General features: G+C 40.6%; 1 protein-coding gene across 1 annotated transcript; it reads right to left on the reverse strand.

The window, feature by feature from the left end:
- Positions 1–44,248: 44,248 nt before the first annotated feature.
- Mrps9 (mitochondrial ribosomal protein S9) lies at positions 44,249–99,512 on the reverse strand. The gene is made up of 11 exons (XM_047523036.1): positions 99,362–99,512; positions 87,936–88,115; positions 72,544–72,606; positions 72,428–72,458; positions 65,185–65,264; positions 54,510–54,595; positions 53,775–53,850; positions 51,222–51,390; positions 50,233–50,341; positions 46,442–46,611; positions 44,249–44,514 (listed from the first exon to the last, which is right to left on the reverse strand). The coding sequence occupies exons 1-11, from the start codon at positions 99,494–99,496 to the stop codon at positions 44,423–44,425; spliced, it is 1,191 nt and encodes a 396-aa protein (XP_047378992.1). The 5' UTR covers positions 99,497–99,512; the 3' UTR covers positions 44,249–44,422.
- Positions 99,513–144,179: the final 44,667 nt, after the last annotated feature.

Here is a 144,179-nt window from a genome sequence, read left to right on the forward strand (position 1 = left end):
GGACTACAGTGATTTTTTAAAAAAACTTTTGATGAACTTGGCATCAATTAGAGATGGTGTCAGTGAATAAAATCCAGCCATAGGCTTTTGTAGAATAAAATAAACAAGTGAAATATTGCATCTAATTCTATTTATGAGAGAACTGCCAAATTGTAGGTCTTCTTACAGAAACTGGAATGTTTGGGGGATACTCAGACCTGGTGATTCTTCTTGGGAACAATGTCACCCAAGAGCCCTAGGGATGAGTTAAGATGAAGCATAACAAAGAACATTATTAGCACCCATTTGTTCTTTGTGAACCATCTGACAGTCTGCTCCAGCTCTGAGGGGGAACTCTATAAACTATTAAAATGACAAAGAACTTGAGTCTGGATAAAGAAATCGAGTTTAGTTTAGCTAAATGGAAGACCATACAAATGAGAAAGGACAGCTCTCCGTGATAAATGGGCTGGATGGCTGTAAAGATCAACTTACAGAAGATTAATGGAAGGAAGATGTGTAATATCTGGACTTCCAGCTGCTGGGGAGTGCTGGACTTATTGACATTGAAGATAAGCTTAGATAAAAGAAATTCAGTCCAAGTGGAGAGAAAATACTTTAGAATAAGCCTAATGCTAGCAACTAAATTAAGGCAGTAAATATATCTGTGGTTCCAGCTCATTTGCTATTATAGAGGCTGCAGATCATTGTAATGAACAGCAGATTATTAACCACAAAGTGCCCTATGCATCACAAGGATTCAGGCCACTCACTCCCCCACATCAAAAGAAATCAGCTGCCTGATGGCACAGAAGCTTGTGTACCCCAGTTACGAACTAAGAAAAGCGAGAATATCACAGGGGGTGTTGTGAAACACCAGGAGAGGAGGACTGTGCCCCTCCTCATGATCCCGGAGGGCTTGCCAATGGAGGATGGGAGCAGAATCCATATGTGAGATTTGGGGGCCAGATAGCCAAAGTGTGCAGCTTTGGGGTGGCTTCCTTGGAATGCTTATCTTTCAGGTGTTCCCTCTCGGGGAACAACCCCTCAGGAACCAGCCTGGGAAAGACCCAGGTACAAGGAGGCTTGGTGAAGTACAGAGGTCCACAGCCCCAGGCCTGGTGGCACTCAGTCCAGGAATGAAGATGGCTTCTGATAATTCCAGGGACCTGCCTTCAAGTTACCTCCAGCTGCTGGAGTCTTTGCAGCGGACACCGCATGCACCGGAAAGAACAGACCTCACCTCCTTGGCACCCTGTCCAGGCTCCTGACCCCTCTCCACCCCAAAAATACCTGTGAGCTTAATAAAGAGGTTGTTTAATGCCCTTAAGTTTGGGTAGTTGTGGTGCAGCAATAGATGACAGAAACAGATTTTTAAAATAAACAAACCTATCCCAGCTAGAACGAGATGGAATTTGCCTTCGAAGAGCTTACACAGTCTTAGCAGGGATCGGTGGGGGTGCTCTGAATCCTAAGCTGTACTTTACCTTCCTAGCTCCGTGGCTCTGGGAGAGTGGTGTCCTTTATGCCTTTGTCCCCATCTATATGACAAAGGTCACAGTATTTTCTTCATAGGGGAGTTATGAAGAGTGACAGACCCGAAGCTCTTAGAGCGTGCAGGCCATCGTTGACAGTATCATGCACCAGGCACCCTGGCTCATCTCAGGAAAAAGGGCTCCTGGTCTTGACCACATCACTAGGTCATTTCTGTTTCAAAAACTCTCTTTGTGTAATGAATCTGATTACCAAGCCCCGTGGTTTGACAGTGAGTTCACGACAGTATCCCTTGAGTCAAAATTCTGCCATCTTATTTGGATTGTCACTTGCAATGAGAAATACATTTCACTTCGTGACCCAGGCACACAAGCAAACATGTGCAAACGCTCATGAAACATCACCAGGTCTTACTAGTGCAGTGTACTCTGATATTTTTGATTCTGTTCTCTTCATTTTTTTTCAAAATCCACTGAATTGCTCCAATTCCACAACTTGCTAATGGGTCAATACCCGCCATTTGACAAATCACGCAATCAGTAATAATTTTTAGACGGTTTCTGTGGTGGGTACTCTTGTGTGTCAGCCTGACTGGGCTAAGGGATGCCCAGACAGCTGGTGGAGCATGGCTTCTGGCTGTGTGTGAGAGAGGTTAGCATCTGAACCAAGAGACTGGGTGAAGAAGACGCCCCATGCCCGGCTGTCCTTCCATCTATCCAGGGTCCACACTGAGCAAAATAAGGGAGGAAGGGAAATTTTACTCTCTCCCTTGAGCTAAAATATCCATCTCCTCTTGCTCTTGGACATTGGCACTCCTGGTCCTGAACCTCTGGACTTATACCATTCATCCCCTGGTTCCTAGGCTTTGATGGGCACCAAACCACTGGCTTCAGGGTCTCTAGCTTGCAGATGGCAGATCATAAGCCTTCTCAGCTTCCATAGGCACATTAGCCAATTCCTCATAATCACTCTCTCTATGTTCTCTTGCTTCTTGGTGGAGTCCTGACTCAGGCGGACTCCCTGCCCTAAACCTTTCGTGGCCTTTGCTGTGTTCATTGAACTCTTCTCCGCTGTCTGTGAAACCCGCCCCTCCAGGACCCCTGGTGTTCTGCCTCTCGGGCAGGATCACCAATTCTGAGTCCCGCCAGAGCTGTGGTTCTGCCCCACACTGGGTGATGCTGGATCTCACACCACTGGATGCCATGATCACTGTTTCGGGTACATTCCTCCCGTCTCCACGGGCCCCAGCACCGTGCCCAGCACAAAACAGGTGCCAGACAGTTGATCGTAGAACGGGAACGCTAACCTGTACTTTTCTACTCACGTTATAGGCGCGCTAAACAGTTAGTTGTTCTCAGGTGGTGTATAATTTGATGTTATTATTGATGATGATGCAATTTAGGTGTCAAGGGGAAGAGATTTGGCTAGCTTCCCTTTCTCTTCTGTCTGTAGCCAACGCCGCACACAGTTCTAAATCCTCGACTCTGTAATAATGCCTATCTTTCCTGAAAGCTGCTCTCCTTTTATAACAACAGGGCATTTAAAATCAAAATCCAGGAAATGCCTCCCAATTAAAATTTTACGCCGCTTCTTGCTGCATGCCAGCTTTGTTACTGCCTTTGGGTGCTGCCCATTATAAATAATGACCCCAGGACACATTTTATAACGACAGTCATTAACAAACATGCCATTTTCTCCCATGAAACAAGCCACCGATCTGCTAACATGACTCGGTGGACAGATTTTTTTTTTTCCTTTCTGCAGAAAGTGGAAATTTTAGTGTATTAAAGCTGCTTCACGGGGCGTCTCCATTTGGTTCATCATTCAGAACATGTTGGTTCGCGCTTTGGGCTGCCTCATCAATGAACTGAGCGTATTTGCACGGGAGCGTCCCATCTAAACACCATTGCTTCAGACACAGGGAATTACTCTTCCAGGGGTCAGTGTGATGAACTAGAAAGAGTGGGTTTTTGTGTCACGCAGAGTAGGGTGGTGGATTCCAGGCCTGCCGTTTATTAGCTGGTAACCAGAAGCAATTTACTTTGACTCTTTGAAACTTAGTCTCTTCATCTAAAACTGAGGCTGATAATATACGCTAGTTCTCCCCTTATCTGTGGGAGGGGTGTTACAAGACCCCCCCCATGGATAGCTGAAGATATTGTGCCCACAGATACCACATTTTTCTCTCTACATACATACTTGGGATGAAGTTAAACCATAAATCAAGCACAGGACAGGTTAAAATAATAACAAAGAAGAGAAAGGTCAGCCAGATATGCTATAATAAAAGTTGTGGAACGCGGTCTCTCAAAATGTACTGTCGAACTCGTCCTTCCTCTTCGGGGACGATGTGAGATGATGTGATGCCTACGTGGGAGATGAAGGGAGGTGACTCAGCGCGGTGAGGCAGAGTTAGGCCACCTGGTCAAGGTACCTGAAAGCAAGCTCTGCAGTCAACGACACACTGACTGATAACTCAGACAGACATGGAGTGACTACCGGGTGAGTAAGGCATACAGTGCGGATACTCTGGACGAGGGGACGACTCACAGCCCAAACAAGGAGTGGGACTGCAGGAGGTCTCATGCTGCTCAGAGCAGTGCGCAATTCAAAACTGATCAGTTGCTCATTAAATTCACAGTTTTAGCAAAGATACAACTGAACTATTCGGGACAATTGACTGTCAGTAACTGAAACCGTGAACAGCAAAGCTGTGGGTAGGGTAGACCCCGGTATTTCTCATGACAGAGTGATATGGAAAAGCCGATGAGATGTAAAGTGGTCGGAAGCCATTCCGCACTCCTTCCAGGGCTGCACACCCTACACAATGGCAATTTGGCGTAAAACTGAAGAGGCCAAATACTGACGGGTGAGTGAAAAGCAGCCTCCCACCGGCTGGTCACTACCAGGCTGTGACCCAACCAGAAATCACTGAACTGTGATGAATGGGTCCAATGAAATAAAAGTAGCCTTATTTAAAGAACAGATTACCATAAAAACCCAGACAGTGGGTGTGGGACACAGAGTCACAACCCTGAAGAGGTCTACTTCCTGTTCTCTGGAATCTTGATTGTATAAGATTGGTATCTTGATTGGTAGCAAAAGGGGCTTTACAAGTGTAATTAAGAATCATGAAATGGGGAGATTTTGAACTAGTCAGGTGCAGTAGTGGAAGCCTGTAATCCCAGAGACTTGTGAGGCTGAGGCAGGAGGATTGTGAAATAGAGGCCAGCCTCGGCAATGTGGACTGTCTGAAAAGACAAAAAGGGTTGGGAGTGTAGCTCAGGGATAGTGCACCCCTAGGTTCAACCCCCAGCACCACAGAAAGAAATAAGAAAAAGGAAAGAAGAAAGGAAGGAGGGAGGGAGGGAAAGGGAGGGAGATATTTTCCTGGATTATCTGGGTGGCACAATGTAATCAGAAGATTCCTAATAAGAGCGAGGCATATCAACAGATATATGAAAAAATATCAACATCTCTAGTAGTAAGAGAAATGCAAATCAAACCACCCTAAGATTCCATCTCACCCCAATTAGAATGGCGATTATCAAGAACACAAGCAACAACAGGTGTTGGCGAGGATGTGGGGAGAAAGGTACACTCTTACATTGCTGGTGGGGATGCAAATTAGTGCAGCCACTCTGGAAAGCAGTGTGGAGATTCCTTAGAAAACTTGGAATGGAACCACCATCTGACCCAGCTATCCCACTCCTTGGCCTATACCCAAAGGACTTAAAATCAGCATACTACAGAGATGCAGCCACATCAATGTTCATAGCTGCTCAATTCACAATAGCCAGACTCTGGAACCAACCTAGATGCCCTTCAGTTGATGAATGGATAAAGAAACTGTGGTGTATATATATAATGGAATATTACTCAGCCATAAAGAATGATAAAATTATGGCATTTGCAGGCAAATGGATGAAATTGGAGAATATCATGCTAAGTGAGATAAGCCAATCTCAAAAAACCAAAGGACAAACGATCTCACTGATAAGCGGATGATGACACATAATGGGAGGTGAGAGGGGGACAAGAATGGAGGAAGGAGGGACTGTATAGAGGGAAAATAGGGGTGGGAGGGGTGGGGGGAAGGAAAAAATAACAGAATGAATCAAACATCATTACCCTACGTAAATGTATGATTACGCAAATGGTATGCCTTTACTCCATGTACAAACAGAGAAACGAGTTGTACCCCATTTGTTTACAATAAAAAATAAAAAGAGTGAGGCATGAGGGTCAGAAGACGTGGCGATAGAAACAGAAGTTGTGGCGATGCCATTGCTGGAGAACTGCCAGGAGCCAAGGAATAAGCGTGGCCCGCGATGCTGACAAAGGTGAGGGACTGATTCTCTCCAGAGTCCCCATAAGAAAAGCAGCCCTGCAGATGTCTGGAATTTAGCCTGTGAAACTCATTTGCAGACTTGATCAACAGGAAGAACTGTAAAATAATAGATTTCTTTTGTTTTACTTCACTGAGTTTAGGTCACTGGTTTCAGCAGGCAGAGGAAACTGGTCTCTTGAATGCAGAAGGGGTCATCATGAGGGTCAGGTGGACTTCTGGAATGCTGGTCATGGTCATTTTTTTTTAAAATTTGGGTGGTAGTAACATAGGTGTCCACTGGGTAATTGCCTATTCAATTCTTTTCTACATGTAAGTTGTAGTTCATAATTAAAAAAATAGTTTCAATGACTTTTCTCGTTTGGACCAATCTGTGACCTAGCAGGAAATAGATGAGCCCCTTAAACTGGAACTGGGGAGGATCTGAAGGTGAGGGTGTTTACAAAACTGGGGCCAGAGATTAGGAAAAGGGACAAACACCAGCATAAAAACATGAGACTGTGTAATAGAAGGAAGCAGTTAGCACTATTAGACTTTGTTCATTTTCTGTTGCTATAACCAACTACCTGAAACTGGGTAATTTATAAGAAACAGAGAGGTTCTGAAGACCAGGAAGTCTAAGAGCACGGTGCTGGCATCTCTTTGGCATTTGGTGAGGGTCTTCCTGTTGCACTGTAACCTGGTAGAAGGCATCACATAGTGAGACAGAGCAAATGTGTCACGAAGAACTCACTTTGGTAACAAAACCACTCCTGCAATAACTCACCATTAATCCATGAATGGATCAATCTAGTGATGAAGACAAAGTTCTCATGACCCAATTGCCTCCTAAAGGTCCCACCTTCAATGAATTTAGGGGTTAAATTTCTAACTCATGAAGTTGCGGGGGGCACATTCAAACCCTAGTAAACCGAGCAGAGAGAGAGGACAGCTACCAGAAGCTGGAGGGGCAGCCTTGTGCAGGATGGACAGACAGGAGCTGTCAGTGGAGGATCCCAGCAGTGTAGCCGATGGCCTCCAGCTTCCTGCTGGCACCTCCACCGACTGATCCCATCTAGACCTAAGGACCTGGTAGATGACACATGAAGGGTCAGCTTCCCAGTCACAAAGCAGGGTGGGGAAGCTTGGAAAGCATCCTAAGGAGTCACTGGGGAATATCCTGAACAGTCCACCCCTCCTGTTCTTTGTTCAGGTTAAAAAAAAAAAAATGGTCTTTACAGAAGTCATACCCCAAATCTCACCAGATAGTTGATTATCTCTGGAGATGTAAATTCAGCCATATGCCCATGTGAAACCTTCAATTTTAGTCCTAACAGTGCTTTTCATGTCATGGATCAGGTGGAAAGATGGAATTAGAAAATAATGAGCACAAACACATCTGCTACCCGCTCCTCTTCTGTGGCTGGTCCTGAGACCTAGGTTGGTAATTCCAGGTGGCTCCTTCTACTGTGTTCCCCTTACCCTCTGCCAACACTGCAGCTCCATGAGATTCCTGTTGGGTGGTGGTGGCACAGATCTTCATTCCAGTCTGATTTGAGTCTGTGGCAGCTTGATGTGCCTACCCTAGTCCATGGTGGAGGACTCTTGTGCAGAAAAGTACCAAGAGCTTGTGGCTCTGAGTCCTATGGGGTGCCCACGTCATTCTCCCTGTCCCCATTTCATAGCAATAGTCCAATTTTCCCCTGGTAATCAAGACTGATTTTCCTGCTGGGTCCAGTGACACTAGCCTAGCTTTTCAGTTCAGCAGTATGAAGGGCCCCAGATGGCCAGGGGCCAGTCCCACCTTCCAGGTTAACAGTACTATGTAGTCTCTGGTGACTTCGTTCTCGTCTTGGATCTAGGATTTCCAAACCCACTAGTTCCAAGGTCACAGCATGAGAAGCAAAATTTCCTCCAAGGATGTTTAGGTGTAGTAGATTCAGGGACACTGCTACTTCCACTCTTTGATTCCTTCACCTATGTATCTGGATTCTGAGAAGATGGCACCAAATATTGGTCATTGGTTTGGGGCATATGCTGAATCCAGCCATCGACAGCTTCGAGGTTGTACCTCCCATTTGCTACCATAACTGAGCCTTCAGCAGACCATTCTACCATCCAGTAATGTTGCTTCTAGATGATGGTGGGTGAGGTTGGGGGTAAGACTAGCTCAGCTCATGAACTTCCATCACCACAAAATGTGTCTCCTGGTTGGAGTCGACATTGTGAGGGATATAATGAGTGGCCATAAGTAATTACTGATGCCCCAAATCCAAAGACAGCACCAAAGACAGGGGAGGCAAATTTATAGCCAATGTGAGTTTATTCCTCTGAAGACAGATCGCTGCCTCTTCCATCCATGTTGATACAGACCAGTGTAATGAGCCTCTCAAAAGGTAGCAGGCCATCACCGCCTAACTCCACCCAGAGAATGGAGCCATGGCCGGGGCTCAGCTAGGTGCTTGTGGAAATACCCAGCCCCATTTTGGAGAGAAGAGGGTCCTGTACTCGACCTTGTGTAACTCCTATTCCTCCCAGAACCACTTTGTCATCGAATAGAATGTAGAGGACACAGGAGAGTCTTATTTCTGGTGGAAGTCTCTTGTAAGGATCTACTTGGAATTTAGATTTTTTCCCACTCTGTGAACATTCAAAGAACTTCACCCACTTCCTCTAAGAGTTTCTTGCTTCCAATTTTGATCTTTCCAAAACCTTTATTGGCAGGTACTATGGTTTGAATCCCCCTTGCAACAGTGTTGAGAGGTGTGACCTTTAAGAGGTGAGTATGTCAGGAGGGCTCTGCTGTGATCAGGGAGTGGACTGGTTATCATGAGTGGGTTTGTGGTAAACGAGTTCAGTCCTATCTTCCTCTCTCTTGCCGTGTGATGCCTTCCAACCACAGGACAATACAGCAAGAAGGCCCTCACCAGATATGACCCCCATTCTGGACTTCCCAGCCTCCAGAACCATTATCCAAATAAGCCTCTATTGTCTATATATTTATCCAGTTGGAGATATTTTGTTACAACAGCACAAAATGGTCTAAGACAGAAATTGATCTTACAAGTTCCTGCTCATGAATCAGGATAGGTCCAGATCTCTCTTCCAGACAAGTGGCACTTCTGATGTGTGACCAGAAGTTTTACCCACTGAGAGATCTTCGTCTATGGCATACCTGGGGCATTTGTGGATTTTGACCTCAGTAACTGGAGGTCACGGCTGAGTCCTGGCTTCAGGTTGCTAACTAGCATGCAATTCGTGTCAACCGTTCCCAAGTACTTTCATGTATGGGAGAACCAAAGATGTGCCGCTTAGTCCCACTTCCGGGAAGGCTTTGCCATTCAGCTCTGGGAAATGCAGTCAGTAGACACTCTCAAGAAAGTGAAGAAAGCCACTGAATTCCATTCACGAAGGTTCTTTTCCCATGACTTAATCACCATCCCAAAGCCCACTCCTTTAGGGACCATCACTTTGTGGGGTAAAATTTCAACTCACGAATTTGGGGCAGGGGAGAAGACACAGTCAGACCACAGCAGTGATATAGCCTGGGGCAAGGCTCTGTAAATACGTTGATCCAGCAAATACTTTCTTTTCTAGAACAGAAAAGGAGGATCAGAAGTCGTTCGCTTTCACATGGAACAGATAACAATGCACACAGAGCATTACCGGCAAGGTGATGCTCACTCACTCGCCCTCTGTGGTCATGTTGTCTGAGGATGTCTGAGCGTCCTGGGGATGCCGTGTGTTGAGCAGGCTACATAAGCACGAGGTGACCAGCACCTGATAAGAACACGTGCTCCAGAGGGTGGGGGACAAGCCCTCAAAGATTCAGGGGGGTGCAACCCTAAGACACCTGAAGGTCTCTATGGATAGAGGCACCCCCTTCAAAGTGAAAGGTGAATGGTTCCATTTTATACCTTTTATGATGAAGAAGGACACACAGTGCATGGTGGACCTCTTCCGTCTTGAGAGGCAGTCTATGTCAACATATTCCATACTGCCATCCACGGCCAATGGACTGGGTAACAGAAATGCTTCCCACCTGTGAGTGGGACCCAGGACAAGAAAAGGCTCTGCACTGGGGCTAGACTTCAGAGCAAGCATCCATGCCACTAGGATCCTGTGGTACTAAAAGTATCAGCGGTAGGGACAAGGTGTGTTGAGCTTGTGACAAGCCCCAGTGGAGAAATCCTATCCCGAGAGCTTGAGGTTCAGTAGCAAGGCCATCCTCTGCTCTGGCTTGAATTGGTTGCCTGAAAATTTGTGCATTGGAAACTTAACCTCCAAACTCATCGATTGATGATATTTGGAGGTGGTACTTGAGAGGTATTGTATTTAGGGTTAGATGAGGTATGAGGAGGAGGCTTCCATGACAGGATTAATGGCTTCTTAAAAAGAGGAAGGAAGACCTGAGCTAGCACACTTGCTCTGTCTACCATGTGATACCCTCTGCCATGTTATGACGCATCAAGAAGGCCCTCCCCAGATGCTAGGCACCTTGATGTTGGACTTCCAAGCCCTCCAGAACAGTGTGAAGGAAATTTCTTTTCTTTAAAAATTATTCAGTCTCAGGTATTCTGTTGTAGCAACACAAAATGAATTAAGATACTCTCTGCAGTGAAAAGTAACACAGCTTTGGAAAAATGACTTCTGCTGTGCAGCCATGTCTTGATAGAGTCATGTTTTCTGACCACAGATAGCAAGTGACCAGACAGAGGGAACAGGCTCTCCTGAGTTGAGTCCTGGCAGGCTTCCTAAGTCATAAGATTGGGTGGACTTGGGAGCAATCATGTGTAAGATCTTAGATGAAATTTGTTAGCTGCAGGATTGAGCAGGATCAGGACTAGAGGGCCAGCTAGCTGCATGAACGGGAATCCCGCACCTTACTGCTCCTGATTCCCCCAATTTCAGCTCACATCTGGGGCTATGTGCATGTGTGCATGTGTGCATGGGTGTGGGGTCTTTTGCAACAAAAGGAGGAGGAAGAGAAAGTCTGGAGTTGAGTTTGCAGATGGGTTGGGTTGGTATATAGGAGGAAATTGCAAATGAACAGTAAGTACCTGACTTTCAAGAGGAACCTTCAAAGCCAATGGCAGGGGAAAACATTCCCAAAGATCACATCTTTGGGCAGTATGTCCCATCACTGACTGTATAACAAGGGAAGTGACACATTTAGAATGTACATCAACTCTTGAGCAATGGTGAATGGTGTAACTGACTGCTCAAGAGCTCCAAAGGATAAGGTTGGAAGATCAAGCACAGAAAGGTCTGGGAGAAAGTCATGGATGGATGGATGGATGGATGGGAATGTTTGTGAAGAGAGAAGATGCTTGTAAAACATGGCATCCTACACAGATGTACATCCATCATGGAAGAGGTGCTCACTTGTCAACATTACTGACATTTGGGGCATATAACTCCTGGTTTTGAAGGACTGTCCTTTGCATCCTAGAATGTCTAGCAGCAACTGGAGGCTACTAGCAGCTTCCCACATGCGACAAACAAATGTTGTAGGTCCTACCAAGTGTCCCTGGGAGGAGGTGGGGACAAAAGTGTTCTAGTTGAGAACCATCACACTAAACAACCAAATAGAAAAAAGGACTCAAACATCTGATAGCAACTGGCATCTATCAGCAATCATCCCAGTGCTGGCAGGGTGAGCACATGAATTAAATGGCCATCATATCGTAGCAGAGCTGGAGGCTACGCATGGGCACAGCACAGACTCCCACTTACTGAAACTGATTTTGCTACTACCTCTGGCAGATATCTGATCTGCCAGAAACAGAGACCAACAATAAACCTCCAATATGGCACCACTGCTCAAAGAGTCTCATGGGTCACTTGGTGGCAAAATGATTCCATTTGTTTCCATAGGAAATATGCACATTCTGGGAATGAGTTTGCACTTACTGCTCCGGTGGCCTCGACACCATGCAAAGGCCTCTGCAATGTTTGATTCGCAGCCATGTGATCCTTCCTCAATCCTGTTTTTCCACCTGGGGCTAACCCTGAGAAAACTGTCCCTCTTACTGCTAGCCAGTTCTTAGAGACAGTAAACAACTCACCCATGGGCGTAACTTTCAAATGCAAACTGATCAATCAGAGCCCACGTCTCCAACCACCTCCTCTATCAGACTCTTACACTCTGCCTTAACCACCCCAGGCCCAGGGGCCAGACACCTAGCAACTACTCTTAAACTCCTGAAATTGTTATTCTAACTGGTCAGTGCAAGCCTGCCTACTTTGCCTTACCCATTCCTTCCTGTGGAGACTACAATAATGGCTTTTGCTCACGTTGCCCACCCTTCCCTACACCCCATGTCCAGTCCTGGTGCTTCCCTACACCCGCCCCCCACCACTGTAGTATGCCTCCTTCACTTGGGAATTGCAATAAACTCTCTTTTCCACAGCAGTTGGCTCCAGATTTGTTGGTCTCAGCATATCTGAATAATAATAAAAACTATATATTTTTCTTTAAAAATGCTTTAATGTGAACATTGTACATACTTACAGGGTCTAGTATGCTATTTCAATATCTGTACACAATGCATAGGGATCAAAGCAGGCTAAACATTTCCTTCTCATTACAATTTCTTTAGATTTGGAGGTTTTCAGCTTCTCTTTTCTACTTCTTCATAAAACATGTAACAGGTTACTGTAGACTATAGTCACCCTGCTATGCCGCAGAGCCCTAGAACTTATTAAAACGATCCCACATTGCATCAGAAGAGGGGACCTATTTTACAGTAGAGGAGACATAGGATCCACTGGTTGTTTTACCAATCAGCTTCCTCTCAGGGAGAGAGGCGAGGTCCACTAAATCCTGGAGCAACCACATGTACCTGAGCAGGGGTGAACGGTGATGGGCATGCAGATGTGCGGCCTCCTCCAAGGCAACATCCTGCACTGTGTGCCCAGCCTGTGGCATAAAGAGCCTCCACCCCTCAGCTCCTGCAGGGTCCTCTGTAGTTCAGAGCTGCCTGGCCTAAGGCCATGTTTGCATGAGAGCTGCCTCCATCTGGCGATTGAGTGAGGTGGCATAAGAAGGGACAGTCACTCTTGTGTCCTACAGCACAGTTCTTCCAGACTGGCTGCAGCTCTGTGGGCTTCAATGCAGTTCCAGTTCCCTCTCTGCCAAATCCTCACTTCTCCTGTTCCCATCAAGGGTATTGATCTTTGTATTAGTCAGCATGAGTTGCTATAACAAAGTACCACAGATGGGGTGGCTTAAACAGCAGAAATTTATTTTCTTACACTCCAAGAGGCTATAATTCCAGGGTCAAGGTGCTAACAGGGCTGGCTTCTTCTGAAGCTCTTCTCCGTGGCTTAGAGATGTCTATTTTTTCCTTGTGTCTTCACAACATCTTCCCTTTGTGTGTGACTGTGTCCTAATTCCCTTTATGTAGAAGGACACCAGTCATATTGTTACAGAGCCCAGGCCTTCCTGGAAACTGAGACAGCATGAAGACCTCTCTGCCTTCAAACCCCATTTTCTTGCTATCAAGTCAGGGGAAAGGAGACGCTCAAGGGAGAGAATGGAGCATCTCAGAAAGGAGAGGGACAGTGCACACTCAGAGGTCCCAGAGAAGTTTCCAGAGGGTTCAGCCCAGGTCCGCCTCTTGACTTTTGACTGACAGCAGGATTACTTCAGACTTTGAAGTCTCCACCATCCTGCCAACTCTAGGTCACCTTGGGCCCCGCGGACTGGTTCTAATTGGATTCTTAACCATAAATTCTTAAAGACTTTATGGTTAGGAGAAATTATCCTTCTCTCCCTGAGTTTCAGGATCTTGTTTATCAAAAGTCACAAAAGTCTTTCCTTTCAGGGTAACTTGGATTTCTCTTCTCAACATTATTTTGGACCTGCATTTTTCCTGCAGATAAAGGTAGTTTGCTGAGGAATGTGACTGTGTCCTGTCCACTTAGGCAGGCGGGGCTGCAGGTGAATGGCTTCTTGGGAAAGGGACATGTGGGGGTCTGCCCAGTGGGCCTATGTTACACAATCATTCTCTTGACCTTGTGTTCCACCATTTGCACCTATCTGTTCCCTGACATCGTGGGATTAGAACCCACCCCAATGATCTCATTTCAACTTAGTCACCTCCGGTCTCCCAAAAGTCACATCCTAAGGTAGTGTGACTTCAACATGTAAATACTGGGCCAACACAATTCAACCTATAGAAATCTCAAATGAGCATCTTACACCTGAAACAATTCAGTGCAGAATTTGCTTCTAGAACACCCAGCCTGGGACACTGAGCCAACACATTAAGTCCTGATTCCTAATGCTGACGGACTTCGTCGGATCTGGTCTTGGGTTTCTTGTTTTTGGCCCACCCCATCCCTGCCCCTCAACCTGCTCCTTCACTTGATGGACAAGCTAGCTCCTCCTGCAGTAGACTACTGAGGGTGAAGCCTTAGAACCTTAACATAAACATCTCTCTACCTTGCCCCTTTCCCACTCCGTTCCCCACACCTTACGTTTATCATCATGCTTTGCCTGGACTTTGCAAGAGTTTCCTAAGTGGCCTTTCTGCCATCTGTCTTGTCCACATTTAATTCATTTCTGGTCTGAAGCCTGAGTGAGCTTTCTGAAGAACTCTGCAGGCAGAGTGTTTTCCTGAAATTAAACTGCTGTGTTTTTCTTCTTTGGGATGATGTAGGCTCCCTCACATTGAATCAGCGACAGCCAGATCTTGAGAGGGAGACCACAAGGCCTAGAAAAAGGAGTATATCTGCTTAGGTTTGCATGACAAATGAGATACTTTAAATCCAAGACAGGAACGCATTCTTTAAAACTTGGCTGCTCTGGGAAAGAAAAGGTTGTTTTTTTAATTTCCTCTGTTTCAAAACATTCCTTTGCACATCTGGGGCCAAGTGCAAGGTCCTGAGTTCAATCTGCTGAGGACCCAGAGAAGCAGCCACGGATTTCTCTCTGAGAGGACCGTGGGGGAACCCTGACCTTGGGAGTAGGAACTGCAGGCCAGAGGGCATGGCCACATCCAGATGCCAGGAAGATGGGTGGGCTTGGGGTTGGCCCACCCTCGCCCATGCCCACTCATGCCTGGGACTTCTAGGCAGCACTGGAAGAATGGGATAGAGAGGGGTGGTCTGTATCCTCTCTCAGAAGCTTATTTTCTTACAATCCTAGAGGCTAGAAGTCCAAGATCAAGGTGCTAGCCAGGTTGGCTTCTTCTGAGGTCTTTCTCTTTGGGTGTGTCTATGTCCTTATAGACACATGGACTTCCTTTCCTCCTTCCTTCCTTCTTCCTTCCCTCCCTCCTTCCTTCCCTCCCTCCCTCCCTCCTTCCTTCCCTCCCTCCCTCCCTCCTTCCTTCCTTCCTTCCTTCCTTCCTTCCTTCCTCCTTCCTTCTTCCTTCCCTCCCTTCCTTCTTCCTTCCTTCCCTCCTTCTTCCCTCCTTCCCTCCTTCCTTCCCTCCTTCCCTCCCTCCTTCCTCCTTCCTTCTTCCTTCCCTCCTTCCCTCCTTCTTCCTTCCCTCCTTCTTCCTCCTTCCTTCCCTCCTTCCCTCCTTCCTTCCCTCCTTCTTCCTTATCCCCCTTTCTCTGTCTCTCTTGCTTCCCTCTCTCCTATCTTTCTTTCCTCTCTTCCATTCATATTTCAGTCAACAGACTATAACTGAGTTTCAGCAATGAAATTCTGACCATGCCACTTTCCTGCCAATATTCTTCCACTCTCTTCTGGCAGTTAAAAACCAAAGAATAACAAACAACAAAAATCACTTTTGCTACATAAAGCTGAGGAATTTAGTAGTGGCTTTACAGTTTCCATCATGGGATTTGAAAGTAGGACACTGGAAAGGACCATAGAGGTATCTGCCATATGAATGCTGCTTTGTTCTTTTTATTAGTTAACCAATCACAAAGAGGTGGTTTAACAGGTGGACTACTAGTTTGTTCCTATGTTGGTTGTACCCCAGTTGCCCATGAGGGTGAACAGATGAGTTATAAATATAATAATGGTGGTGGACATTTATATATTGTGGACATTTATATAATGGTGGTTATAAATATAATAATGGTGGAGGATCCTCACCTCCTGACCTATAATCTGTTCCTCTTAGAGGGGGCGGACCTGGGGCAACAACTGAATTAGCCAAGAAGGGGAGACTGGAAAAGACGATCTTTAGACTGGGGAGCTGCAATCTTCTAGAAGGCAAAGACCCCTTCCCAGGTATGACTGGAAATATATTTGCATCTAAGATGGTAAGCAGTATCTGGATATGCACAGCATCCAGGGAGCCCTGAGAAGCACTGTCTTCCCCTGCTTCAGGGGACAGTCGTGAGAAGTTGGGGGGTGCTGGGGGGTTAAGGGACGTATTTATCGTCTTCTGTTGAGGAATCTTGTCCCCGTTGTCTGGAGCTGGATGTTGGCTAAGGCGTTGGCATCCAGGACCCAGGGTATCATCTAAGGTTTTTTCCAGGTAGCTGCTTTTCCTACCTCTGGGTTATTTTGCCTGAATTGAATTTTCGGAATATTAAACACATGCATAATCAAATGCAAGCGCGAACCCACATTTGAAAGTCAAATATAAAAGGTTTCTGGATTTGTATCTATTTGCATTATCCAGGCTTCTGCTTTCATCCACAAGAATGAATAAATAAGAGTTCTCTGAGACAAAATAATTTTCTGGGCAAAGCAGAAAAATGTGTTAAAATGAAGAAGAAGAAGAAAAAATCCTTCTGAAGATGAAAAGGTTTCTCCTAAGACTGATCTAGGAGAGATGGAATCTGCCTGTTATTTTCAATTTTTATCATTTGGCCTTTTATTATCCAGGTAATGATAGGGGAGTGCAGATGTCATGGAAGGAAGAAAGGAAGCAAAAACCAACCAATGGTGCTCATCAATCAGCCCCTAGCAGGTACTGCTGGAGCCTGGACACCAGCCTCTGCATGCATTAGACTCCAATCAGTTCCCTCCAGGTTCTAATCAAATTCCTTTTCTATGAAAATCAAATTTCTTTTGATAACTTCATTAATATTTTCAGAGGGAGTTAAAGAAAGCCAACCCACGTAAGACCCCAAGTTAGCTGGGTGCTCATTCAAATTAAGGAGAGTCTCCATTTCATTTCCTCCTTCCTTGTTTAGAAAAGAGTAGATACTTTGTAGCTTGAGGAATGTTCAAAGCCTTCTAAAATAAAGAGAGATAATTTATTACAAATTTCGTTCTCTTCTGACAGGTTGATATTGCTCATCTTGGGTTCCCTAAGAAGCTCTAAAAATGCATTTGTAAAAGATGACACTCTCGATAAATTTTTGCAAGAATTAGTTCTATTTTTTTTAATTACATATACATCTCCACTTGTCCAATGTAATAGGTGCTCAGATTGGAGAAATGGCATCAGTGGATAGAAATAGCATTTTAAAATGGGCTGCTTGGGTTTTAGCTTCTTTTCTGAACATGGACGCTGTTCTCTTTATTGTGAAGTATAACTTTGTATGGGCCCTTGTAGTTCGACACATAATTCCAAAGTGAACTGTAGATAGAACCACCACCCAGATCAAGAGGTGGAAAGTCCAGCCCCTGCAACCCTCTCACCACAGCCCCTGAATCTCTGCCAATCGTTCCTTTGCTTCTCTTTACCAGCTCACTAATTCTCTGCAAATAATACTGTAGTTAATTTGACTTAGAAAAAAATGTAGATATGGATCCCTGCAGAAAGAACTTCGCCGTCCCTCTGCCTTCATCTGTCTTACTCACATGGCCCACTAGGGTTTGCTTGTTCATTAATGTATAGTCACCATGGCTCACATTGTCCCAGTTTGACTGGTGTAAGCCTTTGTGTCAGTCAGCTTTCTGTTACTGTAACACATACCTTAGGTCGTCGACTTATAAAGAGAAATAGTTTCTTTTGGGTCACAGTTTTGGAGGTTTCAGTCCCTTGTTGGTTGGCCCCATTGTTTTGGGTGTCTTGATATATCCTGGCAGGGAGCATGTCATGGAAGAAAGCGGCTTGTCTCATAGACAGGAAGCAAAAGAGGGAAAGAGGAAGAGACTGGGGTCCTACAGTATCCTTTGAGGGCATACCTCCTGTTTTAGTTAGCTTTTTTGTTGCTGTGATGAGAAGTCCTGACAAGAACAGCTTAGGGGAGGAAAAGCATATTTGGATCACAGTCTCAGAGGTTCAATCAACGATCAACCAACTCCATAGCTCTGGGTCCCAGGTGAGGGAGAACATCAAAGTGGAAGGGTGCAGTGAAGAAAAACAGCTCAGGGCATGGAAACCAGGAAGAAAAGAGAGAACTCTGCTCACCAGGGACAAAATATAAACACCAAAGGACCTACTGTGACCTACTTCCTCCAGTCACACCCTACTTGCCCAAAGTTACCACCCAGTTAATCCATATAAATGCACTGATTCACCAATTAAGTTACAGCTCTTCTAATTTAGTCATTTCACTTCTGAACATTCTTACATTGTCTCACATATGAGTTTGTGGGGGACTCCTCATATCTACACTGTAACACCCCCAATGATCAAGAGACCTCTTACTAGGCCCCACCTCTTAAAGTGGCTGCCACCTCTCCATTGCACCAATCTGGGGACCAATTCTTTTAACACATAGGAATTTGGGGACATTCCAGATACAAACTATAGCACCCTTCAATGTGGCTTCTTTGTCCTTTTGATTTTCCCCTTTAGTCGTTTTCTTTCTAAGTCAAATCAACTACAGTATTATTTGCAGAGAATAAAACATGTGTGGTCTAGCTGTGGAGTTCAGTAAGTTTTGACAAAGATGTACATGTGTGACCCTCTCACTCTCGTGACGTAGGATTTCCATCACGTTTCCTCCTTTCTTTGTGACTTTTTTGGTGAATGTCCATCCTGGCCCCATGATCTGTTTTTATCACCATTGATAAGTTTGTCTTTCCCAAATTTTCTATCAACGGCATCGTACGGCATGTGTTCTCTTGTGAAAATAAGAGTATTTTTTCACTCCACGTCTTTGAGCTTTATCCATGCCATTGGGTGAATTGTGGTTGGCTGCTTCTTGTCTCCGAGGGGACTGTGCTGGAGGTGACGACAATACTGTCCCTCCATTCATCTGTTGACTGTCATTTGGGTCACGGGTGGTGTGAGCAGAGGGAGGGTAAAGCTACTGGGTGATTGCTTACAAGCAAGCATTTGTGTGAACATGGTTTTCCTTTCTTTGAGATAAAAATCCAGGAGTGAGATGACTGGGTCATATTGGACGTGTGTGGTTAGCCAGGTCCACGTCGTAAGTCCCTTCTCTAGACAAACCAGTCCTTTCTCCAATGAGTCCTGTCTCCTTTTAAAATAAATAACAGTACTGAGAAGTCAGGACTGGCTTCCTTGTGTGCTGTTTGCTGCTGGCACCCACAGGCTAAAAAAAAAAAAATGGATCTTGACTAAAATATGAAACCTTATACAACTGGAAGTAATTCAAAAGGGACCACAGGCTTAAAAGACTGCAAAATATCAAATTATGAAACTTATGAAAATATAGAAGAATATCTCCCAGGTCTAAGATTAGGAGTTGGAATCCAGTCTCAGAACCCAAAGGGCAATCTCTGAAAGGAAAAATTGACTTCGGTGACATTAAAAAAAAAAATCTCTCTGTGAAAGATCCTAGTAAGAGGGTGAAAAGATAAACTACGTAGTGGCAGAAAATGTTTTCAAATCACATATCTGAACTGATGAAGGACTAGTATTTAGAATACATAAAGAACTCTCAAACACCAAACAGTTCAAAAAACCAAATCAGAAAATGTAGATGTGACATACCTTCACTGATGAGGATACACAGATGGCCAATAAGCATGTGAAAAGATGCTCAACATCATTAGCCCCTAGGGAAATGCAAATTAAAACCACAATCAGAAATCACCACACACCTATCAGAATGGCTAAAATGAAAAATAATGGCAAGACCAAAGGCTATCAAGGATGCAGAAAAACTGTATCTCTAAGTTTTGTTGATGTGGAAGTAAAATGGGAATCACTCTGAGAAACAGTTTAGCAATTCCCTGCAAAACTAAACATGCAACTTCCATGTAACCCAGGAGTTGCATTCTTGGGCATTTATCCCAAAGAAATGAAAACTAAAACTCACACAAAAACATGCATAGGGATGTTCAGAGAAGCATTGCGTGTTCTCAAATTGGAGCAAAAGATACAAGTTATAGAAAAAAAAAAAAATGAAAAGTTAGCTATAGTCATCAGTACTTGCAAAAAACCTCTTGATACTTGACAAAATGAAACCAGTACCCACAAAATGCCTTTTATGAAATTCTTTCCTGTTTTGTAGATAATGCAAATTAGTGGATAATCAAGACAAGTTCCTGTATAAGAAGGGAAGCTTTCTATGTAATTTATTAATATTCCAAGAAGATTTCCTGACACCTGAAATGCCTTCTCAGAGACAGAAGTAGGGAGAAATCTGTCTGGTTTAAATGCAGAGGGCAAGAGCTACACACTTCCTCCCTGACTACATCCTATGACCTCTTATCATCTCGATGAATTGCCACAAATTACCACTCGGCTTCATTTCTTGCCTCTCTCATTAGAAAAATCCATAAACTTTACATTCTACTTATGCTAATGTTTTTAAACAAGCCTTGCTACCTTCTGTGCATACTATCAAAATATTATTGGGAATCTTCTGTACATTTATCTTGGTTAATTTCAAGTGCAGAGATAACTGAGCATTGAGATGAGCCGAAACCTCTTGCCACCCCTAAACCTCTCCATTCCGTGAAGCCTCTTTGACTCGTAAATACCGTCAGGGTCATTGCTGCTCGGCCATTCAGAAGATGGAGGGCGAAGGGCCTCAAACAGACCAGACTCTGTCCTCCTTCTTTCAGCATCAGAGATATTTCATCTGCAGTTTGAAGCTGAATCAAGGACTTGAGACAGCTTCTAAGGTGCCAGGCGCGGCACTGAGCATTTAGCATGCACTAAGTTAATTTATTCTTTAGAGCCACTCCATGGCATAAATAGTATTGTTCTCCCCATTTTACAGTCAAGGAAAGTGAGGCACAGGAAGGCAAATAACCTGCTCAAGATCAGACCAGTATGTGACTGAGTTGGGATTCAGACCATGAAATCCAGAACAAGACATCCTGTGCTGCCTCCCAGTCCATTATGGAGGATGAGAGTGGGTTATGCAAGACAAGCGGATATGAGTGACCAGATCAATATGGCAATGGGCTTGTCTCCTGGAGCCATAAGGTAATATGACCCTGAGAGTGCCGTGGTTCTCAGCACCTGCTTACAGCCTTGGCAAGTCCACGTCTGCTCTCACTCCTGACTCAACACATGCTCTCCATGGAAACCATGGTCACTTCCATGCCATATCAGGAGTTCTGGGTTGGGAGGCAGGGAACCAGCATTCTTATTTTGGCTAAACCACCAACTTACTGTGTGACTCTAGGTTCTCCATAGAGGTAGAATCATCTAATATTTTTTGTCCTTTTGTGGTTGCTCGTCCCAGCATAATGTCCTCTGGTTTCATCCCTGTTGCCACATGTATCAGCATTCCTGCCTTTTAATGGCCAAGTAATATTCCACTGCATGGATAGACCACTTCTCATTGATCCATTCAGCCTTGATGAACATTTGGGTTGTTTTCACCTTTGTCTCTTGTGAATAAAGCTTCCCTGAAATGGATATGAAAATATTTGTTCAGTCTTTTTAATAAATGGTGCTGGAAAAGTAGCAGGTTATAAATCAACATAACAAATCAATAGTTTTACTATATACCTATAATTAATCTACTGAGACAGAAATCAGGAATAGCCCCATTCAGCACAGCCTCAGGATATAAATTAAAAAACCTACAAATAAATCTAACCAAGGAGGCAAAAGACCTCTACAAGGAAAACTGTAGAACACTGAAGGAAAAAAGTTGAAGACAGAAGGAGATGGAAAGACCTCCCATGTTCATGGATAGGCAGAATTAATATTGTTAAAATGGCCATACTACCAAAAGCAACATATGGATTCTATGTAATCCCCATCAAAATACCAATGACATTCATCAAAGAACTAGGAAAAATAACAGTCCCAAAATTCATTTGGAAGAACAAAATATTCAGAATGGCCAAAGTAATTCTAAGTCAAAAAAGCAATGCTGGAGGTATTATAATAGCTAACTTCAAATTATTCTACAGACTTAGAGTAATGAAAACTGCATGGTGATGGCATAAAAAGAGACAGACCAATGGTACAGAATAGAAGACACAGAGACAAACCCACACATTTAGTTATCTGATCCCTGAGAAAGGTGCCAAAAACATACTCCGGAGAAAACACAGCCTTTTTAACAAATGGTGCTGGGAAAACTGGTTATCCATACATAGAAAAATGAGATGAGAGTCTTATCTCTCACCCTGCACAAAAGTCAACTCAAAATGGATTAAAGGCCTAGGAATTAGACCAGAAACTACGTAATTCCTAAAAGAAAACATAGGGTTAATGCTCCAACATATAGGCACAAGTAATGAATTTCTCAGTAGGATCCCCAAGCTCAGGACATAATGCCAAGAGTTAATAAATAGGATGGAATCAAATTAAAAAGCTTCTGTAGAGCAAAGGAAACAATTAAGAATATGAACAGAGAACCTACAGAATGGGAGACCATCTTTACTAGCTACTCTTCTGACAGATGATTAATATCCAGAATACATTAAAAAACTAGAACACCTTAAACATGAAGAAAAAAAAACCAAATAATAAATGAGGAAATGAACTAAACAGAAACTTCTCAAAAGAAGAAATACAAATGGCCAACAAATATATGAAAAAAGTGTTCAACATCCCAAGCAATTAAGAAAAATGCAAATCAAAACTACTCTGAGATTTCATCTCACTCCAGTTAAAATGGCAGTCACCAACAATACAAATAATAAATGCAGGAGAGAATGTGGAGAAAAAGGAACTCTTACACTGTTGGTGGGATTGTCAATTAGTACAAACACGGTGGAAATCAGTATGGAGGTTCTTCCCTCAAAAGACTAGGAATGGAACCACCATATGACCCAGTTACACCACTCCTCAGTATTTATCCTAAAGAAATAAAGTTGTCATACTATAGTGATAACATGCATACCCATGTTTATAGCAGCACAATTCACAATCATCAAACTATGGAACCAAACTAGGTGTCCATCGATAGATGAAATGAATGGATAAAGAAAATGTGGTATGTATACACAATGGAGTTTTGTTCAACCACAAATAAGAATGAAATTATAGTTTGTGTAGGAAAACGAATGGAACTAGAGACAATTATGTTAAAAGAAATAAGTCAAATTCAGAAGATCAAGGGTCATATATTTTCTCTCATATGCAGAAGCTAGAGAGGAAAAAGGGAAAGAAAGATGGGGGAACATCATGAAAATTGAGTGGAGATCAGTAGAATAGAAAGGAACCGGGGGGTGGGAGAGGAGGGAAGGGAAAGAGGAAAGACATTGATCAAATTACATTGCTATGTTGTGTTCATGCATGAATATATAACAACAAATCCCACCACCCTCGGGTACAACCTTAATGCACCAATTGAAATATGAAGGAAAATGGTGCTGGAAAACTGGATAGCCATAGGAAGAAGAATTAATTAGGCTTCATCTTTCATCACAAACAAAACTCAACTCAAAATAAATCAAAGACCTAAACGTAAAATCTGAAACTGCTAGAAGAAAATATAGAGGAAACACTTCAAGACGTAGGTATAGACAACAATTCTTTTGGATTAGACCCCAAAAGCATAGCTGAATGGGATTATATTGAACTAAGATATCCCTGCATAGTGAAGGAAGTAATCAACAGAGTAAAGCAACAACCTGAAGAGGGAGAGGAAATATTTGCAAACTATTTATCCAAAAAGAGATTCATATCCAAAATATATAAGGAACTAAAAAACTCAACAGCAAAAAGATCAAATTCTCTGATTTCAGCAATGGGGGATGTAGCTCAGTGGTAAAGCACTTGCCTAACATGTGTGAGGCTCTGGGTTCAATTCCCAGTACTGTGCACACACACACACGCACACACACACACACACACACACACACACACACACACAATCTGTTTAGTCTAAAGGGCTTTGAGCAGGATAGTGATTGGAAAAATCTTTTAGAAAGATTTCCTTGGTAGTGCAGAAGATGAGTGACTGACTGTGTGCTCAGCGTGCTGTTAGGCTTGGATATGAGGTGCCCCCCAAAAGCTTCTGCATTAACACAGGAACGTTTGAGGTGAAATGGTTGCATTGTGAGAGCTGTGACTTAACCAGTCCATCCTGGTTCAAACAGACTGGGGGTGACTGTAGGCAGGTGGGATGTGACTGGAGGAGGTGGGTCACTAAGGTGTGCCCTGGAAGGGACACCTTCCATGCAGCCCTTCCCCTGTCCCTCTGCCCCCTGGCTGCCGTGAGGGAGCAGCTTCCCTGGTCACACCGTTCTGCCACCATGAGCTCTCTTGCCCTGGGTCCAGAGCCGTGAAGTCAGCCGTCTATGGACTGAGACCTCTGAAACCACAAGCCCCAAATAACCCTTTCCTCCTCTGAGTTGCTCTTGTCAGGTATTTTTGTCACAGCAACGGATACACGAGGAACAGCCCCTAGTGTCTGATGTGTACTGGCTTGTGTAATCCTCACGACTCCCATCCTCACACCTGCTCCTCAGAGGTAGAGGCTGCTATTATCCCATCTTTCAGATGAGCAAATGGAGGCCTAGAAGAAGTTCAAGAAACTGCCCAAGATTATAGATAGTAGAAGACAGAGGCTGAAACTGAATCCAGAAAGTCTGCTCAAAGAGCCTTCACTTCCACTGCATGTCCGGTCCCCTCCCGAGGGACCAGAAGGAACGAACTCAGGGAAGAGGCTGACTTGCTGCGCATTGGAATAATCCGGGCAGGAGGTGATGAGAGCCAAGAACTGAGTCAGCAAGTGGTTCGGAGTAGACACGAGGGGAGAGAGTTGAGCGTTTCGATGGGGTAAATATGGATGGACAAACTCAGTAGTAACCATGGACGTGAGGGAGGGGAAGGGCTTTGGGATGATGGACAGATCTGAACTTGATCACGTGGGTGGAGAGTGGGACCATCTAGGAAGAGAACCTGAGCAAGCTGACCGGGTTGGAGGGGGAATGACGATTCCATTTGGTCCCTGCTGAGTCTGAGATGCCTGCAGGGTATTCAGGTAAAGAGGACCCACAACAGGGACCACAATATGAGGCCAACTCTGCAAAGATCCAGCTGGAGACACAGATAGGGAAATAGGATGGAAAATTCGAATCTTGGAAGTAGGTAGGCTTGACCCTGGATCCTGTGTATAGCATGAACGGAAGAAGGTGGAAACTGAAACCCCGGAGTTGGGGAGTCAGAGTCGGGAGGGAGCACACGCTGAAGATTGTAAATTTTAGGACTGACGTGGCAGCGTGGAGAGAGGGGCAAGGACCCACAGTGTGGCCCCGGGTGCCATTTACCTCACTGTGTTCTCCTTCTGGGGAACACCACCAGTGGTCAGGGGCTGGGTCGACAGAGAGGAGACAACAGACTTTTGAAAAGGAAGTGTAAGAAGAGTCAGAGAGCATGGATGCCAAGGTGGAAAGCTTCCAGAAGCTTGATATCAAATGCCTCCCGGACATCAGATTAAATGGAACGGAAGTGTCCACTGACTTGTGCAGTTAACATCACTGGCGACCTGAGGGAGAGCTAGGAAATAGGAGCCAGCATCCTCTCAGGGCCAGACTGGATTGTATGTGGGTGCCAATCCCTAAAAAGAGATCAGAAATTCTTCAAGGAATGAAATTTATTTGGGAATAAAGGGCATTGCAATGAGAATACACAGGTCATAGTAACCATGGGTGTATTCGAAGAAGTTGAGGCAAAGGGGATTTTTTAAGAAAAAATGAGGAGGAGAACCTCAGATGTTCTGAAAATAAAGCCCTTGGCCACAGTGAAAATAATAACCAAGTGGTACTGATACCGCCGTTTACCGGTGACCAGTTCTGCTCCCTCTATTGTTGAAGTTTAAACACTAGAGAAGCAGCCAAGGCAAGCATACTAGGCAGGTTTTATTTAAAAGTAATAATAATACAGACTTCTCCCAGGAGGGAGAAATGGGTCATGGCTGATGTTCTAAAGTCCCCAGAAGTGAGTGCACCCTCCATCTTTTATAGGTTAAGGTCTCTTTTGTTCTCCAGTTCTCTCCCCCTTGTCTCTCCTTCCTGCCTACTGACTAGGCCTGGTTTTGCAGGTGAGATGGAAAAAGTGAGAAGCAGATGGGACAGGGGGAGGGCCAAAGTGATTCAGCCAGGTAAGGGCCCAGGGGCATTAATTAGCAGCTCCTTGCCTATAAGGACAAGGCAGGTAAATTTGGTGATCAATGGGCTCCTTGACATTCCATTCTCCCAGGGACAGTCTCCAACTTCCAGAGGCAGATGGCTTTCATGGCCTCTATTTCCTGGATTTGACCTGATCCCCTATTTCTACACTCACTGCCTGTCCCCAATTCTGGCTTCAGTGCCAGCCTGAGGCTGCACAGGCACTTACTGGACAGATGTCCTTACAGGGTACTTTTTGCATAAGATGGCAGTGGCCTTTGGGCAGCCTTGTGCTTCTGGCAGTCTTTTTGCATCAGTTATCATCAGGCAATCACGCGAGAACCCTTTCTCCAGGTTGGCTTCACCTACTTACTTTTCCTTTTTAGGGTTGACACAAGTGACTCCATTTTGATCCTGACACTGTTCACCTTTTTTCCACAATGGTTTGGAAGTCTAGAGGAATGTACACCAGGCAGTAGTTAGTGCAACCAGCTCCTAAAGGTTGATGGCATCTTGAGCTCATGGGATAGAGTGAGGAGCAGGACCCACTAGGATAGGTGGTGGTGTTAGGGTCCAATATCGACTGGTCCCCAATATCGACTGGTCCCCAATATCGACTGATCCCCAGAGAGTCAAAGTGCACACACAGTAATGCAAGACACACAATGAAGATTTATTGCAAGCTCGAGACTGGACCACAATCAGCCTCTCAGACCATTGCAATGGCTGAATGGGGAGCGGCCCCGAGGGGCGAGAAAGCCCTCTATTTAAGAGATCTCCAAGCATTCACACACAAAGACCTGTACGTTATTGGTTAACATTTGAACAGCTAAACATTAGTCCTCCTCTGGTTGGGTCCTGCCAATCTATTTGATTCTCATTGGTCCCGCCAGAACTGAACGGTCCTAGAGGAAGAAGGGAGGAGGGAAGGGGTGAACTATGCAGGAGATGAGTCGGGGCTAGGCCCCCCTGTCCTTGATAGATAAGGTTTCCAGGCAGCTGCACATTTCTCACACAAATATCTCTTAACAACCTCGATAAGCACGGGGGCCCAGCAGTCCTGTTTGTCCTGTATTGGCTCTTGAGGGTACAGTCGCAACTGCCTGCATCCTGGTGATTAAGACAGTTAGCTGCACAGAGATCACCCTGTTCTCAACATTGGATGGCACCAGGCTGGGAGGTCAGCAGAGCGGAGAGGTTAGCATGCGCATGCTCACAGCAGTTTGAAAATGAAAACCCTCAATGCTGATCTTCACACCGTGAAGTTGGGACACTCACAGGCGGGAAATGGTAAATGCCTTTTGAGAAGTCATTTGGTTGGTGCCCATTGACTTGATCTTTTGGGAAACATGGTTGTGAACTATAAGAGAAGCTGAATCTCCAACAAGGGTCCCAAGTGACTAATGGCACCTAAAATTCAGAATGGAGCCTGAGATCATTTTCTGATTATGGATTCACACACTGTGTTCTTAGAAAGATGGCAACTGGGCTTTGTGGCTCTTGTCCAGGCATGCACCCATTTCAACTACAAAAATGGTCTCCAGAAGACTCATTTTGTGGTGGAGACCTGACAAGGGAGCAGGTCCTGTGCAAATGTCAACCAATCAGAAATGGGCATGATTGCATCCTTCATTTACATAAAGCCAACCAATCAGGATTGAGCACCCCCGCAGGCCCCCTTCATTCCCTTAAGCCCCGGATGGGGCAGGAACTCCAGGTGCCTCAGGACCTACCACTGTTCCTTTCGAGAGCACTTTCCACCGAAGGCTGCAGTCTTCCTGGTTTGCAGACTTCATTACTTTTTGGAAATTAAACCTCCACTTTTCTTGAATTCTTTTTTAGTGAAGTTTGTTGACATACCCTAAGGATGAATTTTAAAAATGCCTACCATCGAATATGCTCCTGTCGCATTATTTACAGTATTATTTTTAAAAAGCATATGTGGCTAACGGTATGGAAACTAGTTAAGTAAATTATGGAACATATGCTCAATGGATAGAATATTATGAGGTCATTAAAATTATAATTACGAAGTTTATAGCTACATAGAAACATGGTTATGTTTGTAAATGGAAAATCAGTCTTAAAATTGTATGTATACTCTAATGGCAACTAGTGAAATCTCATTTCACATGAAAGTACACTGAAAGAATCCTTGATAATTATTGGTGGTTGGCTGGGGATAATGGTGAGATTATAGGAGATAATTTTTTCTCCAATTGGTAAGCTCATTTGGAATCCTGATGCTAAAATTCTGGTTAGAATAACAACCAACATAGGATAATATCTTATTAGCTATTATCCCATTTGAAATAGTATGTGACTGGGGCTGGGATTATGGTTCAGTGATGGAGTACTTGCCCAGCATGCGCCAGGTCCCAAGTTCAATCTCCAGCACCTCAAAAATAAAGAAAATAAAATAGTAATCTCAGGGTAGTTTTGATTTGCATTTCTCTTAATTGCGAGAGATGTTGAACATTTTTTCATATGTTTGTTGACCATTCGTATTTCTTCTTCTGCGAAATGTCCGTTCAGTTCCTTTGCCCATTTTTTGATTGGGTTATTTGTTTTTTCGGTGTTGTGTTTTTTTTTTTTTTTGAGTTCTTTGTATATCCTGGAGATTAGCACTCTATCTGAGGTACGTGTGAAAGATTTTCTCCCATTCTGCAGGCTCTCTCTTTATGCATTGATTGTTTCCTTTGCTGTGAAGAAGCTTGTTAGTTTGATTCCAACCCATTTATTGATTCTTGATTTTACTTCTTGCACTTTAGAAGTCTTGTTAAGGAAGTCAGATCCTAGGCTGACATGGTGAAAATTTGGGCCTAATTTTTCTTTGATTAGGTCTCTGTTCTAGTGCCTAAGTCTTTGATCCACTTTGAGTTGATTTTTGTGCAGGGTGAGAGATAGGAGTTTAATTTTATTTTGCTACATATGGATTTCCAGTTTTCCCAGCACCATTTGTTGAAGAGGAAGAGACTATCTTTTCTCCAGTGTATGTTTTTGGTGCCTTTGTCTAGTATGAGATAACTGTATTTATGAATGGTCAACAAATATAGGAAAAAATGTTCAACATCTCCAGTAATTAGAGAAATGCAAATTAAAACTACACTGAGATTTCATCTCACTCCAGTCAGAATGGCAATCATTGAGAATACAAGCAACCATAAATGTTGGCGAGGATGTGGGGAAAAAGCTACACTCAAACATTGCTGATGGGACGGCAGATTGGTACAATCACTCTGGAAACCAGTGTGGAGACTCCTAAGAAAACTTGGAATAGATCCACCATTTGAACCAGCTATCCCACTTCTCAGTTTATACCCAAAGGACTTAAAATCAGTATACCACAGTGATGCAGCCAAATCAATGTTTATAGCAGCTTAACACACAATAGCTAAACTATGGAACCTACCTAGGTGTCCTTCAACAGATGAATGAATAAAGAAAATGTGATTTATATACACAATGGAATATTACTCAGCATTAAAGAAGAATGAAATTATGGCATTTGTAGGTAAGTGGATGGAACTGGAGAATATTTTGCTAAATGAAATAAGCCAATCCCAAAGAAGTTTTTTTTTTTCTGATATGGAGATGCTAATTCACAATAAGCAGCGGGGCCAAGAATAGAGGTATTTTGGACTACACAGAAGGGAATGAAGGGAGTGGGGAGGGGGTGTGGAGGTAGGAATGATAGTAGAATGAATTGTACATTATTACCCTACGTGCCTATATGATTGCATGACCTGTGTAATTCTACATTATGTACAACCAGATGAATGAGAAGTTATACTCCATTTATGTATGATGCATCAAAATGCATTCTACTGTCATGTCTAATTAGAACAAATAAAAATATATTAAAAAATAAAATAAAATAAGAGATCACTGAACTTTTTCTCCATCACACTCTGACAATATTGAGGTCTGATAAGAGACAGGATCTCGCTAAATTTTGGAGTCTGGCCTCTTACATGTGAACCTCTTGTCTCAGCCTCCAGAGTCACTGTAATTACAGGAATGCACTGTGTCTGGCTTGTCCACATCTATGTTTAAATTATATTCCTTCTATTTTTCTGATTTTTTGGCACACTGACATTTAGAAGGCTTATTAGTGATTCAAAACATTGAGGCAAATAAACATTTGAAAGGACAATTTGGAGTCAAGTGGTCTCCATTCTATACTAGGGACAAGGCAGCTTGAGATAGAAGCAGATCCCAGACTTCCACTCCCAAGAATTCTCCTTCACTGCGAGAAGCTGCTGCCAAGTATCCTAACTCTGGCTTCTCTAACAATTTGCCTTTCATTGAAAGAAATCAATTTAATAGGTAAGATAATTATTGGTTCAAATGTAAGCATGAGAAAAATAAATCAGAGTTCAGAAATTCATCTGCAATAGATGGATTTTAAAAAGGCAATGAATACGCCCGATGTTTTCAAGAGGCATTGAATGCACATGAATCACCTAGATTAAAACCAGAAAGGGGCAGGAATCCTGTGTCCCTCCTGTCTCCTGGTTGCTTATTCGGTTGTACACTGCTCCATCTTGTGGTCAAAAAAGGGTACTAATAGCTAGAAATCTGACTGCTTTTATTTTCACGTAGAAAATCTGTGTATATTACCCGCTTCCCCATTATCCATGGAGAATATGTTCCAAGACCCCTACCCCATGGATGCCGAAACTATATATATATTTTTTTCCTATACATGCATACCTCTGATAAACCAATTTATAAAGTAGGCACAATAAGAAATTAACAATAACTAATAATAAAATAGAACAATTAAAAAAATATAATGAAATAAGTTATGCCTCTTATGCCTCTCTCTCTCTCTCTCTCTCTCTCTCTCTTTTTCTCAAAATATACTGTAATCTTACCTTTTCACTTCAAGGAAGGACTTACCACTTCAAAGAGATGATTTCGTGAACCAGGCAGGACGTAGTGTGTCACTGTGAGGTTTCGTCAGGCTGCTCAGAAAACATGCAACTTAGAATCCAGTGATTTTTCATTTCTGAAATTTTCCATTTAGTATTTTCAGATTATGGTTGACCTCAGGCAACCATGCCTAGGACCATGGAAAGTGAAACCCCAACTAAGAAAGAACTACCACATTTTCTTCTCTTAAAAGTTCTAAATGAGCTTTAAAAAAATTCAAGCCACATAAAAATTATGAACCAGCTTAAAAAAAAAATTCTAACCATATGGAAAGGAAGAGAGAAGAAAGCAAAAAGTATCCTTAATCTTACTGCCTGGAGATCTCTGTACACACATGTATTCTACAAGTCAAATACGGGCACATAACACGTGCATTTTTTTTTTTTTAATGGAAGAGGAATAACTACCAAGTGCCTTTTTTCACTTCAAATGAGTCACCTACTCAACACAACTCATGAATGAAAACTGGTCAATATTTGATCCCGTTAGCAGGCTGAACTAAAAATTCCGAATTTAATTTCAAGATAATTAAGGTGAGGCTCTGGCGTGCGGATCTGTTAAAGGGAGTAGGGGTCAGGTATCAGGGGTTACACATCAGTGGGACCCCAAATCCAAATTCAGACTTGCACAGGAATGTCTGGGTTAAAAGATGTCTCGTTTCACTCCCAGGCTTTCCGGGCTGACACTGGTCCAGACATTTATGTGGCTGCCTGGGGACACATTTGCTAGCAACAGCTGGATGAAATGATTCCTAAATTCCCCTCCGTTGAGACATTTAACGATGCTGTTCCTATTCTGAGAACTTGGTAAACGAGAGTAGGGGTTCTCCACGTGGGCTCCCCGGGCCGCCAGCAGCCGCAGCCGCTGAAGCTGGGAACCAGCCAGAAAAGCACATTCTCAGGCCTTCGCTCAGATCCCCTGAGCGGCTCCGGTGGGTCCAGCAGGTCTCTGGGTGACGTCTGTGCGCATTTAGCTTTGAGAAGGCCGATGCAGAGGACTCCGTGAAGACACCCGATTCTTTCTGCTCTTTCTGATCCACTCATCTTTCACCCTCTGGCTATTGAATTTCACAATTTCCCCCATTCTCAGGATGAGACTTGATGACAGTAACATCAATTAAATGGTGGTTTGGGGAAACCCTGGCCAAGGAACAGGATAGGGTAACAGACACTTCAGATAAATCTAGAATCACTTCCATTTGGTTTTAGAATTGGCCTTCGAATAAACACAGCTTTCAAAGTGCAGAGTCTGTCCTCACCTCTCTACCTCCATGGCTAGCAGTTCAGTGCACACTGCCGTCAGGTCACCTGGCTTGGGGCAGTGCCGGCTGCCTGGCCTTCCTGCCTTCATCCCGACCCCCTGCAGGAGCAGAGGCTGCCAGCCTCTGCTCACATCGCCCCCGTGAGTCCCCTCTCACTCCAAGAGAAACCACAGCTTTAAGTAAGTTCAAGGCCCTGCAGGTCACCCCTTCTGTCTCTCACCTCGTCTATTTAGTTAGCAACTGTCCATCCACGGGCGTTGTCCCCCTTCCCGGCTTCATGGCACTTCCCACCGGGTGGAACATTAGGTCCTTGACTTGATTTCAGGTTTGTTTTCCTGGCAGGAACCTGAGCCCCACCCGCCACCCTCCTGAACTCCGCCCCCCCCCAGCACCTAGCCCAGGGCTGCCTGTAGTAATGAGCCACCACTGTTCGCTGGGTCCATGAAAGGCCCAGATGCTCATCAGCGGACCACGCACCCTGCGGTGGCTAGAGCTCTGGCCCGCTGATCTGGGTAGGTCTTACCCTGCTTCACCATGGATGGTCAGACCGCGTGAGGCTGGGCACAGGAAGTGCTCTGGCTGCCTTTGCCCCACCTAGCAATGATCTTGAATCCAGCAGGGCTCCTTCCTGCCTGGTTGAATTTGAACCTTGAGCCCTACAGGCCTGAACTCCCAGCCATCACAACCAATTAGCCTATCCCTGAGCTACACCCCAGCCCCTCTTGATGCCCCCAACACCTTTGGATGGAGACGAGGGATTCTTTTTGCTGGCTAAATTGAAAGCATAGAAGATGAAAGAAATCACTCATCTTAAAAAGCTTTTTCTTAATTTCTCAATGTAAAGAATAGAAGCAGATTTACTGGGTTACAAGCAAGTTATTGTCACTATACTTTTGGAGCTCAGAAGTTAATCAAATCGTTTCAGAATATTCTAGAAGACTTTAGTGCTAGAGCAAAATGGGTAATAGCCACATAGTAGGAGTGCTGGAAATTAAAGACACCCAATATTTGCTACTAGGCCACTCTTGTCTTGTCACCCCCAACCTCAAGCCTGGGGCTTCCTGCACAAGGGGACATTGTGACTCCCATCCTTGCAGGACCCAGGTGCGAGTTCTAGCATGTCATGGAGTGAAGTGCTCAAGTTAATGATCTGCTTCGGAGTTTAGGGTGGCTTCCTATAGACCTCTGAATTCTTCTGCCACAGCCTCTGAGACCTCAGAAACCCAAGTTCCTGTCAATCAGCAGAGCGGACTTGGAGAAGCCGCAGGTGGGGACGAGGGCAAGGAGACATTCTGACTCTGTCCCATCAGCAGGAAGCAGGTTGGGCGCGCACACTGCGGAGGGAGGGAGGGGTCATTGGTCACTTTGGGCAGGGGAAGCCCTCAGGTGGGAAGGTCTCACAGGCAGTTAGAGGCTGTCTGGGATTTTATTTAAAATAATCAATTATGCCTTTTAGCCAAGTTTTTTTTTTTTTTTTTTTTTTTTTTAAGAGACATGGTCCTGCTACACTGCCCGGGCTGGCCTCCAACTCCTGGGCTCAAGGAATTCTCCCAACGCAGCGTCCTGTGACCGCACGTGCATACCGCAGCACCTGGCTCACAAGGGACATTTTAAAGGTAAGGGTAGGAAAATCAGAAATTATATGTTAGGATAAAATTTGACTACAAAATTTGGAAATGTGTCCCATCACAGTAATGAACTGAGTAAGAATTCTTCACACAGACCCATCCCCCGACCCCAATCCATGGACAAACGTTAGGGGCTTCTCAAACTCCTCAATATTATGGCACAGAAATGCTCACACGTGCTGATTCCAGGGCATCGGAATTTTTGTGTTATTTAGGTTCATCTTCTCCCGAAAGAAGACAGAAGTACGGTGGTATGCACCGCGCCCCTGGCTTGGTCAGTCTGTGTGTGCAGCAGAGGTGTCTATCGGAAGAGCACCCCATCACCTTCTGACGGGCCAGAGCCGACCCACCCCACAAGGTGCTGTGGGAGATAAGGCAAGAGGGAAAGAGAAGACATCGCCAGTTAGTATGGTTTCCCAGGTGATTCTTCATCCATGTCACCTCCTTTCTGAACAAATACCACCTGTGGTCAGGGTCCACTTTCTCCTTAAGGCAGTTTTGATTTTTTGGCCAATGCTGGTAACACCTCTTTACCAAGGTCCCGTGCAGTGCGGGAAACTCTGCCAGAGCTTCACTTATGTTCTTGGGGGGCTGGGGTCCTGGAGAGTAGGAACATTGTCCCCATTTTTCAGACAAGAGAAGTGAGGCTCGGGGAAGACGTGAAGGGCGTGATGTCTTGAGCATCTTTATGTGTCAGGGTTAGGCCAGGCCTCTTCCAGACCGGAGCCCGGGAGAGGGAAGCCTGGAACTCTGAGCTCCATCACCTGCTCCCAGTTCACGTGACAGGTTGTGCGACCCCCCTGCCCCCCCAGAATACCTCCCCCAGCTGTGAGTCATTCCGGCTCCCACTCAGTCGGCACCTCACTTAATTACCTCCTAATTGTTTTTCTCTGTTTGTTGTGTTTCTCTAATTAGACCTGAAGCTCTGAGGACAAAACCTCTGACTTAACTTCTTATTGTAACCCCTACCACTGGACCCAAAGGAGTTATCAGTAAACACACGCCGACAGGGAGAAGAACCCAGACTGCACATGACAGGCAGGCAGGGAGGCTGCCACCTTCTCCTGATTGGAATGTTTTTATGGAGAAATCAGTAGTGAGGGTCTTCAACTGGTGGGAAAACTTTATTTCTGTGCCTTCCATGTGCCAGAGCCCAGACATTAAGGCTGAGCAGATCCCTACCCCTGCCTTTGATCCACTTCCGCTTCCGGTTCGCCCCCACCCAGGAGGAACTGTGATAGATGCTGGACAGAAGATAGGAGAGGACCAGCCAGGAGGCAGCAACCCGGCTGCAGGGTAGGGGCCCAGGCATCACGGTGGGTGGGATGAGCCTGGAAAGATGGACAGGAAGACAGAGCAGTTCAACCAACTCCTCAACTATGGCTTGGAGAGGACTCAGACACGTCCTTCAGGCCTAAAATCTCTCTTTTAAGATAGCCCAGGGACATCCTGGGCAGGGTCTGTGTAACCTGCCACCTTTGGGGAAGAAGGTCCTCTGTGTTCTTGGAATTGTCCCTTCTCCTACTGGAAAACAGATTTCAACAGCTGGTGCCCTTGTTCCAACACGTTCCCAGCTCTAGAGTCAGCTCAGCGAGAGATTTCTGGCCTCTTTGAGATTTTGTTTTTCTCTTTTGGCAGCACTGGGGATTGAACTTGCCTCGCCTCGCACGTGCTAGGCAAGGGCTCTACGGCTGAGCTACCTCCCCAGGTCCTGGCATCTTTGGGATGAACCCTGGGAGGCCCAGGTATGGAAATGTGAGAGCTGAAGTGGGGATTCTGATTCTGCGCAGGAGGGGAGGAAGCAGACAGTGGAGAGGAGGGCGCTGGGGCATGTCATCCCTGGGGCCTGGGCGAGTCCTTGCAGCAAGAGCCTGTCCCAGTCTTCTCTCAGGAATGCTGGGCACCCTGAGAGTTTCTCCAATTCCTCTTTTCAGCTTAAAAATAGTCCAAGTTGGGCTTTCACAACCTGTAACCAAGAGTCCTAATGTAACCTAATAGAACTGAACTGAAAAGGTAATATTCAGCCTTCTTATCTATTAAACACCGCTATGAAACCCACCTTCCCTCACCAGCTCCTCCCCTCGCTTCAAAGAAGCAATATTCCGAAATTACAAAGGAGAAAGTCAACTTAATAGTGAGGGACACTGTGAAGGAGCTGTTATTCCACCAGAGTAATGATGGGTCCTTGGTGGAGAAGGTTGACGGAGAGGTTAGACACATCGTGGAGGCTTGGGACGAATCTTTCATTCTTGACACAGACGGGGACCTCACGCTGTTAAGCTGGTTCCCCGGAGATGTTTCGATCTTTTTTAGGAGAAGTACAATCAAGTACAAATTTCAAAGGAATAAATTTTGAAATTCTCCTGCAGTTTTCATAGAAGATCCAAAAACCGTCTGACTTTTGTTAAAGCGTAAGTGACTCAGTGGAAAGTAATATTAAAACCAAGGTCTTGCTGAGTATCCCATAACCTTCACTGAATGTTTACTAACAAGGGCTTATAATTGTCCACATGTGTCCTTTACAGCTCAGAAGCATCTCAAGGACCTGAGATTCACCCCAAGAATATAACCACTGAAAGAACGAGGTTCCTTGGGAACCAAGGTTCCTTGGGAGAGTAGACTACTTACTGATCCTCAGCAGCAAACGGGCACAGCTGGCCTGGTCTTGTTTACACCGACTGACCCTCTGTACGTCTCTGATTCTTGAGACCCTGCTCCCTTTGGTTACTTGCTTTGGTTGACTTTCGGAGTCACTAATTCTGGAGGTTACCGGTTAACAAACTCCCACCAGCTCTGTAGGTGACAGCTCGACACATGGGTCATGATGATAAGGTCGTCTATGTTACTTTTCAAAGACTTGAAAACCATTTTGTCAAAACCAACTGCTTCCGCACTTGGGTCTGCACAGGTGACTCATGGTGACCCAGTGTCAGAGGGCAGAAACTCTACCTGAGCATAATAAATACCCCTATTTTCTGAACACGCATCACATGAAGACACCATGAAGATTCATTACATGTGTTCAGACTTCAATCGCCAATCACCAATCTTTCACTTTTGGCACCCACGTAATTATTTATAATATACTTTTTGTGAAATGACAAAAATTCTTTGGTAAGATTTTGCTCACTCTGTTGAAGTTTAGTAGTTTTTATAGCTTCGTGTTCAAAGATTACTTTCAACTTGTAGTAAAGGTTTTATGGAATAAGTTTTTTAACTAAAGGCTAAAAATAAGGAGAAAAATGTCTGTACCTTATGAAGTCATTCACCAAAAAAGGTAATCACCATTTTTGTGAGATTATTACTTTTCCTTGCTTCTCCTTTCTACTTAACATTCATATTCACATATGATAACATAATGATCTTGCTCATAAATACCTGTGAGCTCCTCGTGGGGCTGTTGAGTACGGCTGCCTGTCTTCGTGAGGGGCTGACACACGACTGTGAGGCTTCCTGAATCAGGCCTAGACTTAGTTCACAGGCATGGAAACAACTTCAAATTGCTCCAAGGTTTACCTCATTCATGTTTTGTTTTTTCTGAGCAGTCAGTGAGCTTGGTGCTAAGGAAGGAAAATAATGCACCAACTGGTTTTGTCACTCTTCTTCAAGGAAACCACTGACACCGCCTCCTCCACTCCTTTCCTTTTCCAAACTCTTGGATAACTGTGCACTTTTATACAACCAAGGGACAGAGGTCAAAGACGGTGAGGTGTCCCCACCAATGGCACTGGATCCTGGAAGTCTTGGGGACGTGCACTTTCTCCCCAGTGCATAAATGAGTCATCGAGGATTAAGAAGGTCAACGTGTCTGAGATCACACCCAAACTCCAGAGACTGTGTCCGAACCACCCACACACAGTCTCAGCTCATCTTTTATAAAATTTTTTTTTTCCACTATGAATAGCACGTGCATCACACTTGCGAAGCACGAGGAAGTGGACCCTCATGGACCCCCCTCCCAGCTTCAGGTAGAGGTCATTGCCATGACCTCAGCTCCCACCTAGCACATGCCCTGTTGCCACAGCATCCTGCTGACCTCTGCCCCACTTCACCTGCTGGGTTCAGTGCTGTCCACGAAAGGCAGACTTGCTTCTAGGGATGGATCTGTTTGCGTGTGTCATGTAAGTCTGGACCTATGACCAGAAACACACACGTAAACTCTAGAAACGATTTCACTGTTCTGCAGACCTCTGAGAGCTACAGTTTCCCTACATATGCTTTATCATTCCAACCAGGACACTTGGGGAATAAAAAGGGGCCTAGGTAGTACTGATGCTGGGTAACGGGGTGGCTGGGCTAGCCTGGTCCTCTGAGCAGTGCGATCACCTTGTCAGCGAGTAGCCAGCAATGAGTGGTGACATGCAGGCAAGGTCACGGGTTTTCTTTAAATGACTTCAGGGTCCTTCTTTAAGCTACTTCCAAAGTAGACCAGAAAACAAAGGGTGGTAGCTCATTTGCAGAAAATAAACAGAAGCAAAATGAGCTAATTGGGAAATATGCCAAGAGAAAAGGATTAACGGGACTAACTCCTGACAGGGTCCATTGATGTTGACGTAAAGCCAGGAGTTCTGGCTCCAAGTGTCTCCAATTGTCTGGGATGGAAGATTCCTATGGAAGCACAGGTGCACTAAGGTAACTTCCGACTGGCTATTGACCCCGGTGTCTACATTAACATGGGATTGATTTGTAGAGGAAGCCCCACGAAATAGGATGGACACCGTGACAGTTCCGGAGAGGACCAACTAAGGTCAAAAACTCCACCGCTGACATGAAGGAGTTGAACACCTGATTGGCAAAAAATACAGAAGGCGGTCCCCAGTTTTCCTGGTAAACATCGAACAGTAAGAACACTTGGGGACAGCATTGTCTCCTTTGTCGTTCTCTGCTTGGAGACGGCCCACTCTCTCCCTTGAGAGTGCTTTTTGCTGAAGTCTCATTTTTCTTTTGCTTTATTTTCACCTCACTTTCACTTCTGACAAAGTTCTCTTGCATGACTTTGGTGTCTGACTTTACATTTTCTTTCCTTGGAACACAAGAGCTGAGGTGTGGAGTTCCCTGCTTTCCTGTGGCAACGCCACTCCGACCCCAGTCAACACTGCTGTCTCCTAACAGATCCCCCCACCTCTCCAGGAAGCTTCTTGTCACATGGGCCACTCTGTCCTCATGACAATCCCTTCCTGATGGATGGACAGCATCTCCCTGGGTGAGAGGAGGGCTCTAGTTGCAGAGCAGAGTATAAACGCTACTTATTCAGTACTCACCCATCCTTTGGGATGAGACTTAAATTCTAGGTGCTACGTCAGGTCTTCTGACTGTACTAAACCAAGTTAGCCCAAGCTTCCTGCTTTGGTCTCCTCATGGCATCCCTGCCCCCCAGAGACTCAGAGTACCAGCCAGGTTCCAGGTGTCCACCTGGCTTGGGCACTCACTGGATGGATGACTTGGGACAAGTTACTCAACCTCTCCGAGTGCTGATTCTCTCAGTATCTACCCCAGGGTTACCATGAGGACTGAACACATTTTCTTATTTGGCGCTGGGGGTTGAACCCAGGGATTCACACAGCTAAGCATGTGCTCTCCCATCGAGCAACGAGCTATGCCCCCCGCCCCTTGGATGAGTTCTCATTTTAAAATATTTACGACAGTACTTGACACAGAGTGGGAGCTCTTGTTGCTATCTCAAGACAATAATCGGATCCAACGATCGTTTGACTTCCCCAATGTGTGAACACAGATGTTCAGAAAATACTTCCCAATAGTTTTATTAGGAATGAGCATGTTTTAGTCAGCTTTTTTTAGCTGCTGTGACTAAAAGACCCAACCTGAATGACTTTAGAATAGGAAACGTTTATTTAAGGGCTCACAGTTTCAGAGGTCTCAGTCCATAGACGGCCAGCTCCACTCCTCAGGGCTCCAGGTGAGGCTGAACATCATGGCGGAGAGCGTGGCAGAGGGAAGCAGCTCGCACGATGACCAGGAAGCAGAGAGAGAGACTCCACTTGCCAGATACAAATACATACCCGAAGTCATGCCCCCAAGGTCCCACCACCTCCCGCCACACCCAACCACCTTGTTGCCACTCGTGAATCCCTCTCAGGGGATTCGGCACTGATGGGTTAAGGCTCTCACAACCCAGCCATTTCTCCTCCGAACCTTCTTGCATTGTCTCACACGGAGCTTCCGGGGGACCCCTCACGTGCAAACCGTAACAGGCATTCAAAACAAAGGTAGCCGGGGTATCTGAGAAGGCCAAGAATCAGGGGCTGGGAAATGACTGTTGCCTGCTCTGCAGGGACTTGGGGACAAATGCGCCTGTCCCCAAACTGCGGAAAGGGCCAAGGGTGAGCCTGGGTGTGCTCCCTCCTCTTCCTCGGCTGCCTGGCATCAGCGTTCTCCACTCGCCAGTTCCTAGGTGGTGGTCACATCAGAGCAGATGGCCCAGGACTTTTAAAGTCCGTCTTACTTGACTGTCACAAAATGGCAGGAGGGGCTGGGAGGACAGATAATAAACCCAAGCTGGAGTGAGGAAATCGAGGCTCAGGGTAGAACCACGGGAAGAACTGGAAGAAGGTGTGTTTCCTTCCGACAGCCTGCACTTCCTCTCCTGCCAGGTCGCTATCTGACGTCCAGGCCACCTGGGGTTGGCTGTTCCTCCCTCCCGCCACTTCTCCTCTTTGGCTGCCCACTCCCTCCTCCGAATGTACCCTGGCAAGCCTCTGATCCCGGCCTGAGCCTTTGTCTCCTTCCCACTGTATGTCCCTCCTGGACACCCTAGCCCGTTCCAAATCCCCCTTCCATGGGACAACCTCCCCACTGTCGGCAGCTTGACCCTCTTCCACGTCCCAGCCTCTCCTTTCCAAGCTCTTCAGACGTTTGAGGAGGTTCCCGAACCTCGAGAGACCCCTCCAGTGTGGCCTCCACCCAGGGTTTCTTCCAGGGTTCTCAGCTTTCACGTCCCCCGGGGCCTGCTGGACTTCACATTTAACACCTGTACTCCCTCCCCTCAGTCAGGTATCCCATCTGTCCAGGTGAGCTCTGTGCCCACCCTCCTTCCTGTCCTCCATGCCATCCTGGCCGCTGCCTGGCCTGCTTCTTCAGTATTACAACAGCCTCCTGCTGGGTCTCATTTCCTCTGTCCCCACTGCTCCTGCAACAGCTCAGTTAGCCTCCTGAAGCAGACTGTCAAACCTTTCCCAGGAGCTCTGGGTTTAGGAGATTTGCCTCACAGGGAGGCAAGACTTAACAAGGCTCAGACGCTTCGGTTGCATTAAAAACACTATGATCCAGCTGGGCGCGGTGGCGCACGCCTGTAATCCCAGGGCTCGGGAGGCTGAGGCAGGAGGATCGTGAGTTCTAAAGCCAGCCTCAGCAAAAGCGAGGCGCTAAGCAACTCAGTGAGACCCTGTCTCTAAATAAAATAGGGCTGGGGATGTGGCTCAGTGGTTGAGTGCCCTTGAGTTCAAATATATATGTATACATTTTAAAAGGGGTCGTCGTCTTGCTAAAATAAAGTTTGAATCCACTGTTCTAGTATCATTTCATTACTATTACATACATATATAAATATAAACATATATATAAAATATAGAATACATATAAATAAAATATATGTACAATTTTTTAAAAAAAGGATCTTCTAAATACAGATTGAAACTATCATTCTAGTCTCAACTCATCGTATTCTCTCAGAGGGGAAAAGAACAGTTCAGTGGTTTCCAACTGGCAGTAGTGACGTGTGTGGCATCTCGGGCGTCCACACACCCGCCTGCCTCAGCGTCCTCTCCGCTGAGCCCGTCCCTCCCCAGCGCCCCAGGCCTGCCAGCCCTCAGCTCCCAGCACATCCCAGCTTCCTCCTCTCCCTGCCTCTGCATCGCGGTGTCACCCTCCTTCAAGAGCTGGTCTCCTCTCCCTCCTGGTCTTATCATAACAACGCCTATGCCTTTTCTCCTCCCGACACCAAAACCAGACAGTACTGCCGCCCGCTCACCAGGCATGGCCAGGGCTCAGCGGGCGCTCCGCCAGGGCTGACAGAACCACACGCCATCCGCGCCACCTCCACACACACACCACACGGGGGCAGCACTCATCGCTTCTGAGTCAAAGTGGTGAGAGACGCGCTCCAAAGGGGGAGGCTAAATCACCAAGACTGGCCAAGCCTGCCACAGTTCATGTTGTCACCTCAGAATGAATGTTGTAGAGCAACGAGCACAGAAGACATTTCCACAATTACATCTGAGATGAAGAATGTGTTGGGTACCAGAGGATGGATGATCCTTACCGCATTTTCTGTCATTATTGGGCAGGAATGGTCTGATATGTACACACACCTCAGAACTTGTCCAACGTTTCCTAAAACACTGATGAAGACATCAGTACTGTACAATTCTCCATATAAAGGAAAATTAAGGGCCTCTCTCTCTCTCTGTCTCCCTTTTTTTCTGCATGATGTTGGAGATGGAGCCCAGGGTCTGCTCATGCTTGGCAGGGATCTACCACTGAACTACATCCCTCACCCAAGGATCAGTCTTACTTAAACCAATTGCATTGAAGCAGCTTTAAAAGTAGCCCACTCAAGAACACGTGCAAAATCACATCAAGGTTAAAATGCAAGTTTCTTCATTTAAGGGACTTAGGAATTCTTGAGCAAATTCCTCAGTTTAACAGCCATGACTGAGGAGTCCAGCTCCTGGCCAAACACCTGTGTGTGATCGCTGAGGCCTGGCTGCAACCGATGACACACGTCCTTGAAGCGCCGTCGCCTGCACCTGACTGGCCGTCAGCCCGGGACGCAGCCTGCCTGCCCATCCCATGGGTCTTGGCGCAGTGGCCCTCCTAGCCCAGGCGTCTTAATTCTGAGGACCCTGCATCTGTCCTCTTGGGCCAAGATGTTCCTCAGCCACCTTTGCTGAGGCCTCTAGGGGGAGGATCTAGAAGATGTGCTTTCACGTTTTGCTGATCTCAAATGAAATCCAAAATTGATCCAATAAAGAAACTACATATATTATGATTTGGATCTTAAAATGTCCCCAAGGCCCATATGCGAAGCTTGGGTGCCACCCTATGGCAGTGGAACCTTTAGGGGTGGGGGGCTAGATGAAGGAAGTTGGATCATTGTGGGAGTGCCCTTAAAGGGACTAGTGCAACCCTGGCCTCTTTCTCTCTTTCTGCTTCCTAGTCACTGTGAGGTGAGTAGTTTTGGTCCACCACACTCTCTGCCATTGTGTTCTGCCCTGTCCTAGGCCTGGAGCAACAGGACCAAAGTGATCATGGACCAAAACCATAAGCCAAAATAAACATTTCCTCTTTTTAAGTTTATCTCAGGTATTTTGTCACAGTGGCAGAAAGCTGACAAATATATGATAATCTCTCTCTCTCTGTGGAATATCATCCAATCTGAAGGAGATTCAGTCATTTGATAGAACAAGGATGAACTTAAGGACATTATGTTAAATGAAATAAGTCAGGCACAGGAAGACCAATACTGTACCATCAAATTTTGCTATGGAACCTAAAAACACCAAACTCTGAGAGGCAGAAGAGTAGAAGAGTGATTACCAAATGCAGGGGAAATGGGAAGATGTTAATCAAAGGGTAAAAAATAGCAGTTATGAGGGATAAGTCTAGGAATCTAATGTACAATATGATGATTAATAATATTGTATGTCATACTAGAAATCTGGCATGAGAAGGGATTTTAGGTGCTCTTTCCACAGAAAAAAAGGGAGCTATTCGAGACCATGGGTATGTTAATTTGCTTGACTACAGGAACCACTTTACTATGTGTACGAAAGCATCACATCTTACACCTGAAATATATATAATAAAAGATTATTTTTAAAACCCTCCAAATGAAACTGATTCAAAATGGGTTTAGCCTTTGGTTCCCTGTCTCTCAGTGAATGATTAAGGCTCTCCTGTGACCTTCCCCTGGCTGCTGTGGTCACCCGCCTTCGACTGGCAGCTCAGCTCTCTCCAGCTTGGCACAGCTCCTGGCACGGGTGCCTAACTCACCTCACTCTTCTGAATATCACTCTCACCTCTCAAATGACCGCTGCAGCAACTGCTGTGTAGGAAAACAAGAGAACCAGGCAGAATGAGCTCTAGTCTAGGCCTAGCATTAAATCAGCGATGGTCTGGCTCTGGTAGGCTGCTTAATCTTTGAAACAGCCTTTTCAGCTGCAAAATGAGGTAACTTGACTAGATTTTGCTGAATGCTCCTTTCAAGTCTCATATGCCAAGATTTTATGAATTATGTTTCTTCAAACTATCTTTTGAAAAAGTTTAAGTAGAAGAATGAAGTGAACATCCTTTTTAAACTTATTCATTTATTAACTGACAACTTTACAAAGCAGCATTTAAAAATAAATCATCTCACAACTCAAAGAAAGTTCTGCCAGTGCTGCCCTCACTGGCCAGCAGAGGCTGACCGTGTTCTGCCCCGTGCCAGGCCCGAGTTCAGGCTCTCCTTGCCTTTCCGGGAAAGACCTTCAGCGCTTCTTCCAGGTAAACTTTCTCCGGGCTCCCTCTTGGCCTGGCTTCTTCCGTTCCCTGACACGAGGATCAGGAGTAAGGAGTCCGGCTGCAGCAGGAAGAGAGAAGCCTTTATGAGCCATGGAAAACACAGGTTGACTAGCAGAACAGTAGGCGAACCGCATGGGTTTACAGGAATGGTTGTCAGAACAACCCACAGGAAAGCAAGCAGACCCATAAATTTACCCGCCTTGTAAAAACCTCATGATGGCAGTTTGCCTTCGTTCTCCTGGGATATTTTTTCAATTTCTACAACAAACAGCAGTGATGCTGAGTCTGCTTTGCTTATCCTGTCAGAATTATGACTCCTTTTTGGTTTTTAAGCTTGCTCAACTTATATGAAGCTGCTCTCTGTGGGCACTTGCTATTCACCCCAAGGCCTTACCCCACCCGCTTGTTAGTTCTGAGGAGAGCGTCTCAGTGGAGGCAGGAGGTGAGCACGGTGAGGTGTGAGGAAGCACATGGACACCACACCTAGGCAGGTATGTGAACAAACCCATGCGTACAAACAGGACTTGCCAAACATGAGGAAAGAACTGTGTGTTACAATAATTTCTGTGAAAATTATATTCCTTGGTACTTTGTTTCAGAACCTAAAGAACAATTTTTGGAGTTGTACTCTGAGCATAAGCAGTTTATTCTAGAAGGATAAAGTCAGCTTAAATTGGAAGCAGCCTCTCCCCTAATCATCAGGAGCAATTATGTTTCCAGGCAATCACTGAGTCACTCTCAGCAAATGGTCCACACGGAAGCGCCCAGCAGTGGCTGGAGCCAAGGCACGTGAGCAAACCCATGGATTCCCAGAAGACCACCCTGAGAATGCTTGCAAGCTGCTTTTGTAAATGAAGAAACAGACCAAGGTTTTTCTTTCATCTTTTTGCTCTTTCAACACTAGAACTTCTCTTCATTTGATATAAAGCTTAGATAATTTATCAGTAGTCTTTTAATGGCTAAAGAAAACTTAAATCATTTATTATGTACCCAATAAGCCTTTGCACTTACTTGGACTTAAAGGGCACACATGGAATATTTTGGACAAAATATAGATCAAGTTGAAATTCTAAGTAACAATGCTTTATTACTTTCAGATATGTAAAGGAGTTCAAAGTAGTAGAACAGCTAAGCCAAGTATTATCCAATGATTTCACAGTAGTAGATAATGAGAAGATAATACATTTATATAATGCAAGTTGTTCATAAGCAAATGGATTTTCAAAAGACAAAAAATTAAGTAGCCTAAGCCACATGCCTATCCTGGATCCCAGGGGCTGATACTGGAAGGCAGGGAGCAGGCAGATCACCAGCCAGAGAGGGGCTGTGAACCACGGTGCTGGGCAGCTCACACGGGCTGTGTAGCTGGCCACGGTACACAGCACCGCCGTCCTCTCGTAATGCAGAGAACCTTTGGCTCAAACCTCTCAGATTTATTATAGATGTTCAGGTAGCACCCAATGGAAGAAGCAAGTGTCCATCCTTCTCCCCACAGTGCAGATTCTTGTATACACCCTCAAGTGAAGGGGCCACACCGAGTGGAGTAAAAAAAATCACAAATCTCCCTTAATCCTGGAGAGAAATACCTAAGGTGCTTTATCATTAACCAAGCAGTTATTACAAATTTCTATGATAAAATTAAAACAAGCAATCTGTCTCAAAATGCAACTGAACCCAGTGCTTGTTAAACTGGACTAAAGTTTACACCTTAAGGTCAAAGTAAACCTCCCTCGTCCTTGGGACTGGATAATTTAGCAGGCATCATATGGAGTGTGTCCCCCTTTTCTTGTTCTAATTCAAGTTCACTTTGTAGAAATCAAACCTGAATAATACTGTACAATTCTGGAGCAAGAATGGAGCAGCTGATGAGCTATAAGACCACCTAGTGGACTGAGTATTCTCTGCCTGATTTCAGGTCACCAGTACAAGACTCAGAAAACACCTGTGGGGAGTGGGGGACAGCAGTGTCCCACCCAAATGCATACCTTGTCTCATCCACTCGACCTCATCCTCGGTGATGAAGCTGCACAGGGCTTTTGCCATAGCCAAGCGAATTGCTCCTGCCTGTGCCGACCTCCCGCCCCCCGAGACTGTGCAGGTCACGTCGTGTTTTCCAAGGCGATCAAGGAAGTGAAAAGGGAACATCAACTGTTCTCTAAAGCACACACATTAGAAATAAATCCAGTTAATTCCACCGTAAAGATACAGGACTTCATAAACTGGTGGCATTCTGAATATTAATAAAAATTGATACATGCTAATGTTTCACACTTCTTGTCAATCAATCCATTACACCAAGACTGTAAGTCTTCTCTCTCTCTCTCTCTCTCTCCATATGCAGCAATGCACTTACGGAGTACAGCAATACACTCTCTTACTGGTTACTGGTTCCCTTTGTCTCATGAGAACTTCACGAGGCGTGAAGATAACCTCGTAAAGTCTTGACGCTGGGAAACTCCATTAATCAACTGATCTACCCTTTCTAGATTCAATGATCAGATATAAAATTAATCGGCCTAACCAAGCAATCATCAAATGCCATTTGGATCTTCTAAAGCAAGTACACTGTAACGTATCTGCATAATGTACACTGCTTTACACAGTTACTTTTAAAAAGTTAATGAAACAACATTTAAAACTCCTCTGCCACCAGAAGAACACACACTCCAATGGCAGTTCACCAAGCTGCACAGCTGCAGTCTGGCCTGCTCCCTGGGAGCATGAGGCCCACGTGGTCCCGAGCAGACACCAAAGAAAATGGCACAGACCAAGGCCTGAGCCTTCCCTTGCTCAGCTGAACGCGCATTTACTGAATACCACTTACATGCCACGCATGATGTTCACCATCATCTTTGCACGGACTTTGACTTTGCTATTTTCCCTTACTATTTCTGCTGAACTTTTATTTAGTTTATTTTTATTTTTTCCTGTGGTGACGGGGAGTGAACCCAGGGCCTTTCCTAATTATGTCAGGCAAGCAAGCACTACACCACAGAGTTAGCTGCACTGTCATCCCAGAATTTTTCCTTAGGAAAGTCCATTTATATTGCAATTGCTTTTTCTGACTGACACTGTGGCTTTCTAGATCCCAAATGAAGTTTATTCAACAGTTAAGCCGAGAGATGGATATGGCAGGATATTCAAATGCTACCTTTTACACTACAAGGGCAAGATGACCAGGCAGATGGGCTACCCACAGCCCTCTAAGGCCATAGCAAGTTGAATTTGTGACAATATTATACAGGGAAGACAAAACTCCTAGGACAAGAAAAAACATAAATCTATATTGCCTTTTTAACAAAGACTTCAAAGTAATCAAATCCATATTAGGAAAATAGCAGTATTAAAGTAGTAGCCATATCATCATACCTAAAGAAAATTTAGAGACTGATAATCCAATTCTACCACTGCATCTTCCCAGGAAGAAACAGAAGCCAAGAAAGAACCATGGAATAGTCATGCGCACACATGGGGGAGATGGCTGCAGGTAAATGGGTCTGCAGAGGAAGTAAAGTTCCTGGACATCCATGTGTTTGAGAGCTTCAACACCTGTCTTTACTTTCTAAAATTTCAAGATTACCTAACAAATGCTTATATAAATAAAGAGATTAAAATTCAGAAAACAGATTTCATAATGTAATTTCAGAGATACATCCGTAATGGAGCCAGAGTGGTCAAGGTAAGAAAGAACCATAAAGAAGTTGGTGGACTTCTGTGACAAATTTGTGAACAGATGAAAAAATGCCCTGTAGGGTTAACAACTGAAAACGATGGTGACGCTGCTAGCAACTACCCCAGACTACAAGCCAGCACGCTTGAAAACAGTCGCATGGCATGAAACTATTTCCAGATTCATCGTCTCTCAGGGATCTCAGATGAAATCCTAAGAACCACATTCACTTTGTTCTTTTTTTGTCTCAGCATCATTTCAAAGATAAGTAAATAAAATAAATGATTTCCTTGTTCACATGCTGTCTGAATGCTACTCTTCTGGCACCAAATACATACTCTCTTATTTTTCAGTAATTGATTAAAATGCCAACCCTGTCTCCTCTCTTGCATGGGGGCACTGTGTGAGAGACTATTTCACGTGTAGAGATGGTCAGTTAAGAAGGCACCTGACTGGCTGCCTAGCGACGGAGCACAGGCCTTTCCAGAAAGTACCCCACAGTACTGTGAGGCACACAGGCACGTTCCTTGTAATGGCCAAGGTCACAGAGATAAGAAACAGGACTGGAATCGAGATCCCTGGCTCTGGACTCAGTGGTCTTCCTACTGGTCGGAGGTCACTCTGCCACTGACCAGGTAAGCACCTGTGTTGCTCCTGCGACAGGATGGCCAGCCCACGGCTGGGGGGGCCGCCCCTGCCAAGACTAGCTTGAGGCTGCCCAGCCCAGGTTCTTGATGACAGGAATCGCGCCTAAGGCAGCACTATCTTCACGATGCCCAGCACAAGTCTAGGCACAGAGACAATCCTCACTCAGTGTTTGCTGACTCAAACTTAAGAATAGGATCAAAGGGGGTGAAATAACCGTGAGACCAAGCCAGAGCTGGGACGTGCTTCTAGGTCATTAGGAGTTGTATCTGAACTCAAGTAACAGTCAAATGCCATTCCTCCTTGCGGCTCTTGATGCTGAAGTGCCCGTCCCCAGCAGTAAGGGTCTCTGGGTTTTCCTAAGGGAAGTAAGAACTTCCTCCACCCCTTTCCCTGTGAGGATGACTGCAGAGTTAATTTAATTGATATTAAATAGAGTTAAGAGTGGGCTACTTCTTTACGCAGGCACACAAACAAAATAAGCATACATTTCCTGAGGTAATTATTCTGTCCAGATGCTTATGCCACTTCAGAACAGTCCCCTTCTCCTTACGTGAGCACTGGGATCAGAGGAGCTTCGGTCCTTTTGACCTTAATGTACCGTCGCAGTGCATTCAGGGAACAGGAGAAGGAATAGGACAGGAGGAACTAATCATATGGAATTTCTGTTACTCATGGATAATGACAGTAACTACTGGAAAAATAATAACCATCTTAAGAAGAGGCCTTTATACAGGGACTCCCAAGAGCTCAAAGAGGAGTACATTTAGGGATTAGAAGAACTGTAATATCTATTTATGATGAATGTGTTTCTCCATGGGATACAAAGTTTGAAAATATGACTGCCACATTTAGCACTGAAAACTAAGCAAAGCTGATGAGCTCTTATTTCAACTTATAAAACATTTTGTATCCTACAGTACCAGGTTTCTTTGCTTGCTCGATATATGTATAATCAACTTCCTTTAACAGGGAAAAAAATCCAAAAAAATAAAGCTGACTTTTTCTAGTATTGATGATCAGGAAAAACAAACATAAACCACAAGTGACGGGCTGGTACTTTTCCCACCCAGTGGCCTAAGGCAGGTGCAAGCGCTAAGGTCACTTTCTGTGGCTGCTGTGTTGCTTTGTGTGCAGCCACTCCCAAACTAGAAGATGGAAACCTGCTTTGCTTACGTTTTGGCATAACCTGCATTTATAATGTAAGATCTCTTTAAGACTACTTAAATTCCAGTGTGATCTCACAGAGGGGAAGAGTCAATTAAGGAGGATTTAAAGAGATGCTTTTTCAAAAATCCAGAAAACTGCTTACAGATAAATAAACAGCGTCCAGTTAGCTAGTTTGATATATTAGTAAAGAGACACAACCAAACAGAATTAGAAAACAACAAGCCTACTTACCTGATCATGATCTGCTCTAGAGCATATTCTCTTTATAAACAAGCTAAATAAAAACCGAACCTGTCCTGTGTGATTGGAAAGTACAGCAGATAATCGGCTCCATTCACTGTTATTCTTCCACTTCCGTGTTCATAAACAACTGCTTCTGCTTTGGCACTCTTTCTTCTACCTTTAAAAATTTAAAGTTCCTATTAGTATTCAGCATAAGGACCTGGGCTTTGAGATAGGACAAAACTACATTAAAATTAGTTTTCCCAGAAGAGCAACATACAATACTACTTCTAGGAAAGTCCTATAACTATGTAAGTCAAACAACAGGAAAACAGGTAAGTGCATACAACTGAAGTAACAGAGCTTACCATGGGGTAATTTTGATCTACAAGTTTATTCTACAACACTGCAATTATTTCAGTTTCAATAGTCAACAGTCGTTCATATTCAATTGTCTTATTAAAAAAAGCAATTTACATAATGATCTTTTATCATCAATAGAAATATACCTAATAATTTAAATTTTAAGAATATGTGAATAGTGTAATGACACGTAAAAGAAAAGCAAGGAATCCTCAGGAAAGGTCATTAATTCATTCAATATGATGGCTGAAAATGACAAAGGGACAATGTTAAATTTTTGAGAGCTGCAAAACATAATTCAGTAGGCCAATTCTTACAGGACAGAATGTGTCAAATCTCTGAGGGTCTAGTTCTCATGTTACATAGCTTTTGCATCTGACATGTATATTTCACTGAGCATGTTTTAGTTTTTGAGAAGAAACCTTTACTATCAATATTTTATTGATCCTTCCATTGGAAAATGTGAACAGAATAGTTGACATGATCATGTAGGAATGACTCTTTTTCTTGGGACACTGTTAAGATTGAGTTAAATTGTAAGATTTCAAAAACTTCAACAGAATCTTGAAATTAGGAAATCCAATGTAGCAGTAGCAAAAGCAAATCAAATGGATACCACAGAGCAATAGCAAATGAAAACAATTAGAGCTTCTCAGTCTTCACCAGATTCGTTTCCTCTCCTGGAATGTCGTTACCTTCACTTGTGCTGAAGGCTCTTCCCTGCTCGTCATACTGCACAGGTTCAATCAGTTGCTTTTTTGATTGAATAGCTACACTTCTGCGAAACTTCTGCACAAATTTTTCTTCAGCAGGATCACACTGCAATGTCAATAACTTTTCTAGCAGCTGAATGAACCGCACATACTGCAGACAATAAAAATTCATTAGAAGACGCAAGTGTAATTGCATTTGCTAAATTTTTTCTATTTTTATATACTTGATCTTTCCAATGTTGCTTTTCTTGATGAATTTTGACAGGATGACACTTCGGCATCTTCATGCTGCTTTTAAAACAGCATGCAGATGCATCACTTCTCCTGTGTATCTTTAGTGCTAAGTCCTTTCTTTTTGAGAAACAAAGAGATTTATCATTCAAAGAAAAATCAGTTCCTCTGGATTATGATTATGAAACTGAGATTTAAATTCATTTTCAAAAAATATTTAGAGGATCTTCAAGTGTAATTTCCACTCTTTTATTATAAGTCTATCAAAAGAAACATTAGAAATGATTTTCAGTAAGTTATGTATAGTAAAATGGGAAGAGTCTGATTTTGAGAAAGTGCACCTCTTAAATTATATTTCATAATACATTTGGCAAATATATTTTTGGCTGTTCAAGCTGTGTTACTTTAATGTTTATGATTTCCTTTAAAACTGAACAATCAAGCTATTTAAAAATTCAAGAGATACTTGACTTAAAGGGCAACCTCTTGAAATAAATTATCCTTGCTACTCTGTGCATTTTTTTTAATAGTTCTTGAACATGTGATTAGAAAGTAAACAACTTGGTATTAACCCCTTAAAATTAGAAGTCAGAATAATCATTCTAAAGTGTTTATGGAGAAGGAAACAACTAATACTTGAGATCCTTAGTTAATATGGATTGTGAATTCCAGTTTTGATCACTTTTCTTTGCCAGCCCTAAAAAAAAATCATACTCAATTTTGTCACCATTTGCCTTTATAGTGAAAATTTACCAATAATAATTTAAAATATTTAGGAATTTCATTGGTAAAATTAATATTAAAGAAACGTCTTCATATACAGCTTTGTGGGATGCAATAATAGAAACAGCAACTTTCCAAGGAAGGGTGTAAATACTTAGCTGCCTGTGGTCCCAGGCCCGAGAGCGCTCCGGTTTCCCCCCACTCACTGGCCTACGTCCTTTGTTCTCAGCTGGTCTCTCAACTGCACCTCACACACTCCTGTGACCATGCTTTAGACTGCAAAGAATCACTATAGGTATAAAGGCCTTGCTTGTAAACTAAGCTTGAAGTTTAAGTAGTCACAGATTACTCCCACTTCCCTTGGTTTGATGCCAATCACAAACTTCAGGATTTATTCTGATATTCAGTACCCCTAAAATATAGAAGGTTATCATATACTGTCTGTTTTTATTTTCATAATTGCATGACTGTATTTGTCCTTGGGACAGTTCCAAAGTGGGGAAAAAATCTGAATTTTTAAAAAAATCACAGTACTTAGAAAACAAAAGAAATAATGGAATGATGCACATGGTGAAGAAGCAAAGAGATTTTTCAGTTTGATTCAAGTGCAGCAATACTTGGCAGTTAGGATGTTAAAAATCAACTCCAGATCTACCACTAACCAAACGTCTGACACCTTGTTTAAGGAAGCTGCAACTTTTCCAAATCATTAATGTCTCCAATATGCTAAAAAAGAAAAAGAGCAACCAAAGTACACAACTTAGACTCCACACGGTGGCAGGAACTCACAATGCCAGTCACTGCCATGGAAAAAAATAATCCTTCTTGGGAGGACTTGTGTGATTTATCTCCACTTGAATCTGACAGAAAGTCATGCAAATTTAGAATGTCAAAATGTTTAAAACATCAAATTACTTCTGATCATGTCCGGCTATATTATTAGAACATTCAACAAAGTAAGACTGCAATCAAGGTCTGAAGTAGGGCTGGCGGGGTCCCAGACTTCACAGAGCGTAAGATTCACCTGGGAAGTGTGCCAAGGAGAGGGATTCCTGGGTGACCCCTTGAGATTCTGCCCCAGGTCGAGGGGGAGACTTAGGACACTGCAGTTTGGAAAAAGCCCTCCAAGTGACACACAGGTGGGGTTTACAGATCCCAAGGTGAAACCATTGACCTTTCAGACAGGGCACATGTGGTGAGACAGGTGAGACAGATTCCATGTGCTACATTCCTTTGCTACTTAACCTGCAATGGCTCCACGCGCTCATCATTAGCTTGTTAAATTAGTTATTGGCCTTACTGAAGGAGACAAAACGACATCTGCTGCACTCCTCTAAAACAACTGGCAGAGGACAAAAGGGCTCTTAAAACAGAGGACCTGGAGACTGGACATTTCACCTTCCTTACCACAGGTAAGGCCCTCCTCCCATGGCAGAAATAGACAAGGAATATGTTTCAAAAAGAAAAATTGTCCAAGGAACACCTGCCTCTGAAGACTGTTACTATTAGGATCCTTAATACAGCAATTGTCTGCATTCTTATGACACAGGTCTCCTTAAACTGAAAAGATTAATTACTCACATCTTGATCTGACAGTTTTTCCACTAACATTTCTTCTAGTTCCTCCTTAATCAGCCATCTGCTGCCAATCAGGTCTCTGTTAAAATATCACATATATTCTCTTTTTAATTAACCATGCAATTAGTGTTATATCACAAAAGATCTCACATATAAGAGGCAATTCATGATTTGAAAACAAATTTTCATATTATATAGTAGTACATTCGTCCAAGGAATTTTGAGAAATATTATTCCATTTCCTCAATCTCCTTTAGAAAAGGCACTAACATTACCAAATGTTATGTTCAAGGAGTTCAATCCATAGACTAAAGTAGTAATAAAATCCAAATAAAAGACTAGGGACACACGACTTAAGGTGTGTTCATTGATCTGTCTTTTGCACAAGAAAAAAGGTGAATAGCTAGGCCAAAATTTAACATTGGCTGTATAGGCTGAGGGATCTGACCTATTACTGCTTGCCAAATGCAAGTACAAGCCTTGAAATACCACACAAAAGAAAAACCCAGAAAGCACACAAATGCTGGATAAATGTGCGGCTATCCACATAAAAATTCTGAGGACGTCAAATTCAAACACAGTAATTTAATACATAAATCTTGAAGTAGCAGAAAAATAACCTCAATATTTGCTTCCTCCTAAACAAAAATAACCCGTTACTTGGAATGCTAAGTAAGTTAAGAGGCATGTTTCAGAGTTCAAAATCTACATATGCTCTAATGCAAGGCAAGAACTTACTTGGTTTCTGTTTTTTCTGGAAGTAGACCTTTGGCTCGCAACTGATTTTGATGTTTTTCTATCTGGAGTAGTTTTCCATATACTTCCTATGGCAAATAAAATATACAAGCTAAAATAAGAGAGATGGTACATCATTACTTACAATATAGTTTATATTTTCTCACTGTGAGTACTCCTTATTTTAATGTGACCTCCTCAGTCTAGCTGCAGAGTAAATAAAATGAAAATGCTTTTGAATAAAACTATTTCTCATCCGAACTAAAAGATGATAGAGTAGTCTGAATGAGAATTCAGTGTATATCATAGCACACTTTAAGTGATTTAAAAATAACTCTAACAAATTTACAACTCCATTCAGTGAGGATGGCTAAAACAACGAGAGCCCTACAAGCCATTTTCCTTAGAGTTTCACAAACAGGATAAAAATTTTCCTTAAGAAAAACCATCATTTATATAGTATTATGTACTTTATTTCTAATATGTACTTTAAATTAGAGAACAACCAGCATGTATAGCTGAACTACTTATATAATATTTAATACCATTCCATGTAGTCTATACCTTAAAAGTAAATTTCTACTGTATTTGTTTTCCATTATTTGATTTTTTCCATTAATTTACTTTTTTAACAAGGACTGTGAACATCTGTCACCTGTTAAATTGCAATGGAAGATTTTTAACAAATGGTGCTGGGAAACTGGAGAGCTACATGTAGAAAAATGAAATTACATCCCTACTTCTCAACCTGCACAAGTCAAGTCAAAATGGATCAAAAACTTAGGAATTAGACCAGAAACCCTGCAATATCTACAAGAAAAAAATAGGCTCAAGGCTCCATCATATTGGTGCTGGTACCGATTTCCTTAAGACCCTCAAAACACAAGCCCTAAAACCAAGAATAAATGGAATGGCATCAAATTAAAAATCTTCTGCACAGCAAAGGAAGTGATTGAGAGCATAAAGACAGAGTCTACAGAATTGGGGAAAATCTTTGCCAGTCACTCCTCCAACAGGAGTAAATTAATATCCAGAATACACAAAAAACTAAAAAAAAAAACATCAAAAAAGCAAATAACCCAGTCAATCAATGGCCAAAAGAACTTAACAGAAACTTCTCAGAAGAAACACAAATGGCCATGGAATATATGAAAAAGGTTCAACATTTCTAGTAATCAGGAAAATGTAACTACACTAAGATTTCATCTTACTCCAATTAGAATGGCAATGATCAAGAGAAATAGTAATAACTGCTGGTGAGGACGTGGGGGGAAAGGTACACTTGTACATTGTTGGTGAGACTGTAGAAAAGTACCACCTCTCTAGAAAGCATCCATCTCAACAGACTAGGGAGGGAAGCACCATATGACCCAGCTATCCCACGGCTTGCTCTTTTCTCCCAAGAACAAACATGAGCACACCACGGCAATCGGCCACTTCAGTGCGCATGGCAGCCCCATTCACAATGGCCAAAGTACGTAATCAACCCAGGTGCCCATCGATAGATGAAGAGATAAAGAAATCTTAACATATGCACACAATGGAGTTCTACTCAGCCATAAAGAAGAATGAGATTATGGCATTTGTTGGTAAATGGATAGAAATGGATAATATCATGCTAAGTGAAATAAGCCAGTCCCAAAACACCAAAGGCTGAATGTTTTCTCTCATGTGGAAGCTAGAGTAAATAAAGGAGAGGAGGGAAGGACATATCATTAAGATACAGGGAAGAGCAGCAGTGCAGGAGATCAAGAGGCAGAGTGGAGGGATGGGAAAGGGGAGGCAATGTAGAATGAATTCTTTTAAAAATCATGTCATGTGCATATTCAGATATACCACAGGGAATTTCACCTTTATGTAAAAGTAAAAAGAACCAATCAAATATAAATAAATATATTAGCAAAAGAAGTTCAGCGGAGTAGAGGAAGGAGAACAGAGGAGAGGAGGGAGGGTGGGGTGGGAAAAGGGGGGATCATGAACTGAAATCAAATTCCATGCATGTATGATTTTGTCTAGATGAATCCAACTACTATGTATAACTATAAAGCTCTAATTAAAAAAATAAAATGTATCTACTCCTGGTTTTTTTTAATTAAACAATCATGTTCTGTAAATGACGACAATTTAAAGACATCTTTCTCATCATCAAAAAAAAAATTTGCAATGGAAAAGAAAGTTGCTAACTTTGAACTTGTAAAAAAAGCAGTAATACGGCAATAAGGGTTATCAATGAAATACATTCCCAGGCAATGAGTTTACAGGAAGCAGAGTAACACAATGGTTTCCTCATGTTTTTGACTGAGCAAACAATTTTTTGAGGACTCATACCACATTATGTTTGCATTTATTCACTTATAATTTACACATGTCCTACCACATAAGTATCTAATGATCAGGTAGACATTTTTAAAAGGATCAGCTAGGGGTTGGGGGCATAGATCAGTGGTATGGTACTTCCTCAGCCATGTGCAAGGCCCTGGGATTGATCCTCAGCATTGGGGGTAGGGGAAGAGGATGCTAGAGATGCCAAAAATGATTCTTCTTTGGCTAATCATGCTAACTTCCAATATCATTACCTAAAGTCAGAAGATACAACCTGTTACTGAGAGAGAAGTCCTCCTATATCTCAAACAGTCTAAATAACTTCAAGTGTTGGGAAGCAATTCCTGTGGGTTCCGAGTAGTATGACATCTGAATGGAGCTGAGAAAGTTTGTTTCAAAATGTCTCTTTGCCACTGTCATATTAACTGATGCCTGCAATTTGGCACTATCTTCGTTTTGTAGTCTCTTTTCTCATTGGGATAAAGAATGCTAAAAAGAAAAAAATGGTGTAATGATTAAAACTCACTTTCTGCAAATAAATACAGGTGAGGAAGGTTAAGATACTCAATGGGCAGGACTTCTCAGTGAATAAGAATATGGAACTTTTGGCTGGAGAGACTCAGTTTTTTGTTTATTCTTTCAGTAAAAATAGTAGAATTGATGGTTCAGAAGAGAAAAGAAAAAGCAGAGAAAAAGAAAAAAAGTTGCACTTACAAGGTACAAAATGGGGTGAGCTAAGTGGCGGGCACACATGCCTCAAGCTGAAGGGACTCCACTGCTCCAGTCCACAGGTTCAGTCCACACCAGTGGCAACAGTATCCACACCCAAACCTCCTTAAAAAGGTAAATTCTCAGGCCTTACCAGACCTGCTGAAGAGGAACCTCTAGGGGGTCCAGTGAGCCTCCAAGTGGCCCACACAGAGGTGGGTGAACAGTGGAGTCGGGTTCAACATAACAGCAGAGGGACGAATGGAGTCAACCTGATCCTAGTACCCACAGAAAGTAAGCGTGACTGCCCTTCTGCTACTTCTCCTGCGCAAAACCGTCAGCTACAGAAGCAGAGGAACACATGTAAACACGTAATACCAAAACACCGCTGTCCACCTCAAAGAAAGCAAGGACTAATTCTTATGTGGACAATCACATCTAGAGTACCCGTCATGCAACTTAGAACAAAATTCTATAATTTGCCCCCCAGATTTCTATGCCTGGGTACGCCTGTAAAGGGACAGCAGCAAACCTCGCAGCTGCCTGGTCCACAGGTCAGAGCTTTCAGATGGAGCTAAGGATATACGAACTGTCGAGAACATAAGCAACATCAGGAACAGTAATGACCTCCTCTGCTTGAAAGTGTGTCCTTAATTTTCTGGAGTAATCATGACAACTACAATAACAACTGAACTTCCTCACAGGTAAGTTTCAAGTCGAAGTGTGGCCTACTTATGAAGCTTCACTTTCCAAAGACTTTTCAGTAATTTTCACTTTAGGTTCATATTTTTCTAGAATATTGTTTCACAGTGTCATTTCCTTCCAGTGTTATAGTTATATTGCATAATAATTTACAAATGGTATAAGTAAAATAATGGAAAAAGATGTGGGAGAGAAAACAATCCATGAAAAGTACATATCAAATTTCAAATGTGTTAAGTCCCATTCATTTAAAGCAAATGCTTACAACTACATGGTTATAATCTCTCCACCCCAAAATACACAGGGCTCATTAACTCTCTCCACATGCTTCTTTTCTGTGGGGGTGGGGTGCTGGAAATCTAACCCAGGACCTTACACATGCCAAGCACACTTTCCACCACTGAGCTACAGCACCAGATATGTCCGCTCTTCTAAGAAAATATATACACCTATAAATTTCTGTAAGACAGACACTTGGCACAGGGCCTCACCCATAGCAATGATCAAGAGTGCTAGCAGGGGTGAGGTATGGCTTTCAAGAGTTTAAAAGTCTAAACAATTTTACTAGTGTGCCATTTCTATTTATTCTTTCTCTTCTGCATAATAAAACCACTTTTGAGATTCTACTTTTGTTAGAGAAAAGAGTTCTCTGGAAAGTGGATTCTGTAACTTCAACTCCCTGAAGAGATGCATTCTCATTTACATCAAAAAGTCTTGAGGGCATAAAATATGCCAGGAACTGTCAACATCACAGATTATCACTGGTCGCTTCTGGTATATTGTTAAGTTTTCACTTGATTTTTTAAGGGACACTGGAGAATTAGAGTGACCCCACCTATACTAAGTTTATATACTGTATTTAATAGTGTAATTTCCAAATATGACAGGAATAACCCAGATGTGAAATGCTGAATCATTAATCACAGCTATGATTAATATTTCATAAAATCAAAGCAAGCCTATCCACCCCTCGTGTCATCAGATTTCCATAATGTATGAGTCAAATTTAGAAGGTGCCTAATTTGAAAATACCAGATGCTCAGGTTGCAGAAAAGAAATGCTTAAAACGAAACCCTTCTAAGAGGATGAGCAATATGATTTTTAGTGTCCTAAAATCTGTTTTGGTTGTATTAATCATGTAGAAATTCTAATTTTAGGAAGGGTAAACACATAACATTTCACAGTTGGGCCGGGATGCCACAGGAAGTCAACCATACTTTGTACACAAAATAAACAGTAACGAGCTAATAGTAGCTGCCATTTTTTCTATTAGTTCAAGTAACTTAAAGTTTGTGCTTGTTACAATTACAGAAACCAGTTTCTTAAATAACCATTGTCTTTTTTTTTTTTTTTTGCCACTGGTATATCCAAACTCAACTGAAATAAACATAAATGTAGTTCAGAGGTGTCTGCTACGTACCCTAAGTTCCCAGGAGACATACATCTACTACAGATTCCTGTGGCTCCTCTGTGAATACAACATACCGTATGCTTTACACATCATGTAATGTTGCAACTCAATATATAAAGGAAGCATTTCAGATACAGGTCACACGAAAAAAAGACTCTGGGGATATGCGCCACCAGGAGTGGGAACCTCCAAGTGCATGGAACGGAATGCAGATACCAGGTATTCTTACTTCTTAAATTAAAATCATGCATTACAATAACAATTGTACCATTACAAAAAAAGTAATCTGATTAAAATCAACATACAGGCAATAATAATACGTTGAATCCGTATTTTAAAAAATTAATTTTCCTAATTGTTCCACTTGGAGCACACAAGATATACAATGGTAATTATTCATATGTGAGGGAAATGTACATTAAAGATACCTCTAGAACAGCAATTTCTACTACTGAATTAATTACTGAATTAACTCCTGCTGTCAAGAAGTCTTAAAACAGCATGCAGACATACTTTAGCACCAGTCTGTAGCTTTTTAAAAATAAGCACTTAACATAGTTGTAAAATAGTTATTTTGCAATAGCTCACTGTGAGAAGGTTTGGTTTTTTTAATTTCAGTTTTAAAGATAACAGCATTACATACAAGAGTTTAAAATATTCACCACAAGGTCACAAAGAGGATCTAGAAGCATCTAAACCAAGCAAGAATTTGGTCTTCAGGTATTTGACCCACTGAAACTGTCACACAGAAGAGCTGAATCGTTCTTAGGGTTGCTGTTTTTGGACTTTAAGCACTCAGGTTGCTTAAGTCATTTAAGATGAACTGGAGAATCTCTGAATAACTCAGGAAGTTTATTCACAAGGCAAATGAGCCCTGTTTATGCACAATTTACAAGGATTAGAATTACCTGGCTTTCTCTCAGATTTTAAACTTTGCTTTCGATTCAGCACCAAAAGCACAGAATGAACTACTTAGTCCTTCATTTTACACATTTGTTTGGTACATCAGTGGCCATGTAATTCCTTCAATTTAAAGAAATATTTTGAAAATACTCCAGTATTTACTGTAGAATTAGTCCTGAAATCTAAGTTTTTGTATGATACAAAATCCCCAGTGCAGTTTTTGAAGTATACCTCCCTTATCGTAATGACCAGGAAGAGGTAAGCTTATATAAAATTTTTGAGATGCTTATTGTATTGGGACTGACACTAGGCCTGAAACTGAGACACTATACAGAAAACTTACTGAGAGTTTCCAACATCTTGTACCACCTTATCCCAGCATGGCTTCATGGGGTAGTAAAATGAGTCCTGGTACAAAGGGCTCCCTCTGAGCAGCAGTGGATTAAAGTACTTGGGTTCTTTGCTCATGCTTGGCAGAGCCTGCCTCTGCCAGCCAGTCCCTTACTAGAGCTCCCCACTATACAACACACACCTTCACAGCAGACTCCTGAAAGAGCACAGCACAGCCAGTGTTCTGAGGAAAGCTGCAATTGTTGTACATGTCTTTTTAAGTTATATTTTACAAAAGGGTTCCCACCTCATGGTCAAATAGTCACCTCCCACAGGTTTCAAATGGGTTTTGCTATGTTTGGATAAGTTTCCCCCAAATGCCCATGTGTTATAGGCTTGGTCCCAAGGTAGAGCTATAGGAAGGTGGTGGAATCTTTAGGAGGTGGGGCCTAATGGGAGGCCTTCCAGTTATTGGGGGTGTAGCCTTGAAGGGGATTGTGGGACCCCAGTCTCTTCCTTTCACTCTTTCACCTGCTACTTGTTCCCCTTGCCACAGGCCTAAAAGCAAGGAACTGACCAAATACAAACTGAAACCTCCAAAACTGTGAGTCAAAATAAACCTTTATTCTTTTTAAGTTGATTATCTCAGGTATTTTGTTATAGTAATGGAAAACTGACTAAAACAATTCTCAATTCCGTTTTAGGGAGAGTTTTAACCTTTTTTAGAGAACACATGTATTTGGTAAAATATGTACATAAACTTGAATTGACATTTTTCTTAGTATTAACAGACCTACAAAAAAATAAATGGTGACTACCTAGGTTACAAATGCCTTGACTATTAATATAGTCCACTATTCCTTTCACTATCAGTTTGGTTGCCCTGGACAGGATCAAATCGTTGTGGGCAAGAGGTAGCCTTGGTAGGGTTACCACCATGGGCCCAAAGGGCATGAAATGTATTGTTCTTGTCCAGAACTGAAGCATGATAGTGAAGTACAAAATGAAGGAAAATCTGCCAATCCACCGGTTCTCACACATAATGAATGTGTCATACTATAACCTCCTGACCAAGCCCCTTTGTCAACTCCCCTTAATTGTGCATGGAGGGTCTTCCTTTTAATCTAGACCTAGGCTAGTCACAACTCAGTCATTCTGTTGTACAGCATTTTCTTTTTTGTACAAATATCTATATCCTCTTTAAACCTCTTTAAAATTCTTTCCTTTCCTCAGGCATTTGAAGAAACTTCTTTTATTCTTTCTCTTTTTTCCTTCTGTTACTGAAATCTAAACTGAAGAGCCCTAAGTCATGTCTGAAAAGCATACAAGTACTACTGGTTAAATGGCCATTAAGCAAATGGGAAGCCATCTATTTTGGGTAAAAAAAAGCCAGCCCAGTCAATTTCAAACATGGAATCTCCTTTATGGTATTCAACGCCACTTTGAGAAACTCAGGAAGTTCCTTATTTCTTCTTAAAATACTTTTTATTATTTAAGAAATAATGACAGTGTTGTTTTATATTTTTTCATTATGTATGTATGTCTTACTAATGAAACTATAAAACTGTATTATTTGAGGCAAGAGCTCTGCCACTACGCCACTTTCCAGGAACCTGAAGAAACACAGGTCATTAGATCCATAGGAAAATGGGAGTCCCAATTGACCTGCAAATGAACGTTTAGAATGTGACAAAGTGTGAGAACCCCACAGATCGGCAACTGTTCCTTCACTTTATTCTTTCTTATCATGCCTCATTTCTGGCCAGGAGAAATAAATTGCACATTTCTTATTGACAACTTTCCTCAAAAACCTCCCAATTCTCCATAAAACCTGGATGAACCAAATATAGGTCATCTGGAAACAGCATTCCTTAAAGCACTGTATATTGACCTTAATTGTAAGCTGCGTCAGGGCGATCTTTAATTAGTTGCTATAAAGTAGCATATGCACTTAATATGTGAACAGCCAACAAACCCTAAAGAGAAGACTTGGCACAATTACAGGAGATGAGAAAGGTTAATCGACCTCAGAAAGGTCTCCTCACACAGCTGCACACAGGCTCCAGATCTGTTTCCTTGTCAAAAAGCATGGCCACTGACCGCCAGGCCTCACACAGTTACAGCTGGTTGAAGACCTGGGGAAAAAACCGCCTGGCTTAGTCCTTTACCCTGTCACAGAGGAAGGAAATTCATCAACAAAAATAAATGGCAGCAACAAAGATTCATTTCCAAGTCTTTCAAACCTGCCAGTCTACAGGGGCTACTTCCTTTCCCCTGGTGGGGATGCACAGTGAGCACTCACAGTGAGGACTCTGGGGACAGCAGAGGAGGCTCCCGCCCCCTCGCCACCAGGAGAAGGCAGAACAAAGGAGAGAGAAAGCACTCAAAAGGGTTCCAAGTTTTATAGTTAGGCTTTATATGCAGTGTCTGGCTTCACCACAAAAGTGCTTCTGTAAGTCCAGCAGTGAACATTCAGTCACTATTTCAAAGTTACAGTACCTCGAATGACAGTGATTTGTACGCATTAGATGAGACTGAGGTGACTGCAGTTGTAATTAATGACATTTGCCATCCATGATACTAAAGATACTGGCAAACATCTAGGAATTCCTGAGTTGGAATAAGGCTCAGAGAATTCTGCCATATGTAACAAACCTATATTACTCCAAAAGAAGAAATATTTATTAGTCAGATGTAATCTGACATTTTAGTTAGAGTTCAGTAAGATTCTATCCACTGAGAAACTGATCAGTTTCTGGAGCAGTACCTTTTAAAACACATAAGCAACTAAAAATAAAGTCAGACCTCTTATACGATGTGTAATTTCTTCATTAAGATGGAATGCAACAAAATATCTCGCCCCTGGGTGGCTCAGTTTCAGCCAAAACAAATGCAAATGGCTTGTCAGATGACAGCTGTTTGATAAGGCTCCTCTATAAGACCTGCATGCTTTACTTTTTTCCGTGAAACTTGGGATGAAAGGCAGAAGGCAGGAAGAGAATTAATGTAGCATACAGTCTAAAGGCAATGCTACAACCGTGATTAAGTAGAAAAGTTAAAAGGCACAGATTTTCCACAGCTTCGCTGCGTGCAACCCATCCGTGTAACAAGTTGACAGGCCTAGCGCGTCAGCTCCATCATCCCCTCCGACAGCTAAAACGCAGCATTGCATCCCTTTTCAGAGAAAATTTGCGTCTGCACCATGAAGCGTTGTACATTATTTCTTAGCACTGCAGGGGGCTCAAGTCCATATGGAACCTTCACAAATATTACCACAGATCAAACCAGCGGCGTTTGGAGGCAGATTTGACATACCTATTTAAATGAACAGCAGGGGTCCTCGGGCAGCCTCGGGCTGTGCGGGAGAGAGCCTGGTGGAAGCCAGAGCCGCGGCTCCATTACTCAGCAAAGACACACTCTACATTTATCATTCATTTCATTTCTGCCAGGGCAAGAAGCTCATTTGCCCAAGGTCAACAAAAAGCGAAAAGAAGGTTTTCTTTTATTTCCCCAAGAAACAAATGTACCTGACAAGTGGGGATTTTGTCCTTTGGGTTTGTGGAGCACAAATAAACACCAGATAAGTCTAAAAATCAGAGTAAATGTGCGCATGGATTCAAGCCACTGAAATCTTACTGTGGATGAGGAAAACCCCACAAATATTTCTGTAATTAAAAAAAATCATATAATGGTAAAATAGAATTTGATATCACGTTCTAAAAATAAAAAATGTTCTGCCGTTTAAAACTGGATATTGGCATTTGGCCTTTTTTTTCTTTTCACAGTAATTCTGGGGAATGCTCCCAAATTTGCACACTATCAAGTGCAGCTCTGAAAACAACAAAAACTGCTCCCAGTTTACCCAAAGCAGGCGGAAGTCGAAGTGTAATAAAAGCATTTCTCAGGTTATTGGGGGCCTGAAGTCTTGGCTGAGACACCTCATTCAGCCCTGAGAAGCAAAAATTTTAAAGAATAACAAAAACAAAGCAGAGATAATTGACCCCAGGTAAGTGCCTCCCAGTCCCTGCAGGCACTCTTGCCTCAACTGCAAGGCACACGCTGCACTCTGATCGCCTATCTCTGCATTTAAGGACAAACCATTCTGACATAAGTTTTACAAAGCATACCTTTAGAAAAAGTCAAATGATGTGAAATCTTTCATCAGCATTCTGTTTCGCCTCCACAAGTCCAATTTTTGTCCATAATAAAATACTAGGTAAATTCTGAAGCTGAGAAGTCTCTATTATAATTAGTTTTGTACCCTACAGTTCATATTATTTATCATAAACAAAATATACTTACATGCATTAATGAATAATATGATTGTTTGCCAGTATAGAAGAGAAAATGAAATGGACGACCATCTTCTCCCCATTGGATTGCTAAGTAAAAGCCAGATGAAAACAAATTAAAATATACACAGATACTGACCACACAGCTGTTATTTAACTGAAGTTAGAAGACAGATTTATAATTCTGACTAACTTTTAAAATAACTAAAACATTATCAGTATTTAGAATTCATATATTTAGTTTAGCATACTTAATATGCAAACACTTAGGGTATTTAATATTTCATATTTATTAACATAAAATATTTATATTTGATTAAATATTTCACCATGAAAATCTCTGTAATTTCTTTTAAATCTCTGTAATTTCTTTTAAATGAAAACACTACAAAAATAGCCCAAATCATCTGTTAGAACAAAATAAAAATTGTAGGTTTGGATATGAATACAATGTACTCCTGGGGCTGGGCACATAACTCAGTGGTAGAGCATGCTGCCTGCATGCACAAGGCCCTGGTTGTATCCCCAGCACTGCAAAATGAAAACAGAATACAAGGCACTCCCACTGTCTTCAAGAGGAAAACCGATAGTCAATAACACAGTACATTCATGGAATCTGAAATGGGCATAATATAACAAATTAAAAAACTAAACAACTTAATTTTCTATGCCACATCATTTATTCCAACCCTACATTTATCTACCTCTGACAGCTTTAAAATACCCACCGTAGAAGGGACCTCAGAAGGAGTTAGGTTTAATTCCTTTTGCAGTATAGTCATCCACATCTAATAACCACCAAACGCAATTTGTTGTTTCTTCTCCTTGGTGGTGTTTCTTGGCTATTTTTTCATTATTGATCCCACTAAGGTACCTCTCTAGATGCTTTCACCCTAACTGCCCCCTTCACCATGACATTTCATCACCACGGATTCACTGAGTATCTACCCATACGTAACAGTGGACCACTGGAGGGCCAGAAACCACTGCAGCACCTGGGTTTCCTGACTCCCTATGAACCAGCCTTCATCTCCAACCAGGAGGCATGCTGTAAGAGGCTTTGGATTCTCTTAAACAATTTTCCTATATTTTCTTCTGGAATTTTTGTTTGCGAAGCAGAAAGTCAAATATTATTTTGTCTATCAAAGAGTCTTTTGTCCCTGTACAGTTTTTTGGACAGTATACACTTTTCTGCTGAAATGCTGCCTGTAACATGTAGGATGTCCTTTTTCTCTAAGGATGATCAATATCAGACAGACGTGGTCCACTTTAAGTGACTACACCTAAAACCGAGTAAACAACAAACATCTCATAGTAAAAAAGAGTCCTGATTGGGTATTTAGATTGAAAGTTAAAAACATAATTCTTACTTGCCAACATATTATGGATAATTTAAGTACTTTTCCAACATCATTTTATGGACTTCATGAGATCCTACATATTTTCTAATATCTGTACCTTGATTATGCAACAAATTTTCATTGTACTGTTAATCAGCCAGAAAGTGACAAACAGGACAAACATCAAACAACACTCCAATGCTAAGCCTGGGCAGATGCTTGAGTTGGACCTCATCATGTGTAGTATGCGCACACGTAAGTACACACACTTGATTCCACAATGCACTTGGATACCACACACTTAATTTCATTGAACACAGGCGTCACAGATTTTAAGATGCTCCATCACGTGGTTTTATATACCACAAAGAAAAAGAAAAATGTTAAATTGCAGCATGTGTCAGTGCGACATTAATTGAAAACAGCATCCTGTTGTCAAAAACATTATAGTTCACAAAACCTAGAATTCACAGAACCTGGCATGAACGTGCCCGGGCCGACTATTCTACCGGTTTACTGGGTCGCCTACTCTGCACAGCCACCATTTTGGACATAAGTTTTTTGCTACATTTTGACACCAGGTGGAGTAAACCCCCTTCACCTTTCTCATCAAAAATTTCTCAGTGTTTCTTGCACCTTTAAACTTGACAAGTTTCTCCAAAGTCATACCAAGACTGGCCGGTAATTTGTTAATTTTTAAAGTAGCAACTTCGGAATACTGTTTTCTCTTACAGAACGCGTAACTTTTTTTTTCCAACTATCCATATTTTTATAATTTATTATAATTTTCTATACAAATTATAATTTGTTTTATAATTTTCTATACAAATCTCATATATTTTGCACATTTTATCTGTATTTATAAATAGTTTAGCTTTCATTGCTCTGGTTACTGCCTTCTTTCATTAGATAACTATCTATAATAGATAAACTATATATAACAGATAATAGATAATCTATAATAGATAACAGATTTCAAAAGAGGTAACTTCACAAATACAGGTAAAACTTCACAAAACAGGTAATTTCACAAATAATATACTATTCTTATAAAAACTGAATATTAGAATTCTTTGGCCAGAGGTAAGAATTTATTGTTCCAGACACTGTACATATTTATATACATACAGCTGCATAAAGCAGAGTATTATTTGCCTGTTTAAAAAAACAAGTAAATAAACATAAAAGCTATTATATTACATTTCCACTACAGCATTTTCACTTGTTTTTCAAGTTCAATGTCCCACCTGTGCTAATACAACTATATCTACCTCATTCTTCGAACAACTTATACAACTGCCGGTTACAATTCTGACAATTTATTTAGCCAGTCTATGATGAACATTTAGATTGTTTCCAATTTTTTGTTGACACATAATATTTACAGTTTCTAGTCTCTTGGATGATAAAATGGTCTCTTGCTATTAATTTATAGGACATTATTTCTGGTCTTTGATAATTTAAAATGTTTTCTGGTTACTCTTATTTTTCTCATTTATGATTTGTTTGTTTTCTTTTGCCCATTTTTCTATTAATATTTTCTTGTTGTTGTTAATTTCAAAGAATAATTTATTCCAGATATCAGTTCTCTGTCATGTTTCAAATTTTCCAGGTTTTTTTTTTTTTTTATCAAAAAGAAATTTCTATGTTCAAAATGGATAATTCATCTTCTTGACCCTTTGCTTTTCTGGTGACGTAAGGGAATACTATAGCGTTTAAAAATATTGAATAGATGTATATTTATCTTCTACTAGTCACATTTTAAAATTCTGTTCTAGTCTGAATTTTTTAGTTTCAAAAGCACATGGACTTGTTATATATGTTTGTATACCTGGGATTCGATTTTTTTATCTATGCGAATGGTATCTATTTGCTTCTCACTAATAAGTCTTTCGCTCACACTAGAACAATACATTTTCCACACTGTAGTACTGCCTCGCCCAATATCAAAGGAAAAATCCAAATAATTACTAAAGAAAAATGTAGGAAAATAACACTCCCTTTTGTTTTTAATATTTTTAAGGTTTAAAAAGTAGTTAAAGTTTGTAATCCCTAGTAGGAAAACATTATCTGAATGAGTACCCTAATGGCAAACAATTGTAAAATAATACTTCAACCGCAATTGCTGCAGAGGCGTAGGGATTATCTTCAGGGCACCCCAACTTTCCTGATGAGCTCAGAGGCACACTGGTTCATATTATTGCCACAACCATTAAGTGATTTAGGTTGCTTTTCCTTCAGCCAGGGTTTTGTCAGGTGGGCATTATGTTGGTGTTTTTAAAATGGTACTCTGTCTGCCAAAATGCAGAGAAAGAGGGCAATTCATTTGTTATCAATAAAACCATCATGTTACCTAGAGCATCATTACACTCCATTCAATCATGCTGAAAGAAATTGGTGTGATTTTGGCCACCATGATGTCATCAACTTGCAGGGTGCTCATGTGAATCCACAAGATGGGCATTTTACTCCCCATGTTACTTTATGTTACATATAGTATAGACAGTATGCCTTTATACTGTGGCATGCTTTTACAAAAGGGTATCATTCAATTTTTTTTCACAGCAATTCAAAGTTTTAATACTTTGATAATGATATTCTAATATTAGCTTTAGCTTTTTTTTTTTCTAAGTGGGTAATCATAACTTCCACAAGTAACAACCTATTTTCCTAATTTCTTTGGGATTTTTTTATCTTTACTTTTTAAAGTCACATTTTGGAAGTTAAGACTTTCAATAAATGCTACTAGCTATTGTTATTATTTGGAAGATTTTTCATAGTAACTAGAATGAAGTTATTTATAACAATCTTACATTTTAAAAATATCCTCTGTATGTTATTACTTAAAATTTTTAATATTTGGCTAGAGATGTTAGCTCAGTGGTACAGCATTTGCCTAGCATGCAAGAAGCCCTGGATTTAATTTCCAGCACTGCAACAACAAAAAACACTGTTCTCTTCTGTTTTGTTTTTCCCTGATCAGATTTGCCAGTAGGTGATTGATTTCATTGACTTTTCCAAGAACTACTTGGTTTTATTTATCATAAATCTTCTTTTAAATTTCTTCATTATGTTCATTCATTTAGTTTTTCTTTTATTGGCTTCCTGAATTGAACACTTAGTTCATTTATTTTCAGTCTCTCTTAATTACTAGTAATATATGTTTGTCTCTGCATGATAAAGTCCACATCCCATAGGATTTGACAGGAACTGTTCTCATTCTCATGTATTCCTAAATAGTCTACAATCTCAATTTTTATTTCGTTTAACCCAACAGTGATACAGTTTTATTGATTTTAAGTCAAAAAATCTAATTGATATGATGTCTGCTTTTTGGTCAGGTTTTCCTATGACCCAATATGTCAAAATTTTATTACTATTCCATAGCATCTGAATAGGAAATGTATTCTTTATATTTCTATCTAAAGCTATAAAATCATGTATGTTTTCAAATTCCTTCCTTACAGCCTTAGTTAACAGCTTTTGCTTTACAACATTTCAGTGTTAAATGTCTGGTGTAAAAATGTTCATGGTCGTCAAACCTACTTAATGCATAATGGGCTTTTATCAATGTAAATGAGCATTCTTGTCTCGAGGATCCACTCCTCGCCCTCCTTGAGGACCACGCTGTCTAATATTAACTCTGCTCCTCGGTTCTGCCTTCAACCTGTTTTACCTCTTCACCTTCCCAGTAGTCTTACCACTTGTTGAGCAGGAGTTTTACACTAACTCTCTCCAGAAGTTTCTGTCTTTTAATAAGGGAAGTGGTAGTACACTGTAAGTGCCATTGTCTATCCAAATCTAAAGTTCACTGTTATATTTTTAAGCCACAAAAAATCAGTTTCACATATATTTACAAAGTACGACAAAATTGGGAGGTTGGGAGGCATTCGTCAAAAACTACCTTGCTAATCTTGAAGAAATACTGCTTACACATAGTTAACCGCAGCACAAAATAATCCTACCAACTCTGATATATTTTCAAAATAACACTTGGGTACCTTGCAAGGATATACAGAAGTTTCAACTGTTAGATTCCAGCTGCCTGTAACAATGAACTTCTAATACTGAAAAGCTGATAAGGATTTGAAGGAACAAACAAAACTTTGGAGGAGAGATGTATTAGGAAAGACGCAAGCAGGAGAGGTATGTAGAACAAAGAGAAGAGGCATTGGTGGGGAGAGAGGTTGAAAAATAGAGAAACCAAGTAAAAAAAAAAGAGGGAAGGATCACTTTTACAAACATTTATGGAAAGGCCACTAGGTGTAAGTTATTATGTCTTGTGTATATGGTTATATCATAAAACTGAGTTGTACCTTTAAAATTGGTGGGTGCATTTTCTACAGCCTTCATTTATTTCCTCAAAAGCTATTATTAAATTGATGTTATATATAATCAATCATGTCTGAGAATTGAAAAACAGGAAAGACAGAACATATTTATAAAAAGATTCAAAATATTTGTAAAAAGGATCAAAGTAAAGCAATTTCAAAGAGTGAAGTAAAGCAGAACAGAAAGTCTAGTTCTGAAGAGTTAAGACTTAGCAAAAGCATTAAAGTAAAACAAATACAGGAGGCATTCTACGGCAATGCCTCCTCTCTTACCAACCTCCATTTAATCAACACTAAACGAAGGGCCTAATGCTGAAAGGCCTAATGCTACCTAGGAGCTGCTCACTCAGCGGGTGGCTCCCAGGCCCTTCTCTGTTACCCCCGCATATTTCTGCTGTGGAGTTACAAGCTTACTAAGAGTCAGTTGTGTTTATCCCCAAACCAATTTATTACAGCTGCACTTATTTCTATAATTACTGTACATGAATTAAGTATTACATAAACAGATGAACTATGAGTGCAAACAGAAAAGATAGTAGCTGCCTGTGTGAAGACTAGCTGAATGCTTTAGAAAGACTCAGCAGTAAGCTGCAAAGAAATGTTGTGTTCAACTTTCATGTGGCTGAAGGGAAAAATTCGTGGGAAGACAGATAAATTCTGCACTGGGATTTCTTGGGCAGTTTCTTTAAGTTCTTTATTCCATTGTAAAAAAGGAAATTGAAATTGAAAAATGTTGATGGTACCTAAGGGGCACAGATATACAAAAAGAACAGAGAGGAACACATACTCAAAAACCCCTCCAGGAATATATAACAAGAGACAGATGAATGAATATGTTTGTATTTTGAATATTTTTTAAAGAAGTGACTTTTAGCATTAATATTTTTAAAATTAAGTGACAAGCACCACCAGTCTATATTGGGCAAGAGACTTCTAATGTGTAGTAAATCTACTATTCAATTTCCAAACAACCTTAAAGCTTCTTGTGTTTTGACGATTTTTGTTTAAACACATTTAAAAGAAAAAGAAAAATCTTTTAAAAAGCCACAGAAAATAGGGGATATGGTAAGAATGACGGCTAACTGCTGATCAGAAACAATGCCAAGAAAAGGCAAAGAAATTACACCGTTAAAGTGCTGAAGGAAAAAATGTATTTAGTGAAAATGTGCTTCCAAAATGAAGAAAAAGGGTAATAGTGGTGGTGGGGGAGGTAGAGGAGGAGGGGGAGGTGGAGGAGGAGGAGGAGGAGGAGAGGAAGAGGAACAGAAAGGTTTCATACAAACAAATGAGTTTTCAGCAGATCTGTACCACACTTTTCTTCAAAACGGCATATTAAAATACAAATAACTAGTGTGCCATTAGTATAGACTTACGCTCTGATCTGGTCTAATTTTAATATAATTTAATAAAAAGAAATAATTTGCAAACCCCAGTCATTCATTATCAGTCACAAAATATGTTTTACCTTCCTTCAAGACTACCATGGTGCAAGAGGGCTCCTCTACAACATGTGAGAAATTGCTGACATGTTACCCAACACTGAAATAAAGAAAAAAACAATTTTATTCTTGAGCAAACTTACCTCTTTGCTTTGGAAAAATCTGTTCAGGATGCTAGAAAGTAAATTAAAAGTGTATTAGATAATTACTGTAACATATAAAATTAAGTTAAATTTTTTAAAAAAATTTAGATAACTACCTTCATTATTGGCCTGGCTCGCTTCTCAAACAAACCGCTTGGAAATAGGTAGACAATAGCTCTCTGAAAGTAATATGCAAAGGTTAATTAACAACTGTTATCAAAAACAAGTTCACCTTATAACTAATAGCTATTGACTGCTCACTGCCAGCCACTGAACTAGAGTTCCATTTGCATTCCTGTTGCATAATTTTTTTGAACTGGATAATAAAATTACTACATACCCCCCATTATAACAATTAAACTGGTTATTGACAATTTTCAAGTATTAGCTTCAAATTTAACCCCTCAATGTGCTATCACAAATCCTTTATCGTAAAGGGAAACTCAAGGCGCCCTTCCATAACTTCTGTGGCAATACGCTCCAGGGCAATCGTTTCAACTCCCAGTTGGTCCTGCAAATGGCAAAGACTGGGTTCTAAGTCTCAATCACCATGACCCCCCTGAAGTTTTAGATGTTTCCACCTTTCCCAGAAATTTAAATTTTTGGCGCTGGGGACTGAACCCAGGGCCTTGAGCATGCTAAGTAACTGCTCTACCACCGACCCATACCTCCAGTCCTTCCAGAGTTTGTAAACTATACTCTTTCCAAACAAGTTCTCTCAAGGACCTGTGTTTCTCCACAGGAACGCTACTGATATTTTGGGTGTGACAATTCTATTACAGGCAACCTCCCCCATACTGCAGTCCCTGAACGTTCCTGGCCCTTGTCTAATCTATGCCAGTGTCTGAGACAAATGTCACCCCACCTGCTAGGAAGCAGAACTATCAGAATAATCTCCAAGTGAGTCAGAGTTAAACTTACAAAATGAAACCACACAAGTACCATCACTGAACATGGGTGAATTCTTTTATAGCCCAGATATGGGAAAGTCTTTCTTAACTTTGGATTCAAAATTCAGAAGCAATTTTAAAAAGACTGAACAACTAAACTACATAAACATAACAAAATGAAAACCACAGCTCAAATGTGCTCGTAAGTAAAAAAAAAAAAAAAAAAAAAAAAAAAAAAGTGAGACAAAAACAAATGAAATAACACTTTGCTCTAACAAGAGTACCAGAAGTTCCAAAATGTGACAGCACATTATTTGGTGAGGCTAGAAAGAAATACTGTGACATGCTGCTGGTGGCAGTGCCCAATGCCAAACCTCAGTGGTGGGGAGCTTGGTGCTCTCTATCAAGAGTGCACATGTGGCACCCCACTTACTGGGAAGATCACACCCCCACAAACACAAAACACCACAAACACGAGTTATCCATGAATTAATAGAAGGAAAGATTAGAAACAACCAATTGCCATACGTAAAAGGTTGGCTGAACAAACAATGGCAGATCTGTGCAATCAGGTGCTACACAGCCAACAACACAGAAAAACAAAATGCAAAAGAAACGTACCCAGAGTGCTGCTGTGGTAAAACAAAGAGAACCGGAAGCAGAAAATACATATAGGCATTGGGGGAAAATACACATGGTCTTCTTTTTGCAAATATAAACACAAGAAAAGGAACAGAAACCATTTCTCTCTGATAGGCTAGGCGGGGAGAATAACAGGAGTGACAACAAGACTTAAACTTTGAAGCACGTAAATATTTTACATATTAAAGTTTACACGAGAAGCTCTAAAAATGTAAACAAATCTAACTTCTAACAAGAAAAAATTATTATTAAAAAAACTTCAACTTTCTCAGTAGGTTTCTTGTCAGTCACACTGTTGATAAAAATTCTGAAATATACTGGGAATGTTGCAGCATAAAGCAGGTAAGAAAATACATTAATATTAAGGGGACCACAATTTTACTATAGAACAAGAGATGCAAATATAAAAAGAAAAAGAAAAGGAAAAACCCTATAATGTCAAGTAGAATTTAAACAACTAATATAAACTTAGGATCCTTAAAAAAATAGTATTTCCTAAAATATTTTTTAAATATTATTTATTTCTGACCCCTGGAAAGAACAAAGAAGCACCCAAGTCTTGGTTTCCAAATATAATTGCCCAGTATAAGGAACTAAATCTTGCAGAAATAGCTGGTTGTAGGCCTAGTACAAAATAGAAAAGGTACAAAATAAGCCTGAGACATGTTCCTGTGTCAGAAAATAAAAAAGTGCTCAAAAGGACACAAGTCAGCTTCAATGGGCTCTCACTGGCCCAAGGGAGGACAATTTTAACATTAAAAATTTTTAAAAAGACAATGTATAAAAACACATTTGATATGTAGGTGTTCATACATTTAAGTCTGGGTGTGCACATGCATCCACGCGTGTGCCCACACACACTACAGGTAAGGGACATGGAGAAAAAGAAAACTGCTTTATAGAACAATAACACTAAAAGTAGAAGGGATGACAAAAGGAGAAAAATCAACATTTTAAAACTTCCAGGTTAGTCTTCAGTTTCAGGAAGGGAGCATCAGATGCTAAAGGCCCAGGCTGAAAATTTACTGGGGAACAGAAAATTTACAAAGACTCAAAACATTACCCTACGGATTACTTACGAGGTCAAAGAGAAAAAGTCACTTTTTATAAGTGGTTGAGTGGTCACAACCTTAATTCTCCCAGGTCTCAGTCATACCATCATCAACAGTGGGACAGATGGATAGGAACCCCCTGGGGTGATGCAATGAGAAGCAGGCATCCCCTAAATAGCACTCTTGGTACATTCCAAGTCTGATCAGGAGGAGAGGAAGCAATCAGGAAGCCAGACACAGGACAAGTGTATAAAACAAGTGGTCAAGGTTCTACAGAATAACTGGACTGCTATAAAAGTGTTTGGGGTTACCTGGGGAAATTTTAATACATACTATATAAAACATTACCGAACTGTCATGATTACATGAGATGTGATGTTACTATCAGATGACGAAGTATTTAGGGGTTATAAATATATGCTGATGCATTTAGAGGTTAAGTTTAAATCTGAAATTTTTAATGGATTACTCAAAAAAATTTTACGTGTACAGAAAAAGGAAATGTGAGAAAATGTTAACTGGCAAATCTATGTGAGGGGCACATGCATACCTATGTGTTTGCAGTCGCCGAATATTCAAATTTCTTAGACATGGAAAAGTTTCAAAATAAAGGGGTAGAAAAATGCTAAAATTTTGAAAAACAAGCAAGACCTTCCCCCCAAAGCAATCCAGTCTACAGCACCTCTGGACACTTAGCTAGCCTCAGGCCTTGTCCTCACAGTCATATACAGCAGCTCTGAGGCGGTCAGTACCTTGGCAAAGAGGCTACTGGATCAGAAGAGCACACAGCACAGAAGACTAAGTACAACTCTTCAGCTGATGGTTAACTCTCCAAAATCACAATCCAGACAGGCTCCTGATTCTCAAATGAGGATCAAGCTGTCGCTGGCATCATCTTCAAAAATAAAAATTACTGTTAACTTGGGTGATCCACTAACTAGAATTTTAGAGTTTAATGAAAACTCTTCCATTTGTCTCTTATGTGCATTCTATAGTTTTGCAAACTCTAAAGCAAGGAAATACGTGGCTTTAATGAAAAAATAATTTTGTTATTTTCTAGGTCTACTTAACTCCCTGTTAACACAAAAGATGGATACCCCTTTGAAATAAATAGTGAATGTATAAAAAGCAAAAAAATTTTGAGTATGACTATTGAGTCGAACCGTTTACAGATATATATATATATTTTGGGACCAAATATTATGAGCTATAATAGGAAAACCTTTACTTTCATTACATTGCAGGATTCAGAAGGGAGTGGTGAATAAAAGAAAGAACAATAAATAAAAACCTAATTTTTATTGTGTCTTATTATAACCATATTTTCAAATACAACCACTCCTAGTGAGTTTGCTTTATAAGGAGATCAACTTTTATCTGCTTGTCAAAGGGATTAAATGGTTAAATAAGATATTTATAAAAGCACAACACAAAGAAGGCACTTGATAAATGTAAAGTAAAAATGAATTTTTAGTTTACCTAAAGCACATTATTCACCATATTAAGACTTATAATAAAAATTATGTATTCATAGCTCTATTCTACAGATGAAAAAGCAGCTTAAAACCTAGCCCAAAATCACACTGAAATAAATGGCAAAGCCAAAACCTGATCTTCCCCAAATTTAATTTTGGAATGTGCTCTTCTCCTACCAAGAAACCAATCTAATTTTCCTAGATAATAGATGGACTTTTCCACTGACATCAAGGACATTCAGCTATTTAGTAGTAAAATGAAGAGGAAATCCAAAGGAAATTATTTTATTCAACAAATTTACCCCATCTGAATTCTGGGCACTCTGCTTGTTGAAAAGGTGAACAAGATACAGCTCCCTGCCTCATTCTACCAGTGGAGACAAAATATACATAATCTCAAAAACTGGGGTTACTGTAGTATTATCATAAAATATTATGGCATAAAAAATACACAAAACTTAGGACAGAACCACATCTAGTTTACACAAGAGGGTACAGAGGAGTTACCTGTTTCAGTGGTACTCCTCATCTTCTTTTACCCACTTCCTCCTTTTGAATGTGCCCGTCCTTCCTTTCTAACATGCTGGGTGAGAGCTGCCTGGCACACCTGTTCTCCTTCCACACGTTCCGGTTGGTCTCTGCAGACCCGGATCAAGAGCAGCCCCACCTGTCAAGCCTGGCCTCTGTTAGAGTGCTCTCTGCGCTCATGGACGAGCCTGCCAGGTCAGAACCACCTCTTTGAAGCCCACAGCACCTGGCCACGCCATCCTCTCCCCAGACTGCCACTGCCTTCAACTTCCACATTACTCCTCACAGCAATTACAAAGGGCTAATGCTCCCCCTGGCTCCTTTCAGTACCCATGGCTGCTGCCACATTTGTCAGTGACCCCGAAGGGCGTTCGTGTGAAGAAGTCGTCTAATGTTTCTGTTCTTAGGCGCATCCGCACACTCCCTGAACTACCTTCAGTCTAGCCTACCCTAACTCCTGTCCTGCAACTGCTTTCCCCATGGGTCACCAAGGCCTCTTTCAAATCCCACAACCTACTTTCAGGTCTCATCCTGTGAGGCTTCTGCCTCCTTGCTCCCTTGAGTCACCTTCCCCTCCTACCTGCCTGAAAACTCCTTCTTAATCTTTTTTTTTTTTTTTCCTCCTGTGGTGCTGGAGATTTGAACCCAGGTCCTGTGCTTGCAAGACAAGCACTCTGCCAGGTGAGCTATCTCCCCAGCCCATCCTTCTTAATCTCTTCTAAACAGACCTCTGTTGCTCTCACAATAGCTGGTTCCCTCAGTTTCATCTGTGAGTCTCTTCCTCTCAAGTAGATAGAATAGAAAATAAAACTATTGCCCAAGATACAATATCTAACTGTCAACTGCCTGTAGCATTATTTACAGTTTATCAATTTTAAAATTTCTATTTACTCTTTTATAGTATGTTGAACTGCTTTCAAAACTAACTCTTCAGATATTTTGGATTGTTTCAATGAAAGATAATATAAAAACAAAATAGCAGACCAATATTACTTTTACTTCCAAGTATTCTATTTGTCTTAACATAAGACAAAAATATAAATTCTGACGTGTGGGGGTCACTCACCAGCAGCATGTGGACTTGTCCCTCAAGTATTTTAGAACTAGAGAAATACTGGCATTTCACTTTCAAATTGTAGACCAAGCTTGCTAACAATGATAGAACTAACAGAAATTTCACAATTATCTGAAATAAGGGCTCTTTCCCTTCTAAACAACCCACATGAAAAAATTATTACTTACTAAGAAACAGGAAGCACGACACACAAAAAAATGCTTATGTCAGGACTCATTTAAATGACTCTTCTAGAAGCTTCAAAACAACATGGCTAGCCAAAAAGCCTTTGTTTAAAGGCTTAACGATTGTGTTTCAAGAAATGTTTTCTCAGTATAAGAATCAGACTTTGGAGTGGCCTCATACACACACTGGTATTCAAACACCATCAAGACCCAGGTCCACGTACCTGAAAAGATACCCAAACTACTGCCCTACTCTCTGATTTAAGGCTGTTGATTCCTTAATCTTTCAATTTATAATTATATCCCAAGAAAATCTAAGGGAGTGGAATAACTTCTAGCTTAGCATTTCTTATTAAATTTTAAAATCTGTATGGAATTTACTTGGCAAAGCCCTTGGGTTTTCGTTGATGTCATATTTTGAGAAAGTGTTACACAAATGGTTTCATTTCAATGGTGGTAGGCCACAAAAAACAAACAAATAAAAATTTCTTCTTCTTCTTCAAAAAAAAAAAAAAAACAGAATAGATATTTAATGTTAAGTATGCTGTGTATGTTTACGTGAAATCTAAAATAAGATACTGTTGACAAAAAAGAAATGTAAATTTTAAAAATGTGATCTAAATTAAGTAATAGAATAAAGCTAAACTCTCTAGTAAACACGGTTGTGCTTTCTGCTGCTGCTGTTTTTTGCTGTTTAGGTTTTAACCAGAATACTGATAATATAAGAGTTCTCTAAAATGAAGGCAAAGAATTTGACTACATTCTTAAGCTTAAGTCAAAGTATAAAAGGACCGTAGGCTCAACCCAGGAGAAGCGCTGGGTCAGGAATGCAATCTCTATTAATTAGGTATCCCAGCTGGGCAGTGGGTTTGCAGCTGTTAACTTGATCAATGACTTACCTAAATGTCATCTCTACTGATTCGCTTATAAATTACCAGCAAGTGAGACTAATGTACAGGTGCTAATTTATTTAAACTGTTCTCTACAGTTCTACATAGCTTCATAAACTGCATCTGGCACCTAATGTTAGCTGTCAGTTGTACTTAGACATGCCTGTCCTAACGACTCTGTTCATTAGAAGTGAGCACAAATTATGAAATATTGTGAAAAATGATACATCAAATGGAATGGGCACAGCAAATCAATTAGAGAAACTTCATACAGCATATTCACACTTAGGAGAATAAAACATTCTGGTTTCAGAATGAGGTCTATAATACCAATTAAAAAGTAATTGGTAGACTTCAGCAGTGTTATATATCAATTTGCTGGCTTTTTCCCTGAAATTTTATAGTAATGTAGAACTTAACTTTTAATTCCCAAATAGTCATTACTAAATGAAAGTGCAGATCTGTATTCACAGTATGTAATGTAAGTGAAATGTCTCCAACTTAAAATTTATAACTTCTACATGCTTAATTCAAAAAGGAAAATGTAAATATCAGTGGCCCTCAACTTTTCTGTGTTTACAGCATGATTCTGAGTAAAATAATTTTTGATGCACATGAAAGATTACAAGATTCAACAACATTAAACAAACTGGCAGTCAACTGTTACTCCGTGTCTGCTCTAGTATAGCAATGTGTTCCAAAATCCACAAAGATCCCTAGGCCCTGGCTGCACCTCACCTGGCCATCCTTCTACCCTGGGGTCAAGAAGGAAAACTGCTCCTGTCCTGCCTATTCTGCACTCATGGACTGAGCTCTTCACAGATTCTTTTGTACCTGTTTTCCACTGCTTAACAAAACACACTCAGTTCAATGTTCCATCTGACAGATTCCTCTTAACAATGATGAATACTGTTAGAGCCAAAAATATTTTCTACACACCTACCAACGTTTGGTATTAACCTGTTTACAGAATGGGAGTTGAGAACCATAGCATTAATGTCTATTTTCAACAGATTAGCACACATTTAAAGTACCTTCAGCATGCCACCGTCTTTACTACGAGTTGTTAAGAGACTAACTGGCTTTCTTCCTGTTAAAACATTTTCTGAGAGATTCAGTGGGTGAGGCCCATAGCAATTTGTTTCTTTTCAGTATGATTTTAAAAATTAGGCAGAAATTAAACTACTATTTTGAAATAAGAGAACATCCATACCTGCCAATGACTAATTTCTTTTAAATTATCTATCATACCAATTACAATTTTTTCACATAAACATAATAAAAAGATGGAGCATTAACTATAGCTAAGTAATTTTGAAAATATTTCAGCAAACACACAGTACTGTAGCCTTAGTAATAATAAATCTTCTAAATGATGTAACTTTAAGTATAACAGTGACACGCAGAATTATCTTTGTACCAAAATTGTATCCACTATATATATATTTCTTTTTGTTTTACCAATCTACATCTCTACAATTTAGAATGCTTTATTAAATTAAGGAAACACTAGCATATAAGATTAACTCGGTATAATATTCACACACAAATTTGGCGAGGTCAGATTTCTATTCAAACTCACTCCTCTGAAATAAAGTTGTAAACTTAGAAATCAAAGAGAAAAGTCAATGAGTAGCTAAAATAGCTGCCACAAATTCATGGAATTTACTTAGGAAGGATGTATAGGTCCCTGGTGAGAGCTAATGGCTCTTAGTTTTAATTCACACGTCTAACAAGTTTAGTTATGCTGGGAGGTTGGCAGGCAGGTGAGAACGGCTAGAGGTAGACACACAGACACAAGACATCCTGACAGGAAAGGAGACGACAAGAATCAGCGACAGAGCACAGCTAGGTCATTTAGTACAGGGCAGATATGCACTCTGAGCCAGTCGGGGTTAACAGCCACACTGGAAAGGAAATTCGGTAGGCACTGCAGAGTTAAATTACAATCACTGTCCTCTACCATAAAAAAGTTAATGAGAGTACCAATTTATTTTAGAAAATATTACCCCAAAACTTAATGTAAGTATGGAAGGAACACATCCTTAGGCTACAGAAAGATCTTGTACGGTCTTGCTATCCTCAACATTAAAAATAACGACAAAACCCACCTCGTAACATTTTCATAAAGATTAAGTGTGGCTTCTTGAAAGCATCTCACACACACAGAGAGGGTTTCAGTATGTGGTGGTGGACCCCTTTACAAATAATGACCAAAAATAATTTCCCCTTGTCTGGAAAACTTACTTGGTGAAATATCTAATTTCCTGATTATATTAAATAAAATAAAAATGATTGTACCTATTTTTAATTTATATATTAAAAGTCAACATTATATGAAAGCATTGTAACTTGTAAATATGTAACAGTAATTGCAATAGGGGCTTAAAATATTTTAAAATTATTTTTCTCTTCAGAAATAACTAAGCATTTTTAACATAAAATGCTAAAATAGATCCATCAGTTATACTTTCTCTTTCAGTTTATATATACAGCCAAGCTCTTTACAAAACCATTCCAGAAACATAAATAAAAACAGGAATCACAATGGGCATATAATTAAAACACTCTGGCAACAGTTGGTTGTCACTGTCCACTTTTCCTTTTACATTTACTCAGATGCTAAAGAGAATCTGCTAAAATTAATAAAATGCAAAAAAGTTAATTGATACAAACAGCGAGACTCAGTGAAGCCAATCAATCACTTGCAGCAAAGTCTAGTGCAGCAGAATAGTATCACCAGTGTCAAAGAAAATGGAGAACACTTACTTCCATCCGAGTGTCCAGATCCCAAGCTAGGTGAGTATCAACCTAACCTTTAAATCAACCGTGATAAATCAACACACTCAACAGTATTTAGGATGATTCTCCCCACATTCAGTCTCAGGTGGCATGGAAGATTTGTGTGACAAAGGCAATTAGAGAAACAGTGAATGATTCCAGTTATGGCAGATTGTATTTATTACCACTGATAGTAATGAAAACAATAACACATTCCATCAATCTCATGCTCCTTGGTTTTATTTTGAGGCAGGCAACCAGGCATTATTTTAGAGATTAGAAAATCAAGTGAAAGAAAGCTATGACTTGCTCAACACCACAAAGCTAGTTAGTGACACAGATGGAATCTTCTACTCCCAGGCACTGCACCTTTCAACACCATCACTTCGACGACAATGAATTTATCAAAAGAAAAAACAAATAGGAAAAAATTTTAATAACAAAGTTCTACAACCTCAGCATTCAATATTCCTCACCAAAAAAATTCAACTTCATTTTAGAAGAGATACATATCCTAAAGGAGCAACTAGATATTTTTTATATTAATTCATTACTTAGTTGGCTAAACCAATGAGAAATTTTTATTATATTCTATAAGAACAATGATAAAATGACATCAAGTACTTTTACCAAATACAAAGAGGCATACAAATACATACATGTATTTTAAAAGTACAGAATAATTGTCACCACTCACATTTATCTAATGATGTTAAATATCTCTTCTCAGGAGGCCAATTCCATATGTTGAGAACCAGAACTAATACTGTCAAGAATTTGTTTCTACTTGATGAATAATCATGCACTCACTGAGCTACAGGATCTTTTAGATTTCTCTATGCAATGTTAAGAAGGACTCTCTAGACGGAGTCACCAAGGTGACTGACAATCAATACCTTAATGGAAAATCTTCAAGATATTCTAATGTATGAAATGGTTTGTTTTAAATCTTTAGATATTTTTGCCTAAATACATTTCTTAAGTGGTTCTGGCCCTTGTTATTTTAGCAATTAGATAAGTAGTATGGAAAAAAGTGGTTTCTAAAACATATAAAATAACTAATGGTTTAATCTGAATACAATGGCACTTAATTTACCAAGTACAGTGAACACAGACTTTTAACTAGGTGACTGTATTAAATTATAGGCCATGTCTACTCTGTATAAAGTAAGCCCCTGCAAAAATAATTTTAACACCCCAAAATAATATTCTGAGTAAACAGCCAAACCACAAACTTGCCACTCCAAACAACATAATTAATTCAAATACGTATAGTGTGAAAATGTTTATCTCTTTAGATAGAATTACAAAACTGCTGAATGATTCTTTCTCTCAGTAAGCCAAATATATCCGACGTACATCCAAAAAAATAGTTAAAAGCTGCTCAAAAACACTTTGGTGGTAAACTCATCTGGTACTGTAAAATGTTACTCAAGGACACACAGGCCACAAGGAGAAAACAGTGCCATTTTTAAAATCAAACAGTAAAAAACAAAACCAAACAAAACCAAAACCACCTACAAAGACAAACCTGGGCCCAGATGGCTTCACCAGAGAACTGAACCAAATATTCATAGAAGAATTAATAGCAATTCTTTATAAGCTCTTCCAAATATAGAAAAGAATATTTCCCAACTTATTCTATGAGGCCGATATTACTCTGATATCAAAAATCAGATAAAGACATTCTAAGAAAAGTACACACTAGAATTGATTAGATGCAAAATTCCTCAACAAAATGCTAGCAAACCAATCTAGAAACATGTAGAAGGACTATATAAGCTGATCAAGTGAAATTTATCTCAGAGGCACAAGGTTGGTTTAACATTCAAAAATTAAATGTGATACACCATACCAATAGAATAAAAAAAAAAAGCCACGATCATAAAAAAGCAGAAAAGACATTTGACAATATTCAACACCCCTGGATGATAAAATCATCAACTACCACCACCAGAAAAAAGTTCAACTAACTAGGTATGAAAAGGAACTTCCTGAATCTGACACAATACACCCACACAAAATCCACGGCCACCACCATCATACTTAATGTGAACCAATGGCTGCTTTCACTGGAGATCAGCACAAATTGAGAATGTCTATTCTAGTTGTGTCTATTCAATACTGTTGGAGGTTTTAGCCAGGAATATTAGGTAAGGAAAAAGAGTGAAAGAAAAGGTATCCAGATGGGAAAGAAAGAAATAACACAGGACTATTTGTGGGTGACAATATATTTTATATAGAAATCATAGAAAATCCACTAAAACACTATGGGAATTAATGAATGAATTCAGCAAGGTTCTCGATTCATGACTGATATATAAAGTATACACAAAAATCAACTATACATACTTTTAATGAAGAATACAGATTAGAAAATCAATTCTGTTTTACAGTAGCATTTTTAAAAAGAAACTAAAGCTTAGGAATGAATTTAACAAAAGAAGTATCAAACTTAAAACCATGAAAACCACAAAACATCACTGAGAGAAATTAAAGCTCTAAGTGAAACAGATGAACACCCCATGCTCAGAGATTAGAATTTAGCATTACGATGGCGTCACTCACAAAACTGATCTAGGTATTTACCAGAGTCTCTATTAAAATTGCATCTGGCTCTTTGCAGAAATTGATAAGCCAATCCCAAAAACTATATACAGAAATTCAGGAGGCACGGAACAGTCAAATCATCTTGAAAAAAACAAATAACCAAGCAGAAGTATGTATACTTCACAATTTCAAAACTTACTACTAAGCAATAATGACCAAAACAGAGTAGTTTTTGGTCTAAGGATAAACATACAGAGCAACGGGAAAAAACTGTGAGTCCAGAATGAACCTTAACATTTACGGTCAATTGGGTTTTGATAAGGGTGACTGTTATGGGTTTGAACATAAGGTATTCCCTGAAAGTTCATACGTGAGATGATGCAGGAATATTCGGAGGTGAAATGATTAGATTATGAGAGCTGTAACCTAATTAGTGGATTAGCCCATTAATAATTTGAAAGAACTACTGCACTAGGTGATAACTACAAGTAGGGAGGGTGTGGCTGCAAGAAGTAGGTCACTGGGGACATGCTTTTGGGGTTTATATCTTGTCCCTGGCACCTTGCTTTCTCTCTCTACTTCCTGGCTGCCATAAGCTGAGCAGCTTTCCTCCACAACCCACTGCGCCAAGCTGTTCTGTATCCAGGTCCAGAGTCATGGACTTGGCCGACCATGAACTGAATCTCTGAAACTTTGAGCCCCAAATAAACTTCTCATCCTCTAAGATGTTTTTGTCGGGTATTTTGTTCACAGAGGCAAAAAGGTGACACACAGGGATAAAAGAACTCCACTTAATATTGAATAATATTTGATATTATAATATTAATTAATCTGATATTATAATATTAATAATATTGAATAATTTTTGTTTCTTTTTCAATTCTCTTGAGACAAATGATTCTGGGACAACTGAAGATCCATATATTAAAAAAATGAAGTTGGACCCCTACCTCACACCATGGACAAAAATTACTTCAATATGGATCAAAACCTAAATGTAATAACTAAAACTATAAAATTCTTAGAACACAAGGGCAAATCTTCATGACCTTGGATTAGCAATGGTTTTTTAGGTATATACCCAAAAGAACTAAAAACATGCCTGCATAAAAAACTTCATGTTCATAGCATGCATGTTCATAGCAACACTATTCACAACAATCAAAAACAGAAACAATCCACATGCCCATTAATTGATGACTAAATTTTTAATAGAAAATTACTCAGTAATAAAAAGTAATAAAAATCGACACAAGTTACAACATGGATGAATCTTGAAAACATGTTTGTGAAAGAAGCCAGTCACAGGAGACCACATATGGCATGATTCTATTTATGTGAAATATCCAGAATAGGCAAATCAATACAGACAGAATGTAGAAAGTATAGTTGCCTACAGTGGGATGGGAAAAAGTGCAGAGCACCAAGGGTAGGAAGTTTCATTTTGGGATAATGAAAATATTCTAAAGTTTGATTATGGCCATGACTGCACAACTCTGTGATTAAACTAAAATCCAGTGAATTGTATACCCTAAATGATATATGAATTATGTCTTAATCCAGCAGCTACCACCCAAAAAAGTAAATAGCAAAAAAGTTATCTCAGGACATAATACTTAGGGAAGTAGAGATTATATTCCTATCTGGAAAAGAAAACTACAGTATGACAATTTGTGCCAAGATGCTCTCTTATCTATCTTTTTAAAGGGGACATGGTAGAAAATGGAGATGAAGAAAATCTTGTTTTTGACCTTTCCTTCAACTCTTGAAAACTTAATATTGAATAATATTTGATATTATAATATTAATTAATTTGATATTATAATATTAATAATATTGAATAATTTTTGCTTCTTTTTCAATTCTCTTGAATATCATAAATTATTCGAGTAAGAATTATGGATACTTTCAGGTGACCATGATCTATGAAATGAGGCAGAAATGAAGAAAGAACTCTAAAGTATAAATTTTTCAGCTTCTTCATTTTTGCATACTTAAATAAGCCTTTCTGTGCTTCAGTCTTCTCTTTAAAAAATGCAGCAAGCAACCATTTTAAACCTACACTACCTAGGATAAAATTAAAGTGTTATAAAAATACAGTTTTATTAATATTCCCAAATAGTGTCCAGATTGTCTTAAGATTAATAAAGAGGACAGCAGCTATAAGGTCTATAACTTCAAATCACCAAAACCTAAAAGGGGAATGGAAAATTTTCGAGTCAAAAAATGTTCACCTGAGACATTAAAAAGATACTTCAGAACCATTTACAAACAGGAAATGTATACTTAAAAAATGGGAATTAAACTAATTCCTTAAAAATGGTAAATATGTCTGTGTACCCTCAATCTGTCGATTCAATAACTACAGACTAAAAATATTTGAAAAAAGAGAAACTGCATCTATACTGAACATGTACAGACTTTTCTTCTCATTGTTCCCTAAATAATACAGTATGACAATTATTTACATTTCATTTATATTGTACTAGGTGTAATAAGTAATCTAGAGATGATTTAAAATACACTGGAAAATGTATGCAGGTCATGTGAAAATATTACACCATTTTATATGAGAGTTGATCATCAGACTTTGGTATCTGTGGATATCCTGGAGCCAAGCCCCCAGGATAACAAGGGACAACCACATACAATCATATGTCACATAATAACGTTTCAGTGATGTACCCCACATACCATGGTGGTCCCATAAGATTACATTGGCTAGTGACATAGATTCCCTCTTAGTTGAAGTACATTCTATGATGTTCACAGAATTACAAAATCATTTAAGGATGTACTTCTCAGAACACACCCTGGTCATTTAGCAAAGCATCGTTACATTTAAAAAGCATGTAGAAATATTACGTCTATATGAAGATGCCATTTTCAGTTAAATACAAAACATCAGGAGATATCAGATGTTACTTTTTAAAAATCAGCACAAGCTTAGTTATTAAATTCAAGTTCCTCTGCTACTTATCTGGAATTTCTAACACAAAAGTATTATTTACTATTATTACTTTTATCAGTAATTCAAGAGCACAAAAGGAACTGAATTCTGACCCTAACTGTCAAATCACTTAGAACATGCTTTCGTTTTAAAAATATTACCATCTATTTTATAATTTTTGTCAGAAAGCAGAACCTAAGACTACACAACAGGATAAATGTTTTCAAATGGTATATAAGCATCCACAGAGGTCCTCCAACCTTGAGTCAAGAAAAGTATCCGTACCTGGTTAAAATCTAAAATTCACCATACTTTGTGATGCTTCAAATACAAAGTGGCATCTCTCTTTGAAATCATGGTTCCAACTTGCAATGTATAGTGACATTTTTCCTTTTTCTGACAGTTTGATTAAAATTTACACAGAGCTAAGGGGCTCATGCTGAAGAAAAGTGCTGTAAATGTCTAAAAACTCTACAGCAATTATTTTTCCAACAGAGTTAACTGTACTTACGTCAATATCCTCTTGGGTAAAAGTTTCTGGATCTTCTCCCATCATGTTGGCCAAGTGTCTCTTTCCTATGTTGAACTCTTCAATCTGCTTTTTAATAAAATCCTCTGTGTATGTTTCACATCTTGAGGCTGGAACATTTTTCTTTGTTGTTACGACTGTGGTGTATATTAACCTTAATATCTAAAAGAAAATGTAAATGGAAAGAAAATATTTTAAATTAAACTGATCCAACAGGCCAGCATCTCTAAATAAAAGAGGATATCTGAACAGTTGTCTTTTTTTATTATCATACTCAGTTGGCAAGGAGTCCAGAAACAAAGTAAAAGGGTCCTTGAGAAAGCTGTTAAGATGGCTGGGAATACAGCCTGGAATACAGTGCTAGAGCGCTTGCCCTACATGCAGGAGGCCCCAGGTTCAAACCCCAACACCACAAAGCATGTAAACAAGAAAGGTGTTAAAAACTGATCCTGCTCAAAAACTTGCCTGTGAAGCAGATTAAACTTCTAGCATTTCAGCACATTAAAAATATCTGAGTGGTATATTACACATCCTTACTTACCATAAACATTCATATTTAGTACTGACTGGTCAATATCAGTGATACTTGGCACACATGAAAAAGAGCAAAATGCTATTCCCTTAAAAAAACAAACACATATGCTGCCAATAATTAGCAAGCTGAAGACAAAGGAGGAAGTGGGCATGAACTTGGGAACAGTACCCCTGGACTGGGTAATCACCTCGTTTGAAGGTAAAAGTAAGCCTATCTCTAAATAACTAAAAATAATAGGTTGGGCTTAGCTTAAGACTTTACTCCAGGGTCCCTGCATTAAACTAATAAAATGAAAAGGCTGCTTCACTAAACACTAAAAAGATTTCTTCTTCCAAATTTGGTCCAACATGCTAACTGTAGAAACAAAAGCTTTCACATCTTTTTTAAAACATCAGTAATTATATCATACTTGTTGATGTTGGTCCTTTTGTGCTTGGAACTAGGAATTTCCTTCCAAAGCACTAACATTTTATCTTTGATAAGTTCACTAAAAAAACTGAAAATGTTTTCAAATGACTTTCAGCTGCATTCAGATGTTGGCTATAACTAGAACAGATCGTTAAGGCTTTCCTTAAGATCTTAATTCTTTATTCCTGCCCCAACAACTCTAAAACTGCTAAAGCAATATTCAAGACTTTATAACTGCAATCATAGTAATCCACTCACTTCCCTTTTCATAAATAAAAATTCTCACACCTCCATCCTTCCCACACCTTTCCCCTTCCCCTGAGAATCCTAAATTCAAACGACTCTATAGTAATGTCACTACAATTACAATAGGAAATATAAGAAAAAAAATATAGGAAAAATATTACGACACCCAATTAATGGTAAAATTATATTTTAAGCTTCAAAAGTAAATGAAAAGGAGATCTTCCTATTCTTTAATGGGTAAGAAATGGAGATTTCAAATTCCATGAAACTTTATTTTTTCTTTGGAGAGCACAGAGGAAATTTTCCCTTTTAAATATGTAATGAATCAAGAATTACATTTTTTACAGAGCTATGTAAAGATATAGTGTTATTATCAATGAATAAAAATAAGACCACAATTTGCTTGTGTATATGGTGGCTCCTCTGACCCACCACTTTACTTTCCTTGATCCTAGCAGTTGAAAGACAATATAGTACCATAAGATATTTTGAGACCACATCACTACTACCTTTATTATAGTATATTGTTATAATTGTTCTATTTTATCATTTATTATTGCTAATTGCTTACTGTGCCTAGTTTACTAATTAAACTTTCTCTCAGATATACATGTTATAGGAAAAACAATACTGAGTTCATACTATGTGTGGTTTCATGAATCCACTGGGGTCTGCAGTGCATCCCCTGTGGATACAGGGGGCTACTACAGTTTCCCTACTCTTATGGACAGGACCTGTTTTTACACCTTTGATCACCACAGCCACCAACTCCCCCCTCTAGGAGTTTTATCATCTCATGTTTTACTGGTGTACAGTGGTTTTCTGGTTGGTTTGTTTTTGTTTTGATTCCATGTCTTCCATGAGCAAGAGAATGCTGCTTCTTATATTCAAAGTGAAGAGAAAATGCTTTGTGGACCCAAGAATCTGTCAAAGATATAAACTGGGGCCAAAAAATAGTAGTTGTACACTAGAGGTAATTCTCCCAAATGTTCCATTGACAAACTACAATTATGCTGCTGGATTTATAAATGATATGACAAAATGTTTTTGCCCAAGGCTAAAACAATCCACTCATAAAACAAGTGAACCCACAACTCAAATTCCTGAAGACATTGTTTTAGATTACTACCACACTTCCCAGCAATCACCACCCACAGATCTCAGGAGAAATGAGCCTTCCAGTGAACACGGCTCTGTCACTGAAGTAAGGAATTGTAGAAGAACAGCAAGATCAGGGAGGAAAGTGATGAGCTCAACTTTGGGAATGTTGTTTGAGATATTTGATGGACATCCCAAGGGGCAGATGGCTCCGAGGGCATGCACATGGGAGAGATCTGAGGTACGGGGACAGGTGTGTTAAAATCCAAATGAGACATGAGGCAAATACCGTTAGCGTCAGGAAGATGGCAGGCATTGGTATTAGAATGAGAATGGTTTCTTGTATTACATAAACAAAATCATTTACACACGAGGGAGAGGAATCAGAAAAGTAAAGTTACTTGTCTTACATGGCCACTATTTTCTTTGAGAAGTAGATGAGATGTTCTACTAAGAGCAAAGAGTGATAGTTTAATGGACTGAATATTCCATATTCGAAGAGCAAGGACATAGTGGTTTCAGGTGTAGGAAGAAACAGGAATCTACAACCACACAATACCTGTAACATGTTGTCAGTTATCTTTTCCTTTCCTGTAAATTTTCTCTGCATATTTCAATAGCACATTCAACACACTATTTAGTTCAGAGAGTTACATCTTAGGGCAGATTGTACCTTTCAGCATGACAAAGTTTTCCACTTCCTGTTGGATCATAATATTGCAACCCTTTACATGTCCTGAGATATCATTACCCACGCTTTTCATTTAAATTTTAGGTCATTTTAGGTTCTGTTTGATACAATCTGAATTTTTAATAGATGCAAATATTCCATTTATTTGGGTTTAGCTGTTCTGTCATCTTATTTTACCTTTATATTTTTCATACTTTTTTCCTATTTTCTTTCTTTTACCATATGGAAGGATCTGGGTTTGCCTTTTGTTTTTAATCTATCCTTCGATCTAGCAATTTGAATAGGATACAGCCTGCTCTGTTTTACTAGTGTGTCTCTAAGTAAAATTTTTAAAAGTACTTTTCCTATCAACTTTGGAAAAACAATACCACTGGATTCTCACCAAATTATTCTGCTTCCGTGGCAATCATCCAGTCTCATGTTCTCCATTTATAGCAGCTTCTCTTACTCTCATTTCTTGTCCCGTTTCTGCACTTGGGCTAGTTGAACTCTTATTCCTCTTTCTGCGATGTCAATTCTGCTTACAGCAGTCACTGTGAACTTCTATTTTTTGTATCACTGTCTATCTTCAAAATGCAAGTCTCAGGATTTTCTTTTAATCATATCTCCTTGTCTTTTCCCTTCTTAAAACCTTTCAATGGCATCTTTCACAGTGAGCAGAGTTGTGGTAAAACACAGTTGTTAGAGGTTATATTCCAAGACTCTCCAGTGCAAGCCTGAGATCATGGGTAGTACAGAACCCTACACAGACTTTATTTCCTGTATTTACATACCTTTGATAAAGGTTAATTTATAAATTGGGCACAGTAAGAGATTATAACAACTAATAATAAAATAGAACAATTATAAAACCATATGCTGTATAATAGTTAAGTGAACATGGTCTCTCTCTTGAGAGACTTAAGAAAAATATTTGGACTACAGTTGAACATGGACAAATGAAACTAGAAAAAAGCAAAATCATGGATGGAGGGTGGGGACTACTGTAATTCTTCTATTTTATTAAATAAATATCTATTTGTATTTTCTTTTGTCTTTTTCTTCTAACAGTTTCTCTTCTTTGGTTCCTACAATATTTTAGCATCTTCTCAAGCAACACAGATGATCACTGACTTGAAGATTTGTTTCTTCACTGGATTTAAAATTTTACATTTACCTATGTTCTCTGGAGCAACACTAAATGGTAGCTTTTCTACTTTTAATATAAATGAGGTATAAACATATTCATAAGGATTTTTATCATTCATTTAGAAAGGGCTTTAAAAATAACCCTAACCTACTACTTTTCGTAAAAGCTCTTTAAGATTTTTTTCAAATACATATCTACACACTGCTTAAGAATATGACATCCTGAAAATTCATAATATTTATTAAATTTACAAAGTTATCACAGCATTAATACCAGGCTACTGAATATATTTGTTAAATGTTCTGAATTATTTCAGCAAGGAAGTCATACAAAAATATTTACATTTAAAGGAGTTCATTATTCATGGGTATATTCCATTAAATAAGAAGACAGAGAGTGTGAAAAACCAAGATCTTCAGCCAAAAACACTAAGAATTCCTGGAGAGAATTTGCTTTGCAACTGTTAAGAACAATCTCAACAAAATTTTCTAGATTTCATTTCCAACTAAACAGCTATGGCAAGAGAATTTTCATCAGACTTTTTGTTTGTGAAATAGTACAGATACGGCCTGACAGATTTGTTTCTTTTTAAAGATAATCAGTGGGTCAGACAACTATAATTTCAATAAAGCAGACTGCCAAAGATCTTGACAGCAGTGATGTCCCAAATTTGGCCAGATGCCAGTTTAACACTACTTTAATGGTATTATAGCAGTATTAAGGAGTTTCCTTTTGGTTTAATTGGATGAATGGAACAAAGAAGAATGTGCTGCTAATGTGAATCGAAAGGCAAAAAACAACAACAAACTTTGAAGAAATTTTAAAAAGGTAAAGCTTGAAATCAGATAAGGGAAAATGTGAATAGAAACACTCTAAGGTCTCCAAAAGAGTGTTATAGGAACCTCTGTATAAATTAGGCCCCTGGATGAAAGCAAATGAAACAGATTTTGGTTTACCTAAGTAAAAGGGACATTTCTTAGAAGGCTATTAGGAGCCCACAGAACAATACCTGAAAGCAGACAGGGCCTATGAAATCTCTGGCAGTCAAAAAGCAGTAATTCCAACGATCTACCACAGGTTCTATTTAGTAGAATGTGGCTATAAGATAAAATGAGAGTCAATCTTGTTTCTATGCCTGAGATCTCAAGGGAGGGAGTATCTAATGTGACTCTTTTGCGTTAGATGCCCCAGATTGTAGTTCTGCTGGACTACATTCAATGCAAAAGAACTAATTCCTCCTAAGAAAACTGAGGTGATATTTAAAGGGGAAATGGAAGCTAGATTAAACAAACTAGGAAATCTACTGCATTGCTGAAAAAAAAATTCACCATTTATATTCATTTACAAACTATTGTAAATTAAGAGACTTAACATACTTACCAATTAAATAAAATGTGTGGACTCTGAATCATGATTAAAACAATCCAACTATAAAAGGTTATTACTGGAACAATCAGGGAAATTTGAACATGGAACGGATAAGAGATGACATTAAGAAATTACTGCTCGGTCTGTTAGAATATGGTAGTGGCATGAAAGTTATGAGTTTAAAAATCTTTATCTGTTGAATATTCAAGTATAAGTAAATAACACAATGTTTGACATTTACATTAAATGCCTCCAGGAGGTAGGGTTGGGGGAAGATGCAGAGAGAGATGAAATAAGACTGGGAAAACCTTGATAATTGTTAAAGCCTACAGGTGCTCAATATATTTTTGTATATGCTCGAAATGTTTCATAATAAAATTCTTTAAAAAATAAAAACTATATTATAAGTTCACTAAACAAATTTGAGCATCTACCATAGGCCAGGCTCTGTGCTACATTTGAAGAGAAATAATTGCAGGGCAGAACTGAGTGATATTAGGATGGTAATATTGCCATAAGATAAGGAAGCATAATAAAGATAAGACATAATAAACATGTCTTAACCCTACTCGGCAAAGAAGAATTACGTAGCAGGTATTCACATATATACACATGTACACACATATGCCCAAACATAAGAACTATTCACATTTGTTTGTCTTTTGAGAAAGGGTCTCATTACATTGCCCAGGCTGGCCTTCAACTCCTGGGTTCAAGTGACCCACCTCAGCTCCTCAAGTGCTGGACTACAGGTTCGCTAGTGCACCCAGGCCAGATGTTTAAGAAATAATGAACATGTATGAGCTACTTGTGGACGCTGTGCTAGGAATCACAGTGCAGATACAGGACTATGATACTTTTCTTCTTAAAAGGTTTACGAAGTGACTTCAGGGAAAAGCTGCAAATACATGAGACATTGAGACATCAACAAAAGAACTATATGTGGGTCTTCTGCTGTCATGAGCAGCTTTCAATATGGTTCTCCATGATTTCGCTGAAGCTGATGTCTTGAGTAATCCTCTTCTTTCTCAAGTGCGGGTTGGACCTACTACTTGATTCAGATGAGTGGAAAAAATTAAAAACATGGATGTCACTTCTGCATTTAGGTTACAAAAAAACAGTTTTTCCCTTGGTCACCCTCTCTTGACCAATCTGATGCAGTCAAATGTGGCAAGCTGCCCTACAGAGAAGTCCACGTGGCAAGAACTGAGGTAGGACTCTAGCCAACAGCCAGCCAAAACTCTGCAGGAATTCAATCCTGATATTGACTAGTGAGAACCTGAAAGCAGAGTCTCCCCCGAGGCAGATGTGAGATGACTGTAGCTACAGCAAACAGCTGACTGCAGCCTGATGAGTGACCCTGGGCACAAAGACTGAGGAAGGTAGACCTGGAGCCCTGCACCCCAGAAACTGTGGGATGACAAACTTCTGATGTTTTAAGCTATTACGTTTTCAGGTAGTTTATTATAGAGTGATAAATAATTACTTCATCATCTTAATTATAAAAATAAAGCACAATACAAGAAAGTTTACTTATCTTGTTTTATAAGGAAAAGAGAAATGGAGGTGATAATAGCATATGTTTTCAAGTTTTATTCAAATAAAAAATTCATAAATTGCTAAATTTATGAATTCATAAATAAGGGAAACATAAATTTTAGTGTAGAGGTATTTTCATAATTAAAGCAATGAGGACCACATTAAATTCTATCATCATAAGGACAAGATGGGATCTCAAAAAGAACAACTTATCTCACAAAAGGGGTTTTCATTTCCACTGCTAATAAACTAGGATCAACTACATGTAGTTTTTTTTAACAATTATCAGGGGAATCATAAGTAATTTATAGAGTTGTATAAAGTAACTGATAAAAATGAAAGTCAATTTTAAAATTTGTTTTTCAAAACTTTTTTTAGCCATTTATCAAAAAAAAAAAAAACCAAAACATTACTAAGCCTTTACTGTAGATCAATGGGCTTCTGCAATAATTATAGGATGTAATAACCTCCAGAATCTATCAGAGATTAAAATAAAAAAGAACAGATATTTCAGACAAGAGACAGGAATGTGTTTATAGTAAAATCCAAATATCCATATCTAAGTCATCAAGTATTACTGATGATTCTTCTCTGGCAGACAGTTTAAATCGACAAGGGCACATTGGCTCGGTAGAAACTGAAAGCAATAAGAAAGTGCATAGAAAATAAAAGTTAAGAGAAAAATCCTACTAATATCCTAGCAATAATTTCAAAACAGCAATTGGTTACTGTTTTCCCTTGTTTACAAAAATCATAAATATATAGAAAGCTGAATTGGTACTACTATATTACAGCCCTAGAGGATTTAAAAATGCATGGGTAATCTTTGTAGAACACCATGAAACAGAACTGTCCACTGCTCATAATAATGCCAGCCTATTTTTACTTGTCATGGTAAAGAAAAAAAAAAATCAAGTACTTTAGCATAGTAAAGCAGATCACACTCTGACCCCTGCCCAATTTTTCAATCCTTTTGTCACCACTGAACCAAAGGAAAATCTGCATAAACATTCCACCTTCACTTCTTTTAGTTACTTGCTTTTATCACCAATTTAGAGGTCACACTGCTAAGATATACATTCCCATTAGCTCTCTATAGATAACTGATCAGGTTCACAATGGTAACAGTTGTCTAAGTTGGTTTTCAGAACTTGGAGGCAGCTCCAATGAGTTGAAACCACTCATCCTTCCCTTGGACCCACACAAGTATCTAACAGGTGAACCTCCGACATCAGAGGACCAGAACTCTACCTTCAGAGCATGCCAACTCGGCCACTTTGTGAACGTGCCTCCTACGAAGAGACATGAACTTGATTAAGCATACAGAGACCACTGATTATTTCACTATGCCCTACCTCCAACAACTCTCCCCACGACCACCCTGCTTCTTTAGCTCCCTATCCTTGGGGATGCTCTACTGTCTTCATTTCCTTGGCTGCCCTGTGTTTAAATTCTTTCTCTTTTGCAAAACTCTTCTTTCAATGATTAGGCATACTGCATGGCCTGATTCAGTAACAAAATTCTCTTACCAAAACTATGCTATAAACAGAATCGAACCGTCATGCCAGAATCCACTCTTACTCTTCACATCTCTATACTTTTTTGCGTCTATTTAAATTTTTCTAGAGCAAAATACCTCTCTTTTTTCATTTCTAATAACTGCAAATGGCTCCACTTTGCTACCACCACTTGCTCTGGGATGCTGCTCATATACACTCTCTATCCTTTACAGCTCTTATCTGAATTAGGCACTTCAATTCTGTGTTCTTCTGGATTGATCTCTCTAAATCTCACAGTATATCCATGGATATATAATCTGAAAAGTCTGGCCATTTACAAGATTAACCTTCTTCACCCAAATTTGGGACACTCAGATTATTTGCCATTGTACTAAGGTATTAGTATGAAACACATTCTACAAGATTGGTGAGCAAGATGAAGTTTGCTCTTTAGGGTCACAACTAAGAACCAGGAGTTGCAGTTTAACAAAACTTTTCTTTCTTTTTTATTTTTTTTCCTGTATAAATGTTTCTCAAACTTCTTGTCTGTGACCTAGTTATGTCTACTGTTTATATTATCACCTAATACACACATATACAAAATGCAAAAATACTTAACCTGTATAAGATGCACTTTAATTATAAGTTATTCTATTTTCTCTGCTCCTTTCAAGTTGTGTATGACCTCTGAGATTTCATAATTAATGGGTTATGACCCAAATTTGGAGGAAAAAAAAGTAGAGGAGCATTAGGTATTCTAGTCACTCATGAAGTAAGTAAAAATTAAAACTTTTATTAACATAGCTATAAATATTTAACATGGCAGAAGGTGTTTCTTAATATATTAAAAATATTAATATTTAAGATAGACAAACTCTATATCAGAAAGGGAAAAAAATAGCTTTAAAAATGTCTTTCGCTACCTATGTGGAATCACTGAGGATCTAAAGGAGTCAGTTAAGTTTTTCAGTTATATTTGAACTGTACCCCATGTGGTAAAACATATGCTGTGGTAGTATTCAGGAATTTTGAGATTCAGCCTTCTCAGGACCCACCTTGAATGTGCTAAGATTGATACTATCAGGTAATTACTGGATTATATATTGTTTACCTCAGGTGAAGTGACCAGTAAACACCTGCCATGGAGGTAGGGGGAATTTTATTTCAAGAGTGGTCAGGGTGACCAAATTTAAAAGAACTTAGTCTTCATTCATCTTATTCCAATTAATCAATCAATCTTGATGTAGGAAGAAAAGAGATTTTTCTCATAATGATAAAATGTGAACTGCTATAGCCTTTTAGTACATCTATATGGAAAAATCTATTAGAATTTAAGATGTATGCATCCTTTGTAGCATAACCTCACAAGTGGAAATCTCTACAACAGAAATAAAAGTATTGGAACCTAAGGACCAGACCAGGATATTTACTGCAAACCTGTTAATGGGAAGAAAGTGAAAGTACAGTCATCAATTAACTTCGATACACACATAGCAGAATATTATTCAGCAATTTAAAAAATGCTTTACAGATGTAAGTGACCTGAAGCAATTTCTACAACGTATGTTAGGAAAGCAAAGAGTAAATGTGATCTGATATACTTATTAATATAGAATTTTAAGAACATAGGGAAATACATAGGAGAAATGCAAGGTTCAGAGTTGTGGGGGAGGGAAAGAAAGTTAGTGACCCACTCCCACATACACACTGTCAAAAACAGGAATATCCTGCATGCTAGGGGCCCTTTCATACACATTTACGCACAAACAAGAAAGGTAGACTCAAAGGCATGCATGAAAAATTTGAAAGTTCTAGCATATATCCCAATAAAATTTTTTTTAAAAGTTCCATGAATAATGAGTGGATTGATTTATTTAGGCTAGAATACAAAGAATATACAAAAAAGATGGTATTCTTTTCTTCAGAATAGATTTTGGGGCAAAGTAGTTGACTTTTCTGCAATATTTGGTACTGGTACTTCTCTACCAATATTCAGTACTTTCCCTCCTTGAAACAATCTCCTGTTTTCCATGACACCATACTGATTTTCCCCTACTTCTTTGAAAGTTCATTCTCAAACTCTTGGGGTCACTTCCTGTCTTGTTTGTCCTTTAGGCTATTCTATTGTCTGTCCCTCTGCCTATTCTTCATGCAGTATGCCAAATACAAGGAAACAGGGGACTTCTAAGTCAGCTCTCCTGGGCTACAGTCATACATAACTACAGGCCGTATGGAAATCTCCAGTTGGAAATACCACGAATACCTAAAACACAATTATACCCAAAAATAAATTGGTTTTCTTCCCTTTTAAATCTGGTTCCCCCTCCTGGGACCCTATGTCAGTGAACTGGCATAATCAGCGAAACAGCTATGAAGCTAGCTAGCATGACAGTTCCCCACCGCTCTCAGGATTAAGTGAAGTGTACAAATTCTGGCCTGTATCTCTACAGAGACAAGGTGTGGGGAAATTTAAGAAATCAAACTGTACAGATGCAAGACACTCTTAAAAAGCTGCTGTTCTCTCCACGGTGTGACTTCCTTCATTCAGTCTTTCAGGCCACTGCAAGAGTCCAGTGTCCATTCTCCTCTTCTGACGGGGCCCCCTCCACTCTGATCCAACTGCGCACCTAAGCACAGAACACCGAACCTGGCCAGAGCAAGTCAAGGGAGGGGTCGCTCCGCTCCGTCTGAAGGCACTCCAAAATGCCAGAAACGACCTCCAGAGGGACGGCTGCAAGACGATACCCAACTCCCCAGTCCTAAACTCAGAACTCTACTCAATATCTCAGATCCCAGAGTCCCCACCTGGGGACACGCGGGACGCCGGGGGTGGAGGCGCCGGCTCCACCTCCTCACACTACATGCACCACCTTCTCCAGTTCTCCCAGGCCTTACCTGGGATCCGGGAGCTGTCTGCAAACTGGCCGCCGCGGTTTGCCAAAGTCCTTGCCTCCGGGCGAGGCTAACCCTACCCAGGAGAAAGAGCCGGAAGGAAAGCGCTCCAGCGCAGGACACACAGGGAGCTGCCATCTTGGACGTCTGAGAACCCGGCGGGAGGGGCGAAGGGGCGGGGCCTGGCTATTGCGCAGGCGCCGTCGGGCTCCGGACGCCCCGGGCTATAGCGAGAAGGAGCAATACCGGCGTTTGCCACGGGGGCGTGTCCTGCGGCCCGAGACGGCTCGCGGTTGATTGGGTGCATGAGCCCTAGGGGCGTGTCCGATTCCACCCCCTGGGCGGGGTCGACCCCTTCGTGGGCGTGGTTAGTAGGTGTTTTAGTTGGGGCTCCTTTCGCCTCTTCAGGTGGCTCTCCAGTCTAGCGGTGGCTCTCCAGTTTTTTTTTTTTTGGCACTGACTTACGCGTGGCTATTTAATCAGTCTTCCTTCCCAGGCCCTGTGCTGCACCGCGAGCTAGCTCTCCCTGCACCTCGTGTTCAGGCACCCTGCGTAGCCGCCGAAACTGTCTTCCTTCGGTGGGAGTTCGTTCTCCAGCACCGATGGGCCCACCGCCGCCCTCGCTCACACCAAGGCGTGGTTCCTGCCTGCCTTCCCAAAATGGACTTGCCGCTCCTAACTTTAAGCATTTTTCAGAATCTAGGTGAAGACCCTTCAGCAACCGCCAAACCAGTTTAGGTTCCCTGGCATTCACTCCCACACTGTTATAACAGACTGAGGACGAACACTACCTTAGTCTTCGCAGGGGATTCCCTTTGGCTTTAGTACTGAGCCTCATTGAAGCCACTCAGAACTGAACAGTGGTTGAATAGAGATGAGTGCCTTGGTTTTTGAAACTTGTGTGCTTCTGACAGTAACTCCCAGGGTACTTTCTATCAAATACAAATTAAGCGATTTAGTAAACTAAAGGGCTTCCAAACGTCTAGATTTGAAGGATGAGTAAAATTAAGACATACACATCCACAGAAAATCTGAAATCATACGAAGTGGTCCAGCGAATACTTACCATCTATTTATAAACCTCATTTCCCAAAGCACAGAAATTTTAACAGTAAAAAAAGTGGAAAAGGAATAATTTCAGGATAAAGGGCAATTCTTTAAATGCAATACATTTAGTTGTATGAAAAGCTTATCCTGGTGTTCTTTTTGTTATTACTTTTTAAACTAATGAAAATTTCATCAGAAATTGGCAGAGGTCCATGAACTAACATTTGGGAACCAAGACTTTATAGTTCACTAAAATAGTACAGCCAAGTAGCAGTTCCTACATATTGCAACATTTTTTTTTTAAAGAATGAAATGTTAATGGTGGAAATTTAACCAAAACAATAAGGAAATATACAAAAGCAGAATTTATACCTTTAGAAAATTGATGTTGGAGCATATAAGAATGTAGTACTGACTGACATTGGGGTGAAGAGTTGTTTTTTCCTCTTATTTTTCTTAAATTTATGTTGCAGTCTTTTACTATAATCAGTATAGTAAATATAGTACATTGTCCACCTCTAGAAGCAACTCTTACACTACTGCCTTGAATTCCCAGTGTAGTCTTCAAGTTTTTGAATAAATACATTGCTATGTTTACATAATTTGGCAAATAGAAGGAAAAATCAATGTGTTGATGAACACTTAAAATATAAAAAAAAAAAATCTGTTTTACCAAATGTCTAAGGCTTAGATTCCTTTCATTTTTCTCTCATTGATTGAGCAATATTTATTGTGTCATAGGAATGGGTCATCCTACATACCAAAAGTCCAATACAATAGGGTCATGTACAATGTGAAATTTGGTTCTAAAGTAAGCTCCTAAACATCACGGAAGAAAAAATGTTGGATAAACATCAAGTGTTTTCGAGATGTGCAGGAGGAGGCAGGTTAGATGCCGCTGGTGTATAAGTGGATACAATTTTCATGAAGTGATCCAACTAACCAGTGACCTACTAAAGTTAAGATGAGCACACCCAACAATCCATCAAGTGCATGCCTAGATATATACCCTGCAGATAGACTTATGCACGGCATCAGGAGGCATGTATAAGAATGTTCATAGCAACAGTTTTGTCATAACAAAAACAATCTGTCGTGTTGCTAGGAGGATGAATAAGAGAGCACCATGAAGCAATGACAACAGACGGACCGTAACTACACACATGACTAAGGATGAATTTCACCAAGTGGTGCAAAAACATGGGAATCACTTATGCATACACAAAATATGACCCCTTTCACATAAAGTTCAAGAACAGGCAAAACCGAGCAAGATAATACATAAGGGTTTAATCAGTAGGTAATAAAGTCATTTAAAAAAAAAAAACAACACAAGAGAATGATAAACAAAAGTTCAGGATAGTAAAAACCCCTGAGAATAGGGGAAGGGATGACACGAACAGAATAGAGGACCGTAGCGTTCCCGTAAATGATCTCTCTGTGGGTGATCTCTGGATTCATTGATGTTTGTTTTATTACTGTTCTGAAGCTCTGCAGATGCATTGTGTCTGCAGTTGGACTTTCACACACACACACACACACACACCCCTTTTACATGTTACCAGAAGATAGAACATATAAAACAGAGCTGTCTGTTGAAGCAAATGCTCTGGGCCTGAACCCCCATCCTCTCAACTCCCAGGCCTCTGATGCATCTTTTAGACTCCCTGTGGCTTTCACTGTCACTTCAAGTCTGCCCAGGGTTCCCTCTCAAACAACATGTAGCCTTTCACCTCTGTCCTATAGCTACAGATCTTTTTTTCTTCCAGCAAGCCAAATGCTGACTCTTTAAGATTCCGGACTTCAGTTCTCCCTAGCGGAAGTGTAGTAACTTGATTCATTGTTAAGTTTGACACCATCTCTTTAATGGTATTGTGGGGCTCAGAATTGGCGGAGAAAATACACAGGTAGAATACTATATTTATTTTTTTCAAAATCTTCACTGCTTCAAAAGAGGTTAAGAAACCACCTTTTAAGGAAAAGGAAAACTATTCATTTGGTGGTGAGATAACACTGATACAGAACTTGTTCTGGCTCTCACCTACAAAAGAATATCCCACTGATGTCCCAATATAAGCATCTTAAAAACCCACCTTCCCAAGGCTTCCTCTTCTCCTGCCCTCACCCAAACAGTGGAAGAATGGAGAAAGTCCCCAAAGTAAATAAGCCCAAAGAAAATGGAATGGGATAAGTCCCATACCAAGCACAAATATTTCTAACTGTTTATGTTATTAGTCAGGGAAGGCAGTTGTTATGCCTGAGAAGTATATCCTTGGCTTCTGTATCTGTGGATTTCACATCCATAGATTCAACCAACTATAGGTCAGAAATATCTTTTTTATTGCATCTGTATGGAACATGAACATATTTTCCCCTGTTATTATTCCTTAATGCAGTGTAACAATTATTTACATAGCATTTGCATTGGATTAGATGTTATAAGTAATCTGGAGTTGATTTATAGGATATGGGAGGATGTATCCAGGCTGTGTGTAAATACTGCATTATTTTATATAAGGGATTTGAACATCCATGTGTTTTGGTATCCAAAGCAGAGTCCTAGAGGCAATGAAGGATGATTTTACATCTAACAGGAAGAATTTTTTTCATCTTCCATCTCACCCTGACTCACACTGAAAGGTGTGGCAGGCTTGGCTGGCTTGTAAATTGCCATGATTGTTATTTTTCCCCCTAAATTCCTTTCACCTCATTTTCTTATTCCTCTCTCTGCTTTCTTGCTACCTCTCATTCCTACTCTCTTCTCCTCCTACCCAGTGTGTATAACTTAAATACTACATGTAGTCCCTTAAATACTACATGTAGTCCCCAGAAAATTGGTGCCCTCCATCTTCAGTGGATTCCTAGAAAGTGACCCTGGAACTGAGAGCTTCATGGATCAATATAAAAGTCATTAGCCCAGGGGGAAAAAAAAAAATTGTAAAGGTCTACTGGGTTCCACAGATAACTGGGATCGTCAGAGAGCACAGGATCAAAGATGAGCAAACAGGTTGGTTTGTTCTCAACCAAGCCCTGCCACTACCTTGCTCTTTGATATTTAGCGGTTCCTTAGCTGATGGGCACCCTACATTTCTCATCAGTGTAACCTGCGGGTTCTCGAAGACTGGGAGCCTTCCCTGGTTGCATTGAGTGGAATCCCAGCCTTCAAAAAGTGATTCAGCTCCTGTTGCCATGTGCCTGCTAATGTGACCTTACTTGGAAATAAGGTTTTTAGAGAAGCAATCATGTTAAACTGAGGTTATTAGGATGTGTGTCTTAATTCAATATGATGCTAGTCCTTATTTAAAAAATGAAATTTGGAACAGAGTCAGGCCCATAGAGAAAACAATATGAAGACACAGGGAGAAGACAACCACCTGCCAGCTAAGAAATGCCTACAGCTACCAGAAGCTAGGAGAGAGGCCTGGGACAGTCTTTCTCACAGTCCTCAGAAGAAACCAACCTTGCTGACCCCCTTGATCTTGGACTTGCCTCCAGAAAGGTAAGGCAATAAAAATTTCTGTGCTTTCAACCCCTCAGTTTATGGAATGTTTTTATAGCTATACCAGGAATATACCTAATGTCTTGGCTTTGAAATGCCCACCAGTTTTTGGATATTCCTTCCTGCTAAAGGCAGAACCATCCCTTTTGAGTGTAAGTTGGATTTAATGACCCACCTTGGAAGCAGATGATTAAATGGGAGTCTTGGTGCACAACATTGGATTCTAATGACAAAAGTTACTGTGGTTCCTGCTTCCTCTCTATCTTGAAGGGCCCTTTCTGGGAAAACACTGGGATGTTCCATCCTGAGATAGTCTCTGGAGTTGCCTACCTACATGAACTTGAGTCTCTTGCTAACAGCCATGCAGCTGAGCCATCCTGGAAGTAACTCCTCCAACCAAGCCTTCATGTGACTGCAGCCTCTTGCCACATCTTGACTGCAACCTCAGGACAGATCCTGGGCCAGAGCCACTGATTTAGTGGTTTTAAGCCACTAAAGTATGAGTAATTCATTATACAGCATAGAGAAAATGACAGTATGTTAGAAATGTAAATACTTAGATCGTAATCCAGACCTATTCTATCTGCACATGAAGCTGAATGTATAACCCTTTCAGATTCTCTTTGTTGTTGTTTTGAGTTTGCCATTTGCTATTTGGTAAAAGATCAAATTCCATTACACTTAATCCACTGGCAGTGCCTCCTTATATATTGTTCATCTGACAGATTCCCATAGATTATCATCATCATTATTATTATTATTATTGTGAAAATGCATAACATTACCATTTTAATCATTTTTCAGTGTACAGTTCAGTGGCATTAAGGACATTCTCACTGTATAACCATCACTACCATCCATTTCCAGAACTATTTCATACTTTTAAATTGAAACTTTGTCCCCATTGAATCTAATTCCTCATTCCTTTCTCCCCACAGCCTCTTGAAAGCCAGCATTCCACTCTCTGTCTTTATGAATTTGACAACTATAGGGACCTCATAAGTGAATCATGCAATATTAGTCATTTTATAGCTGCCATTTCACTTGGCACAATGTGCTTAAGATTCATCCATGTTGTAGCATATGTCAGAATTTCCTTGACTCTGAATAGTATTCCAGTGTGTGTGCGAGTGTGTGTGCGTGTGTGTGTGTATGTACACCACATTTTGTTTTCTGATTCATCTGTTGATGCACACTTGGGTTATTTCCACTTTTTGGTTAGTGTGAATAATTCTGTTGTGAAGATGGATTTATAAATATCTTTTCAAGTCCCTGCTTTCAATTCTTTTGGTCATTTACCTAGAAATGGAATTGCAGTGTTCTTGTTTTTAATGTGGACAGATTTTTAGCTTAGTCACATAGGCAGGTTCTCACAAAAGAAATTTGGGGTGGTATTTAAATCTACAATTTGAAAAATCCCTAATTATTTAGACTGCTCCCAGCTAAAAAAAAATTTATATATAGTAACAAAATGAGCAATGTAAATTTCTCTGAAATAGTAAAATAGTTAGGAGGTAATTTCAGTATATACTTGCTGTGTAGCAATCAAGTTTAAAAGCAAAAACTGTCTCAGGTTACAAGTAAATCGATTTTTCTGAGGTACATACATTTTACTGTATTAATTGAATTTTAATAAATAATAAATAGAACAAGTATCTTTTTTGATTTTTTTCACTGTGTTCAATGTGGACTAAATCCATCTACATATGCTCTTTACCTCCAAGCTGTCAATTATGTTTGCTTTAAAAGAGACAGCACACTTAGGGAGCTGTCAGTCAATGCTGTTGTGATGCTTCAAGCGTCATTTCTCAGGTTTAGTTATCAAAAATAAAACAAATTTACATGGAACATAAAGGTGAATCAGTCACACCATTTACTGTGCATTGAAAATATCTCCCAATATGCATAAGATCAGGGACAATGTGCTTAGGGCTAGTGCTTCCTTGAACTTGTTTGTAATTTTTTTGCATAGATTTTGTCATTTTACAAAAGTACATGTAAACAATAAAAGTGGTTATTGCAATAGGGGGGCAGGATTAAGTGTGGTTCCCTATTTGAAATTTGGAATAACAATGTGTAAAAAACTGTTTTGTAGCATCATGGGTATTGCTTGTTTTGTTTTGTTTTGGTTTTTGTGATGGGGCTAGAACCCAGGACCCTGCACATGCTGAGCAAGTGTTCTATCACTGAGCCTCCCCAGCCCCAATGGGTATTTGTTTCACCAATACCCTGAGCATGGGTTTGGCTTGAGAAGGACATCCCTATAATGGATGCTGAGTGGACATAAAGAAGATCTAACAAAAGAGAACCTAATGACTGAGGCTATAAGCTGGGTATATTTAGGACATTAGGACTTACGGAATAAAAAAAAAAGAAGAAGAAGAAGAAGAATGGATATATTGAAATCAATAAAAATCACTAGGAGTACGGCAAAAATAAATACAGACTTAATAATCAAATTCCAGGAAACAAGAACCAAAGGGAGACTCCTTGAGGCATGAAAGAGACTATTTTAGGACAAATAGAAAGAGTACCACTTTACACAGCAGGGTAGCAACTTAAAAAGTGCCTCAAAGCTGATGCTGCCTGAAAATGTAAATAAGTGCAAGAAGGTTGTGATCCAGATCTGAGAAGTGAGAGGGTTCTGAAGTGTAATTTTCATTCTTAATCTTTTAAGGAAGCAAAGATAAAAGCATGGTATCTCATGTGTCTCCATATGAAAAAAGGTGGGGATTTAGATGAACCACGAGGCACAAGTCTGAGAAATAAAAAGAAAATGACATGAATTATGTGTACGTAGGCGCAGAAACACACACATTACCTATAACACTGCAGTCCTTAGAAAGGATTATATGGCATGTGGGATTAGTCGAGCACTGTTTTAAGTATCTTGAAAGGTTTTTCTTTTTAATCATAACACTGTCTTTGCAAGGCAGGTACTTTTAGTATGCTATTGGTGCAGAAATGTTACATGACTTACTTAAGATCCCACAACTGGGAAGGGATGGAGCCAGACAGCATGTGATGGCACCAGAGCATGCAAACCTTGACCAACTCCCTTGTTAACACCCTGCCTTTGCCAAGCAAGTCGTGTGAGTCCTCACTCGCCTGCATCCACAGCGTCTGCTCACAGCTACCCTTCTTTTCAGGGACCCACATTTACTTGTCTCCTAGCTTCACCACCCAAATTCAGGCGACTCTGCTCACTGCTCTCAGAGTGTCCTCCATCCCATCTCCTGTATTAGGACATGAGGTTATGTTTTTCCCAGTTGCTTTATTTTATCAGGGAGTAGGGAGAGTTACCGAAGATTGAACCCAGGGGCACTTAACCACTGAGCCACATCCCAGGTTCTTTTTTGTATTTTATTTAGAGACAGAGTCTCACTGAGTTAATTAGGGCCTTATTAATTTGCTGAGGCTGTCTTCAAACTCTCAATCCTCCTGCCTCGGTCTCCCAAGCTGCTGGGATTACAGGCTCTCAGTTTCCAGCTGCTTTTGAGAAGTCAAAAACTGGCCCTCCATCAGATATGTTTTCTTTGGCCTGCACAGTGTTTTAAGAGTGGATGTGTTAAGTATAAACAGGGAAGCTTTCAGTTGATGACACATCACCCTTTAGCACATCCTCAGCAGCCTCCACCCGGTGTCCTACATCAGGCCGTCCCCAAGTTCATGTTACAGCCTTGCTTTCTATCTCAGCTGCAATGAGTCCTGCACCACACACTTGACATATGCTTCCTGATACAGAGATGAACCTCACAACTGCTCAGATTTTACTTACTCAGAACGAGAAATGCTAGGGCCTAGGACCCTAGAAACATCAACCAGTAACTGGATATTTCATGATTTGGAGACATGGGGAGTGTTGTTCAACAACACTGCTGGCTTTACTGCCCAGCTGAAAAGTAGACTTTTGATATCTTAGGAATTAAAGGAAGAAGTTAATCTACACAGAATCAATTTTATCCTTAGCAAGTAATATTTATTGATATTTCACAAGGTTCTGGTGACAGGAAACATGGGGTGTAAGATGACTCTACCTTTCAGGGACTTATAACCATATAGGGGAAATAGATATTTACATGAATATGATGATTCTAGAAAGACCATAATAAGTCATGAAAGTATCGCAAAGTAATTTAAGAAACAAAAGGGAAAACCTTGTTTCTTGCCCAAAGGATCAAGATGGTTTTGTTTCCTAACCATTTTATAGCGTTGCAAATCAAAATAATTCTAACTCATTTCTTTACTCTTATGCAGAACTACTCCTAAACTCTCTCTCTGAAGGCAATTAATCTACCACATTTTATAATACCGACAAAGCAGAATTTACTCTCTCAATTTATCAAATCATGTGATTAAAAATTATTCTTCAATATCCTTAAATGACTCTTAAGCATTTATCTGACAACTTGCCTGTTTGCACTGGAGGAACATTCCTAGCCCATTTTCCAAGTGTTTTCCAAAATCAAGTATCATACCTGATATTTGAAATTGTGTCCAATTTCGATGAGCATATCACAGCCTAGTGTGTGATTAAACTATCTCATCTCTTTATGGATAGAGTTTGCTGTGATTAAATTGTAAACACCTGCATGATGCTATTTTGACTTTAGACTCAAAGGAACATTTTATCTTGGGAAATAAGCATATCACTTTTTCAACCAAGTGTTAGAGTTGTATTCTTAATGCCCTTTGAAGCTTAGAGCTATATATGCTTATATGATAAATCCATGTTTTCCTATCATCTTAATTATATGTCCAACACATTTTGGGTATAGATTGCTAATCTCAGGGCATGCATGCCTTTATCAAATATTCATATTCTTTATAATTTTTATCTAATCACTGTGATATGCTTTTTATGTTGTCAAAATCAAGAGATCAATTTAGAAATTCAACAAGTTCATGCAGTTTATCACAGGGAAGATACAACTAATAGTATGAATTAACATAACTTCTAGATTTTAAAAGATAGATAGATAGATAGATAGACACACATATACATGCACACATTTGGTCTATAACTGGCTAATGAGATCTTGAGAAAAGCTAGGGAATTTTGGCTTTCATGGATTTTTTTTGGTGCTTATTGTGATCACACAAATAGTAATCAGTATTATAGATGCACACCTTGCTAATCTTGGAGAGAGTGATCCCTGCTAAACAATAGGCAAAAGCATTGGGTTAAGGATATTGTCTTGGTTCATGTGATCTGTTGCAGAAAGCAGAAACAACTCTGACTGGTTTCAGTAGAAAAAGACTTATTACCAGGTATTAACTAGCTTACAAAATCAATGAAGGGAAATTCTGGTGGATCAAGCTGTGGCTGAACTTTGGGAACACACCCAAAACTTCATTGACTCTGCCCTGAACTGGCCAAGTAGATGCCTTGTGTTCAGCGCATCTATTCTCAAACTCATTGAATCCAAATTCAAGTCTCATATGAGTGTCTCTGATTAGCAGAAACTAAATCATACCTAGAACTCTAACTCTTCTTCTTTAGTGGCATAGGAGAAAATAACTTTTAAAATGTTTGGCCCATTGCTCGATTTCTCAGTTTTCCAAATGGTACCCAATTCGTGGAACCTGGAACACAAATATTCATTGAGGAAGGGAAATTGGAATGGATGTGGAGGAGGCCAATCCAGAGTTTTTGCAACAGACAATTCATGGGGATCTTGCATCTAGGGCTTAAGCATCCAATAGATGGTTAGAGGAGATGACTTGAGGTCCCTTTCGAAAAACTAGAGGGCAGGGTCCATGTCTACTTTGTCCATATTGTATCCCCAGCTCACTACTATGCCTGACACATAGGAGACAGTCAATAAATGCTCGGTCAATAGAGTGATTACATAAAACATAGGTTGTTTCTCCTATCTCCGCCATCTTTCAGAGGTCAATCTTCATATATTGATTATTCCCCACTTTCTTAGGTTGTATAGGTTGTATACATATTTTCTTTTATAATTGGTGATTTGATTTCCTCTTCCTAAATGATGGATGAGTGGGTACATACATATGCTCCTTTTATTTAGACTTAGAGCTAAGTATGCTTTGATACTTCATTAACTCAATGTAGGACTGAGCATTACAAAAACAGTGTGGTTCTCTCATGGGTCAATCTCTCTCTCTTTTTTTTTTCTTTGAGATGCTGATGATTCAACTCAGGTCCTTGGACAATTTAGGCAAGAGCTGTACCACTGATCTCCACCATGGCCCTCGCCTCTCTATTGTTTGGGAAGGTACTGAAGAAGACTTTTAACTCTGCAGAAGACACCTTCCTTCTGAGCTTACAAAAAGCATCTTAGCTCCTGAAGCATGACAAATACAGCATGATTACTCAGATAATAATGGTTATCATGACAGTTCTCCCAACAACATGTCCTTGATGTGGCTCTGTTTACATGAGGTGGGGCGAAGGATAATAAGGAGCTCTGCTAGTTGTTTGGTAAATGCCTCCTTCCTTTCTTACCATTTTCATAATATATTTTTTTCTAGTTATTCAAAAAAACTGTTTAAAGGAATTTTTTGGTATTTCATCTTTGGTTTAGATATTTGTAGAAACCTCCATTTTATTCTGCATGCAAACCCAGGTTTGTGAATTTCTATGAATAAATTATTGAAATGATTGTTTGTTTAATTAAAGTGCCTAAAGATCAGCACCTTTTAGGAATTAATTAAAGTGAATTTATTGCACATTATATACAACTCCATGTTTTACTTTACAAATTTCCATTTGATAAGATTTTTTGAAAATTAGATTTACAAACTATACCTAGGCCAATACTCGTATCTTATATTTATACAACAATTTATGTTTTTCAAAGCATTTTACATATTTTTACCTTATTGAATTCTGAGAACAACCTAATTAGATTTTAAGCATACCAGAAACAGTGTTAAGTTTCAATATACAGGTTTGCGTATTTTAAATGCTAAAAACATATGAGTTAAAAATGGAAAAGTTATTTTAACACCAAAAAAAGAAAAAAAGTGGAACCAGGCTTGGTGTCACATGCCTGGAATCCCAGCGGCTTGGGAGACTGGGGCAGTAAGTCACAAGTTCAAAGCCAGCCTCAGCAACTTAGTGAGGCCCTAAGCAACTCAGTGAGACCCTGTCTCTAAATAAAATACCAAAAAAAAAAAAAAAAAAAAAAAAAAAAGTTCAGTGGTTAAACACCCCTGAGTCCAATATCCCGCAGAAAAAAAGTCGTGAGAGAACTCACCTATTAAACACAATGATAATTAAATACTTCAAAGGAAAAAGAAAATGTTATCTAGCTAGACTGGTTGCAAAATCCAGAATACCTCAAATTTCTTGGATGTTTTTAATTTCTTCATTTATACATGCACACATGTGCCTACAGAGTGAATCTAACAATCCTAAATAGTATGAGAGAAATTCTTTAATAGTTTTTGAGATACTTCCATCACCACACACACTAATTTGCTCTAAGTATTGGCTTCTAGATTTTACAGAATGCTCCTTTGGCCAGGGGGATCAAGTTTATTCTCCAAATTTAGAATAAGAGCGAGGAAATAAGGATTTAGAAAACCAGTTGGCTGAGATGTCCCTTCTACCTTTTCGTTGACTTTTCATTATTGGCTTACTATCCTCCCCACAAAAACCTTTTTTCTCTTTGCTTAATATTGGTGTCATTGTTATTTTTCTTTAATTGTGATAAAATACAGATAACATAGAGTTTGCCATCTTAAACATTTTTAAGGACATAGCCCAATAGCATTAAGTACATACTCTGTTTTTTGGGTGGGGAGTGTTGGGGAATTAAACCAGGACCTTGTGTTTTCGAGGCAAGCACTCTACCAACTGAGCTATATCCCCAGTCCTTAAGTACATACATTCTTGTTGTTTTCCAACCATCACCACCATCCTTTTCTAGAATTCTTTTTGTCTTTCAAAATTGAAACTCTGAACATTAAACAATAACTCCCCAGACCCTTCTCCTCCCAGTCTCTGGCAACTATCATTCTACTTTCTGTTTCTATGGATTTGACGACATAAGAACCTTCATATAAGGAGAATTAAACTGTACTTGTGTTTTTGTAACTGGTTTATTTCACTCAACATAATATCCTCAAGGTTCATCCACATGCTACAGCATGTGCCAGAATTTTCTTCCTTTTAAAGGCTGAATAATATTCCATAGTAAGTATGTATCAAAGTTTGCTTATCCATTCATTGATAAGCAATGGGGTTGCTTCCATGTTTTAGATATTGTGAATAATGATGGTATGTGATTACTGCTCTAGTTTAGATCTGGAATGTCCCTGAAAGTCCCATGTGTTAAAGTCTTGGTCCTTAGTATGGTCCTGTTGGGAGAACCCATTAAGATGTGGGTCCTGGTGGGAAGTTTTCAGCAGGGGCTTGCTCTTGAAGGGGATTGTGGAACTCTGGTCTCTCTTTTTTAGCTTTTAGCCACCATGAGATAAGCAGCTTATTCCACCACCTACTTATGCCATAATACGCTGCCTTGCTGCAGGCCAAAAGCAACAAGTCAACCACCAGAACTGTGGTCCAAGATAAACCTTTTCTCTTTATAATAAGATTATCTGGTGTTTCATACACTAATGGAAATCTAATACAGTTCTATTTCCACAGAATATATTTTTCCAGCTGTTTGTTGTCAACCTATTTATGTTTCTAGATCTAAAGTGACTGTCTTGTAAATGGCATATCATTGGATCATTTTCTTTGTATGCATTTTGCCAAGTTCTGCATTTTAATTAGATTTTAGTCCATTTAGATTCAAAGTAATTACTAATAAAGAGGGAATTCAATCATTTTGCTATTTGTTGATTTTTGTCCATTTTTCATGTTGCTGTTTTTTTTGTTTGGTTGATTTTTTTTTTTTGGCAGCAAAATGTTTAATTCCCTTATTTCTTTTTGTGAAAATGCTATAAATATTTTCTTTGTACTTACCATAGGGATTACATTTAATATCCTGCAGTCATCATACTGTGATTTAAATTTATCCTAGGTTAACTTTAGTAACTAATAAAACTCTGTTCCCTACCCCTTTCAGTTATTAATGTCACAAAGTTATCTTTTTACGTTATTTGTTCAAAAACATAAGTCAACAATTGAGTTTTTAGGCGTTAGTCTTTTCAGTTATGTAGAAAACAAAACACAGAGTTATGAACCACTCAGGATAATACCAACTTTTTAACTAATAACTAGTTTTTTTCAAATATTAGTTGTAAACCATATAGGAAACAAATAACAGAATTATAAACTGGCCTTGCAATATGATTTGCTTTTTATAATTGCCCACATTCTTACCTTTATTTCTTCATACGCCTTCAAGAAACTTTCCAGTATGCTTTATTTCTACCTGCAATGCTACTCTTACCAGTTTGTACATAGCAAGTCTGCTGATTATGAACTCACTCAACTTTTGGAGAACTTGGTTATGTCTTACTTTCTGTCTTACTTTGCTGAATTTTGATTGAAGGTCTTTCTTTCAGCACTTATCAGCCCACTGCCCTCTGACCTTCAAAATTTCTGATGAGAAATCTGTTCATGGTCTTATGCTTGTATTTGACAGGTTGCTTCTATCCTGCTGCTCTCAACACTCTGTATTTGTCATTTTGTGGGTTGATTAAATCTTTCGTGGCATAGTTCTGCGTTTGTTCTATTTGGAGTTCATTGAGCTTCTTGTACATTTATATTTATGCCTTTCATCAGATTTGAGAAATTTCTGGTCCTTGTTCCTTTGGATAATCTCTCCTCTCCGTTCTCTCACCTTCCTTCAAGACTCTGGCGACGCACATGCTGGTCTGCTTAAGGGTGTCTCACAGGTCCCTTAGCCTCTCTTCATTTTCCTTTCTTCCACCTTTTTTCTGTTGTTCAGACTTGATCCTTTCAGTTGTCCTTTCTTCAAGTCCATCGATTCTTCTTTTTGCTTCTCTCTGACTTTCAGTTCCTCTAGTAAATTTTTCATTTCAGTTACTGTCCTTTTCAACTTCAGAATTTCTTTTTACTTTTGTTCCTTAAGGCTTTCTATCTCCTTATCGTTATTTTCATTTTGTTTATTGTGTTAGCTTTTCAGTTGTGACAAAATTCCTGAGATAATTGACTTAAAAGGGAGAAAGTTAGATTTTGGCACATGGTTTCATTCCGTTGTTGCTTGGCCTCTTTGTCTTTGGGCCTATGGGGGCATAGTACATCATGGGGGTCATGTGATAGAGCAAGAGGATCACCTCACGGTGGCTAGGAAGCAAAACAAGAGCAAGGAATTAGTCTTCCAATAACCCCTGCAAGGGCACAACCCAATGCCCTAACTTTCTTCCACTAATCCCCATAGGCTGGGGATCAAGCCTTTAGCACATGGGCCCCTGTGGACATTACAGATCCAAACTAAAACATTCATGTATTCTTTTCTTATGCTTCTCCACATCTTCCTTTAGTTCTTTGAGAGTCTTTAAAACAGTTGTTAATTCTTTGCCTGGTAGGTCTGCCATCCAATTTTCTTGGGGATAATTTTTTACTTTGATTTTATTTTCCTTTGAATGGGTCATACTTTTCTGTATTAATATGTTGTTAAAATTATAAACATATACTACTAAACATATTATATGTTTTATTTTAAAAATTACAAACCATTTTAAGAAGGACAATGGGAGGGGTGGCAGGCACCATGTCTGGCCAGGAAGGTGGCAAGAAGAATCCCCCAAGACAGGCCAAGGCAATGGATGAGGAAGATGAGGCTATCACACAGAAGCAAAAAACGAGCACACGGACTTGAGGAGCTAGAAGTGAAGGCTGCAGAGAAGGACTCCCGGAATTAAGAAATCTGGCAAAAAGAAAGCTGCTCCTGTGACTGAGATAATGGTGACCCTGGATGGGGACAATTCCTTCTCAAACATCTGAAAACATTTTTGCCACCTATAGTTACAATGAACCATTTTTTTTTGGAGTCTGTCGTAAATCTCAACATTTTGTTAAAAAAAAAATTAAAGACAACCACCTCTTTTTGCAAATGCTGTCAATATTGGGACCAGGCTTTATGCAAAACAGTAAGACTGTCAGTCACTCCCACGGAAAAGGGCAAATACACTCCTGGGCCTTAACTCATGGCCTGAGAGCCATTAAAAGATGACTGTGTGTTTTTTTTCCTGCTTTCCACCTAAACTCACAGTTTGTCAGACACCAGAAGCTTAATGTGTCCTCTTGTCCACTTTCATTCTTTATGGTTTCAGAAACCAGGTGCATCATTAAAGCCAGGACACCCTCACCCTGGCTCTACAAGGACACCATGAAAGGAAACTGTTGGGAGTCACGGCAACAGCAACGTCCCAGCATCCTTACCTTGCTTTGTGTTCCCTTCCACTCCCCCCGGTCCCGTGTGTTCTCTTAACAGCTCCGGCAACTCAGCCTTATCACAGGGCAAGCGTGTTTGTGCAAGAGGGGCATCAATCTGACATGCAACTCTTGGTCCAAGAAGACCAACCAACTACTCCTCCCTCAAGGTTGAAAAAGAAAACACGTTTTGGAATGTACCTGAAGCCAGTTATCAGTCCTAAACTCTAGTCCACCCCTAACACCCTTTCATACATGTACGAACAGCCCTCTTCTTTGTCCTGGGAACCCTGGGACACTCTCTTGGTCAATGCAGTCTGCCTTCTGCTCTAACAAGTCCCAAGAAAGAGTCTTGTTCCCATGACAGTTATGCCTCTGATATCTGATTCTTCTGATGAGAGAAGAATGCACCAAGCTGCTAACAACACTGGCTCCATTTTGAAAAGCATTAGCCTGTTCCCCAGGCCCAGAGATTCTGCTGGAATGGTCTGGAGTATGGTCAGGCTGTAGGATTTCTAAATGTTCCCCAGGTGATATGAATGGCATAGGAATCTCTGCTCTGTGCCTTCTTTCTCTAATGCTACTCAAATTAGACTGCTCAGACTTTTATCTTCAGTTAGGGCAGAGCTTACGATTTCCTTGTGAGTGTTCGTCCATACTTTATAATTCCAGCATATTATCATATGCCATCCCTACGTGTTTGTGGACATAGTTGGGGCTCAGCCAGCTTTAGTGGAATCTCTTTTATTCCTCCATACCCACCCCCATGCCCTCTGCTTTTGCCTCTCCTGTCCACCTGTGTCTTTTTTGGAGGTCTGTCCCACGTCTATTGGAGCCACGACGTGTACAAGCACAGAAAGCAGGAAATGCCTGGGAACATCCATCCCAGCCAGTAGCTGATGGATGCAGTCATGAAAACCCAGTTCTCTGACCTCCAGCTGAGGTGAACTAAGGTGAAACTCAAGAGTCAGATCAAAATCAATCTTCTATCCAGGGAACTTCGTTGGAGATCACAGCTTTACCTGACCTTCCCTCTTCCCTGTCCTGCTTTTCTCTCCCCCTCATTGGTTTCTCCTGGGTGCGCTTTTGAACTGATCACTTGTAATCTCTCCTGTCTCAGGATCTCCTTTTGGGGACCCAAAGTGGGTCATGGTTTGATGACGGTGCTTTGAAGTAACTAACCCTGGAAGTAAGTTAGTTAAAGGAGGAAAGAGAAAATAGCAAATGAAACATTAATTGTAAAAAGGTAAATGAACATAACCAGCAATGATTAGTCTTAAATTCAACAAAGAGGACTTTCTATTTTTAATCTTCTTTGGAAAACTAAAAGATTTTTCTGTGTGCTTTTAAAAATTGCCCAGTGACATTGTGCAATGACTACTGGCATTTCCACCTAACAGACAACAGTACCAATGTAAAATGCTTTCATATATCCAGTCATCAGAAAGAGTTTCAAATTTGCAGAGATGAGGGTATATATACTTCCAGCATGACTTAACCAGGCAGACTCTACCAAAGTAACATGCCCTGATTCCGTCTTTTGGTTACTGTGGTGTGACAAGTTCTGACTGCCCATGCAGGGACATGGTTACATGAAAAGTCAGAGCAGATGAGGTTTTTCTCTTTCCTTGCAAGAAAAATATTGGGTTACTTTTAAGTAGATCATGGTAGTTCAAAAATCATTTTGGGGGGCCACTTGCAGATGGAAGACAGAGTTGGATTTAGTTTCTGTTTGAGCACTGCTCTAACAGATGATTGTCCACTTAAGGCTGCAACCTTAGTCAAGAAGTAAATCAGGGTTGAAAGTAACCTAAGCTTTCTCTGGGAAGTGGTCTCTCATGCAGCATCAAGGTCAACAGCAGCACACTGGCAGTTCTTTTCCAAAGGCACTGATTCCTAGGCTAAGTGTACGAGCTTCCCATCACTATAGCAAATACCTCAGTTAATCAACTTATAAAGAGAAGAGGTTTATTTTTGGTTCACCATTTTGGAGGTTCCATCCCATGATTGGTTGGGTTCATCATTTTGGACCTGTGACAAAGCAGCACATCTTTGAGGGAGTGCTTACCTCAAGGCCGGGAAGAAAAGGGAGAAAGAGGAAAGGGCCAGGGTTCCTCTGTCCCCTTCAGGGACATGCCCTCACTGACCTGAAGCCCTCCCACTGGGACCTGCCTCTTAAAGATTTCACCACTACCCAGTCTACCACCCTGGAGACCAAGCCTTTAATACAGGAGCCTCTGGGAGATGTCGTGGTTCAGATATGAAGGGTTCCCCAAAAGTTAATGTGATGGAGTTTTGGTCCCCAGTGCAGCAGTGTTCACAAGCAGGGTCATTGAGAGGTGACTTCATCCCAAGGGCTCTCACTCATCAATGGTTTAATTCATTCATGGATTGATAATTTATTGGGCTGTTGATAGATGGTGGAAACTTAGGAGGTGAACCCAGTAGGAGGAAATAGGTCTTTGGGGGTGTACCTTATATCTTGTCCCTGGCCCCTTCCTGTTCTCTCTCTGTTCCCCAGCTTCCAAGAGATTAGCAGCTTTGCACTACAACATGCTCCCTCCCATGATGTTATGCTTCACCACAGGCCCAGAAGCAATGGACCCAAGTGACCAAAGACTGAACCTTCTAAAACTGTGAGCTAAAATAAAACTTTCCTCTTCCGAGTTGATTTTCTCAGGTATTTTGTCACAGTGACAGAAAGCTGACGAATACAGGGGACATTCAAGTTCCAAGCTACAGCACTGAATAAAAGGTTTCATTTCTCAAAGCTGTCAATCTGACGACTTGCTTGACAATTAAATTTAGTAAAGAATTTTATAGAGAAAAGAGAGAGGGAGAAATTAAGCAAAATGTCCATATGTCATCTGTTAAAAAATGTTTTATGGGGACAATAAACAAATAACATCAACAAGCACTAAAATTTTAATTAAAATATGATTTACAATGTTGCTATACACCACTAGAAGCATTCTTATTGATGGGAAATAAGATTGCTTCTGCCTGTATCCTTAGGACACTTGAACACCCCATTTGACTTTTTGGGTCTCCCACCCAAGCAGTGTGTTCTTATAATATCTTTTCCATGCCCATGAGCATGAAAATTCTTCTCAATGCTTTAAAACACAATGGCAGTATCAATCGCTCTGTTTCATTGCTGGCTACATCACTGAAAAGATGTATATTATGTTCCTTTGCCTTCTGCTCAGAAAAATCTAACTATTGCATTTCTGTCAATCCATTGATTGAAGAGCCTCCCCCATAGAATGTTGACAGCTGTTTCAGACATTACAAAATAACTTGGATAACAGCTGCAAATGGATTGGCTAACAAAGATTTGGTACCATGTAATTAGCATTCATCAAATACACACATTTCCATGGAAAAACCTCTTCAACTTAGAAGTTGAGTATCAGGAAGCTGGTATCAGGAAGCTTTCTAAGTCTCCAAACAGGACTTGCTAATGCTGAACTCTCCATTAGCTCCATTAGCTTTCAATGGAGCATGTTAATTTAATTATTATTAATGTTGAATATTGTGTGTAACTAATACTGCTTTGATTTTTATCCTTTATCCATCTAAACAAACCTCCACGTGAAAATGATATCAGGTAAAAAAGAAAATGAATTCCTACATTTTACACACACACACACACACACACACACATAAAAGCTCACTGTGGTAGGCAATGATCTCTTCTATAATACCCTGATAAATCTCTTGTACTTGAGCAGATGTAATTCCCCATGTCACTTAATTAATTAACTTTATGGACATAAAGATGTTCTTCACAGGAAGCAAAATTTCTATGTATGTTAGTCATCACTATGTTCAGAAATGCATTAAAATGCTGCAAGTAAACACCCAAATATTCATGGTAATTATTTAGTACAGCATGAATAAGGGAGATGTTTACTTCTTCCTGTATATTGCAAATATTTTACTTGAACATGAAATTCTTATATAACTGAAAGGATAAACTTTATATTAAAATGCTTTGAGGCTTAAGTATGGCGGTGCTTGCCTATTATCACAGGGATCCAGAGGTTAAGGCAGGAGGATCACAGTTTGAGGCCAGCCTCAGTAACTTAGCAAGGCCCTAAGAAATTTAATGAGACCCTGTCTCAAAAAATAAAAAGAACTAGGGAATGTATCTTAGTGGTAGAGCACCCTGGGTTCAATCTTCTGTACCTCAAAAAGAAAAATGTTTTGAATACTTAAAGGAAGCTACACATTACCTTCAGAGCCCAAGAACCACTGGCCCTTCAACTGTCTTGAAGGAAACTTTAATTTAAAAGGAACTTGTTGGGGTTGGGGTTGTGGCTCAGGGGCAGAGCGCTTGCCTAGCATGTGTGAGGCACTGGGTTCGATCCTCAGCACCACATAAAAATAAGTAAATAAAATAAAGGTATTGTGTCCAACTACAACTACAAAAAATATTAAAGCAAAAGAGAAGGAACTTTTCCAGAAACCATGTTCTACAGATTAGATGATAGATAGATAGATTGATTGATTGATTGATAGATCAATGCTTATTTATCATATGAATATCTTACTTGGCTGAGGATCTACTCAACTTAAAAATTGCCATTTAAATAAATTGGCTGACCTGCATATTCTTGACTTGTCTGCATTCTTTATATATTGTACATAAAACTCCATGTTTTTCAAATAATTTATTCTGGTATGGGGCTTGACTTTCAATTTTAACATTATTTTTTGAACAGCAAAAGTTTTCAATTTTTTTATTGTTTTGATTTTTTAGAGTTCATACTTTTGTGTCATATCTGAGAACTTTTTGCTGAATCGAAGGTTACTGTGGTTTTGCCTTGCATTTTATTCTGGACTTTTTTTTTTTTTTGCTTTTCATCTTATTTTTAGGTTACGATCCATTTCAAGTTAATTTTTATATGGTGTGAAGTACAGGTTAACATTTTTTGCGCATATGGCTGTCTAATTGTTCTAACACCATGTGGTGAAAAAACGATCCTTTTTCTGCTAAATTTATTTGGCACTATTCTTGAAAATAAGTTCATTACTCCCTACCTTTAGGGTTTATAGGGATTTTCTCAACTTTTTTCTCACTGATACTGGTTTTTGTGTGTTTCATATTTTTGTATTGGTCAACATGGCTAGGAGTTAATTGATTCTATTGATTTCCTGAAATAACTAGCTTTGGTGTCTGAGTTACACATCGATTACACTTTGCCTGGAACATTTTAGCATCTGATCTCATGATACCCAAAAGATGCTATTTCTGAATTTAGGGGTTAGGGAAGCCAGAGAACTCTCTTTCCCTTTAGATGTACCAAAAAATTATTGCAGGTCACTAAGTTAAACGAAGACCTTAGGGTGGACTCCAGTCCAACGCATCTGGTATTCTTTTAAGAAGGGAACAGGACAGGGAAGCCCACAGCAGGGCAGCTGTGGGAGGGCACTGGAAGAAGATGGCGTCTCCAAGCCCAGGAGAGAGACCCTGGACCTTCAGCTGCTAGCATGCTGAGGACACATGCTTCTGTCATTTAAACCACCAGCTTGTGGTGCTTCATTCTGATAGTGCTAGCCAGTGCATACACTCACAGAAATGTAGTGCCAAGGGCTTAAGAAGAGCATGAATCAGTGAATGACTTCTGTGTGTAAGTCAGGGTAGAGCAGATGCAGAGCAGGGCCCCCTTGCCAAAGCAGAATTCCAGAGTTAAAATTCACCCCGAGAAACCATAAAAACCATAAAAACCTCGGGGAGAGATTTGGGCCTCCACAGGAAGATCGGGCCAGTGGTAGCCAGACTCAGCTGGACTTCCCATCATCCGGGACTGGTATTCACTTTGTCAAGTGCTTGTTTAGAACGGGAGTTAGCAAACAAAGGCCAGTGGGCCACATCCTGCCCTTTGCAAATATAATGTTGCTGATGCCCAGCCATGTCCACTGGTTTACATATTGTCTATGGTCACTTTCATGCCACAGTGGCAGAACTGAACAGCCGCAGCAGAGCTCAGATGGCCTGCAGAATCTAAACTGGCTACTATGCTTTACAGGAAGGTTTGGAAAGTTTAGGAAAATATGACAACGGAGTCTCCCTTCTTTCCAAATTCATGATGGACTTGCAGATGTTCAGGCCCCTGGAGTTCAGGGTAATTGGGTAAATGTAAAATGAAACAATGTGAAGAGCAGAGATGACCCTACGAGTCAGTGGCTTGGGACGATAAGAAGAGACGTGCTCAGGGGGCTGGTGGAAGGTGCTGGGATTCATTGAACAGAGAGGAGGGACTTAGGACATGCCGATGAGGGTGAGAGGAGGGGACTGAGGAAGGTCTGAGAACCTGGAGGTAGAGAAGCATTTGCCAGATGACACAGGGGAGGAATCCCAGGTGCAGGAGCCACCCTGGAGAGAGGACTTTGGTCCTGGAGTGGCATGTGTCCAACCCAGAGGACAGCTGGAATCGTCTCCCAGGCCCTCCCCGTCCAGGTGGGCTTGGCTCAAAACTTTGTGGAAGTCCAACCTCCTCTCTCTTCCAAGGGTTCTACAAATTCCTGGGGGGTTACCTCCTTTTGGTCACCTCTGTCTCCAGGTTCCTTGTGCCAGCAGGGCACCTTGCTCCATACACATCAATCCCAGATATTACACTCAGTCTCCTTCATGAATTAGTTTCTCTCTCTCTCATAAAACATATTCAGAAGAGTCAAACATTTTATTATCAGCTTGTGGGAAGCTGGGAAGAGCACGGGAGAGTAGTTTACATTCTAGCAATGTACATGGCCCTAAATCAAATTTTGAAAATTGCCTTTGCAGATTCTTGGGTTATTGCCCTCCTGGGAGATTTCTTCTGGCTGCATCTACTGCAAAGCCTTCAGCCTCAGACCTTCTCACCGTCCACCACTACCTTCTTTCCCCACTTCTTTCTTTTCTCCTCTCCAGCTTTTAGTTACTATAAAGAAGTACTGGAGGCAGGTTATTTTATAAAGAAAAGAGATTTATTTTGGCTTCTAGTTCTGGAGGCACAAGGTTCCAACAGCATGGTTTGGGCTCTTTTGAGGTACTCTCTGGGCTACATCACATCATGGTAGGAGCACATGTGTCTCTCTGTCTGTGTGGTCGCTATCCCCCCTCCTTAGAAGGTCACCAGTTGGATTAAGTTTTAACCCTTTTACTAAAAATAAGGTAAGATTTGGAGGATCAAACTTCTGTATGAGTTCTGAGTGGAGAAACTACCTCTAAACCATGGCGGTACCTCTCAGAAGCAGGGACTATCCCTCCTTACATTTTGTGGAGACCCATTGAGCTGTCCTCCTTGGGCCTCTAGTTTCCCTGCTGTCTTCACAGGGTTGACTAGTTCATCTTTTGGTCCTTTGTGATTTGCTTTTGGTCTGCATATTTTAAGAATTTTCAGTCATTATCAGCGTTCTTCTCCCCCAATGCCTCCTCCCTCTCTTTTACCTTTCATTTTGGCATCCCGTCATCTGGAAGTTGACTTTTTATTACATCCTGGTGCCCTGTAGGAAGATGTGTTGATCTGGTTCTGCTCATGAATCTTCCTTTAATGCAATCTGTTCTCATATTCAAGTTCTTTATGTCAGCAATTGCTGTTTTAAACAGTGTTTGTACTTGATTTCTTTTTTTTTTTTTAATACTTGCTTGTTGTTCAGTGGAATTTAATAATATATTTTGAAGAATAAAAGAAACATGAAAATCTTCAGGTAGAAGAGTTGAAAGACCACAGTTTGAAAAGTTCACAGGATAAATAATAAAATGTTACTTCTAAATACAACACAGCAAAATTGAACAATCTTAAAGAGAGCTGGGTGCGATGGCACACGACTGTCATCCCAGCCTCAAGGGGGCGGAGGCGGGAGGATGGCAAGTTCGAAACCAGTCTCAGCAACTTAGTGAGACGCTGTTTCAAAATGAAAAATGAAAAGGACTGCGGATGCGGCTCAGTGGTTCCATCCTGATACAAACAACAACAATAAAATAAATAAAGAGAAAAATGTTATACTGATACAAAATTTTTTCACTTTTTTATTTGTGCTTTTTAGATCTACATGACAGTAGAGTGTATTTTGACATATTATACATACATGGAGTTTGATTATTCCCATCAGGCTCCCATTATTGTGATTGTACAGAATGTGGAATTTCAGTGGTCATGTATTTATATATGAACATAGGAAATCCATGTCTGATACTAAGCTTATTTTAAATTCTTATGGTCTAGAAATTCATTTGGTAGGGTTGTTTAGTGTATTTTGTTTTACTCTCAATTGAGAATAAATAACCTGTCAATGGCAGCTACCTAGTAATCTCTTGGGTGATTAGTGAAGACGTGGGGTTGGCCATTGTTTTAAGTTAGATATTCTTTATCATGTCCAAGACATAGCATTCTGGTTTTTTAAAAAAATGTTTTCATTTGTTCTAATTAGTTATACATGACAGTAGAATGCATCTAGACACATTATCCGTAAATGGAGCATAACTTCTCTTTCATCTGGCTGTACATGAGTTACATGGGTCATGTAATCATATATGCACATAGGGAAGTAATGTCGAATCATTCTACTGTCCTTCCTACCCCCTTACCCTCTCTCCTTCCTTCACTCCTCTCTGCCTAATCCAAAATACTTCTGTTTGGTTTTTTAAGAGTTTGTCTTTTCACTAGGATCTGATATTAGTTTTTAACACATACTTTCTAAAACAAATAGAACATACCTATTTCAGACTAATACATTTGTAAGTTCGGTTGGTACTGCTGGCTTGCCCTGAGGATCTTCTAACTCACTCTTCAATTTACCAGTAAATAGATGTCTTGAATTCTCTTGTGATAAGGGGCCAAGGCTCTTGGTCTGCAATTTTCCTTCAAGTTTAATTGAAATTTGATAGTTCTTACATTCATTTCTTAAAAGCGATGCAAATAAAAAATTGCTCCAACCCCAGTAACCCCAGTCTAATCTAATACATTTAACAACCTATACAGATTCTCTGCTCACCTGGCGTGGGTCAAAGCCCCTCATCTTTCTGATTTTCCCTGCTGTTTTCTGGAAATGCTGCGTAAGCTCACCTGTGTGCACGTTCACCTCACCCTTTGCTATGGCTTCGAGGTGCTCTGATGAATTAACACTCTTACACAATTGTTTTCTTATCTAGGACATAGTATATAATCTGCATATAATTGATATCAAGTTCACCTTGGATTGCTGATCACCTTTGAATGAGATGAACCCTGGGCCAGTTTCCTGTAGGAGGCGCAAGCCAGGGCACGGGTAGGGTCATACCCTGGGATGGCAAGAACTCCTGCAGCTGAGCCCTGTGTGAACATTCTCTTAGATGTGACTTCTCTCTGAGAAATTTCATCCACTGGTCCTCGGGAATGATTAATTTTGCTCCTCAAGGTGTGTTCTTTCCTTCTGAGGTTGGTGATTTTTTATAAATCAAGGTACAGTCAGGAATATTGAACCCCAACAGTAATTTTACTAGATCGAATTTAATATAAGAGTTGGGCACAGTGGAGCAAGCCTGTAATCCCAGCAGCTTGGGAGACTGAGGCAGGAGGATCACAAGTTCAAAGCCAGCCTCAGCAAAAGCGAGGCACTCAGCAACTCAGTGAGACCCTGTCTCTAAATAAAACACCAAATAGGGCGGGGGTTGTGGCTCAGTGGTGGAGTGTCCCTGAGTTGAATCCCTGAGTTCAATCCCCGGTAACCTCCCAAAAATTTAATATAAGAAATTATTAAATAGTTATTGTGGGATAGCAAGTGCAAAAAAGAGTCCACAGAGTTAACACAGAGTTATTTGGTGGAGGCTACCACTCCCAGTACTGGAGGAATAAAGGGGGGTATTTAAGATTACTAGAACCTGGAAGCTTGGTGGTGGTTAGGGGGACCATAACCTGTGAGGAGGGATGTCAGCCAGTGGTTGCTGGTATTCCAGAAGGGCTAAGATGAGGCTGGTGCTCTTGGGCTGTAGAGCAGTCTGGAAACATGAACTAACTCTTTCTGGAACCGACTGCCGCTGGTGAATGAAGATCAGCCTACCACCCCTGACGTGTTCCACCTCTTCCTGCAGCGCCCTCTGCTGGCAGAATCTACCAGGAAAGCGTGATTTGAGAGTCCCCAAGGCAAAAGGGGTAGTTTGAGGCTGAGGGTCATAGCCAGGGAGGCTTAGCCCATATCCTGTGAGACCTGTGGCTGGGAACATCCTCTTAGCAGCGCAACACTTGTGTTGACCTTCCCTGGTGTTGCAATCCGGCTTCACGTGCAGAGGTCAGGTTACAGATGTCATCTGTAATGAAATGTAATGAAATGGTTTGCTTCTGCATCTTATCCTCTTAATGCTCTAGGGGGATTTTTGAGGGGGAAAGGGCCGGCCGTCCTTGTCCTTTCTCCCACCATTTTTACACTTGAAGTTACAGAGGCGATATTGGTTTTGTAATTTCCTTTAACACTTTCTTATCATCTCCTCTGTCTTTTCACCTGGACACACCATTTTACTTCATTTTTTTCTTGTGTCATGGAGAACACAATTGGTTTATTTTTCACACTAAGAAAAATGCCTGATCATTAGTTAATCTTTCTTCTGATTTCTATAGTTAATCATTTTCAGATATAGGTTTTCCTTCTATATTTTTGGAATGATACTTAATATCCCCTGATGAGCAATAAAATGTATGTATACACACACACACACACACACACACACAACACCACACGCACATATTAAATTTTTCTTCCTAGGATAAGAATCCAGCCAAGGATTGCTTTCTACCATGAGCAGGGTATGTATATTTCCCTAGCCCTAGGCACTGATCATTTTTATTTTGCTAGAGTCTCATTCTCATGTATATTCTAGAGTTCGGACTTGAAACAGATTCAGATTGCATAGCCCAATTCTGAACATTCAGCAGTTATCAGTTTATGTCATTGCTTGCCACTAAGATGATAGAAAGAAGAGGTGAAGGAAAAGTCGTACTCCATCTGTGTACAATGAATTGAAATGTGTTCTGCTGTCATGTATAACTAAATAGAACCAATTAAAAAATAAATAAATAAAAATAGATAAATATGAACGTATGAAGTTTGGGGTTTGGGGAATTCCTTTTTATTGTTACAATTGATTCTCCTCAATTCTGGGAAATATTCCTCTGGTTTTTTGGTTTGTTTGTTTCACTTTGTTTTTTGTTTTTTGTTTTTTTTGGTAAATGGTCTCTTCCATTTCCTCTACTTTATATATTAAAAATTGTCAGATTTTTCAAATTCAAATTTCCATATCTTTCATTTTAATGTCCAGATCTTTTTATACTTCATTATACATTTAATGGTTAATTGTTTCTGAATTCTTGTGAGTATCCTTGTAATTATTATCAACTCATTTAAATGAAAGGACAAAAAACAGCTTTATGAAGTAGATAGAACAATAATCTCTGTTTTACAGATAAGGAAGAAACATCACTGAACAGTAACGTATAATCCAAAGTCATTAATAAATGTTCAAGTTTAACTACAAAAGTAAAAAAAAAAAAAAGAAAGAAAGAAAGGTTAGCATCTGGCCATGTGGCCTTCCCTCTGGCTTCCTTTAACTACTAGGTGACCTTTGATTTAGCACCCTTTGCAATACTATTAATCTAAGAATATGTTAAAAGATTCTTGTAGTAATTCAACCTAAGGATATACAGCAGTCCTGGAAACTGTGAGATTGCTTATGGAGTGCCGAGTAACCAGTATTGATGAAATAAAACTGTATTGTAGAAAGGGCTGATGGCCTCCAGAGTCAGCTGGGCCACACCCACTGGACCTCATCTCTTATGACCCATCCCAAATGATTGACAGATCTATGGGCAAGTGAGAGAGGCATGAGACCAGCTCTTTGCCATTGCTGTGGATGCCATATTGCCTGTCCTGGTGGTGGTGAGGGCACTCAGGCCTGTAAGGAGAGATGTCAGCCAGTTGGTGGCTGGTATTTCAGAGAAGCTAAGATAAGGCTGATGCTCTGGGAATGTAGAAAAAACTGGAAACAGGAACCAACTCATGGCACCTGGCTTAAACACACAATCTTACTTCGGCTGCTATCTATTTTGCAAAGCAGGTCACAGGGTAACCCAGATTTAATTGGTAAGGAAATAAGAAGAGTTACAAGTAAGTGGCTGCTTTATTAATCTATCATAATGCTTTAAGATCTAAGTATCTCCCCAAAGGAACAAGTCAAGTAATAGGAAGTAGGGGATCAGCAACAGCCATGCCAATCTACAAGAGAGGCCTTGAATGTTATGGTTTGGATGTGAGGTGTCCCCCAAAAGCTCACATGTGAGACAAGGCAGGAAGGTTCAGAGGAGAAATGATTGGGTCGTAAGAATCTTAACTCAATCAGTGAATTAATCCCTGATGGGATTAATTAAAGTGGTAGGATGTGACTGGAGGAGATTGGAATTGGGGCGTGGCTATGGGGTACATATTTTGCATCTGGAGAGTAGAGTCTCTCTCTCTCTGCTTCCTGATGAGCGAGCTGCTTCCCTCTGCCACGCTCTTCAAAGCATCAAGATGTTCATCCTCACCTTGAGCCCCAAGGAATGGAACCGGCCTTCTATGGACTAAGACCTCTGAAACCATGAGTCCTCAAATAAACCTTTCCTCCTCTAAAATTGGGCTGGTCAGATGGTTTAGTCACAGCAGTGAAAAAGTTGATTAAAAACAATTAACATCACCTCTTTGGTCACCTATGACCTTCAAGTAAGAACATACAGAGAACCACACTTACTTTGGACCAGGGGAGTGAGACTAGAGATATGGATAATTAATGGTACTTTTATATTTTCTGTTTGGCTCATGATATTAAATAAATAGACCTTTTCATTTCCCATTAAAAGCACTACATTCTACAACTGTTTAATTTGAGTGCAGGAAAACTGAAATAGCTTTCTGTAAATAACCCCAGCTCTAGCTGAAACCATTTTGCCATAGTAGACACTGTGAAGTCAAGTTCAACTCTAGATACTATGTGCAGATTTTCTATAACAATCCACGTGTCTGATGCTCAGTGTGGCTGAGGAGGTGGATGTGGCCAGCTTACCATTTCCCATTCATGTTTTATAAATTTTTTTATTGCCAAGAATTTGTTGCACTTAAGATTTTAAGAAGCTGTTTGAGTTCTTCCTGACCTTGGATCCATAGCAAGTGACTCTTTGAAAAGATAATTTCTAAATGTGCCAAAATGGGCTTAATCTAATTTTCATAGGTACAGGTCAAGGTTCAATGCAAAATAATAAGTAAGTCTGATAAACATTTCAGAGCAAAATTTAAATTAGCCTAACTATTTAGGACTGTATATTTTGAAATGTTTTCAAGGTTTTACTACATAAACAGATCAACTGGAAATGGTACATTTTTTACCCATTTCCATCTACCCACTCAGATGGAAGAGCAAGTATGTTTTTACAACTTAAAAATTTAGCTGTTTTTTTCCCAGGCAAATGCATGGGTGGAATTTTCATGGCATTTTCCAACATTACACCTGCATCCTGGAGACCAAAAAGAGCTTCTTTGTGTCTCAGGAAGGGAGAAAACACCAACCACCAAAAACCTCTTGGCTTTTGCACAATGACGCCATTTACTATGATACGTATTTAAATTATAGATTCCAACCGGCATTTAGGCAGGTGGCCAAAACAACCACCAATATCATTGCTGAAATAGCAAGATAATGGGATAGAACATGGTGAGGGAAAGGTAAGCCTTTCCATTTAGGTTTTGGTACTTGGCTGAATCTTATCTATGCTTGTATCTGAGTAGATGATCTGTGCAAGTTGTTTAAAAAAATCATACGTTAAATACTGTTTATAACGTATATAATATATTATATTATATGATACATACATCTATTGCAAGGTCTTATTCCTGCTTCAGTCATAACATAGTAACATAGTACTGCCTCACAGTGATTAAAGATCTATTCAAATACCCGCCATCTTCCAGCTGAATGGAGAATGTAAGTGGACAGCATTGCCTCTTGCTGCCCACTGTTTCTGGGATGTCTTTCAAGCTTTCTCCAAATTCCTCTGTCCCGCCTTAAGCTCACTCTGCGGCGGAAGCTGACTGACTTCCACCTGGCTGGAGCCAGTATTAATTTCCACTGGTTGTCTTGGACTCGTTAGTAGCAGGACTTGTCTCAGGCGGTCCGTTCATTCTTCATATGGCTTCCAGCTCACAAATTCCTAGGCTTTGCCCCCCTCCTTGTTCCTCATCCTCATCTCCCTTCTTCGTGTGGGAGCGTGCAGAGTGTAATCCTGGCACCTCCCTGTACTCCTCAACATGCTTAACTCCCTTGGTAATCTCAGGCAATTTTTATTTTATTTTATTTATTTATTTATTTTTGGTACTGGGGATTGAACCCAGAAGTGTTTAACCACTGAGCCACATCCTCAGCCTTTCCTATATTTTATTTAGAGACAGTCTCACTGAGTCGTTTAGGGCCTCGCTAAGTTACTGAGGCTGGCTTTGAATTCGCTATCCTCCTGCCTCAGCCTCCCGAGCCGCTGGGATTAAATCTCCAGTCCTGATCACACCTCTGAATTACAGGCAGGTAAGTCCAGCTGCCTTCTTGTCCCTCCCTCACCCAGTGTCTAGTGGACATCTCTAATGTGCCATTGGAATTCACGATCTCTGCTCCCTCCCCCAGCCCCAGTCCAGCCCCACTCTTTCCCCTAGCAGCGGTGGGGACTGACTTTCAGTGCACAAACCAAAACCAGTCATCCTTGAGCCCCGCCCCGTCTCACGCTCCAAATTCAACCCATCATGAAATCCTTGGGTGGCACCTACCTTGAAGACACGTCGGAGTCCTCTGACCTCTCGCCACGCCCACTCCTCATCCACCAGGTTAAAGCCGCCTTCTTATCCCATCTGGCTTGTGGCCACAACCTCCCAGGGACATCCTCGCTTGCCTTCTTACTGTTTTAAAATGACAGTGGGTTCGTGTCACTCCTCTAATCAAAATTCCTCGTGGTTCCCATCCCCCTCGGAGTAAAAGCAAAGTGGATACAACCACCCACAAAGCCCCTGTAGGACTGGTCACCCCGAACCTGCGCGTGCCCCCCTCACCTGGTCTCCTACTAGGCCCGCCTTGCTCACTCTGCTCCTGCCGGGCTCCATCGTTTGTGTGCAATTTTTGAAATATACTAGACTTAGGTACGTTCCGGTCGAACTTCTTCCCTCACCCCCTTCCCCTTCCTGTGTCCCTTTTGCACTGGATAGTCACATCTGGTCACAGATATTAGGGCAATCCCTTTACCCCCTCCAGAATGTGTTCAGTGCCTCCTCTGCATGAGGCTTTTCTGGACCACATTATTTAAAGAACAACCCCCAGCCTTATTCCTCCTTCTCCATTTCATTTTTCTTCAAAACATTTATCCCTTCTTATTATATACTTACTGGTGATATTTATGGTCTTGTCTTGCCTCTGGCTAGAACATCAGGCATGAGACAAAGATCTGTTTCCCACATCTGCATCCCCAGTGCCTGGATCACATAGTAGGCACTCAATTAATATATAAATGAATGGATGGGTGAACAAAAGCATGCATTTCTTCTGCTTGAACTTTGGAGAGCCCTTTTTTGTGTGTTGGGGAGAGGGTACTGGGGATTGAACTCAGGGGCACTCGACCACTGAGCCACATCCCCAGCCCTATTTTGTATTGTATTTAGAGACAGGGTCTCACTGAGTTGCTCAGGGCCTCCCTTTTGCTGAGGCTGGCTTTGAACTTGAGATACTCCTGTCTCAGCCTCCCAGGCCACTAGGATTATAGGTCTGTGCCACTGTGGCAGGGAGAGCCCTTTTTTGTACCCATGAAAGATAAGTATGTGACTGTGCTCTTGAAACCCTTGCCAATGTTGAAAGAAATGAAGTCGGAATGTCTAGAATGATTATCACGGTAAATATAACCTCCGTATATTGGCGCAGCTTGAAATGTAAAGTAAACATTACTTTCATCAGAAAGAAAGCTAGTTATTTGAATTAAACCCTTGCTCTCCTGTGTGTCAAAGGGTAATTAAGGGGGCCCACACAGGGTGTCTGCAGAACCTGAGAAGGCGTGAAGAGACTTATTTTTGAGTCGATGGCTGGATTTTATCTATTTATCGTCCTACTTGTATTACCCACTGACTGAAAAATGAGCTAAACCTTTTTAAAAATATATAATTTCTTGCATTTAGGAAGTTTTGGAGTGAGAAATGTGTCTTAATTTTTCCAAGCTCTTTATAACTATAGAATTCTTAATTTTATGGAGCTCAAATTCAGAGTGGAATTTCAGTAATGCTGTTGGAGTCGCCGGGCAACGTGATCTGGTGGAAAGGAATTTTGTTTGTTTGTCTTGGGTTTTTCCCCTTCTGCCCGTGCCAATAATTTGCTCTGAAATTTCAAGGAATTCCCAGCACTCTTCTGTTTTAAGACTATAAAGCATGAAGAGGAAAAATTATTACTTTTTCATAAGAATGTTGTCGTGTTTTCTAAACAAATGCCAGTAAAGGTAGAATTCAGATCCAAGGAAGAAACTCACAAAGTAAATTCAAAGTGCTGATATATATTCAGCAGGTGAATGGAGAGGTAGTGGTGGAACTGGGGATGTGAATCCAATGACTGAAGACTGCAGGGCCCACCTCTGCCATAGGCTGACCTTGTCCACGGGGGGACCTGGATCCACATTTAAATTTATACACTCTAAAAAATGATTTATAAATGCAAGACATCATATTGCTGTTAAGTTATATTAGTTATTATTTTTACTTTAAAAGAGCCTCTTGATAGCCTAATGGACCTCAAAATTTACAAAGCACTTTATAATAGTCATTTCTTTCATGGTTGGGCAGACGGGGTGTTATAATGGATGCATTGGTCTAAATCTTGGGGAAGAATTTTTCACTGTGAAGCGGTTTATATGGATGCAAGGTGTTATTATAATGCAGTGCCTTGGAGCAGGTGTGACATATGCCCATATTGTACATGAGGACATTGGGAATCCACAAGATTAGGATTGGCCCATGGTCCAAGAGCTGGTAAGTGGAGAATTAGAGATTCCAAATCAGACTTTTCTCCTTCCCCGTTGCCTTTCCATACTCACTTCGGGATGGTTCTACGGGATGCCTGGCAGTGAGACACATTTACGAAGTTATTCCTACTCGCAAAATACCATCCTGGGTTTTTTCCTACCAACTATTAAATATTTCAAGGAAGAATGAACATTCATTCACTCATCGATATTCTTGAAACACCACCTCTTCCCACTCTTCAAGAGAAGTGAACATCGATCTTAGTGTACAAATGTTGTAAATTCCAACTGAAATGTTCTAAGAGCATCTCATGATTTCAAACATCGACAGAGAGCATGACGATGCTCTGAGGTCAAAGAAACCATGACTCTTCAAATCTCCTTTGCCTGGTAGATAATAGACACTCAATAAATGTTTTTGGATACACAAAAGAATAAATGCAAGCATTTCTGCACTCATTATTTGCAGTGATATAGCTTTTCAGTGTGTTAGCCCATATTATTAGTTGTCTTTGCATAAGGGCCTATCTTGCCCTCCCAATTTGATGTATATTTGAGGGGCAGGTGTTGTGTAGGAACACTGTCCTCTTGGTATTTCCCTCCTCAGGAAGTGCCTTACACAGAGCATGCGCGTGGTGAACATTTACCGGGAGTGGAAAGGAGGAGACCTGACACCTTTGGACCGCCCCCCCCATGCACTCAGTTTCATTGTTTTCAGGATCCTTCTCACAACACCCCTGCCACAGACTCAGCCTGGCTCCTCCTGACAACCAGCCTCACAGAGTTTCCATGGCTGCCTTTCTGCACCTCACGCCTGCACCGTGTGGCTCCCCTGCTCCACTGCAACAAGAGGTGCAGGAGGATTCTCTAGGTCTCCTAGTCCAGTGAAGAAAGTTAATGTCCTTGTGGCAAAACTTTGAACAGTACATGCATTCTTCCCCTCCCTCCTTCTCAGACTGAGTCTGGTTCGTAGGACCTTGACAAAGATGTTCCCCCAAGACGAAGCATCATTTGAGCATGATACCAAGTCCCAGCAGCCTGGCAACACACTCTCTGATCCACTCTCCAACTTCCTTCCCTCACTTTCTTTGCATCAATTTTTTTTTGGGGGGAGGGGTACTGGATTTGGGAGAGTGCTCAGCCACGGAGCCACATCCCAGCCCTATTTTATATTTTATTTAGAGACAGGGTCTCACTGAGTTGCTTAGCGTCTCATAGTTGCTGAGGCTGGCTTTGAACTCACCATCCTCCTGCCTCAGCCTCCCGAGCTGCTGGGATTACAGGCGTGGGCCACCGCATGGGGCTGCATCGCTCTTATTTCCCAAGGACTGTCCTCCCCTAATGAAGCAGCAGCTCAGAGGTTACGGTTTCCACCTCTGCTTTCTAGGGAACCCTGCCCAAGGGATGATAGTATTTTAAGCAACAATGACGGTGGTTCCCATTGCTCTTGGTGGAGGCTGGGGAGTAGGAGGCAACTTGTGATGGATGTCTGAAGCCCTGACCCCCAGCAACCCTTTCTTCTCCTCTCCTGGCGAGTATCCCTCACAAGGCCAGGGTCTTCTGTTCTCTGCCAAGACCTGACCCCCCAGGCCACTGTTAAATGATGCATGGGATGCACCTCATTTCAACTGTATAAATCCAAGTCTTGCTCCCTCTGCCTCTGTGTTTGGTGGGTCTTGAGATGGTCACCTCTGACCTGAGCTGCTTCAAGCCACAACCGGGTTATGACGTTATTGCAGGGCTGATTTAGTTCTGAGAAAGAGAGCGCCCGGTTCCTCTCTCCTCTGGTGGAAGTACAGCAGTCTTAGGAAGCATTCTGTCAACAGGCCTCCCTTGAGGTGGAGGAAGCTGCCCTGCTAACAAGTGACAGCAAGGTAGAGTGAGAGGAAAGAAAGGTCGGAGGTCAAACCCACAGGTGCCAGCCTGTCAGTCGGCTTCTCATTGCTGTGACCAAAATACATGACAAGAACAACGCCGAGCACGAACGGTTTGTTTTGGCTCATGGTTTCAGAGGTTCAGTACGTGGCTGGTGGACGCCATTGTCTGAACCCGAGGTGAGGCGGAACGTCATGGAGGAAGGGCACCATGAAGGGCTCACCTCATCGCAGCTGGGAGGCAGGGGAGGGTAGAGGAAGGGACTGGGGAGGAGATAAACCAGTGACCTGCTCCTCCAACCAAGTTCCACCTCCCAGGAGTCTACTGGGTTATTAATGGATTAATCCAGCAAATGGTCAGAGACTTAATGCTCCAGCCATTGCCCAAAATCCCCACTGCTGACCCTTTCTACATTGGGGACCGTGGTTTCAATACCTGGGCTTTTAAGGGATATTCCAGATCCAAACCATAACAAAGCCCAATAGTCTTTGGGGATTATGAAAAGCATAACCCCAATGTCACACACTTTTGATTGTCCGACCCCTTATTTTCTTTACTTTGGAGTCTACTTTTGGTTCAGAGCAAAAGTGAACCAGTAACACCAGTCCCATTTTCCTTTGCTAGGCACATAGTTTTCCAAAATCATGTGATGCAGTTCTATCCAGTGAAGGGGCTTCTGGGAAAGCTTTCCTTTCATGAGATCAGAATAAGAAAGGACCTACTTGGTACTGCTTTTTATACTGCCATAAAAACATGGAAGCAATGCCCGGAGCCAGAGCAGCCATCTTGCCTCTAGCATTAGGGTGTGCCTTAGTGAGTTTAAGTTGCTCTAACAAAATAACAGAGATTGGGTGATTAGAGAAAAAACAAATTTATTTCTTATAGTTCTAAAAGCTGGAAGAGTGAGATCAGGGTGCCAGTATGAGGCGCTCTTCCAGGATTCAGACTGTCAACTTATGCTTGTGTCCTCACATGACAGAAATACAGTGAAAGAGTTCTCTGGAACCTTTTTGATAACTGTACTAATCTCATTGACGAAGACTGCATCTTCATGACCTAATCATGTCCAAAGGCCCTGCTTCCTAATAACATTCAACGAGGACTAGGATTTTAATATATGAATTTTGGGGGCACACGTTCAGTTCATTGCAGAGTGAAAAGTCAATTCTCTAGGGATGTTGGAAGAAAAAGAAGGAAGAAAGTACTTTGGCATTTCATGATATAGCTGGCTATGGAACAAACTCTGAGAAGATAACCTAACATTTGAATTTCCAATTAAGTAAGAAACATATTATATTAATTAGTTGGATTCTTTTTCTTCCTGGTAATGAAGTCTCTCCTAGCCAAATATAATAGACAATGAAGAATCTAGAATTTGTCCATGGCTTCCAGAAAGGAAGAAGTCATGCTGGGACCAAAAGACTCAGAAATGAGGTAGCAGGGAGGTCTCCATAGAGAAAGTCAAACCCAGAAACATGGTAGCAGACTGGGATCCAGAGAAGGAGAGTCTTTGGTGACAAACAGTTGCAGACTTTGAGGACACCATATTCAGATTTCCACTGCTTCCTATCCTGCCTGGCAGTGCTACATCCTCTTTAATGTCCCCAAACCTTCAGTAAAGAAGGTTCCATAAAATAGGTTGGCTACTAGAGGAGGAAGGGGTCCTGCATCTCTGAGGGAAGAGACTCCGGGAGCTGGTCAGCCACTTTGGTGAGATAATAGTGAGAAAACGCTGAGACTGGAAATGAAAGTCCTTTGCTTTCCTTCTGGATCTTTGGTGACAGAGGAGAGTATGAGGGACCCCATGTATATGTGATGGGGCTTTCAGAGACTTTGTGTTTCTATTAAAAGACCAGGGTGACCACAATGGGTTAGAGGGTAAGACTTCATTCAGCTTCCGTATCGATTGCTGCTTCTTTTGGATCATAACCCCTGAGCGCTGACTGTGCGGCACCTGTACTAAAATTGGATTACAATAATTTTCCACGCAGAGTCTTCCCTGTGTTACCAGTTCTACAAAATTACCTTGACCTTGACCATCTCCATGTAAGCTAGTGCCCCTCCTATCTCAGTGGTTGTGTGACTTGGTTCTAAGTCATTCTGTACTTTTGCAGAGAAATCACACCCTGCTCGAAGTAGGTGAATCTAAATGATATTTTATTTTATTTTATTCTATTCTATTTTGGGGGGTACTGGGGATTCAACCCAGGGGCACTCAACTACTGAGCCACATCCCCAGCCCTATTTTGCATTTTATTTAGAAACAGGGTCTCACTGAGTTACTTAGTGCCTCGCTTTTGCTGAGGTGGGCTTTGAACTTGAGATACTCCTGTCTCAGCCTCCCAAGCTGCTGGGAATACAGGCATGCACCACCACACACCTGGCCTAAATGACATTTTGAATGGCCAGGACCAAAGAAATATTGTTTAATTTTTGAAGTGAAGCATGATGGCACAGTGGTGATGGTCTTGGTAGTGGTAGTGATTGTGGTGGTGACGGTGACAGGAGCGGCAAGGAGTCAATGAGAGTGAATTTGGTCCAAAATCAACTGGCTTTTATTTGATGCTGATCACACAACTATTTATAGGTATTCTAACTTTAGTCACACCAATACCACACACAACTTAATCACTAAATTGTTATAAGCCCGAATAAACACGACTCACTCCTTACTGATACCCGTTCCCAGGTCCACTCCTGTGTGACGTGTCTCGAGTCGAAGGGCAGCGACTCCCAGAGGGCGGTCAGGAAGACAGCTCAGGAGGTCTCGCTGGGGAGCTCCCTCCAGCCGGAGTCCTGATGGGCGAGGACGGTTGGAAGGTGAAGGAGGGCGGCGAGGTCACGGCAGGCAGGCCGGGCGGAGACGTCCCAGGCAGGATGCACACGGGCAGCTCCGCTGTCACTTCCTCAGGAACGTCTCGGTCACGGTCAGGATGATGGATGGTCCATCAAGCAACAAGCAAGTCAGTGAGTCCCCTTCAGGCTGGGCGCAACACTGGCGTCATTGGTGTAAAACGGGGGCTGGAGCTGGGCTCATCCTGAGTCCTTTTAAACCCTTTTTATCAGACCCTGCCAGCCGGTCTTGGTCAGGGGGAAGTCAGTTATCTTACTCGGGGTCAGTTGCACGTGTCTCCAACTTGGGGGCAATGTCAATCTTATCTTGGGGCAACACCGCATCATTACCTCATTACAGCACAGAGCACTCAAGTTATTTTTTTGCAAGTTACACAGCACAAGTTGTTTTTTGTAAGTTACACAGCACAGAGTAAACAAGTTGTTTTTGTAAGTTACACAGCACACAGAATGTCACACATTTAACTTTGCTCCTTACAGATGGTAATAGTTATGGTGGTAATGATGGTGGTGGTGATAGTGATGGTGGTAATGGTCATGGTGGTGATAGAGATGATGGTGGGAATGTTGGTGTTTAAGGGGATAGTTGTGGTAGTGGGGATGGTGGTGGTGATAGTGAGGTAATAATGGTGATGGTGTCGATGGGGATGGTGGTGGAGATATTGGTGGTTATAGTGATAGTTGTGGTAGTGGTGGTAGTTGTGATGTGGTGATGGTGGAGGTGGTAGTTGTTGTGACTGTGGAGGTGATACTTGGGTATTTAGTATGGCCTTCTGTGTTCAAAAAGGTGAACTGGCTCCTTCCTGAAGGTTCAGCTTAAACTAATGACTAAACACCATAAGAGCCAAAGCTGTACATCTCAATATTTTGACATATTTTATAAAAAGATAGAAAATTAAATCATCAGTAAAGGAAGCATAATGACAAAAGTATTTTTAAATGACTTTCCTTTAATTGAGTAAATTGGTTAAATTGAATGGAGATTTCCAAATAATGAAGACATGTTCTCCATTTGACAGCAGTGGGCTCTTTTCATACATCCCCATTCTTTGGTCCTTTATCTCTTTTGCGTGCTTTTACTTACTCACTTTTCTCTCTTCTTTCACATTGCCAAGTAATCAAAAATAAACTGATGTCAATACATTTTGCCACTTGTCTCCGCCATTGGTCTGTGTTCTCTCCCTTTTGAGTCTCGTGGGGTTTTAGCTGGAATGACCCCTTTCCAATCAGTTTGATCTCAAACACTTCATCTCCTGTGTGAAGGTATCCAAGAATATCCAAGATAGGGATATTCCTGGAGTTTATACAGGCTGAGAAGTAGTTTATCTCAATATGACAGTAAACAGTTGACTACTTCCTGAAGTACCACTTTAAATCAAGAATCCCTGTAATAAAAACTTCTAAAAATTCTTTTAGATTGTAGAACATGGAATTAACCAGCCTCCATGTGCCACTGAGGCCTCTCTTGAGCTCAGTTCAGAAACATCCCCTTTCTCCCTGAATGACATGGAACTGGAGACTGCTGATTCAACATCAACCGAAGTGCTTGCGAGAAGCCACGTACGCTGCCTCTAACTTGGATACTAACCAGATGATCTGGAATGGTTGTCTCTTTCCTAGAACTCAAAGTACCATCCCAGAAAAGAGCAAAAAAGCTCTTTTTTTTCAGTTCCAAGTCTGATTGTTTTATTTAGATTATTAACTTTTTTTGTGTTAAACTTTTAAACTTGAAAATGAAGTCAAATTCCTCATAGTTGGCCAAAGTGAAAACTCCTTTTTTTTTTTTTCTGATGTTGCTGTGTCAAAATTTCCATTTGACAGTGGTTTAATCATGCATATTTTTTCTGTTTTTAGTTCTGATGAATTCTGTCATTGTAATTGGTGCACGTAGAATCAGCATCCACCAGAGCAATCAGATTGGCAGATTTCTGAGGGAGGGCTTGTTCATGTCACTGTGGCAAGATCACATTCTGCTTGAGACTTTATAATCTGTGGTCAGCAGAAGAAAGCACAGTTGACTTTTGCCACAGGAATTTTTACTCATTTAGTATCAGTTCATACTGAAATCTTAATTCTGGCTCAGTCACTAACCTGCAAAACCTTTCCATATATTTTGCATCTACTTACAGAACTATATAAAGTATTAGAGTTGGCAAGATAATATAGTCTCCCTTGGGTATGTCTGTTGTTTCTACCTCTACATATGTTATGGTCTGAATGTTTGTGTTCTGCAAAATTTATATGCTGAAATCTCTCTCTCCCTTTTTTTTTTTTTTTTTTTTTTTTTTTTTTTTCTTGCAGTGCTGGGGATTGAACCCAGGGCTTTGGGCTTACGAGGCAAACACTCTACCAACTGAGCTATCTCCCCAGCCCTATGCTGAAATCTTAATCCCCAAGGTAATGATAATAGGAGGTAGGGCTTCGGGAGGTCATCAGGTCAGGGAGCAGAGTCCTCATGAATGAAATTAGTGCCCTTCTAGAAGAGGATCTAGAGAGCTCGTGGGCTTCTTGCACTATGTGAGGAAACAAACAAGATGCCATCTGTGAACCAGGAAGTAGACATCAAATGTGCCTCGATCCCACACTTTCAGTTTCCAGAACTGTGAGAAATGTCTCTGTTGTGTAAAAAACACCTAGTTAATGTTATCTTGTTAAAACAACCCAAACAGACCAAGACAATGAGCACATATGCAAATGTAATCTTTCCTTATCTGTTATAAAGATTCTCCCCAGCATCTATACTAACTAGAATAACTAGAATATTTGAAAATAAGGACTGAACTATTCATGACATAAAGCATACAGCCTTGAATTTTAAAATATTTTGGCATATTTTTATGAGATTTAACAAAGAGATGAGTTCCATGCTGAAAACCAGAACTTTCATGTTCACCCAGCATGTGGGGAAGGGAAGTCCCTTTCCTTCTACGATTGTCTTCTAGAATGCAAGCTCCATGGGCCAGTGGCCAGCTGTGTTTGGTCCACCAGAATTGTGTCTGTCACTCTGAATAAGTGAGCCCAGACTCCACTGTTAGAGGGTAAGCTTTCCTTAAATCTGGGACAAAATCCATCTCCTATGACCACATCACAGATAGACCACACATGTTAGGGAAGTAAATTTTTCATTGCTCCAAGAGATTATTCTGGAGATTGGAAAAAAAAAAATACATTTAAATGAACAACTGTGGCGGGTGAGACCCAGGGCCCAGGGTTACGCCACATGCATCCAAAGATGGTGACTGGCAGAGAGCCAAAGGGCATGCTGAATGCGCCTTGAGAAAAACAGGAAGCGTTTACCATTGGCTATGTGATAATTAGTCCAGCCGCCTAGCGCTGGACAGATATATCTTACATGTGTGCTTGAGCTCATGATCGCTTGACCTTTAATAGGATTGGATGGACGTATCTGGTTACAATTGCTTATGCATGAGACTGCTTATATATTGAGGGTGTTATCTGAATAAAGCGGAAGCTGCTTCGTGAACCTCTGAAGTGTACGTGTCCTTTGTCCCGCTGGTCGGTGGCAAGCAGTAAACAAACAACAAACAATTCTCCCTTTACTTAGAGAAACTAGTGTTAAAGGAAATGGGCTAAAAGACAGATTCTTTTTTTTTTTTAATCATTCTTTTTAATGGACAGAAGAATCCATTTTGATAAAATTTATACATGCATGGAATATATCTTATTCAATTAGGACCTCAGTCTTGTGGATGTGTATGATGGTGAGATTCGCTGTGGTAGATTCATATATATATACACATAAGAAAAGTCATGTCAGATTCTTTCCTATTCCTATCTCAAGGATAGATTCTTGGCATAGTGTTGAAGGGTGAAGACTAGATCAATAAGCCCTTCATTTGGCAGATTGCGCTCATGAATTTTGGAATGTGGAAAGGCAGGCCTGGTGCTTGCTTTACACTGATGTGTAAAACTTATCCGAAGCAGAGGATGAATAAGTGATTTCAGATGTGAGTAGTTGACAGCTAGTGGGGAGAAGAAAGGTAGTAAGGATATATAAGAAGGGAAGTGTCTTGAAAAGGTGGAACACATTGGGCCCAAAGAGATAAACTTGGTCAATAAAAACATTTCTGTATCAGGGGATGACAATAGCTTTTGGGGACAGCTATGTCTAACAATATGTTTCTGTGCAGTTAATTTATTCAAAAGATATTTTTTGAGTACCTATTATGTGTCAAGCCTAGGTTAAACACCACAAATGCAACAGCTATGTTAAAAAACAAAAGCCAAGACCCTTAACTTCCTGCAACTGACTTCCTGTTGAGGAGCAGGACATTGACCAAATAAATACAATTGGGTTATGAATTGTGGTTAGGATCTGGAAAGAAATGAACATGCGAACTTTCCACAGATCAGGGGGAAAGAAGGATGGGAGATTTTCTAGGAAGTGATTTCTGGACTCAGGAATAAAAGATGAGTAAGAGCTGCATATGCAAAACATGGAGGAGAGAAGATTTCAGGAGGGTGGGAGTAGCAGAGAGCTGCAGGCAGTAGCTAGCACAGGGTGAGCAAGAGGAGACTGACATAGAAGGACAGTGGACAAACAGGGAGGAGACCATGCAGGGCCCTGTAAGTTCTGCTAAAATATTTTTATTCCAGTCTAAGTGAAATGGGAACTGCTGAGTTTTTCAAAAAGGGGGATGCAGATCACTCTGACTGCTCTCTGGAGAATAAATGGCAAAAGAACAAGAATGGAATGGGAAAGAACAGTGTGAGGGTTAATTTCATGTGTGGACTTGACTGAGCTAAGAAATACCCAGATAGTTGATCGTACATTACTTCTGGGAGTGCACGTGAGGGTGCTTTCCTAGGCTGAATAATGAAGCTCCACCATCACCAACGTGGGTAGGCAGCTTTCCCTCCACAGAGAACCTGAACAGAATAAAAAGGCAGAAGGGTGAATTTGTTTGCTTTTCTTGAGCTGGAATGTCCATCTTCTCCTGCTCTTAACTGCGTTAGCTCCTGCTTCTTGGGACTTTGGATTCAGACTGGAGCTTGCATCTTGGTTGGCCTTGTTCTCAGGCCTTGGGCTTTGATTGGAACCAAATCACCGGCTTTCCTGTTCTCCAGCTTGCTCACAGCAGGTGTGGGACTTCTCGATCTCCATATTGCACGAACCAATCCCTCACAACTTCCTTCTTTCTTTCTATAGTATATAGATAGATATAGATATAGATATAAAATACACAGGGGCGTGTGTGTGTATGTATGTGTGGTTTCCCAGCAGCCCACAACTCTGCCCTCTCCCTTCTCAACATGCATCAAGGTTTCCTTCCAGCATCGATTCCGAGAAGTACAAAAAAATTCCATGATTAGAATATGGAATTGAAGGGGTGGGGGGGGATAGAATGAGACTGTGAAAATACACCGCTAATAGTAGGAGAAATGTAAATGAAAAACACTTACAAAGAGATGCCTTTTATAGCATCTACATTATTATACTAACAGAAGTAAATTGTATTTTGATTGTGGCCGGTTGAAAACCACATCCTACATGTATGAGGTATATAATCAGCTTAATCAGTTGCTGATCCCAGGACAATTTCATCCCAGCCTATTGGGAGAGTGCAAATAACATAGAGTTTATTCCATTCTTCTTAGTAATTTAAATGTCACTTTGTTAAATGAACTTGAAGACAGATTTGCATTACTTGAATGCAGGGTTTCCAATAATAATGTAACAGTTTTTTTCCCCCTTTCCCAGTACTAAGGCAATGGCTTATTATAAAAAGCAAGTAGTTAAACTAAAAGCATTTTTCCAAATGAGTATCTTTTAGTGCCACGATTTTCATTTTGTTTTGTTTTGGTTCAGTTTCTGGTGTCAAATTTATTTTCCTCATCTTACTAAATATGCCCAGTATTAAGTTTTTGTCTCTCAACTCAAACCCACTTCTACAGTTTTGTGACCCAGGGCCGGAACTCTGTACACCACCCTTCTGCTTTGCCAGTCACTTTGCCATTAAGGGGCGCAAGGGGGATGTGGTGCGTTGGAGGAGGAAGTGGGGATGAACTACTTCCGGTTTACTTCCTGTTTCTGTGGAGTCGCGCATGCGCTTCTACACCCAGGCAGCCGCAGATCATTGTAGTAGTGACAGTTTAGTGTAGGTTGTAGCTTTCCGACTGCACAGAGCCAGCTTCATCTCACTCTATCAGAGATGACAGCCACAGCCAGTGGGTGCCCCTCCTTAGGAATCTGGGTCCCAGCCATTCGGGGTCTCTACTTCAAGCTTCTGAATTTAAATGACTTCAATATTTAGTCCTAGAAGAGGAGTCTGCTTCCAACAATAGTCACCCTTCTGTAATCTCCCAGCGTTCCTTCTTTGCCTTTTCAACCTCTCAGTATGTAGTTAGCTATTCTTTACTGTGAAATTCTCTCTGTTAAAACAGCTGTTGTGGTTTCGTTCCCTTGGATGGACACAGAGTGATACACAAGGTACGGTGAGGCCTCTGTGAGTGACTGGCCACCTGTAGGGCTTTGAGGTTCCAGCCTCTGTGGGAATTCTGAGACGGTCTTGAGCAGGGCTGGGTGTGCCTGGGCTGTAAGCCCCACTGTCCCAAGGACTTGCAGACCCACTGCAGCCCAGCAAAGTTGTGCTGCTAAAGCCTCTGGCCCTGGCAAACTTTTCTTTATGTTTAACAGGTTGCAAAAACCCATGCATTATGGAATTGAAGAGAAATAGAAGTCATAAAAGTAGCGTTTGCCAATTTTTCCAGCTGAATTCCACTGAGAATTCTTAAGTAGGAGAATAGAAGGATTTCTTTTCCTAAAGGGAGCTCATAAAATAAAAGAATTTTAAGCTCTGGTTTGGCACAGACATTTAGGTTACCTCTTAGAAGCTGTTATTAGACTTGTGGCTAGAGTGATCCCACCAACTCAGGGAATGATCCTCAGCTGCGAAGTCTTTTTTTCTTCATTTGCAAACACTCTGACAACATACTGTAAAGGAGGTCATTAAAAAAAAAAAAATACATGTAAGACTAGCACGGACGTGGGGTCAGAAAGTCATCATTTCTGTCTCTGGCTCCAGTACTTGTAGGCTGGGTGATCTTGGGTGAATTATGTTTCAGCTCCCTCATCTCAAAAAGCCTGACAGTGATTCCTGCCTTGCATGACTATTTTGAGATTAAATGAGACAGTGTTTGTAAAGAGGTGAGCCAGGGCTTGGCATCCTGTGGACGTTTGACAGT

Source organism: Sciurus carolinensis, chromosome 13 (genome assembly GCF_902686445.1).
Source record: "Sciurus carolinensis chromosome 13, mSciCar1.2, whole genome shotgun sequence".
NCBI classification, from domain to species: Eukaryota; Metazoa; Chordata; class Mammalia; order Rodentia; family Sciuridae; genus Sciurus; species Sciurus carolinensis.

Coding starts and splice junctions, on each gene's coding strand:
- Mrps9 (XM_047523036.1), bottom strand. CDS start 99,496: ATGGCAGCTCCCTGTGTGTCCTGCGCTGGAGCGCTTTCCTTCCGGCTC. Junction 72,607..87,935: donor TTACCCAAGAGGATATTGAC/GTAAGTACAGTT, acceptor TATTACTTTCAG/AGAGCTATTGTCTACCTATT. Junction 50,342..51,221: donor AGCCTTCAGCACAAGTGAAG/GTAACGACATTC, acceptor AAATTTTTAAAG/GTAGAAGAAAGAGTGCCAAA.